This window comes from Tachypleus tridentatus, chromosome 2, assembly GCF_004210375.1.
Source record: "Tachypleus tridentatus isolate NWPU-2018 chromosome 2, ASM421037v1, whole genome shotgun sequence".
In the NCBI taxonomy this organism is placed as follows: Eukaryota; Metazoa; Arthropoda; class Merostomata; order Xiphosura; family Limulidae; genus Tachypleus; species Tachypleus tridentatus.
The window spans coordinates 82,685,350-82,792,901 of NC_134826.1; the positions used below are offsets into that span (position 1 = coordinate 82,685,350).

The 107,552-nt window shown below is 33.6% G+C and overlaps 6 protein-coding genes across 17 annotated transcripts; 1 reads left to right on the forward strand and 5 right to left on the reverse strand.

The window, feature by feature from the left end:
* Positions 1-11,688: 11,688 nt before the first annotated feature.
* On the reverse strand, positions 11,689-17,749 carry LOC143244377 (ganglioside GM2 activator-like). Its single transcript, XM_076488931.1, has 4 exons — positions 17,447-17,749; positions 16,869-17,030; positions 13,050-13,214; positions 11,689-12,027 (listed from the first exon to the last, which is right to left on the reverse strand). Exons 1-4 carry the CDS (start codon positions 17,684-17,686, stop codon positions 11,875-11,877), a joined length of 720 nt encoding a protein of 239 aa, XP_076345046.1. The 5' UTR covers positions 17,687-17,749; the 3' UTR covers positions 11,689-11,874.
* A 1,396-nt stretch (positions 17,750-19,145) lies between these two features.
* LOC143244376 (polyprenal reductase) lies at positions 19,146-31,166 on the reverse strand. Its single transcript, XM_076488930.1, has 5 exons — positions 30,680-31,166; positions 28,863-29,011; positions 24,674-24,865; positions 21,635-21,769; positions 19,146-19,645 (listed from the first exon to the last, which is right to left on the reverse strand). Exons 1-5 carry the CDS (start codon positions 30,856-30,858, stop codon positions 19,386-19,388), a joined length of 915 nt encoding a protein of 304 aa, XP_076345045.1. The 5' UTR covers positions 30,859-31,166; the 3' UTR covers positions 19,146-19,385.
* A 1,700-nt stretch (positions 31,167-32,866) lies between these two features.
* LOC143244375 (uncharacterized) lies at positions 32,867-36,877 on the forward strand. The gene is made up of 2 exons (XM_076488929.1): positions 32,867-33,890; positions 34,097-36,877. The coding sequence occupies exons 1-2, from the start codon at positions 33,872-33,874 to the stop codon at positions 34,642-34,644; spliced, it is 567 nt and encodes a 188-aa protein (XP_076345044.1). The 5' UTR covers positions 32,867-33,871; the 3' UTR covers positions 34,645-36,877.
* Positions 36,878-42,877: 6,000 nt separating this feature from the next.
* On the reverse strand, positions 42,878-54,228 carry LOC143244378 (uncharacterized). Of its 5 annotated transcripts, none has more exons than XM_076488932.1 (8): positions 54,071-54,228; positions 53,830-53,971; positions 52,317-52,376; positions 46,262-46,525; positions 45,667-45,739; positions 45,090-45,251; positions 44,592-44,642; positions 42,878-43,753 (listed from the first exon to the last, which is right to left on the reverse strand). In XM_076488932.1, exons 2-8 carry the CDS (start codon positions 53,917-53,919, stop codon positions 43,395-43,397), a joined length of 1,059 nt encoding a protein of 352 aa, XP_076345047.1. In that variant the 5' UTR covers positions 53,920-53,971; positions 54,071-54,228; the 3' UTR covers positions 42,878-43,394. The 5 variants fall into 5 exon arrangements, with proteins under 5 accessions (XP_076345047.1, XP_076345049.1, XP_076345051.1 ...); XM_076488934.1 differs by having other exon boundaries at positions 53,830-53,934; positions 54,071-54,227; XM_076488936.1 differs by lacking the exon at positions 52,317-52,376 and having other exon boundaries at positions 53,830-53,934.
* Positions 54,229-60,531: 6,303 nt separating this feature from the next.
* LOC143244380 (transcription factor AP-4-like) lies at positions 60,532-81,344 on the reverse strand. Of its 4 annotated transcripts, none has more exons than XM_076488941.1 (5): positions 79,842-80,021; positions 78,976-79,141; positions 65,601-65,772; positions 64,282-64,493; positions 60,532-63,615 (listed from the first exon to the last, which is right to left on the reverse strand). In XM_076488941.1, the coding sequence occupies exons 2-5, from the start codon at positions 79,105-79,107 to the stop codon at positions 63,016-63,018; spliced, it is 1,116 nt and encodes a 371-aa protein (XP_076345056.1). In that variant the 5' UTR covers positions 79,108-79,141; positions 79,842-80,021; the 3' UTR covers positions 60,532-63,015. The 4 variants fall into 4 exon arrangements, with proteins under 4 accessions (XP_076345056.1, XP_076345053.1, XP_076345055.1 ...); XM_076488938.1 differs by lacking the exon at positions 79,842-80,021 and adding an exon at positions 81,087-81,344 and having other exon boundaries at positions 60,533-63,615; positions 64,282-64,490; XM_076488940.1 differs by lacking the exon at positions 79,842-80,021 and adding an exon at positions 81,087-81,344 and having other exon boundaries at positions 60,533-63,612.
* A 14,817-nt stretch (positions 81,345-96,161) lies between these two features.
* On the reverse strand, positions 96,162-105,931 carry LOC143244381 (magnesium transporter NIPA2-like). Of its 5 annotated transcripts, none has more exons than XM_076488944.1 (6): positions 105,796-105,931; positions 103,450-103,712; positions 102,908-102,964; positions 100,940-101,030; positions 99,770-99,930; positions 96,162-98,690 (listed from the first exon to the last, which is right to left on the reverse strand). In XM_076488944.1, the coding sequence occupies exons 2-6, from the start codon at positions 103,709-103,711 to the stop codon at positions 98,062-98,064; spliced, it is 1,200 nt and encodes a 399-aa protein (XP_076345059.1). In that variant the 5' UTR covers position 103,712; positions 105,796-105,931; the 3' UTR covers positions 96,162-98,061. The 5 variants fall into 5 exon arrangements, with proteins under 5 accessions (XP_076345059.1, XP_076345057.1, XP_076345060.1 ...); XM_076488942.1 differs by having other exon boundaries at positions 103,402-103,712; XM_076488945.1 differs by having other exon boundaries at positions 105,690-105,800.
* Positions 105,932-107,552: the final 1,621 nt, after the last annotated feature.

Consider the following 107,552-nt stretch of genomic DNA (forward strand, 5'->3'; position numbering starts at 1 on the left):
TACTGGTCTGGTTAAACAGTGAAATACTGGTCTGGTTAAACAGTTAAATACTGGTCTGGTTAAACAGTCAGATACTGGTCTGGTTAAACAGTCAAATACTGGTCTGGTTAAACAGTCAGATACTGGTCTGGTTAAACAGTCAAATACTGGTCTGGTTAAACAGTCAGATACTGGTCTGGTTAAACAGTCAAATACTGGTCTGGTTAAACAGTCAAATACTGGTCTGGTTAAACAGTCACATACTGGTCTGTTAAACAGTCAAATACTGGTCTGGTTAAACAGTCAGTAACTGGTCTGGTTAAACAGTCAAATACTGGTCTGTTTAAACAGTCAGATACTGGTCTGGTTAAACAGTCAAATACTGGTCTGGTTAAACAGTCAGATACTGGTCTGGTTAAACAGTTAAATACTGGTCTGGTTAAACAGTTAAATACTGGTCTGGTTAAACAGTCAGATTCTGGTCTGGTTAAACAGTCAAATACTGGTCTGGTTAAACAGTTAAATACTGGTCTGGTTAAACAGTTAAATACTGGTCTGGTTAAACAGTTAAATACTGGTCTGGTTAAACAGTCAGATACTGGTCTGGTTAAACAGTCAAATACTGGTCTGGTTAAACAGTCAGATACTGGTCTGGTTAAACAGTCAGATACTGGTCTGGTTAAACAGTCAAATACTGGTCTGGTTAAACAGTTAAATACTGGTCTGGTTAAACAGTCAGATTCTGATCTGGTTAAACAGTCCAATACTGGTCTGGTTAAACAGTTAAATACTGGTCTGGTTAAACAGTCAGATTCTGGTCTGGTTAAACAGTTAAATACTGGTCTGGTTAAACAGTCAGATACTGGTCTGGTTAAACAGTCAAATACTGGTCTGGTTAAACAGTCAGATACTGGTCTGGTTAAACAGTCAGATACTGGTCTGGTTAAACAGTCAAATACTGGTCTGGTTAAACAGTCAGATACTGGTCTGGTTAAACAGTCAGATACTGGTCTGGTTAAACAGTCAAATACTGGTCTGGTTAACAGTCAGATACTGGTCTGGTTAAACAGTCAAATACTGGTCTGGTTAAACAGTCAGATACTGGTCTGGTTAAACAGTCAAATACTGGTCTGGTTAAACAGTCAAATACTGGTCTGGTTAAACAGTCAGATACTGGTCTGGTTAAACAGTCAAATACTGGTCTGGTTAAACAGTTAAATAATGGTCTGGTTAAACAGTCAGATACTGGTCTGGTTAAACAGTTAAATACTGGTCTGGTTAAAACAGTCAGATACTGGTCTCGTTAAACAGTCAGATACTGGTCTGGTTAAACAGTCAAATACTGGTCTGGTTAAACAGTCAAATACTGGTCTGGTTAAACAGTCAGATTCTGGTCTGGTTAAACAGTTAAATACTCGTCTGGTTAAACAGTCAGATACTGGTCTGGTTAAACAGTCAGATACTGGTCTGGTTAAACAGTCAAATACTGGTCTGGTTAAACAGTCAAATACTGGTCTAGTTTGACAGTCAAATACTGGTCTGGTTAAACAGTCAGATACTGGTCTGGTTAAACAGTCAGATACTGGTCTGGTTAAACAGTTAAATACTGGTCTGGTTAAACAGTCAAATACTGGTCTGGTTAAACAGTCAAATACTGGTCTGGTTAAACAGTCAGATACTGGTCTGGTTAAACAGTCAAATACTGGTCTGGTTAAACAGTCAGATACTGGTCTGGTTAAACAGTCAGATACTGGTCTGGTTAAACAGTCAAATACTGGTCTGGTTAAACAGTCAAATACTGGTCTGGTTAAACAGTCAGATACTGGTCTGGTTAAACAGTTAAATACTGGTCTGGTTAAACAGTCAAATACTGGTCTGGTTAAACGGTCAAATACTGGTCTGGTTAAACAGTCAGATACTGGTCTGGTTAAACAGTCAAATACTGGTCTGGTTAAACAGTCAAATACTGGTCTGGTTAAACAGTCAGATACTGGTCTGGTTAAACAGTCAAATACTGGTCTGGTTAAACAGTCAAATACTGGTCTGGTTAAACAGTCAAATACTGGTCTGGTTAAACAGTCAGATACTGGTCTGGTTAAACAGTCAAATACTGGTCTGGTTAAACAGTCAAATACTGGTCTGGTTAAACAGTCAAATACTGGTCTGGTTAAACAGTCAAATACTGGTCTGGTTAAACAGTCAAATACTGGTCTGGTTAAACAGTCAAATACTGGTCTGGTTAAACAGTCAGATACTGGTCTGGTTAAACAGTCAAATACTGGTCTGGTTAAACAGTCAAATACTGGTCTGGTTAAACAGTCAAATACTGGTCTGGTTAAACAGTCAAATACTGGTCTGGTTAAACAGTCAGATACTGGTCTGGTTAAACAGTCAAATACTGGTCTGGTCAGATACTGGTCTGGTTAAACAGTCAAATACTGGTCTGGTTAAACAGTCAGATACTGGTCTGGTTAAACAGTCAAATACTGGTCTGGTTAAACAGTCAGATACTGGTCTGGTTAAACAGTCAAATACTGGTCTGGTTAAACAGTCAAATACTGGTCTGGTTAAACAGTCAGATACTGGTCTGGTTAAACAGTCAAATACTGGTCTGGTTAAACAGTTAAATACTGGTCTGGTTAAACAGTCAGATACTGGTCTGGTTAAACAGTCAAATACTGGTCTGGTTAAACAGTCAGATACTGGTCTGGTTAAACAGTCAAATACTGGTCTGGTTAAACAGTCAAATACTGGTCTGGTTAAACAGTTAAATACTGGTCTGGTTAAACAGTCAAATACTGGTCTGGTTAAACAGTCAGATACTGGTCTGGTTAAACAGTCAAATACTGGTCTGGTTAAACAGTCAGATACTGGTCTGGTTAAACAGTCAAATACTGGTCTGGTTAAACAGTCAGATACTGGTCTGGTTAAACAGTTAAATACTGGTCTGGTTAAACAGTCAGATACTGGTCTGGTTAAACAGTCAAATACTGGTCTGGTTAAACAGTCAAATACTGGTCTGGTTAAACAGTCAGATACTGGTCTGGTTAAACAGTCAGATACTGGTCTGGTTAAACAGTCAAATACTGGTCTGGTTAAACAGTCAAATACTGGTCTGGTTAAACAGTGAAATACTGGTCTGGTTAAACAGTTAAATACTGGTCTGGTTAAACAGTCAGATACTGGTCTGGTTAAACAGTCAAATACTGGTCTGGTTAAACAGTCAGATACTGGTCTGGTTAAACAGTCAAATACTGGTCTGGTTAAACAGTTAAATACTGGTCTGGTTAAACAGTCAGATACTGGTCTGGTTAAACAGTTAAATACTGGTCTGGTTAAACAGTTAAATACTGGTCTGGTTAAACAGTTAAATACTGGTCTGGTTAAACAGTCAGATACTGGTCTGGTTAAACAGTCAAATACTGGTCTGGTTAAACAGTCAAATACTGGTCTGGTTAAACAGTCAGATACTGGTCTGGTTAAACAGTCAAATACTGGTCTGGTTAAACAGTCAGATACTGGTCTGGTTAAACAGTCAAATACTGGTCTGGTTAAACAGTTAAATACTGGTCTGGTTAAACAGTTAAATACTGGTCTGGTTAAACAGTCAAATACTGGTCTGGTTAAACAGTTAAATACTGGTCTGGTTAAACAGTCAAATACTGGTCTGGTTAAACAGTCAAATACTGGTCTGGTTAAACAGTCAGATACTGGTCTGGTTAAACAGTCAAATACTGGTCTGGTTAAACAGTTAAATACTGGTCTGGTTAAACAGTCAGATACTGGTCTGGTTAAACAGTTAAATACTGGTCTGGTTAAACAGTCAGATACTGGTCTGGTTAAACAGTCAAATACTGGTCTGGTTAAACAGTCAGATACTGGTCTGGTTAAACAGTTAAATACTGGTCTGGTTAAACAGTCAGATACTGGTCTGGTTAAACAGTCAAATACTGGTCTGGTTAAACAGTCAAATACTGGTCTGGTTAAACAGTCAAATACTGGTCTGGTTAAACAGTCAGATACTGGTCTGGTTAAACAGTTAAATACTGGTCTGGTTAAACAGTCAGATACTGGTCTGGTTAAACAGTCAAATACTGGTCTGGTTAAACAGTTAAATACTGGTCTGGTTAAACAGTCAGATACTGGTCTGGTTAAACAGTCAAATACTGGTCTGGTTAAACAGTTAAATACTGGTCTGGTTAAACAGTCAGATACTGGTCTGGTTAAACAGTTAAATACTGGTCTGGTTAAACAGTCAGATACTGGTCTGGTTAAACAGTCAAATACTGGTCTGGTTAAACAGTCAAATACTGGTCTGGTTAAACAGTCAAATACTGGTCTGGTTAAACAGTCAGATACTGGTCTGGTTAAACAGTTAAATACTGGTCTGGTTAAACAGTCAGATACTGGTCTGGTTAAACAGTCAGATACTGGTCTGGTTAAACAGTCAAATACTGGTCTGGTTAAACAGTCAGATACTGGTCTGGTTAAACAGTCAGATACTGGTCTGGTTAAACAGTCAGATACTGGTCTGGTTAAACAGTCAAATACTGGTCTGGTTAAACAGTCAAATACTGGTCTGGTTAAACAGTCAAATACTGGTCTGGTTAAACAGTCAGATACTGGTCTGGTTAAACAGTCAAATACTGGTCTGGTTAAACAGTCAAATACTGGTCTGGTTAAACAGTCAGATACTGGTCTGGTTAAACAGTCAGATACTGGTCTGGTTAAACAGTCAAATACTGGTCTGGTTAAACAGTCAGATACTGGTCTGGTTAAACAGTCAAATACTGGTCTGGTTAAACAGTTAAATACTGGTCTGGTTAAACAGTCAGATACTGGTCTGGTTAAACAGTCAAATACTGGTCTGGTTAAACAGTCAGATACTGGTCTGGTTAAACAGTCAGATACTGGTCTGGTTAAACAGTCAAATACTGGTCTGGTTAAACAGTCAGATACTGGTCTGGTTAAACAGTCAAATACTGGTCTGGTTAAACAGTCAAATACTGGTCTGGTTAAACAGTCAGATACTGGTCTGGTTAAACAGTTAAATACTGGTCTGGTTAAACAATCAAATACTGGTCTGGTTTAACAGTCAAATACTGGTCTGGTTAAACAGTCAGATACTGGTCTGGTTAAACAGTGAAATACTGGTCTGGTTAAAGAGTTAAATACTGGTCTGGTTAAACAGTCAGATTCTGATCTGGTTAAACAGTTAAATACTGGTCTGGTTAAACAGTCAGATACTGGTCTGGTTAAACAGTCAAATACTGGTCTGGTTAAACAGTCAAATACTGGTCTGGTTAAACAGTCAGATACTGGTCTGGTTAAACAGTCAAATACTGGTCTGGTTAAACAGTCAGATACTGGTCTGGTTAAACAGTTAAATACTGGTCTGGTTAACAGTCAGATACTGGTCTGGTTAAACAGTTAATTACTGGTCTGGTTAAACAGTCAGATACTGGTCTGGTTAAACAGTCAAATACTGGTCTGGTTAAACAGTTAATTACTGGTCTGGTTAAACAGTCAGATACTGGTCTGGTTAAACAGTCAAATACTGGTTTGGTTAAAGAGTAAAATACTGGTCTTGTTAAACAGTCAGATACTGGTCTGGTTAAACAGTTAAATACTGGTCTGGTTAAACAATCAAATACTGGTCTGGTTAAACAGTCAGATACTGGTCTGGTTAAACAATCTAATACTGGTCTGGTTAAACAGTCAAATACTGGTCTGGTTAAACAGTCAGATACTGGTCTGGTTAAACAGTCAGATACTGGTCTGGTTAAACAGTCAAATACTGGTCTGGTTAAACAGTCAGATTCTGGTCTGGTTAAACAGTCAGATACTGGTCTGGTTAATCAGTCAAATACTGGTCTGGTTAAACAGTCAGATTATGGTATGGTTAAACAGTTAAATACTGGTCTGGTTAAACAGTTAAATACTGGTCTGGTTAAACAGTCAGATACTGGTCTGGTTAAACAGTCAGATACTGGTCTGGTTAAACAGTCAAATACTTGTCTGGTTAAAGAGTTAAATACTGGTCTGGTTAAACAGTCAGATACTGGTCTGGTTAAACAGTCAAATACTGGTCTGGTTAAACAGTCAGATTCTGGTCTGGTTAAACAGTTAAATACTGGTCTGGTTAAACAGTTAAATACTGGTCTGGTTAAACAGTCAGATACTGGTCTGGTTAAACAGTCAGATACTGGTCTGGTTAAAGAGTTAAATACTGGTCTGGTTAAACAGTCAGATACTGGTCTGGTTAAACAGTCAAATACTGGTCTGGTTAAACAGTCAGATACTGGTCTGGTTAAACAGTCAGATACTGGTCTGGTTAAACAGTGAAATACTGGTCTGGTCCTTCGACTTGCTTTTTTAGGGAGAGAGAGAGATCCAAAGATAGAATAAAAGATGTTCAAATACTGAAAGGAAAATGAAAAGAAGAAGAAACGTTTCACGGAGACCTGCTATCTACGATAATGAAACGGTGAAGAGTTGTGTTGTGTGAAACGTTTTCTCTTTTTTTTCAGAAACCAAAGTTTGTTATCCCCTGTAAGTAACGCATAAAACTATTATAATTAGGGAAGCGCACGTTCTTGTGACGTAGTCTCCTGGTGGGTCAGAGATAAGTTTAGACGTACAACACTAAAATCTGGGGTTCGATTCCATGTGGTGGATAGAGCGCTGAAAGTCTTTTTTATAGCTCTGTGTAAAACAAATGAACTATCGCATAGAAATATCGTGTGTGTTTTTTTTTACAATATGATTATCTGAAGTGTAAAATTACAAGAAATAAATCTTTATTTCCGTTACCAAGAATCTTTTTATTTGTGCATTCGTTTGTTTGTTGTTTGCTTTGTTTTGAATTTAACGCAAAACTACACGAGCGCTAATTTAGCAGTATAAGACTAGAGGGAAGGCAGCTAGTCATCACCACTTGCTGCTAACTCTTTGGCTACTTTTTTACCAACGAATAATTGCATTGATCGTTACATTATAACACCTCCACGCCTGAAATGGCGAGCATGTTTGGCGCAGCGAGGATTCGAACCCCCTAGAGCCTTCGGTCTACGAATCGAGCGTCGTAACCACCTGGCCATGCGGAGTCTCGTTTGTTGTTACAATGGGTTATCACCACTGTGCTCGCTAAGAGTATCGAAACCCGGTTTTTAACGTTATAAGCCGATATAATTACAATTGAGCCACTAGAAGACTCTTGGACTATTTAAAATTAAGAGAGAAAAAAGTAAACCAAACTTCGAGAAGTATAAAAATGAGAAACCTTACAAATTCTTATTTCTTTATAAAAGTACGCCAGTAGCTACAATTTCCAGGTTTCTTTCAGAGATATTATAATAACATTTATAATAACTCATCAGTCAACTTGTGTTGAAGAATTAGAAGTTGATTTTCTTGTTTTCGGATATTCATTCAAATCTACTTAAGGTCCTAAGTGTTTTAGTCATCAGTAATTTTAGATCTGATAAAATTGAGGGAAGTAACCTAGTCAACAACAACCCCTACAAACTCGCATCTACGACCCCAAATCACGGAGCAGGTTTTCTAGGCACGTGACCCCAACCAAGTACTTTTGGACACACGGTCCTGCAGGCTAACCCATCATCCAAGGTTTTTGACCCAAGTTATTACTCTTGTAGTTTTATCGACTATTTTACTTACTAATTATCAACTTATTTAAAGAGTCTAGAATTAATTAAAGATGCTTAGGTTTGAATCAGTGTAATTTATTACTTGTTATATTGTTGTACTTTCAAATATGTCAACAACAATTAAAAAAATAAAAAACATTAAATATTCTAGAATGTTATATGCTGCCATCTGTAAGCACAAAATACAACAATGGAGTAAGTTCGTGTTGACTTTGAGTGTGTGTGTATCGTATCATTGAAATCAACGCCGTTACGTAATAATAATCTCTTTTAGGGCAAATAGCCTGATGTATGGCTTTACTCTAAAGCAAACGCAAAAATAGAAAATAGTTTCTCATGCGGAGTAAATTATTTCTCAGTAAAACCCGGTATTTCGTTAATGTACTTAAACCTTGTAAGATTAATTTTCGTTCGTTTTTAATTTCGCATAAAGCTTCTTTAAGTTAGCAGTGTAAGACTAGATGGAAGGAAGCTACTCGTCACCACCCGCCACCAACTTTTGGGCTACTCTCTTACCAATAAATAGTAGGATTAATCTTCACTTATATCGCCCCCACGGCTGAAATGGCGAGCATGTGTGGTGTAACGGGAATTCTAGCCCGTGACCCTCCGGTTACGAGTCGAGCGCCCTAATCACCTGGCAATGTAAGGCCCCGTTCCTTTGGAGGACACAGAACAAATAGCCAATTGTGTAACTTAGCGCTTAACATCAAACGAACAGAACGTATCAGATTTCAAGTTTGTTTGCCTTAGATTTCACGGAAAATGACTCGTTAACCGTCGCCAATTTAGCGTGATATAGACTAGGGTAAAGCCGGCTAGTCAGCACCATCTACGGACTGACAACTGTCGGGCTACTTTTTTTACCAACGAATAATGGGATTGACCTTCGTATTATATAACGCACCCACAACTGATAGGTCGAGCATGTTATACGACGAAAATTAGAATCCATAACCCTTTTAAAGTAAACGTATCGAATACATCAATAACCATACCAGATTCGCTTTCGAAAACAATGTAAAAATAAACGGATTGACCTTCTAAATAAAAGACAAAAAAATTTGAAAACAAATATTCCTAATTAAGCTTCGTATTAGAAAAGTGTTACGAAAGAGTAGCCCAGGGTTACATGACACTTTTAAATTATGTTCTTCACAGATTCTTTGCATCATATATTAGTACGAGATTTTTCACGAAATAACTAGTACACTGCATGTGGCTGAAATACGTTTGCAGTAACGTTAGTTTACTTATTTTCCACCAGAGAGTACTATAAAAACAACTTTTTATTTTTTGATTGACTTGTCGGAACTAATTAGTTATATTATGTAATAAATAAGCACGAAGAACAAGTAATCAGTTAATGAACAGAATTTTAAATAGAAATTATTAATTTAGCTGATGGCTTAATATTAATAAATTTATCATTATGTTGTTTGTTTCAGAGTAAAGCTACATTATGTCCACTGAGGGGAATCGAGTCCTGTATTCTAGCATTATAAATCCGTAAAAAGGTACCTTTGACTCACCGGAGACACAACATCAAAAATCGTTTGTATGCAATTTCACTTATTTACCACCAGGATAGCTTCATCTAAGAAACGTACTTTTTCCCCCCTGTTTTTATCTAATAAAAAAAATTGTTGTTTAAATATGTACAGGTTTCTAATGTGTCTTCGTAACACACACTGAAAAAAACAATTAATTATGCTATTTTATTCATCAACATAAAACTATGCGTTTTATGCTCCAAGTGGCTCAGAGAACTTATACTTGTAAGGTCAGGCATTTCAATCCCTAATTCTTGATGACGAGAATCCCTGATCCTTTCTATTTTTCCTTACATGAATATTTTTAACAGCACATCTTTTACTTGATTCGCTCACACAAGGAACTAGAAACACTAAATGTATGTGTAATCACAGATATATATTATGATTGGTTCAAGGAAAACACTGAAATTTTCTTAAACATATTTCCTTGATAAAGAAAAATCTCTGTTTAGTTTACGGTAAATCGTGAGTAAGATATAGGTGGACATTGGACTATCTGCAGAGTTCACCGAGGGGAATCGAAACGCTGCTTTCAGCGTTGAAAATCCGTAGACTTACCGCTATACCAGCAGAGTGCGCCTAAGATATGATCAAATTAAACCAAATAATCGAAACCTACCAAAATCTTCTAATAATTTAAATAACAAAAATTGTTTTATACATCAGAAAAGCAACCAACGTGTAACTTATACATGTGACGGGCCCTAAAATGACAAATTAAATTTGTTGGTTTCATTATAATGTTTTTACCCTTCACCCAGTGTTTTTTCTTATAACAAATCCACATCGGGATATTGACCGTGTTTACCGAGGAGAATCGGACCGTTGATTTTAGCATTGTAAATCTGCAGACTTTCCGCTGTCCCTCCGGGTGGACTTATGAGTCAGGAAATACTATATTGTGACATGATCAAATATGTTTACACTTGATTTGGAATCGTAATTTAATTAGACCGTTTGCATACTACGTTATAATAAAGTTATAAAAGCATTAATTAATATGGTTATTATATAATGTTAAAGAAAATATCGTGATTATACAGCAACTAAATTCTAAAAACTACATTTTTACTAATCTATAACTTTCGAACTTCACTTGTATATCATTCGTTTGTTGTACGCTGTTTCTGGTAGGAAGTTTCGCTTAATACCAGAACTTTTCAATCCAACTCGGTTATAACATTACTCAGCACAAAAGGTCACAAAGTCAGCTGGGTTATAACACTGATCATTACAAGTAATCAACACATCAACTGGGATTATATGAAAACAAACGAATTGAAAAAGCTGGAATCTGCACAATTTAAAATGTGATAAATTAGTTACATCACCTGGCAACAAAAGTTGCGACCTACCTATTACGTGTTGGCAAAATGTGATTACAAGTACTGTATTTGTCATAATACTTCAATATTAGATCTATTATATTTTTAAACACTACACTCTTTATTTGGAATGTTCACGAATTACAATTAAAATCATTCCACATTATATTTCTCATAACCACTGTTGACGACGCGTTTCATTAAATCCAGAGCTCCTTGTTATTTACTGCAATTTTAACAAAAATAATGACAAATAAAACGTTGAAAGATATAAAAATATATTATGTCAGTAAAAGATCCTTAGCTTAAACATACCTAACATTAATGTGTTATCCAGTTATCAACTCATTTTCACTTTAAAATATAAGCAATAAGCATTTCTACGAAGTTCCTTAAGAAAACTCGTTGAATTACACGTATTGTTTCCAATTTTACATCAGTTGTAAGAATAACAACGCCGTTCCTTTTATGATTTGAAATTAACAACAGCAATGTTTTGTTGTTATTTTTAAAGCTCCGTGATTTTACCGATCCTGTACAGCAATGTTTTGTTGTTATTTTTAAAGCTCCGTGATTTTACCGATCCTGTATCGTTTAGAGTTTGTAAGTCATACAATCATTTCTTGATTAAAATAGAAATAGCTCAAAAGTTTAAAAAAAAGATACTCGCATATAGCTTCACTTAAAACTTATTAGAAGTAAAATAGAAAAAACGTAAAATGTGTTTTTTGCTTTTAATTTCAACGTACATCTTATAGGCAGTAGAAAATTAATAAATAATAAACTCAACTGTTCTGATTTGTTTTTAATATTCGTCCAAACTTATATAAAAGCTATCCGTGCTGGTGAGTTTGACCGTTATTCATATAACGCATCCGCGACCTCAAAATGAAAAACAAAGTTTCTCTTTGTGGCAACGGGACACGGCTCCGAAACCTTTGAATCCACATTGTGGAACACTAACCACTAGGCCAAAGTCAGCTCCAAAATTCAATATATCTAAATTAAAACATTATTATAATACAAAAAGAAATGTGATGGTTTAAAATTCGAATCAAGCGCTGTAAATAAAGTAAATAAAATTTAATAATTTAAAAAAAAAAACAATATCTGTCTCGATTTTAAATCGAACTTGGTTTACAAATGAATATACACATGTTTTAAGAGTTTGGGACATATTTTTATTCAGTATAATTCTTTTAAAAGAATATAACTTATTCCGCATTGCATACATAGTGCATCAAGTTTGTGTTACGAACATATAGTTTAGACCTTAGGGTGTTACAAAGAGATTGGAAAGTAGTTTAATAAGAACGTTTTTGTTTTCTAAGACTTTCGGAGGTTTTACTTTCCACATGAAATACGAAGTTCCAAACAAAACAAACGAGACCCATGCTGTTGGGCGTCAGCTGTAATCTTGTAATCCCCACGGGTCAGCCAGGATGGAATTGAAATGGGGGGTACGTAGAATGATGTAGGAGGAAGAAGGTATACACCCTAGAAGTAGAAACATATACACAAAAATATATAGTAAAAATAATAATAATCAAACAAGGAAAAGTTTGATGTCAAATGATTGAAATTTGATGGCTGAGAAAATTAAAGTTTTCGCAAATTTAAATATAACAACACAACTTGGACAGAAATAAAGAAACATAACAAGTATCTATTTTATTTATTTTTGGAGTAGTTTTATCTCTTTGCTGTTAAAACTGTGCATAGAGACTATTCGTTTACGAGAACAGTCCCAATTTGGCTTGCTGAAAGTTAGGCCACATTAGCTTTATTATGATTAACAAATCAGTAGAGACCCCCAAGGCATTTGCATTCATTGTTTCGGTTGTTTGTTTGGAATTTCGCGCAAAGCTACACGAGTACTGTGTGCTAGCCTTCCATAATTTAGCAGTGTAAGACTAGAAGGAAGGTAGTTATCACCAACCATCTCCAACTCTTGGACTACTTTTGTACCAATGAATAGTGGGATTGACAGTAACATTATAACGCCCCCACAGCTGAAAGTGCAAGTACGTTTGGTGTGACGAATATCGGAACCTTCGACCCTCAGACTGCGAGTCAAGCGCCCTAACCACCTGGTTATACAGAGCCTATACTTATTGCAATAGTATTCCTTTAAAAACAGAACTTATAAAATAAAACAATTATAATTGCAGGTACCGAAACAAGCAAGACTTAAGCCTAGCATTAGTTAAGCCTTTACTAATTATAACCTATATTTGATATAGAGATAAATTAACACTGTAACTTGTGTATGTTTTTGTTTAGTTAGATCTAAACTTTACCATACTTAATACTATAAAGAAAATAATAATAATGTTATTCTATGAGATTAAGTTATACTTTAAGCTTTTAATATGTTGTTGTACAAAATGTATAGAAAAGAATATTTACATTCGTTGAAATGAAGCGCACGCGTTCATTTAGACAGTACTGTTATGTGCATTCCCAGTACAGACAAATGTGAACCTTATTACAACAAATATTTTCCAACGATAACTTACTTTAGGCACAGGACAATGGCACGGAAGTTTTCTCTCTATTATTGGCTTCGGACAAGGTGAAGGCATCAAACTACAAACGTCAGGGTAAAAGCACGAACCAACGTTATGTCTACAAGGAACAGTAATCCAAAGAAAGAATACTTTTTTCTGTATTTTAAGGTTCATCTGAAACACAAATAAATAAAACTGGAGATTACATGGTACTCATTTTGTGCGAAAATAGTTTTATTTTTATTCACATTTCATCCTGAAAACAAGAATAACTAGCATAATAAAAGTAGTTGTCTGTCCATGTAATTACTTCACAGGGTGTGAATGTATCTTCAGCAAACTGGTCTGGAGGTTCATTGGGTTTGGTTTTGGCTGTTGTTTTTTTTTAATTTCTCGCATAGATACACAAGGGCTAACTTCGGTAGCCGTCCTTAACTTAGCAGTGTAAGACTAGATGGAAGGCAGCTAGTCATCATCACCCACCACCAACTGTTGGGCTACCCTTTTACAAACGAATAGTGGAATTGAAAGTCATACTATAACGCCCCCAGGACTGAAAGAGCGAGCATGTTTCGTCGGACGTGGATTCGAACCCGCGACGCTCAGATTACGGGTCGAGCGCCCTAACGGGTCGGTTTATTGGGTTCATGGGTAGATGCATACAAGTTTTCAGTTTTTCATTTTGCGTTTTGTGGTTTTTATGGCAGGTTTTGTGTATTTTTACCACTACCTCACCTGCTGGCGATGGATCCTCACCAAATTTGGTTTAAAGCTTTGTTGGGTCCATGGAGGGACATAAACAGATTTTCAGGTTAGTATCTTGTGGCTTCATGAGCGCTTGTGCGTTTTTTGCAACTACTTCGGTCCCTGTTTATGGATGTTCGTCAAATATAAATGTATTTATACATAGTCAAGCTTAAGTAGCCGTCCTTTGGTAAACAACAGAAAACTCCTAACTTTCACAGAATTTATTTAAAACATATTACAGTATTCATTATTACCTCGCTAAAAGTCTTGTATAAGCTTTAGAAACTCAATATGTATATACTTAAAACATGATATACACTGTGTGATGGTCAGAGTGACTTTGTAGGAAGAGGTATCGGTTAGCAGTGGCGGTAGGTGTACATACTGTTACCTCCTTTCGACAACCAGTTCATAATGTTCTTCCACACTGTTTCATGTAATTAATTAACTGATAGTCCTTGGCCGCAGAAATGCTTTACGGGCCGAACTTCAAAAGTCTTGAGTCAAAGAAGGAATGGGTGTAACTCGAGAAACGGCTCTTCACATCAGCCTTATGGTGGTGGTTGATATAGAAATTACAACTCAGATTATTATTTTTATTCCATTCCTTCACAGAGTTCTAGTGCACTCTCTCAGATTTTAGAGATATTTATGTACTCTCCCCGTCATTGTGGGTATGCTCTTATAGAAAATTTCATTATTAACGCCATCTATGAATATAGTTAACATTAATTGACGTCAAAAAGAATAAATAACAGCAAGTGGAAGAGATTGTTATTTCCCTCCTCCAATAACATGTTGCTTTTTCCAAATTATCATCTCACAAAGTTTGGTTGATATTAACCCACCGAAATAGTAGTAGTTAGATAACAGACAGACACTGATTTTTTTATGCTTTATATATAGACGATTATCGCAGTGCTAAAACTCGAGGCTGGGGAAAGTACAGAGGATCGTCTACTATGTAGCTTTGAACTAAAATAAACAAACAAAATGATGTAAAAGTTTGTTGTGTTTTTAATTACTGTTCTTTGCAAATTGTAGGTAGACATTACTTCTGAAAGAAAAAGTAAATAAGTGACGAAGCCAAACTGGGGCCCCGTGAGTATACCTGCCAAGCTCTTCTGTGCCAAACTGGGGTCCCGTGAGTATACCTGCCAAGCTCTTCTGTGCCAAACTGGGGTCCCGTGAGTATACCTGCCAAGCTCTTCTGTGCCAAACTGAGGTCCCGTGAGTATACCTACCAAGCTCTTCCGTTTTTCATAGAATTTTGAAATGTCTTATACATACGCCCTTGCAATTTAGGAGTTGCAGTTGCACACCCACTTTCTGGCTACTCACACATGCCCTATTGTCTTTTCAAATATAATTTTCTAAATAGTTATGCGCCAAAATGTTTTGGCCCGTGATTTTAGTGGTTACAGGGCCCAGAATACTTAAACAACATTAATATCAAAATTAATCCCACACAATATTCGGCCAGGCATGACCAGATGGGTAAAGCACTCGACTCGTAATCCGACGATAGCGGGTTCGAATCCCCGTCACACCAAACACGCTCGCCCTTTCAACCGTAGGGGTGTTATGATGTTATGGCCAATCCTACCATTCATTAGTTAAAGAGTAGCCCAATAGTTGGTGGTGGGTGGTGATGACTAGCTGCCTTTCCTCTAGTCTTACACTGTAAAAGGAGGGACGACTAGCGTGGATAGACCTCGTGTAGCTTTTCGTGAAATAAAAACAAAACAAAATTGCCCCCAATGGCACATCTGCGGACTTACAACGCTAGAAATAGCCCACAGAGTAGTTTTGTGCTTAACTTAAAACAAATAATATTCATTGAAATTTAAAATTGCTTCCTAATTATTTGTTCAGTTTTATATATTAATGCAATGGACGCAATATTTATAAACTTTCAGTATAGCTACAACTTTTACAAGAATTGAAACCACAATCACACATTTATAAGCTTAATCACTACGTTGGCAGCTTTATACACTTACTTGTAGGCCAGAGTAAGGATTTATATTTCATACATTTATTATTACGGTTTTAATAGTTGCTTCATTATTCCTTGTAGCAGGATTTCTACTTCATTTTTAAATTCACACTTTTATACCTTTTTTTTTTTGTTTAAATTTTATGTTACACCTATATATGGTATTTACTTTACCTTAGAAACTGTCGAATGTCAATCCCTCGATATGTAGCGCCATCTGTTGTGCTGAATTGTGTTAAAAATATATTTACCTTTGATAAAAGAAAATCTATATATTTCTATCAGAACATCAAAAGCGGATACCCGTAGACCAGTCAAGTAAGCCAGAGGAAACTTGTAGCGATAGTTAGAGCCGTCTAGGTGTTAGCTCTGCTGACATGTTCAGGTAAATAGGTAGTATATGAAAAGAATTTGCCGTTTTATAAATTTTTGTATTGTTAGATCGAATATATTAGCGACCTTTCTAGCATACATGTGCATAAAATATCGTAACCAGCACTTTGAATGGTCGGTTTTCGCTCAGGAATTTAACAGAGTGGTTGTTACCAAACTTAATAACATGGATTTTTAATATAATGTGCACCACCTTCTAATAATGTATGACTACCTCTAGTAACGACAAACCAATAAAACCTTAGTCAGTAAATCTTGTCAAGTTCCCCTAAATTAAAAAAGGACAGAAACAGATATGTCTGTTCGAAAATACTAATAACCTTCAACGGTTTTTGTTGTTACCATAATGATATATTCGTACGTTTTGTTTGGTCCGAATATCTGCGCTAGCCGTCCCTAATGCAACAAAGACTAGAGGAAAGGCAGTATTACCAATAAATAGCGTCCCCACAGCTGAAAGGACGAGCATATTTGGTGTGACGGGGATTCGAACCCGCGACCCTCAGACTAGGAGTCGAGTGCCTTAACCATCTGGCTATGCCGGGTCTGTGATAGCATTGTACGATTAATTATCTGATGAAATAAAATCTACTTCCTGTAAACAAACTATCTTGTTTTTGTAAAAACGGGGATCGTGAATCCTGTTTAAAACGTTCCAAACCCCATGATTTTTAAAACATCCAGCTTACCTGGATAGATGTGATATTAACTAACGTCTTAATATCAAATCCTAGAGTCGTGTAGCCAGGAAAGTGAATGGGATCTGAAACTTTTAAGGATTTGAAAATGACGGGATCCTTTGTAGATCCACAGTTGCTCCACGAAAACTTGAGAACGCTGTCGTTGTCCACCTGTGGTTCACGTTAATTTATAACAGAATATTAAAAAACAATAAAAGTTCTGAAACTAAGAGCACTAACATCAAAATAAGTTTTTTGTTAAGAAATTTTATGATAATTTAGAACTACTTTTAACAGATGTCGCTCCGATGATTGTATTATTGACAAAATATTTATGAATACTACCACCCTCGTCTTATTGCTGACTTTTTATACAAAATATTTCTTAATTTAATATTTGTTTTAGATCTAACAAAAGTCATTACGTTTCGTACGAACTAAGGTGAATCATTAATCTTAAAAATATGGCTACTGAAACTTACAAATCTTCCCAAAAACTAGGAGGAGGGAATATATATATATATACAAATAAGTTATGAGAGGCAAAGGAAAGGCCTAGTTTTAAATTTTTTTCGTCCTTCGCTTACCATATCCGATGGTTGTTGAATAAAACCTCTCCAGTAGCGTTCAGGCAGCTGAGGAGATGAGAGCAAGGTTGTCAAGTGATCAAAGCTCTTATTATAGAAGAGACGGACATTTTCAAAGTAATGTTCAAAATCTGGAAGATCATTTATTAGATCCCGCTGTTGTTGACTTGAAGTGCACAAGGTTTTCCCAAATAAAATTAGGAAAAGGGTGATTTCGCCTATAACCTGTAGCCAATTCATTACTTGAGGTTGTAATATTTACAACGGTTACCCGTTAAGTCTTGTCAAAATTATATTTAATGACAAAATACTGCTTATCGATGATTCATTTCCCAGACATCCTATTGGCTGATAAGGAAGCGAAATACCAGGAAGTTTGTGCTGAACGCTACTGATATTGTTTATGGGAAGAAAAAAAAACACCCCTCGAAGCTATATGCGTTATTTTATTGTGATGTGTTGGATTTGTTTTCAAAAGTTGTTTCAGCCAAATAAATGGCTGCCGAAAGGTATAAAGACTTAGTAATATTAAAATGTAATTATTCAAACTATTGTAAACTTTCTTAGTAGCTGTACAATTAGACACGTACACTTCCTTGTCTGTAAGCTTCGTTTACCGCTGTACTATTCCTCAAGATCCGGATGTGATGTTGACGCTAATTTTGGGGCGTTGTAAAGTGACGACTCAGAAGAATAACATGATAAGAAGGGGTTAAGAAATTTTATTAAATACTGAAACCCTGCCGCGCTATAATATGTTTTCTCATAATTAGTACATCTAGCTTTAAAGTGGATTTTGTTTGTTCGTTTGCTTTTAGAATTTCACGCAAAACTACACGAGGATTATCTTTGCTAGCCGTCCCTAATTTAGCAGTGTAAGACCAGAAGGAAGGCAGCTAAACATCGGTACCGACCTCCAATTATTAGGCTACTCTGTTACCAACGAATAATGGGAATGAGGGATACATCATAACACCACAACGGTTGATAGGGCGAGGACGTTTGGATGTGACAGGGATTCAAACTTGTAATTTGTGGATTGAGGGCATCCGAAGATTTACCGCTTTAACAGTAAATTTAAAGGCTAAATGTTAGATCTTGAAGTCAACAATATATGTTAGTAATACGTCACATTTTAAGGAGTTTATTTTCTTTACAATTAACATTTTCAGGTTCTTTCGTGCACTACAGGCTTGAGTATATTTCATGATTCAGTCTTCATCAACATAATGAAGCAACATTTCATCCGTCAGCCTAAAAACAATTTGTAGATAGAACTAGTCCGGTTTGTAGTAAAACAAAAATAAACATTCCATAATTTTATTTAAATTTCCAATATTAAAGGTTTTTCTTTTGTGTGTGTATGTATTACAGTTGAATTAGGTTTACAGCCTAATAAAACTGTAACATGGCCGACGAAGGGAATCTGTTTGTAACGCCAGTGTCCCAGAAAATAAACTGACAAAAAAAGAAAGTTTTCACTCAAATGCATCAATCTATTCATTATCATCTTGTACTAAGTATTTTTTATGTTAATTAAATAACAGATTCCTATATTTCCCAAATGTGGGACAGAAGACCACATTTATAGAATGTTACATATTAGTATTTTAGTACTTGTGGTCAATTAAATAAATCTTTCTTTAAAGTTAATTACTTTTGTTTTTACAAAAAGAAATTAAATATACATTAAACATGGTAAGAAGATTCATGAATTACATTTATTTTATTAACACGCTACATTATTATGAAAAGTACGTTTTAAGGCATTGAGAACAACCTATCCAGTTAAAAATTATTTGTATATAAATGATAATAGAAGCCAAGCTTTAATTAAAACAAACTTTATATAAGGAATTAAAAATCTTACATAAGAACTGCAAAACATTGAATCTTCTTTGGTCTAACAGAATAATATACACAGTTATGGTTCTCCATCTCAAAGAATGAAAGGAACTATGGCTCTTCTGGTCTTTGGATATTCTTTAAACTTGCTCTTGTACCAGTGGTGAGACATTATTGCAGCAAGGACCTGGTTGCAAAAAACCCACAAACAAACTAACCACCAGTTAATGCAGTGGCCTCCTAACATAATGTTCATAGCCAAGTATATGACGATTTCTGCAAAATAATGAGGACAAGACACCCACTCAAACCATCCTCCACTTGGCAACCGGTGCTGATACGTCACAACTGACCCTGAAGGTAAGATTAAAAAAAAAAAAAAACTATCAGTGTAGTTTGCTTTTTTTTGTTAGTTATCAAAAATAGCAGACCAGTGACATTTTTATTAGTAGTATAGAATTTGATTGAACCAAATGTTATTACTAAATACTTTGAACTCACTCAGAAATCTCATGGTCATTGGTTCAAATCCCCATAACACCAAACATGCTCACCCTTTCAGTCATGAGAGCATTATAAAGTGATGGTCAATCCCATTATTTACCAGTAATAGTGTAGTCAAACAGTTGGTGGTGAGAAGTGATGACTAGCTACCTAACCTCTGGTCTGATGCTGTTAAATTAGGGACAGCTAGCAAAGATAACCCTTGTGTACCTTTGTTTGAAATTCAAAAACAAACACCCAAGAATACACCACATTTAAGACAGTGCACATTTCTCAACATGTTTCAACAGGTTAAATATATAATAAAAAATGAACGACAGATACAATTAACAGACACCCAGTCTGTTGTGCTACCACATTAATTTGAGCCACCTGTAGATCCTCTTCCAGGACACAATAGTAGTAAGTTAAAATTATCCAAGGAAGAAAGAGAAGGTAAAGAAAATCAAAATATTGTCTTTCCATGAAATTATAGATAATGTTTTAAAAACTATATCAGGAGAAGGGAAAGTAAAAACATTTTTTTAGTACTGTTTTACCCACTACTTGAATTTGCTGTGCATTGTTAATACTACATCATTGTTCAGACATTGGAATCTACTTGTCCAATCTTTACAGTTCATTCCCTCCATAATTTCATCCTTGTGGTAACAAGAAAAATTAGCCCCATGTTTTGGTTTGTACATCCAACTACAGTACATAATTGTAAGGGATTCTATCACAACCTTTGTACTTTTTGTGTCATACTGCACCTAGTGATTTGAGTCTAGATTAACTTAAGTAATGCCATCGTTTTAAGCACCTCATGGATGTATAAGCAAATCCAGATACAGCCAAAGTGTACAATAAATTTAAATTGCTTCACACACACAAACTCAATACACATTTGTCAGGAGACTCATACATTACTAAGAATATATTTAATTTTCAAAAAACTACTTTTTAATTTTTTGTTTCAATTTACTTTATAAAACACCAGTCTTTCTCAAGCAATAACTAAATTTTTACTACACAAGAAACAATTGTAGAATACAAATTAACTAACTCTTTTCAATCAAGGAAAAATCAATGATATTCTTTAATAATTTCCTTCTCCTGGTAAAAATATTTATCTGAATTTCTTGGAACTTAAGAAAAACTTACTGAACAGCATCAAGTTTTTCACTCATTTCTTTGATTTTGTGAAATTAATGAAAATTTTATCATATGACATTATGTTGACAAAACAATAAATATACTTTGTTCAAATTTAAAATTTTCTTTATTGTTGATAAAAAAGTTCCATCTTATATATAACTTTACACTTTAACATTCTCTTTAACATTTTCATTTCTAAATTTAACTTTGCTAATTAAAATAGTCACCATTATTTCTGGCTATAAGTTGTAGAAAACATTTTAAAAACTGGCATGATGTGAAAACAAGCTTCTATTTTACATAACAAAAAACATCATCGCTACACAACTGTTTTCACATACAGCCAGAACATTAATACGCTAATCCACACAAAAATTAGTAAAATAAAACAAAATCAGTAAAAACTATTACTAGATAAATAAATGACCAATCATGTGTCAAAAAAACTGTATATTTCTAACAAAATTTCTTTATTTACCCATTCAAGTCATATCTAAACTTTAAATAGTTATTAGGTAATAAATATTTATTAGTAATAATACACAAGATGTTTCATATAATTAATACTTTTTATCAGTTTCATCTTCAAGTTACAAGAATTATATTCATTTTCCACTCATCTGCAAATAATTTTTTACTCTTAGTTTCAAAACAAACTAATTTGGTTACAAAGCACAAGACACCTTGTAATTTCTTCCTTACCATTAGAATTTTTACGCAGATTGGCAAGGATTACATGACAACAGTGTTGAAGATAGATACCCCATAGTCCTAGCAATACTCCAAAACCTTGGTACCATTTCACTGATGACCAGCTATGAGTTAATTCTCCAGTCTCTAGAATTTCAATTAAAATTCATATTTTTAAAAATAGTAGATGTTTTATTCATATTAAAAACACCTAAACATTTGCTTCTAACTTGTATTGATCCAAGTTTGGCCACAAATCAAAATTCTTAATGATATTAAAAAAAAAGTTAAATGATTCAGTGATGTGTTTCACTTTCCATATAGCTTTGTATGTTCAGCCTTACAAACAAGATGGGAACACATATAGTAACACACCTTGATATACAAGGTATGAAGTAATTTTGCCAAGATAAATTTTCAAAGCCAGACTATTTTTAACTATATTTGCATTTCAATATTAACATGGAAACTGTTAGCATCACATTAAGTAAAAACAAAATATACCTACAGTGAAAGGATAGTATCTAGCCTGTCCTTCATGAGAAAATAAACTATAGATGTAAGTCTGTAAATACACTGCTCACCCACAAAAATATCTTAGTGTAAGGATATCAGCTTTGATTAATAATTTCCACATTCATATTGTTATATTCCAAGATAAATGTCTGATTCTTTTAAAACAGCATAAAGTAATTCTCAAGCAGGTGTTGTTCCACACAGTGTGAACAGAAACAGTTCATTCAGATAATAGGTAATAAAAGATATATTTACAAATCTGCATAGAAACTTTACTTAGTTGCACAAAATAAAGCTATATAAAGTTTTTGTTCTACTCTTTCAGTTTATCCTTTATTACATTTTATCAAAACTATTAAAACACATTTGTCATAAAATTTCAGTTTTAAGGCAGTTTTTAAAACAAGTTAAAAAACACCTAAAAACTTAATGTAAAGTATCAGAACGTGGTAACAAAATCACTAATGGATCATGGAACTCATAGTGTAATCATTACCACTAGTGACAGGTGTAAATGTCAGTCCCAATGAAATGATAAAAATACTTGATGAATTCAACAACAATACTCATCACTGCTATGTTCTGAGTACTGAATACCATTACATTTATTACAGTGCTGTATGAAAATGGAATGAATCTGGTTCAATACATTCTAGAAATGAGCTCATCTGTTATTTGTCTGCAAGGTGAATATAAACCCATTTGACCAAGGAATGTTGAACCACATTGTTTGTCCTGTGCAAATATATATTCCAGTCTCATAAAAGACATCCTCCAATTGCTACAAGCTGCATAAAAAATAGCTATTTGCTGGTATTGTACATAATAGTATGTCTAGTTTTATGTATAAATGGAAAACTGTTAATAAACTGGGTGCTTTGTATTCCAAGTTACAAAACCACAAAATGTGAGATAAAGAATAAACAAATAATATTCCGTGAAGAGAAAAAGAAACAGGTTATTCCATCACACACAACAACTGACATAAGTTGTGTACTGATGTTTTCACAGTTTCTACATGACACAAACTATTTTAAAACCAACATTTTTTTTACGTGTTGTGAAACAAATAAGGTAGGACACAAGTCAAAACAGGTTCGGTTAACACTGTCTTCAATTTTTCAAAGAAAAAATTAACACAACAACAACAGTAAAAATAAGTTGTATGTCCAAGGTGATACTTCTATACCACTTCCAAAGAAGCCAACTCCTACAAACTTCAGAATCATACAGTCTAACCTAGAGAATTAAACCTAACAAATCAAGCAAGCCTACAAAGATAGTAATGCTCCTTTTATCAAGGAATATGAAAAGCATAGTGCAGCTACTATTCTTGAAGAGAAAGTCATCAACACTGGGATCCTTCCAGATGGGTTCTGGTGGTCAAGATGGACAACCAGCAAAGTGAATTTTAAAGTTCCTGAAAAATTACAAATATGCAGGATCATACCACTTTCTACTAGGTTTTTTAAATGTGTATAAACCTATATCTGTAGTACTTAAGAAAAAAAACATACCAATCACTGAAGTCAAGTCATTTGTAGAAAAAGCAATGTATACACCAGAACATCATCTCAAGTGACCAGGAAGAAGAATTTGGTGCTAATTTAAAGATTGTTTTAAACAATAACCTTGGACAGGGTACAAATGGGAAAAAAAAACAATTTCAACATGATTGAGAAAGGAAAATAACAACACTGAAAGGAAAGGAATGTGGACTGAATATCTGATACTCTAGCTTTTGCTAAATGTAGAAATATTTGTCATCATGGAAACTGCTGAAAGTGTCTCACCAGCCCAACACTTTAATGTCTCTCATATCATACTCAGTTTGAAGAACAGTTGGAAAGAAGCTTACATTTGAAATGTTGTGCAAGGATGTCGCTGCTCTGCCACAAAGATTGTGATAATCTAATTTAATGTGGTCCACTTTCAAATGCTGCTAGTGAGAAAGGGTTCAAGTGCAATAATTAAAAATATCAGAAAGGTCAAGATTATATACAGAAATAAAAGGTTACTCAAGGTAACAACAATTGTATGTCTCTGTCACAATAAAGCCCACTTCTGGTAGGCAAACTCTGGCTTCTAACACTTTCAGAACATTAGTGTGCACAGTGAAGTAAGTACAAGATGGCAAGTTTTCTGTACTTATCTGTAGGGCTGCTTTAAGTTCCAATGCACATCAAAGTAACAACCAAGATGAGAATGCACGAGACCGTTACCCTCATTTTATGTTAAATGACCAATATTTCAGACTTTTAGACCACATTTTCCTAATTTTTATCCCAATAAAATGTGGAGGTTTGCTACTTTTATATCAATTGTTTTTCATATGCTTTAACACTTTCACTGCAGCTAGGACATTTTCCAATACACATATGTAAATATACAATAAAATAATGTTAATAAAATAAATCTAGTGTTATTTGTAGTTTTAATAAAACAAATCTACTGAAAAAAAAAGTAAAAATTAATTTTCATGGGAAAAAAATATATTTTACTTTAGATACTAGTAAACTTATGGTAAAAATTTACCATTCAAAGAAAATCCTGGTGCTTCTTCCAGGATTGTAAGGGTGACTCCAACGTAGAATCCATAGCCGACACAGTAATGTAGAATGTTAATTTTTCCCACAGAAAACACATTGACATTCACACATTCGTACAGACGTTGGTATATGTGAAGGAGGAGAAGAAGTGACACGAGTATCACTGCTTCTTGGGAAACTGTAAAGGAAAACACAACAGTTTATATTTTTACATCAGTATATCACTCATACAACACGTCATATTAGCCCAAGGAAAATTCAGTAATGTTTGAGGTTAAAAAAAAAATTCAAAAAGTAAAAAACCAAAGTTTCTACGGTAAAACAAAATACACTGAAAAATTTACATTAAGTTTTATCATGGATAACATCTACATGTTCGTAACTGTTTTAAATTTCATGTTTTTAATGGCTTTATACAATCATCATCTTAATTAGATAAAACCCAATGCTTCAAACAGAAAAAAAAAAATGTAAATAGCAATCACCTTGTAAATAACCTAACTAAATATAAAAGCTGTATAAAAAATAAATCTCTGGAGTCCAGAATATCCAAGACAAAATTAGTTTTCTCAAAGTGACTTCAAATTGATAAGTGTAGTAATATCAAATCTCACAGAAATTTTTTCGTGCAGTACTTGAAAAAACACATGGATAGCACGAAAGGTTTTCAGTATAGAAGATGATATATCATTCTTTCTTTCAACAGAGAGACACTGTCCAAAAAACTTCTTAAACTTATTTCTACTCTATCCATTGAAATAAAGACCAACAAATTTACTAATCTTTAAATCAATTTCTAAAGAATTAGAGCTAAAGATTTTACTGCAATTTAATATGGACAATATAATTATATATTTTTAAACCTTTGATGTGTTTTAGCAACACAGACACCCAAAACACAGAGAATGACCCAATTTTTGATTTAGTTTTCTTAATCCTTAAATAGCAGGAATGTTGCAAGTAGCAACTCACCATAGACATAAAAAAATTTCTTAAAGACTCTTTAGCATTTTTATTATGAATTTTGAACAAAATATTAAAGAAAATAAAAATAAAAGAATATTAAACTTATTTATCACAAGTTAAAATATTTTAAATGTATGAAAATCATGAAAACATTCTCCAATACACAGTGCTACTCTACACCAGGTAGTCACCATCTTTTCACTTCTTTTCTTTTTTTGTTGTATGCATACCTACATGACATTGTCTTAGTCCACTTTTTCTAGCTCCTAAGGATGAAACATTTTCTAAAAAGAGCTGAGAAAATGCTTCTTTTACAACAAGTCTATCAGGAACAGTAAGGTTATGTCTTCCTGGGAAAGGTCTAGTCACCTTTCCATACCTTTCCAATAATTGGTAAATTACACTGTAAGTGAACTGCCTCAGTGAAGGCTTCTTGCCAGTTTTTACTAGATACATGTTATAAGAATTCAGATATCAATTAGGTGATAGAAAAGCCTCTTGTACCACTGTACACATTTACAAAGGCAGTCAATGTTTCCAATTTGCATGTCACTTTTGTCAACTAGCCTTATGTTGATACTATAATCTAGAACCATATCAGGTTTGGTTATTGGTTGTTTAGTTTTGTAACCAACCTTTCCACTGTATTTCATTTCACCTTTATGTACTGTACTAAACAAAGTAACAGGATGTTTGTTTTTCCATTGAAGTGTGAAAATATTCCCTTGCTTATTGGTCGTCCCAACATCTACCTTCTTCAGAGGTGCAAATTTAGGCATGTTTTTCCAATTAGTTCTAACTGTTCCTCAAAAACCAGTCTTGTTTTCAAAGAGAAAATTGCATAATTCTGGACTTGTATAATAATTATCAATATATAATATATGACCTTTTCCAAGGTAGTCTTTCATCAATTGCTTGACAACTGATCATGAAAATCCTAATCAAAGACTTTTTGCAACACTTACATAACTTGCAGAATAGAATATCACATCTATTACAATTCCTGTCTTACAAACACATAATACAAATATCTTTATTCCAATTATGTGGTGCTTGCTTAGAATGCATTGCTTGAAAACAATGCAATCCTTGAAAAGAATCAAAGACTCATCGATAACTACTTTTTGAAATGGAGAAAAGGATTCCTTAGCTTTATTATTCACTGTTGTAAACACTTCTTGAACTTTCCATACTCGATTGTTTATAATCAGTTCTTCATTATTTGCAAAGAACAAATATCTAAGAAGCTCCCTAAATCAATCTCAAGTAATGTATTTTGGAAAAACTGGAGTTCCTATTGGAGGATCATTCTTTCAGTAATCAGCCACCACATGCTTTTCACATGTGGTATAAGTATCACCAGAGTTAAAGTGTTCATTTCCTCAACAGTTGTATTTCCCAGTTCTTACTTCATAAAGTAGAGGGAGTGTTACTTTCACTTTCTTGAGAATTCAAGGATTTACAAAACTCATATCTGTTTGTTTCTCAAACACTATGACTCATTATACTTTGATCAAATATAGCAGTAAAAAATTTCATATCCTTTACATTCATCTGTGAGCCTAAATTTATATGCAAGTCAAGCGTTTCTACTATCAAAAGAATGAATAAATGGATCAAAATTGTGACACCTTACCCATTGGAAACAAATGAATTCTTATTCACCATCTAAATCATGTTCAGAGCTTGAAACAATTGAATTTGATGATGATGAAAAATCTGAAAAGATTTCTTCTTCACTGGAATAACTATCACATGCTAATACTTCAATTTAATCTTTTGATAAACAATGCTTTCACTTCATTTCCTTAACCGATGTGCCTTTCCTTTTCTGCTCCATGACTTACACTGAGAAAATGACTCTGACACAATGCTTTGAGTGGGTACAGTCACTACAATGTGAAGGGGTTGCCACCTAATGTTTTTAGCCTGTATCATTAAATGATGATAGCTGTACTGAGTGCTAAGCATGAAATCATTAATTAATGATGGCTACTGTTTAAGGGTTAAAAAATCATTCTGCCTTAATTTGAAAATGTGTGATGACACTTAGTTGTACTTGCAGTAATACCTAAAGATATGAAGAATAAGATAAAAATAGATAGTGAGATAATCAGAACAAATAAAAAATATCCATAATAACTAGCCCATAATCTATACAGTATTATTTGAGTGTTTACCTTAGGCCTAGTAAGCCAAAACAACTATTTAAATCTATAAAGTTCAAAACTTATGACTAGTATATTTAATGAAACTTTATGATTAACAACTTAAAAAATTCTATGTGTTCATTTTGGCAACTGACGGTTATTTTTATTGTATACCCATGATTGGAAATACAGTGAAAGTGGGTGTGACATTCTTCGAGTTACAAAAAAATAATTCCATTTTATACTATTAAAAACTTAATAGGAAAGTTTCACAAGAAGTAATAAAACAGTGAAATCTACAACCAAGGTTTCTCATGTTTCTAGTATCACTCAAATGTTTATCAATTTTCAAAGCTGCAAATTTATCCAAATATTACATTTAGAAATATTTCTAGAAGCTATACCACCTATAGAAGATTAATGTCAAATATCAAGCTTTTTTATCCAGTAGGAAATTGTTTTTTTTTCTTCTAAATGCATTAACCCTTTCACTGTTTGACAAATTCATTATCTGGCCTAATTCTTTTTTACCTATTATATGAACTACATATTTTGGACTAAAAATTGTTTGTAAATTTATTAATTAGAATATGCTTATGACTGTGATATGTTCAAAACCTAAGTATCACTGTGATACTCAGGTGTAAGAAGGTATTTTCATTCTTGTTACATTTTGAGTACTATAAATGACAGACTGTCATAATTACTGAACATTCTCCAGTATTGCACCATCATTGCCACTTGCACGATATCTGTCTATGTAATAGTTTGAAGAGAAAGTTACACTATTCTTATACATCAACTAAAAATCAGAGTATCTAAATGGTGCACTTGATTTCATACAATTCATTTTTAATATATTAGATTTGAATAACACACGTGGTACTCAAATGTGCCAGTCAAACTACCCAACTATCAATTTTTATACTCAAAACAGTAAAAGTTGAACTAAACCATACAAATATAGAATCAATACAACTAGTTATTTTAAAATTACAATAGTACAGTTTTTGCAATTAGGGAACTTAATGAAAAATATAAATAACTGATATACATTACCATTTGCTCTTTGATTTGGTCCTGCAAATATATGTAACAGGTCCAACACAAAATGTGGAACTTGTTTTTTCTGAAAATACACACTATATATCATCCAAGCCACTAACGAATACAATATGCTTGCAAATATGTAGAAATGAAGAAACCAACTGAAAAAATAAAATAAAACTGATTACCACTTAAATGAAAGAAATACTGCTAAAACACATTTTCTATGTTACTTATGAATTTCTCAAAAATAAAGACCATAGAAATTTCTAGATTTAGAAAGTTTTAAACAGTAGAAATACTGTAGAACTGTAAACTTTAGAAAGTATAATTCATAGAGAAAATGTGGGTTTTTGTTACTAAAAAACATTTCTTTCAGGCAAAATGTAATCTTTTTTGTATGTGAACTACAGAAATCCTCATTAGTAAGAGATTATGCTAATTAAGGCTACAAGTTTCTTTAAAAACTTGATTTGGTAGTTGAATTAAGTCTCCTCCTTGCCTCAAAAGTTTTTTTTTTTTAACATATCTATTTGCTGTTTACTAACTTGTGTGTGTATAGTCATACTCTATCAGAACAAAGGTTTCAAATCTTCCATTAATTTAGGAGATTGGAGAGATGCTCACTGGACAACTAATTTGATACAGACCCCTAACAATATACCCATCTCTCTAGATATAATGTTGCTTCCAGATATAGCATGCATAGTAACTATATTTTTCTTTATTTAATGTAGATTAACGAGACTTTATAAGAAATAAATTAAACTTGATCAAGATAATGTGTTTGTGATAATATTTGGTAAATTAAAATTAGTTTTACATATTTCAAGACTGACACTCAGCCAGTTTACTGAAATTTAGGGTAGGGGTAACCAACAGGTTTCTGCCAGCTTTGCAATAAAAGGCTTAGGTACTGATGAACTCTTACAAGTGTACCTTACATGTAACTATTCTGTATACACCAACTCTTTTCATGATATTTGAAAAAGTTTACATAAAATGAATAGTAGCAGACAGTCCTCTCACACTAGTTGACAAACAGGAATCTACACAAAGCAGTAATACAGTAGCCATACTAACCATTGGTGATTAAGAATAATTTGACAGAGCTGATTTAGAAAACTTTCAGAATTGTTATTACCTTTAGATTTTGAGTTATTGTAATATCTTAATATTTTATCAGCACTAAGTAAAATATCATGCAACCAACTTGGTACAGTAGATTTATGTTGTGAAATTAAGTTTACTTAAACAGTTTAATTATCATGTTCACTATACCCAAATGGATATAATAAGCCTTATTCATACTATAAGATGCTTAGATGAATTCTCTCCTATACAGAAGTCTACATTACAAGAAACTTTGAATGAATTGCTATAGGCAATAGTAGAAACCAGCCCTCTACAAATTACAGGAGTTTACAAGGGAACAGAATATTTATTGAAAAATAAAAAGTGTTTACATTTTTACTTTCCACAAATGTGAATGTACAACTACAATTTGAACTTGGAAGTTGGTGAACCAAGTTATTCTTTATTCAGTTGTTGTCCACAGATTTTGTAAATACACTGCTAAAACCAAGCCAAGCATTTCATCCCTTAACAGTGAGCATAAGTCTACTAATATCCAAATAATGCACATGTATATTAATATTAACACATCAATTTTTACAAGTTGGATTACAGTTTCTGCTAACTTTTTTAAAATTTTACATTAACTTACGAATTTAAGCCTAATTCTAATAGTAATGCTGAATTGTAGTATGTTAATATCACTGTTTTAAAAAGCATGTCAATTTGTAATGTTTTTAAAAAATTATCCTTACCTCTTTGGGAGCTCCAAAACCCGTAGAAAACGATATTTCTCATATGGTTCTGCTGCTTTTCCATATTTAAAGAAACTTCTTAAAATATGTGGAACGTAAATAGGAAAATACAACACAAGTATACCAGTACATGACAGACATAACGTAGACAGGAGCCAAATAATTGTAATATAATTCATTTTCACTGCAGCCCTAATGACTGATAACACTATTGACTCAATTACTTCACGTTTGGTTCAAAACTTCAAATGCTGAATCAGAAAAGTACACCATGATGCCTTTTAAATTTGATGCTAGCGCCACCACATTAACAGTATAAATTCTCCCATAATTAAAACATACATTGATTTTTCAGTTTATTGGTAAATAATTAAAAAGCAACAACATTTATACTATTGTACAATGAAATAAAATACTTATATAATGAAATAAAAGCTAGATTTTATTTGGCTGCCTCTCATATGAGGTATTTCACACGAATCAAGTGTATTTTGGATCGAACATTCGCAAGGTTTTTGCGCTAATGCCTCTCTGATTTCACTGGACGTCACTTCTTTTTTTTTTCACTAGGGTAAACTTAAGTGATTGGGAATAATTCCATGGTGCTGATTTTAAAAATGTTGTCAGAATTTCAGTGATGTCGAGAAAACCCACTTGTAGAGAAAATATATATGTAAAAACGACTTGTTTGGGTTGAGAAAATGTTTAACGTAGAGGAGCGAACAACGTTTCCTCTTGATTTTGAGTTATTGTAATATCTTAATATTTTATTTGTACTATGTGAAATACCATGCAATCAACTCGGTACAGTATATTTATGCTGCGAAATTAAGTTTACTTTGATAATTTAATGGGTAAAAGCAGCCCTGGATTAACCATTAAGCAAAATAAGCATGTGGTTAGAGCACCAAGGGAAGAGGACACCACAGAGTTTTCCCCCCACCTAACATGCCCTTAACTTTTTCACTACCACACTCAATTTTTTGTAATTGTCCTTATCTGCTGTGTTCGCCTTTACTCTGCATTGTTAAAAAAAAACAAAACGTTTTCCTTGGCTCGGTGAGTGACTAAAGTTTCGAAAAACTACTAAACTATGTATCTGAAGTAAGAAGTCATTGATTTGCGAAAGATTACTGTAAAGAGCAACACAAAATGTTGATAAAACTTCAGGTAAAAGATGATTGTATGTTATGATGTCTGATCTTGAAGATTAAATATTTTTCTCAATCATTCCTTCTGTTGTGGCTATTTATAAGAAATTATAGACAGTAGAACTGTTTTGTTTTACATTTTACCGCTTTATTCAGTCACATCCACAAAAAAAAATTAAGAGTATAATACCACAGATATATAAGTCAAACGAAATGGTGACAAATGTGTACAAAAACGTGGCTAGTTTTATGGGGTTTTTTGTTTCTGTTTTCCTACGTTATATTTAGGTTATTGTCTCGTTTGTTTTCGTTTTATCTGCGTTAGCATTGCATTATTCATGTGTGTTTTCTGATATTTTTATAAGTGTCTTTCTCACTGAAGCTTTTTTGAACCGTAATTTTTTTGCTTCAAGCTACTTGCTGTAAAAACAAAACCTCCTTTGTGTATGGGTACATGTTTTAAAATTTATCATTCCAAGAAAAAATTCAGAAAGGAATTCCACTGTAGCAATGCCACCGTTCATATATTACATGTAATTTATAAGAGTATTTGAGCATGTATGTATTCTCTTGTAATTATGTAATAATATAAACATATCTGAAGCTGAAATTTACTTAGGGGATAAATAGCCAACAAAATTTTGTCAAATATGCCATTTTTAGACCCAATTATATTCTCCTTACTTCTTCCGTAATCCGGCCCGGCATGGTCAAGTGGGCTGAGGCGTTCGACTTGCAATCTGAGGGTCGCGAATTCGAATCCCCGTCGTACCAAACATGCCCGCACTTTCAGCCGTGGAGGCGTTATAACTTGATAGTCAATCCCACTATTCGTTGGTAAAAGAATAGCCCAAGAGTTGGCGGTGGGTGGTGATGACTAGCTGCCTTCCCTCTAGTTTCATGCTACTAAATTAGGGACGACTCGTACAAATAGCCCGTGTGTAGCTTTGCGCGGAATTCAAAAACAAACTTTCTTGATCCTATGATGACGTCATAATGCCCCGCCCCGTCTCTCTGATGATACTTCTTATTAGACAAATGAACATTATGAGACAGAAACAAAGAGTGTTATTCAACTATTTTGCGACCATAAATTCAGATCAATATGTGTTCTATTACTGCGCCGATCAGTCTAAAGGCGATAATTCGACTTTTTAAGTCAAATTGCGTAAGACTTTAACATGCACGACAACATGATTCTTAACGTTGTTATGTGCACTACTAGTAGTAGTACAGTGCTGTGGCACCGTGGTCATACAAAGATACTGTAAAGAAACGACAAATCAACAAAATCAATTTAGGATTGTCTGAAAATAGTGCATGAATTGAACAAGTTCATGTGAGCAGGATTAGTGCTGAGTACTAGGCTTAACGTTAGTGGCCTCAGTTGCAATGTATTAGCCTTAGACCTAACGTTAGTGTTGTTATCTGAGAACCGAGAGACAATAACATTAGGCCTAAAGTATTGTAACTAGTTTAGTGTAAGTAAACTGGAAACGTTACTGTAGCCTGGAATAATGAAGTGGACTATTCAAAATTTAAGGCCGTCATTTTGAATTTGTCTTCGCATCCAGCCATGCAGAAAGAGTTTCAGACATATGCTTATTTTGTTGATGTATGGTTTGTTGGCTCATATAAAGTCCCAGGTTAAATCTGAGCTCAAAGTTGAGGTTACGACTCATTCTGTAGATATTTGATTAGGATTAAGGTACTCTAGCCTAAGCCTAACCCAGTATTTAGTAGTTCAATGTGCAGTACAATTTACAGTTGTTTTTATGTTATGTATGTTCACCAGTACAGAATGATCACTGTGTATATAGGCTACTACAGTGTGTGTTGTTGATCACAAATTGTTTTGTAATACTGTTTGGCTCACAATGGATTTGCATATTATCATTGACATTGCTTCTTGCATACAGCTACCATAGCAACAACCTTAATGAAACTTTTGCAGTGACTGAAAACTAATTATCCTAAAATGGATTGAAGCCAGTCTTGAATCGATTCGAGACTGGTCTCAAATGGTTTTCAACCAATCAGAATGCAGCAAATCAATAAAGGTATTTGTGAATTTATGTTTATGTGCTGGTAGACCTAGGTCCTAGAATAACTTCCTGACAATATTTGTCTAAATGTAGACCTAGTGTTTAGTATGTTTCATTATCTTACCAACATTTTTCTTTATGAATTTCAGTGTTTTTCTAATCATTATAACTATATATGATCCATATTATTTTGTTTTTTATTTTTGTTTCTGTATTTTCAGACTGCAAGATTAAACGTGTTAAACTGAATGGTGCACAAAAAAGAAAACAGGCAAAAAAGAACCAACAAAAGGCTTTGGATTTAGTAGCCGAGACTGGAAAGTTAATTTTTTCACTCAACTTACTCAACATGATCTTCCAAATCAAAACCCATCTCTGCCATCAGAAGTCACTTGCTCTGTATCTGACTCTAACAAGATTGAAGTTGAACCAAGCTCCACTCCTACAAGTACCACTTGTAAATTCTTCTAATATCTCTAGTATTAATGTTGATGCAAGTTGCTCTACAAGACAGTCTGAAGTTGAAATAATTTCTAAAAATGAAATTTTTCTCGACTTTGGTAAAATGCTTCAGTCTACAAAAGATGAAAAAACTAAAGCAAAAGATCCAGGGTTGTGGCTCGATTTATCTGCTGATGATGTGACTTATTGGATTGCTTGTGGACCCACTGACTGTCAACACCACAATGAGCCATTTGGCAAATCTTGCCGGACTTTCAATAGTGGCAAACTAACGAGATACTGTCACAAAAACATTTCTTTAGGGTAAAAGCCAATGGTAAGCAATACAATAGAGAGTGGTTATTGTATTCACCATCAACAGGGTCAGTTTACTGCTTTGTTTGTTAGGTTTTTGGCCCTAAATTTTTCTCATGTTTTGTTGAAATAGAAGGGTTCAGTGACTGGCGAAATGCTATTGTAATTGATCATCATGAAAGAAGCACTATCCACCAAGACTCTATGCTAACATACTTAACTCGCAGACAAAGTTTAGGCTTGCGGCAAGAGTTAGAAAAACAAATTAAAGAACAGTGCAATTACTGGGAACATGTCTTGGAGCGTGTAATAGCTGTTATTTGTACGTTAGCTGAACATGGCCTGGCTTTTAGAGGAACAGATGGAAAATTTGGTTCACTGCAGAATGAAATTTTTTATGGCTCTTGAGCTCATAAATCAGTTTGATCCATTTTTAGCAGGGCAAAGTTAGAAATATGGAAATTCTGGAAACGAAAATTCTTCTTACTTGTCCAAAACCATCTGTGAAGAACCCATTGAACCAATGGCTCAGAAGGTCCACGTGTTCATTATTGATGGAGTAAAATCTTCTGATTATTTTAGCTTGTCAATTGTCTCGACGTCAGATCTACCACATATAGATCAATTAAGTGTTGTACTCGATACTTAAAAGATGGGCAGCCTATTGAACGCTTTTAACCCTTTTGGAACTTAAAAGCCATACTGGGTAGGAAATGGCAAACCAGGTATTGCAGTACTTACGTGAAGTTTGCAGACTTAATTGTTCAAAATTTAGGGACCAGTCTTACAACAATGCTGCTAACATGTCTGGGCGTTATAAGGGGATGCAGCAAAATATTTTAGAAGAAAAAAAGGTTGCCATATATGTGCCCTGTGCAACCAATTCACTAAATCTGGTAGACCGAAATGCTGTTAACTACTGTCAAGTGGCAGTTAATTTTTCTCTACTATGCATTTGCTCTATACATTTTTTTCAGCATCAACTAGTCGGTGGAAAATTCTTAAAGCTTGTCTTGGAAATAAAAGTCTGTTAAAATTTCTCTCTGGTACCAGAGAGGAAGCACATACTATGGCAACATCAGCAATTTTGAAGTCTTTCTTTAAGATTCTGGAAGCTTTAGAATGTCTAGTTGAAGACCAGTCACAAAAGGGAAACGCTAGAAGACAAGCAGACAATAATGCAAATAAGATGCAAGAGCTATAATTTGTTTTTATGTTGATTACGTGGGATGAGATTTTGTAAAAGTTCAATAAAACAAGTCAAAGTGTGCAAAATGAGGATGTGAACTTAAAAACGTGCAGATCTGTACGGGTCATTAGCTGACCAACTACGTACTGTAAGGGATGACTTTATAAGATTTGAAGCAGTTGCAAAAGAAATACTACCAGATGTTGATTACAATGTAGCTCAAACTCGCAAACATGTCAGAAAGCAGGTACTCAGGTACAGTGTAGTACTGCAGGTACTACACTGCACAAGAAGTAGATCTGAACACTTGAGATAAATGTCGTATCACTACCTTCTATACAATTGTTGACAAACTGGAAACCCAGATGACAAGAAATGTGTACAAAGAAACAGCAAACAGATTTTCTTTCCTAAGTGATGTGCCAAATGACGTCACTTCATCTGCTGAAACTGAAAGGTACTCTCAGTGTTTCCAAAAGCTAATTGATGCTCACCCAGAGGACTTGAACACTAATCTTTCTGCCGAGCTTCAGCCATTTCACTCATATGTGCGCCGTAAGTTCAGTGCAACAAAAACTGTAAAACCCAAATTCAGTTATGCTGAGCTTTATAAAATAATTTCAGAAGACAAAATCGAGTGTGCGTTTCCAAACGTAGACATTCCATTGCATATATTTGTAATATTAATGGTAACAAATTGCACAGCTGAACGTTCGTTTTCTCAACTCAAGCATATTAAAAATCCCAACAGAACAACTATGCGATAAGACAGCCTGGAAGAATTGTCTCTGCTAAGTGTAGAAGCAGATTTGTCACGCCAAATTTATTTTTGAAAATTTGATCAAAGGCTTTGCATGTAAAAAAATCTATAAGAAAGCTTTTGAAAATTTAAATTAATATTAAGGTATAAGTAAATCATTTGCTTGCAGGGTTTTAAGTTCAAAGTGAGAAACTATTGACATCAAAGTGAGAAATTTTTGTTAACATCAAAGTGTGAGTTTGTGAACATCAGAGTGAGAATTGTTAACGCAGAGTGAAAATAAATATATAGTAAAAATAATTTTTTAATTGTCATTAATCAAAGAAGTTATTTCCCTCATCATTTCTAAATAAAAGACCTTAGTCATTGCTTGATTTTGACCCATGCCCAATTTGTTAAATAAATATTTTTTTTATTTAATATAGTTGTGAGGTCTGACATGGAAGAAAACAAAAAATGGTTATATATTTTCAAACTTTTATTTCACTTTCAGCACTTATTGAGTCTTAATGTATTGTCAGTTAAGCAGTGGAGGGACCGAGGGAGCATCACTGTTGGGCTGTGCTTAGGGCATCAGTTGCCCTGGGTAAAAGACATAAATTTTGATAACTTAAAACCTTGATTGTATTATATTGGAATAAAGTTCCAAATATATTGTTCATATATGCTGTTTGTTTTCGATATAATAATAGCGAATTTCATCACTTTTGATTCGTACCTACGCTCGCCTCCTCTGCTCGGGAATCACGAAACCTCCATGTGCTCAGTTTGCTAGAATATTTGAGAAGTCCCTTTACTGGGCATAAAAGGGGTGAAGTCAAACACCTCTCTCTCTTAGCTGCCTGTCACTCACTCAGTTTGTCACTTTGCCTCGCTCACCACACATTCAAAAAAAAGTCAGATAATTTCCTTGCATCATACCCTCAATATGTTTCTTTTTAATCTTTTAAACTGTAGTTTTGCAAACAATAAACGTTTTATATATTTTTAGAAAATTATTTGAACTGCTGGTTGCCTTCAGTTCAGAAAAAAATAATTCAAACAGTTTTTGTTACAGTTCTGGAAATATATTACAGTTTCACAGAAGAAAAATATCATACACAAGGTGAAGGTAGCTTACTAACACTATTTTGCGTGTAAAATCGGTGACCAGGAAAAATCTGGGCTCCACTTGTGGCTGAAGAAGAAGAGAGCAAATATGTCATTTTCAATTCTCATGATAGAGTGTCAGCCCAAAGATTGTCTAACGTACTGACTAATATTTATGGATATTTAGATAAATATTAAATATCCAGATATTGCATCGACGATGAAATTGACACTTCATAAATATGGTCTTCCAGTGCCATATATACCAACGAATTGGAAAACATAAGAGTGATCTTGCAAAGAAGACAATGATTCATATTCACCTAGTAATTCTATTCCTGTGGCACCTTAATACAAACTGCCTCATATGGCTATACAAATAAAGCTAATGATCTAGTTTCTAACTTGTTTATAACAGAGCAATATGGGGTATTTCTTGGCTCTCGTTTAGAACAACATAATGTATTAACTCTACGAACAAAATTCAGTTTACCAAAGTCGTCTTTATAACCTTACTTTTCACTAAAGCATGCAAGATACATTGTGTTTGTGTACCAATGTTGATACACTAATGAAGAATTAGGTATTGAAAACCATCCTAAAGAATGGAGACTTTTTTTATCAATTCATCTAGAGTTAGTCTGAAAGGTGTACTATTGCACAACGTAAACATTAAGCCAACAATTCCTGTTACTCATGCTGTAAACATGAAAGTCGAGAAAGTGTTTTTCATGGTATATAAAAATATTTTGATAAATCTATCGTAACTTAAAAAGTATAGGTAATCAGTAGTTTTTCAACTTGATTTTCAGGAGCAGTGTTGTCAAATTACTTAAAAACAGTTGTATATTTTTATAGTAACAGGTTTGGTTTGTTTTGAATTTCGCGCAAAGATACACGAAGACTATCTGCGTTAGCCGTCCCTAACTTTGCAGTGTAAGGTAGTTAGTCATCACCACCCAACTCTTGGGCTACTCTTTCACCAACGAAAAGTGGGATTGACCGTACCATTATAACGTCCCCACGGCTGATAGGACGAGCATGTTTGGTGTGATGGAGATTAGTCTAGTAACAGAGAAAAAGCTTTTGTTTTGGGCTGAGTGTTTCCTATAAAGATCCATACTCTGACATGTATGATGTTACATTTTTTGAAACCAGAGAAAAACTATTCTAGTAAACAGCAAAATATAGGCCAATAGGTTAAAAGATACATTGTAACAATAAGCCAATTATTTAAGACTACTAACATAGGATAAACCAAAAAAATCAAAATAATTTTAATTCTAATATTTATTCGGCAAGTTGGCACTACAAACATATATTTCCTACTAATTTTTTTATGTTACCGAAATACTTTCTTATATGTTTATTAATGACAATTTTTAACAGTAAACATTAAATTAGAAGTGCGTGTGTGTGTTTTTACTTTCTTTTGTTTTTCATTAAAACCAAGCATATTTTCATACTAATATTCAATTATATTTATTCAACTGATCAAGATAAAAAAAAAATCAGTTTCCAACCGACTAATTTTATCGAATATCGAACGTAAAGGTAGTTAATTGGTGTTATAGAAGATAAAGTGTAAGAAAATTACAAATAGTGGAAGATTTGATTCGAATTTCGCGCAAAACTACCACAGGACTATCTGCACTAACCGTCCCTAAATTAGCACTGATAGACTAGAGGGAAAGCAGATACTTAACACAACCTACTGTCAAATCTTGTACTACTATTTTACCAACGAATAGTGTGGTTGACTGTAACATTATAAAATCTTTACGGCTGAAAGGACGATCATATTCGGTGACAGGAATTCAAGCTCACGACTAGCAGATTGTGAGACTTACAGAATTAAAAAAAAAACATTCTGACAAAAGATGGTCATTTGGCTCGTCAACGTTAACCCTAATTTACCAAATTACAAAAATAAATTAAATTTCAATATAATAAATGTTTTAAATCATTCATAATAATAATCCAACTTTATCAGTTACAGTTAGCACGGCCCGGCGTTCGACTCGTAATCTGAGGGTCGCGGGTTCGAATCCCGGTCGCACCAAACATGCTCGCCCTCCCAGCCGTGGGGGGGTTATAATGTAACGTCAATCCCACTATTCGTTGGTAAAAGAGTAGCCCAAGAGTTAGCGGTGAGTGTTGATGATTAGCTGCCTTCCCTCTAGTCCAGTGGTTCTTAATCTTATTCGAGGTACTGAACCCCGGAAGTTTCGTACTTGCATTCACTGAACCCTTCGTAATTGGAAAAATAAAATATGATTTTTTTCAAATTCAAAACATAAGTAGACATTTTATTAGTGCACAAAATGAACCATGCATCAGTTGCACACAATATCACTGTGTTCAAAGAAAACCAACAAAACATGAATTTCACACAAAAATATAACTCAATGAATATTTACTGCAAATCAATGTGACTTTTGCTATCGCCTTTCAGAGACAAGTTCAGAAATGCGCGGCTTCACCTTGGCAAGTACCACTCTCGTATCATTTTCGCAACAAAGTTACTATATCGTAATTAAATGTACCAATTAATTACTTGTGTATTAAAAGTTTGTCCTATAGTTACGATATTTTGAAACCCATAATAATTTGGCAGAAAGCTAATGTTTATCTCATCATTAAGCTTACCAAACAGTTTCTATAAAGTTTTATCCAGTTAGTAAAAATCTCCTCCAACTCACTGTTAAATTCAGCTTCTTAAGGTGTATATGGTTGGCTCAGTCACAACACTGAGATGGTTAGTTAACTATTATCTTATTAGGCAAAAGTGTATAAACAGATAAAGTTACAGTAATGAACACAATCAGTTATGAAAACTGGTCTTGTGAACTTGTGTCAATAGTTTCAGCATCTCACTACAATTACAAGACAGAACTGACGTCTGAGTGCAAAGTGTACCTTACCTGAAATATGGCATGTTTTTTCTTTAACCACCTCAACGTACACAGCCAATCTTTAAGTGGATACATAAAACTGGTTTTGGTGGCACACAGCATCAGTTACTCTTCAAACAATTGTGGAAATTCCACAGCCATAACGTTGCCTTTGATACTTTCCAAACTAGTTGCGATGTTAAGCCTTTTATCTTTACAACGTGGTAGCGTATTCGATTGTTTCACCAATTCGAGCATGAATATGCACCAATATCAACTACATTTTTCATACAATTCCAACGAAAAATGTATCTGCAAGACAATTAATCCCATGTCAAATAGCTTCAAGTATTTTGTGTGACCATTTTATCATTTCTTCCACCAAATGAATCCTTAAAACAAGCCTGGTAAATTTAGATTTCTCTTAAGAATATTAGTTACACCCCTTTTGCAAAAAGAATAACCTCTTGGGTTTCACATCCAGTTCATAGAGATCCATTACATCTCTAAAGCGTTTTTCCACAGTAGTTGTGACATGGAATAGAATCCAGCTGTGCATGTTTTCAACATGATTTCAGCACGTGATGAGTAATAGCTACACCATTACTAAGCTCATTAGCACTGGCACAATGTATTCATCAGCAAATACCATCTTCATTGTTTTGACAAAAATGCTGCTTGCAGAATATGCATTTTGGATTGTACCCCTTGTTTGTTACATGCCATTTTAATCATAGAATAGAAACAATATCCCATGCAACAAGATATTGTTTGACATTAATTCTTCAGTTGCTATTATGTATAAATTTTTTTCTTCAGCAAATCAGATTGAGCAAAATGTATTGCTTTGTTTATAACAAAAACAATCATACAATAAACCTCAACTATTTAGTTGTCCTGTCCAACTGAAGTATTCATCTCCAAGTACTGTGTGATAATAACGAAAGTCTATTCTATTTATGTCTTTTCTGTCAGTAAATTAGTGTTCATTCTGTTTTAACATATTTGAGACATACATGTGTGTACAAATACATCTTGTGATGCACTGTGAAAAACGTGAGCATCTTAATTCACCATAATATGGTCCTCATGTGGCTTCTGGTTAAATTCTCATCTCATTTATAATTACTTCATTCTTTCAAACCACTCAGTAAGCAGTATGGTAAAGCTCATTATTTTCTTAACTACAAAAATATCTTGGTTTTATTAGATAATGTCATTCCTAGTGTGTAACCAAGCATCTTACAAACACTTATCCTTTGAACTGCTCATTTTGATGGCTTTAACCAGAAATAAAGTAGAAAGATCCCTATGTAATTATTGATTGAAATCTCCTTGGCTAAACAAATCAAGTGTTATATTTTATATACACAATACAGTTGAACTTGGCAGGAAAAGATTAACCATACAAAAATTTTCTTCGAGCAATGAGAAAAACCTTACAATTACAGTCTGCTTTTTGACTACTTTGTTAGTTACAGAAATGATCTATAAACATCAAAATCTGATTTCATTCCAAGTTTTAAATTAGGAACAATCAGACGATTTACATCACAAAATACTTTTTATCCAAACAAGGTACGTATATGCTCAACATATATATACACACAAACACAATTTTTTAAAAAAGAAAGATTGGCAGTCATGAAAACAAAAGATATAATAAATCACATTCTTTAAAACAACATTTTAACACTATGGACCAAGACTTTTAGTTGCTCTTTTATTGTCATTATTTCTGTTTGCAGAGGACATAACTTGTATATAAAAAACAACTGAATTCTAAACTTCTGAAGACAGAAGTTATCCGATATAAGATAAAGTAAAAATAAATACAGATGTTTTAATTCACAATGCTATGTAAAAATGATTTCAATAGGTCTAATATTTACAACAGAAACCATGTTAAACTGTAGAAATGTATCCACACTCCTCTTAACTTATCCATTACAGTCTTCATACGAGAGGCATATAAAAATACTATTTGATATCCATCCATTTTCTCCTTCAGTCACCGCCAAGACCGTTTGTTCCATTCTAGAATTAACTAGCAACACTGGACAATGATAAAATTGATCTAACATGGTATTTGTGAAAGGAATGCATGGCTTTTAAAGTACCTTAAAATATTATTTCACTTTTTGAAACTTAAGATAAAAAGTACATGGCTTTACTGCAATAAAGCTTTGAAATCAATTTTTAATTATAGTGAAACATGGAATTAATGGGCTAAATTATTGAAATACTACATGTAGATAGATTATGTCTCTAAATTTGGAACATTATAACATAGACAAATCAACAAAGGCTGAAACTGTTTGCATAAAGTCTTAGCAATTTTATTATCTCTGACAAAAAATACACATCTCCTTTTCCCAAAATACTGTATCTAACACAAAAATATAGATTTACAAGTTTAAAGCTTCTGTCTTCATTGGCAGCATCAATTTTTACTTAAAGAAAAAATTTAATGGCTGGAATGATTTTAGATTTGGAATAAATTTGATATCTTTCTTTTAAATTTCAGCTCAAAGCTGTTTCACTTCAATTATTATCAATGACAGATTTGGGCATATTTGTTGTGGCCAGTGAAAAATAAGCAAAACCTTTTAAAAATGGGATGACAAAACATGTGGAGTCTCTTCTATGGAAAAGTACTCCGAACAGAAGTGCTTAATTCTTTGCATCTGTAATATTTCCTTCATAATCAGAACATAATTTAACATTGCAAATCTTGCCACAAAATACATTTAACACTGATCAACATTCCAAGAATTATACAATGAAAATGGCTAAGTATTGTAACCAATATGGAATCATTGATTTAACCATCACTTTTCTCTGAAAACTTCATAAATTTTACCAATAATAGAGAGCAAAGCATTTCTCAAGGCATCAGTATAGACTCCACAAACCTCCCATGTGTATGCAGCATAATTCTGTAATGTGATATATGTGTTTCTTCCAGCATGTTGTGAAGCCTCCCACAGAGGTGCACAATAATTTGTTAACACTAGCCACCACAAAACAGTTTTCGACTTTGAGAAGTGCCACACATCCTCTACGGCATAGATTAAGTCATCTGTAGATCTAATTTTATGTCCCATATACACACAGAGGACTCCGAAGTATCCTGTCACGGACAACATCAAGAGCAAGATAATCATTACAAAGGACCTCAGACAGGACCCTGCAGAAAGGAAACATCATTTAGGTAGAAAATTGTTTTTTTAAACAGGATACTGCCATTACCTGTTTGAGAAAAAGACTAACAACTAACTCTTCAATTTATAAAAACTTTCCAAGATAGGTTGTTTTTTTTTTTGACAAAATTATTGCAGCTTAGCAACGAGTAACAAAGAACAAATTACATGTGTAGCGGTTACTTAAACACAAGATGTGGGACAAGACAAGAATAAAATATATACATATTCTAAACGTTTATCTCTGACTGCTTTGTTTTATATTTGTTTAAATCTGAGACAAATTACTGTGCCCTAATTATCAATCCCATACTTTCATTTTACCTATAGCTGATTCATACTGCATAATTATAGTTAATGTGTGAATGTTAACATAACACACAAGTGGAACACTGCATAATTATAGTTAATGTGTGAATGTTAACATAACACACAAGTGGAACACTGCATAATTACTGAATATGGAAAAGAAAAAAAAACGTATTAAAAACAAGCTAGTAAGGAGACTTTCTTCTGATGCAGAGGTAACTATTCTTCTGAATAATTACCCCAAAACTATGAAAATTTGAGATTTCAGGTTGGAGAAATAGTGGAAAAAAAAGAGAGTAAAAGCAAAGAAAAAGATATATATAAGTAGAGAGAAAGAAACTGTATGCTGACTACTATCTTTTTCAGTAGAGCTGCAGTGCCACAATGCCTTTAACAACCAATCAGAAAAATTCTAGGATCTTTAACTGCAGATTATTTGCAACTGTTTTGAAATTAATAAAAAGGATCATATATCTGTACCAACAATATTATAATTATACAAAAATAGCAGAATACCTTTTTTTTTTTGCTTCTCTTCTTTTGGAAGAATACCATTTGTTTGTTTATCTGTGTAGGCAAAGAAAAGAAAATTATGAAAATGTTACTGAAATACTCAGGTTTTAAAACACAAAGTAGCAATTTGTGGTACCTATTATAATGGTATGCATCAATTATTTTTTTACATTCTACGTTAATGCCTCAAGGGAATTACCTCTAAATGATTGGTATCACTGGAGAGTGCTTTCCTAAATCTAGACACCAATCTGTTTCACTGGATTTTTTTTAAATAAGTAATAAATGTAATTCCTGATGTATATTATACATCTTGACCAGTCAAAACAAAACCTAAAACATTTCACTACAAAATAAAATATATAAGTAGTACATGACAATTATTTATAGGATAAAGAATAATTATGAAACTATATTACTTAACATACTACAACATGTTAGGGGCTATACAAAAACTGGCATTTTTAAGTACTAAATATTTTTAAGGCAATTTTTTTTTACCATCAATAAATTCTTTTGCCAGATTTTTCTCAAACTGTTCCATTCTGATACGTTCCTTTTGAGATCTTTTCTCAGCTCTCCGTCGTTCCTTTTCCGCCTTTTTCAGTTTTCTTTGACGCTCCTGTTCCTTTTCCTCAGCTGCTTTCCTGGCAGCTTCTCTTTCTACAGAAAAGTTTATATTATTTTATTAACATACATTTCACGACAGTATGTAGCAAGAAAGATAGAGAAGTTAGATCACAGGTGGTACAAGTGGAGGTGCAATTGTACAGGTTGCTGGGTTCTTAGGGACATCAAAAATAATGTCCAAAAATTGGTTCTTATCACCAGCTGCTCTCTGACTGAAAAAGAAATCCCTCATCACGTAGAATCAGCTGTGGACTAACCTGCAATGGACTAGCATCTAATAAAGGGGAGGGGGGAATGTGTCCCCATTCTAATCCACTTGTTCCCTGATAAACTGGAGTTGAGTGGCAGAATTCATTAACTTTTTCTCAACATCAAACAATATAAAAACATTTAACAAAAACAGCACAGTTATATCAAATCTCACTAGACATTAACATTAACAACATACCACGGTCTTCCTTTAATCTTTTTTGCTTCTCACGTTCCAAATCTGATTCTATGCTCTGCATGAAGGATACAACCTGAGAATAATGATGATTGAGTATGAATAAATATTACAAGTTTCTTAAATTAATTATACACGAAATGTCATTAAAACTGCTAAAAAGTAATGAAAAACATTTTTAAATGATAGGTTGCCATTAATTTATTCACAATAAGCCAAACACTATTTTAAGCATTATTAACATTTCTTTAATATAAAACATGATCACAGTTTTTTCCTGCACATTATACACACACACACACTTCAAACATGTTTATATAGAACCTTTTCTTTTAACTAATGGAGCAAAATAAAAATCAGTAGATATGGCTTGTTGTTGGGTTTAATGGTGCAAGACACCAGCAGATTTGGTAATAATTTACTAATGTTTCATAACCAAACTGTTTACCTAATTGAAAGTATCTATTACTTATAATAAATATTCAAGACTAAGAAAACCTTTTTTTCAACATTAAGTACAACCTGGCCATTAAAATGTCTCACAGTCTTTCATCACGTTAAAATATTCCCACCTAGCAGTCTCAAACCTTGAACCTACTTTTTTGGCACACTGTTGACACTGTTTCTCATCCAGACAATCTCCAGCAACAGCCTTAAGTTTTGGTTCTAATGGGTTGTTTTTCAAATCTAACCACTTCAAGTTCTTTAGTCGGCAGAAGGTGAGAGGCAACATCGTCAACTTATTGCCATACAAATCCAAATGCTGAAGACGGGTCATATTTCCGATGTTACGTGGCAGCTCTTTTAATTCATTTTTACTCAAGTCCAGTCTTATAATGTGATTCAAGGTAGCAAAATTGTTCTAAAAAATTCCAAAACACGTCTCAATTCCATGAAAAAAAAATTCAACTTTAGCTAAATGACATTGTTTAAGAGAGCTTAGGACTTGTTTTATTTTCCAAACTTAAATCATTTTTAATCTTATATTGCATTCATATTTAATTTTTTGTTGTGATACAATACAAGCAACATTTTCACATACAAATTTTGACCTGAAAACCAGCTATTTATTCTTTAGAATCCTTTAAAACAGAATAAATTTTGCTGTGTTATTCCTAATTCCAACTACTACAAACTCTATAAGCTATACAGCAGTACTAAGTTACAACAAAGATTTCTAATTTAATAGGTCAACTAAGGAGTTCTCTCCTTATCAGTAAAAGTGTTAATACCCATACCAGCCGTTCTAACATACATATAGTTAGGTTTATAAACTAATTTCCAATTTAATTATTTCAAGTATAATTAATCTATTTTTTAAAATTATAAAGACATTCTACCATATTTTATGCAAAAGACAGGATTACATATAAGAGAATATAAACAATATAGAGCAGTTGTTGGAAAAATACATTCAAAATAAAAAGGCATATAACAAAAAAAAAAAAAAAATTCCATACCAATAAGCTCTTGTAATTAATGATGTCTAGATATCTGTTATTTCTTTCACATGGAAAATTTTAAATTTAAATAACCTAGATATCTAGGCTTGTTCTGAATATATTATACATGATGTAATGAAATTTGCAGAGAAAAACATATGAGATCATCACAGTCATCTCACTTCACAACATCAGTGATCTAGTTTCAAATGGGTTAAGAGGTAGGTAGATAGGTATTTCATGTTTATTGACACAAAGCTACTTGGCTATCTGTGCCAAACAAAATGTAGTATACTATAATGGTATATGGAAATGAAAGTAAAAATACATAAAAATGTAAAATTAAGACCTGCTAGGAAGACTAAAGCATTAAGTTCAAACTTGCTGTCAGCCACCTGAAGTTGGCCTTTCCAGTCCTGGGTTCAGGTCAAAATAAAATTAAAATGTGTAAAAGAAATCATGATAAAACGGTGTATAGTCCAATAAAAACGTTATGTTAAAAAGACCAATGGCTCTTAAAAACGTAAAAACATGAGTAAGGCGGCCAGTATCACCTATGACATTGGCTAATGTCAAGGGCAAACCTACCTTAAAAATGTTTAAGACAGAGGAGGCTTTCTCAGTTGTAACAATGGCAAGATAATAAAATATGTACGATTGTAACCTGAGTGCCATACAGACCACACATTGGTGCATCAGTACTAGATAAAAGGAAGTGGTGAGTTAAAAAACTGTGACCAATGTGTAGCCTAGTTAAAATAACTTCCTTCCTTCAATCTTTACAGAAACAAGATGGTCTAAAAGCTAATGGTAGGCTTGATTTGAAAAAAACTTACTGTTTTGTTGCTCACTCCAGGTCAACTGCCAACTGGTGTATAGTCGGGTTTTGATAACTGGACCATAGTCTATGTATGGAACATGAGTGGTGGTGATAGAGCCAGAGCAGATGGACTTTGCCACTCTGTCAGCTAGCTCATTCCCATAAATACCAACATGACCTGGTATCCAAAACAAACTGGCCCATCTCTCTCTATCACCTATCTCAGTCCAGTTTTTATGCTAATAGACAGTGAGTGAATCAGTATAGATCATAAAATTCATATACTGGATAGTTTCAATATGATTCATGGCAAGAGAAATAACATACAATTCAGCAGTGAACACAGAAACTGTGTGCTACAACCAAATTGTAACAAACCATGGCAGAACCTACAGTCACTTGATTTTGAACCATCCATATATATTGGAACAGATGGATTGTTTGAAAGATGTTCAGCAAGTAAAGAGCAATATTTCCAATAAGGAGTACCGGCCTTTCTCAGATGACTCAAAGATGAGTCACAATTGGGGATAGTAATTAACAACCATGGTGGAAGAGGCCAAACTGTTGAAACTGCTACGCTATTCAAAGATATATCCAATTTTTCTGATTGTGCCCAAATACAAAAGGCTAAAAGGAGCAATGGCAGATTTTCTATTATAGAAAAATATGGCCCACTGAGGATGGAAAACACAACCTCAAGTAGGATGCTGTGATAAAGAGCAAAGTTAGGGAGCATACATAAGAGACAGTTGCAAACTGCAAATATACAGAGGGGGTTCATGGGACTCCATGTACAAATTTTGGACTGGAGAAGTACGAAAGGCCCCAGTGCAAAGCCGAAGCCCCTGATGGTGGATAGGATCCAGGATTTTCAGTGCTGAGGTTCTGGCAAAACCATAAACCCAGAGTCAAGTTTGGATTGTACAAAGGCACAATAGATTTTAAGCATGGAGTATCAATCCTCTCCCCAAGAGGTGGAACAGAGGACATGGAGGATGTTCAGTGCTCTTATACATTTGACAAGAAGTTGCTTGATATGGGAAATAAAGTTTAATTTACAGTCAAATATAAGACCTAAGAGCTTTGCCTCAGGGACAACAGGAAGTACATCATCATCAATACGAAGTTCTGGATCTGGATGAATACCCCATTGGCAGCAGAAATGTACACAGGTTTAGGAAGAGAAAGTTGAAAACCATTTGTTGTGGTTCACTTAAGTATATGATCGACTGTAGTTTGTAGCTGCCTCTCAATAAACCTCATATTTGATGACTGACATGAGATGTGAAAGTCATTAACAAAAAGACCATTTGCAACTGTAAGGGGTAGCTGCTCACTGATGGCATTAATCTTTAATGAAAAGTGTGACACTCAGAACACAGCCCTGAGGGACTCCAAGTTCTTGTGGGAAAAAACAGGAAAGTATTGAGTCCACACGGACCTAGAATCGGTGGTTCATTAAAAAATGTTTAACAAAAAAGTGGCAAATTGCCATGCAATCCGTATGAGTAAGGTCTCGCAAGATGCCATATCTCCATGTTCTATCATAAGCTTTCTCTAAATAAAAAAAAATAGAAACAAGATGTTGTCACTTCAAAAAGGCTTCTCTAATTGATGTTTCAAGGAAAATTAAGTGGTCTATCATGAAGTGTTGTCTTTGGAGCCAACACTAAGTGGGTAAGAGAAGGTTGTTTGATTAAAGGAACCAAGCAAGACAAGCATTAATCATCCTCTCTAAGGTCTTACTGAGACAACTCATTAAAGCAATGGAAGGGTAATTCAAAGGAATCTTTGGATCCTTCCAAGGTTTAAGAATAGGGAGTGCAATAGCTTGGCACCAAGCATCAGGAAAGACATTATCTTGCCATATCCAGTTAAAGACAGCCAGGAAAATAGTAAGAGGCAGGAGAAAGGTGGCATAGCACCTCATTATGTATATCATCAGGTCCAACTGATGTATTGCCAGACTGATGAAGTGCAAGTTTGAGTTCCACCAGAGTAAGAGGGCAATTGTAGTCATAGGGACGACCAGTCAAAAAGAAAAGAGGCAGATGTTCAACTTATATACATGAGAAAACATTCACCAAAAGTATTGGCAATGCTCTGAGCATCAGCAACTTCATGGCTATTTAATATTAAGATAGAGAGGGGGCAGAAGTATACCATCCACTCACCTTCTGGATCTTGTTCCATATGACTTTTGAACTGGTGGTTGAAGAAATGCTGGAGGTATATTTAATCCAAGATTCCTTTTGGCTTTGACGACTAAATCACCAAGCTTATGCACAGGCTTGCTGAAATGCAATGAGGTTTACAAGCATGGGATATCTACGAAATTTATCCCAAGCACGTTTCTGAGCTTTTTGTGTTATAGAACAAGCAGAATTCCCCCAAGGGCAGAGATGCCATGGGAAAGATGTCGAGGTTTTGGGGATGCACCAAGCAGCTGCTTGGACAATACAGTTAGTTTCCAATGCTACACAATCATCTATCAATGATTTACATAAGATAGCAGGATCAAGTTCCGAAAGAGCAGTGAAAGAGGGCCAGTTGGCCCGGTCCAAATTCCACTGAGGCACACAGGTCAGGTGGCACTGAGCACAACCAATCTCTCTTAATATGATAGGAAAATTATCGCTACCACCTGGATTGATGTCAACCTCCCAAGAAAACCAAGTGAAAAGCAAAGGGGAGCAGATAGAAAGATCTATAGCAGTAAATGACTGACTGGGTGCATGAAAATAAGTGTAAGAGCCAGTATTGAAGAGAGACAGGTTGTGATTCAGGAGCATATGCTCTATAGCATGACCCCTCACATCAATACTAGAACTACTCCAGAGGGGATTATGCCTATTAAGATCCCCCAAAATTAAAAAAGGGGTTGGCAGTTGCTCAATGAGGGCATCAAAGTCTGAGGGATGATAATTTTTTCCAGGGCTAAAGTAAAGAGAGCAAACAGTGATGGTACAACCCAAGAAGATATGGATGGCTACAGCCTCCAAGGGCATATTCAATGACAAGGACCAGGTGGGCACACGTTGATCAACCAGCAGTGCTACTCCCCCATGTCCTTGTCCTACACATGACCTGTCATTTCGGTATAAGGAGTATTGTTGAATTGTGACTGTATTAGGAGGTTTTTAAAAATGTCTCCTGTAAAGAAAGACATTTGGGATAATAAAAGTCAACCAAACCCTTGATGTCATTCACATTTGATTGAAAACCTCAACAGTTACATTGGATTAGCATGGCCATCTTTCTTTAATTTGGAGGAGAATTTGGCACGGAGACCTTCTGCTTGCGACCACACTTTTTCTTTACTGGATGTGGGTCAGTCACTCTAGCAAACCTGCTCTGGATCAAGTATGCAGGTCGGAGTTTGTAAATATACATTCCAGTGATTGAGGACGTGAATGAATGGGTTGTTTAATTTTTGAGATGTCAAAAGAGGAAGACCCCATGGAAACACTTGGGCTTGAACAAGGTGAAATTGGGCAATGATTGGAGGATGGGGTAAAGACAGAGATAGAAGTAGCTACTGATTTGTTAACTTTATTAATTTTGGAGGGTACTAGATTAAGATGTGCTGTTAAGGATTCTGTAGGAGGCACAAAAAGGTCTGTCTGGACTCCTACTATAGTTGTTGAATGGATTACAGCACATTGATATGAGCTTGCGACCCTCAGATTGCAATCCGAGCACTCTAACCACTAGGCTCTATCAAGCCCACCTATAATATTTGTTTTAAGTAATTTAGTATTTATTATTGAAAAATGTTTAACTAGGATACAGGGTAGTCAATAATTAGAATATGTGAATAATAAAAAAAAAAAGATATCTTGGCCCACAGCATAGGAAGAATCTAAAAAATATAAAGCCTATATTATTGTGGAGATGACCACTTACACCAGGAATTACCTAAAAGAAACCAGTAACTTTGTTTTTCAGTTATCTGATTTATAAATTTACCAGTAACCTGAGAAGGCAAACATAATATAAATCATGATAAAAGGTTATCTTATGAAAATACTGCAATAAACATATTGTATGTGTAACAACAGCAAACCATTACACATAAAAAAACAGCTTAAACCTTGAAAAAAAAAGATGGTCCCAAATTCTCCTCCTCTGAGATTTTAAACATTAAGAACAAATAACAAGAGTATGCATCTATAAATTAAGGAAGACACTTAGATTGGCAGACTTTTTTAGCTATATGTATTAGCCAAAACTTTGTTTTCAGGGAAAACAACCTAATGTATGGTAGATTAATAAAAAAATTTCTCTGACAATAAACAAGTTTAATCAAAAAACAAAATAAAAACACAAGACTTTAATAAGCTTTATAATTCATAAACTGTACAATTAAACATTTTGAATGCACTCACAGGCAAACTGGAAATCCTGTTACATGATAAGTCAATATGAGTTGCTTTCGGGAGAGCAGCCTGCAAAAACAAAAATTCACCATATAATATAGGTTTCCTTTTCTCATCTACATAACATACTAGTTAAAATAATATATTAAAAACAGTGAACTTTCTTAAAAATTAATTTCTGATAGAATATAGTAAACAAAAGTTGTACATTATTAATATTATCAACTCTAATATTACAGTATTTTTCCAGCTTGCCCATGATGAAGTGGGGACCACCTCAAGAAGATGATCAAATTACAGTTTTATATTTTTCTACAATATTTTAGTTTCCTTCTAGTTTTCATCCTAATCTTATTTCCTCATATTTTACTGAATGGAACTCTGATATTATAATCACTGTATGCTGTGCTTAGTTTTAACAACCCTGTTTAAGAAAGTATGTTGAACTATTTGACAGTACAGAGAAGAGCTGCTGGGATGATTTCAGGTTCAGATGAGTTACTTATTGAGATTGGCTTGAAATTTGTTTGAATGAAGGGAGAATGGGAAACTTGATTGAGATTATTAGAATTATTAGAGGGTTGGAATCCATAAATCCAGATGACATTTTTCTTTAACACTGGAAAGACAGGGAAGGTTCAGAGAATGGTTAAGTTGAAGCAGTATTGTCTTTTTAATGGACAGCCTGGAGTATGATTATTTTTCAAGTGTAGTACAGGCTACAACATTGGAGGAGTTTGGAAAGAGAAACGTTTCTGAGCTCAAAGTCCTCATATGAGAAATGTTGGCAAAAGGAAAAAAGGATGTTCCAATTCAAAGGACTTGTCCTAAATTATGTTTACCATTCAATTCTTATATTTGTTATGAAATCTACAGCAGAAAGCATCAGTGTGTGATGACACTAGTGGCATTGTCTCAGTTACAATCTTGAATATATCATAGAGCATTTTTGTGTTCTTTTATAGAACAAGAAAATCCTAAAGTGGATACATTCATCAACTAAATGAAACTTGTATTAATACACCAAGTTTCTCTAGTATTGCCTGCATCTGAAATTATGGTTTGTACAAGCATAAATATCTTGTTTCCACACTTCTAATTTACAAAAATTAGAAAATTGCATATTAATTCACACTATTCAGAACTAAAAATCCTGTTGTTATATTAATTAAAATCTAGATCAATATTACACCATAGCTGAGAACTAATTACCACAACAATGATTTCTTATTTATTAAAATATATTTATGAAATTGATAGAAATCTCAGTACATTAATTGTGAAAAAAACACCAAATAAATGTTCACGTGTTTATATAAATATATTTACTCTTATTAGTTCTGATGTTAATTTTGTTTGAAACTTATAAAAATAAATCTAACATACTTCCACAAGGTTTTTGTCAACATGATTTCCTTTTTACGTTTTAAATTTTAGGTAAATTTAAATATTTTACTATGTTATTTATATTATTGTTAATTTCACTATCACTAAATATAAAATTAATAAAATGTATCCATACCAATTCCTTGACAGGCACTTCTGACAATTCGTTGAGGCTAAGATCCAACTCATGACCATCTATCTTGTCTTTCAAATTTATTGCAGCCATGATTGGGCGCACTGTCTAATTCAATAACGTATCTTAAATTTTAGTATTGATCCTAAAATATAAATTAAAAGATTTAAAATTATAATGCTTGTTATATTTACATCATGTTTATATGAATATGAAAATCTTCCTCATACATAATCATACTTACAATTTTAGACTTTCGTTACTGTTGTGATTAATTACCCTTAAACAACATTTCATTGTATGAACAACCAACTACATCATGTGCCACGAAACCGATGATGTGGATAGAACACTTTTTTAGTCTCTCACGTTAGGTGGCGTTTATAATTTTTAAAACCACTAAGATTGTTGAGAGATAGCAAATGACTGTCTGTGGCTAAAGAAGGCATTAATGTGTGTGTGTGTGTTTTACTTATAGCAAAGCCACAGGGGGCTATCTGCTGAGTTCACCGAGGGTAATCGAACTCCTGATTTTAGCATTGTAAATCCCGAAGACTTACCGCTGTCCCAATGGAGGAGAGAAGCCATTTACAAAGAGAGTCAGTGGCGGATTTAAGGTTGTGTGGGCCCTAATATTTTTTTGTGGGTCTTACATCCCATGCAATTTTACATAAAATAAAACTATCAATGGGCCTCCTATTAAAACCATGAGCCGTGAGGCTGAGTTCCCTCTAACCCCTACCTAAATACTCCACCGGAAAGAGTGAAGATAAATCAATGTTCGCACAAAAAAAATGCCAAGTCAATTTTTTTATTACAATAAATATTATTTTTTGCTCGTGAATTTATGTGAAATTTATTTCACCTTTGTATTTATTTTATCTTAGTAACTATTATGCTGGGTATCGATTGAACAATGCATTTTAAATTTCTTATAGAAATATATTATTTATTTTGTACATATTCAGGTTCCACATAATAAGTATTCCAAAAAGCCTTTAGGTTGATTTCGTTCTATCTGCCTTTGTTATTCTCAAGTGTACAATACTTGTTCTTCCCTGGAATGAAGGAAAATATTATTGCAGAACTGCTCATTTTACAAGTTTTTTGAATTGCAGTGTCATTCATGTGATAACTAGAGCTCGCAGCCTTAGCTATATTATAATGAGAATAATCTTTCACAAAGGTATTGTTAGTCGCTGTGGGTAAATGCAACATTTCTTGTGAACTTGAATATTGTATTCAGGAATTTCGTCTTCATCTAGCCAGCTGAATTGATACTTAATTTAAATAGATTATTTGGAACTGTGTGTGTTTTTCTTATAGCAAAGCCACATTGGGCTATCTGCCGAGCCCACCGACGGGAAACGAACCCCTGATTTTAGCGTTATAAATCCGTGGACGACAAACCGCTGTACTAGCGGGGGGCTATTTGGAGTTAGTAAAAGCAGTCGTCCAGAGTAAGTGAACAGCAAGTACACACTTCGTGTTTACATTTAGTGTTATAATAAAATTGTTCATTTTCGTATTTCCCTTTATGTCCATTCTCAACACGAATAATTTAATAAGATACTTAACGTTACTTCATGAACAGTATCTTGACTAAATCTGTAATTACTAAGTGGACCCTATCTGATAACTCAAGGATTAACTCAAGTTTACCACACTGAGTAAATGGGAAAAAATTTTGGTACTATACTGTGGAGTGTTTTTCTATATCTGCTGAAATGTGTACTGCCATTAACTGTTTCTCTTGTGTAATGAAATTCAAAAAGACGTGACAGTTAATGAAATAACATTTTCCAAAATAAAGAGAAAGAGTTGGTCACCAAGGAAAGATGGTTATCTGAGAAAGTTGTTGGGTCAAGGAGAAGTCATTTTCTGTGTGTGGAACTCTCGGTAATGATGTGAACTTCTACGAATTCTGTTTCATTACAATCAATGACTCAGAAGGAAGAGCAACTGATATCTGGTTCACCAACATGGCTGTCCACACTATTTTTCTGAAGAATTATCTGAGTGCAAAGAAAAAACGACAAGTGAAAAGTGTCATATTGGTGTAGTATTTGCTATGTCTAAGACTGGGTGAGGTAGTCTGTACGGGATTCCCGCACTTACATCACTTAGAGTACTGCATCAAAGCTTTGATCGAAGCTAATCGAGAATATCAGAAAGAAAGAGTGGTAGAAAATGTCTGCTAACAAGAGCATTTTCACTAGCAGCTGAGACAATGGGTACCAAATGGCAAAGTAAATGGACCATGAGGCTGTTTGTGATCCTTCCTGACCTGAGAGGTATACTATTGATGTAAACATGACCCACGGAGGAGCTTGGTGTCAAGTAGAATTGACAAATAAGCTGCCTAGAGCAGTGTTTTTCAAACAGCAATCCACATACGATTAAACACTTATCTGTCACAACTAGCCTGTCTGTGAGATTTCACAAAACAAAAAATAACTGGCAGAATATTCACGTGTAAATTGTAATGGGATTTCATTGTACTTGCATTTTAACAGTTCAAACAGTTTAAATAGGTATCTAGTTAGTCATTGCAATAAAAAAAGTTGATAAATTCTGGTCTAGGACACATTATTGCTCTGCTACCTTAGATCAGAAAGCTACCATTTACCAGAGCAACAGAGTCACAGAGACTTCACTACACTTGGCCAACAATGTAAAAGCCTTGTCAGTCAGGTGATGGGCAGAAATTCAGGAAGGAAATTTCCTGACCATGATCAAAGATCCTGCAGATATAGGCGAAGCAGATCACGTTATTGATATTCATATAGACACAGTTAAAGAAGGTTTAGACCGTTTTCTAAAACATTTCATTCACTCGACTATGTGCAATGGCTATGCAATACCTGTTCTTGAATGTAGGTGGCTCTACTCTAGACTCTATTTAATATTTATATGAGGATTAACTATGGTAGCGTAAGATAATCATTACTGAGTTCTATTAGAGGTTTAACCCAACAGAAGACAAAGCGATCAAACAGGCTAGATTAAAGGCTTCGAAAATGAAAACTTTATCATTTATGTTGATGAATTGTATTTATTGCATGATAAAACTTAGCCATCAATGGCCTCAACAGATTGGGAATATACCTTTGTAGAACAGTTTTTGTAAAGGCTACTAAGCAAAATGACGTAGCTTCACGTGAGAGTGAAAGACATTCCAACCGTTACTGAGACAGTTTCTGTTCACTATGCACGATAAAGTGGTACCTTCGAGTGCCTTGGAAGACAGAAGGAAGCTTGTGATAATTGTTACAGTTATTTTATCTCAAATACACCATCATACCCGGACACCTATGAAACATCAGATTCAAATCCACTTGATGGTTAAATAACTTTCTCACATATCCTAGTGTTCCAATGCAACCATACTGATATCCACTGAATGAATGTTCTCCTATAACTTATATACTGATAATATATCTACATTGATGTTATCCTAGACAGTGCAACAGGGCTGGTAAGGTCTTGATATGCGCTTTTTGACATATAAGTATGAGAGTGAAGATCCTGAGTGATACAGAAGTAGCCAGAACACTGGTAGGTCTCATGATATATCAGATGTTCTTAGTGAAACCTCCATTCAGCCCTATTGTAATGAGCTTTGCTTTAATGGATGGAGATTAAAAAGATGTAATAGGAAGTTTTGTTTACAAAGTAAAGGAGTTTCTCACTAACCTTTGTTAGATGTTTATATTATATAGTGTCAATCCTATGAGGCAGGCTAAATACATTAATCCGGAAGAAACACTGACACAAAAATTTCTGAAACTTAAAAGTATATTAAGTATGGAAGCAGTGACATTTCCGTTTACATCAGAGATTCTGGCTATTATATAAATTTGAAGTCAACAGTCATTTTGCTATAAACAAATGTGTATTTACCTAAAAATAAAAACTGTTGAAAGCTGCTTAATCAATAGCCTGTCTAATTTCAACAAATCCAAAATAAATTTAAGTTAAACAGCTTTCTGACCTCCTCTATCCTTAAGGGAATTTGAAATACTGGGATTATGTTGGCATTGTTGTCAAGTTTTCCTGCTAGATGATAACTTGAGAACAGTAGAGGATGTGTCGAACCCAGTTTCTCTAATATAAAAAAAAAAAAAAAAATCGAAATGTTTATCCCATTCATTGTGGCTTTTAACTAAGCATGTTACATTTGAATCATATGATTACACATTATCAAAGTATATAATTTGAGGAGAATATTCTCCCCCAAATAATTATATAATCCCAGTAAATATATCCCCTTTGACTCTGCTAACTCGACACTAAAGCTACTACCAATTTTATAATTAAAAAGAAACCCCAAAGAAAGACAACGTAAATTTTAAGCCTAACCTAAAACAGTGCGTATATGAAGAAGCTTTTGGAGTATTGCCCCTATTCCCTTTCTATTGTAACCAAGCTCTTTTTATGTAAGAACCAGAAGGTAATGAAAGGAATGAACCTTAGTTCAAGGGTTAGCATGTTGACCATTATCTTGGAACTGAAAACAAGAGGCGGCGTAGCAATTAAGGTAACGGTGAAGCACAGGCCTGTGGACCAAAGATTTCATTGGAGTTTTGAGTCAAACGTAAGTCCCAAACATTTTACTGATGTAGCAGTTCTCAATTCATATAGATCTGTGGTTGTGCTTTTTTATGTTTAGTTAACTTAGTGAATACTACTAGTTGTGTTTATTTTTATTCTATATTTTTGGCAATATTAACTTATTCTATTTAATTGCGGTTGTATGTTTATGGCTGCTATTGGTGCACTTTTACAGATTGCTACATCGTCTGCAAACTGTGATTAGTATCCATTAGTTGGATTTTTTAGAGGCATATTATTCACGTACATGATTACACTATGATCCTGACATGGTGTGATGTGGATTCGAATTCGCGAACATCAGATTGCGAGTCAAGCGCCCTCTAAACATCTGTGAAATAATGCATATCTTTTACATTATCAGTTCAATAATAAGTTTGGTATATATGGAGTATATTTCATTGTGTTCTTTATGAATGGGTTGACTTTTTTCAATTTTGTGCGCTTTTTAGTTGGAAGGATTTTAATTTGTTTTAAACATTTTACTGTGGTCTTAAAGCATTTATTTGTTATTATGCGTAGTTTCGGTTTGTTTGTTTTTTGGAATTTCGCACAAAGCTACTCGAGGGCTATTTGTGCTAGCCGTCCCTAATTTAGCAGTGTAAGACTAGAGGGAAGGCAGCTAGTCATCACCACCCACCGCCAACTCTTGGGCTACTCTTTTACCAACGAATAGTGGGATTGACCGTCACATTATAACGCCCCCCACGGCTGGGAGGGCGAGCATGTTTGGCGCGACTAGGGCGAAAACCCGCGACCATCAGATTACGAAGTTCACGCCTTAACGCGCTAGGCCATGCCGGGCCCTACGCGTTGTTTCGGTGTTAAGAGGATTTACTTTTTGTATTGTCTGTAGGTCCATTGTTAAAGGCCTAATTTTTGTAGGTATCACGGGATTAACTGGTCTAAAATGTATTTTTGCAAAGTGTAATTTGTATAGAATTTCTTTTGTTCAAGGATTGTTATTTTTCTATTGTCTGTTTCCACGACTAAGAAATGTAAGCTTGAAGTTTATTGATATTAAGTTGGAATTAGCACAGATAGCTCTCGAGTAGCTTTGTGCGAAATTAAAAAACAAACAAAAACATAAGTTAGAATTATTTGCTGGTTTGAATGCAAGCCTAAAACAGGGTAAAGAAGAGTGGATGAATTACAAATATAACATTTATTTCTCTTTTTGTAACACAGTTTTGTTCTTTATATGTTCAGGTTTTATGCAATACATGGCTGAAAAAGCCGTTAAGTCCGTCTCGTTTCTGGATGGCATTCCTTCACCTCAAAGGGACACTTGTCCTTCCCGTGGGTAGAGGTATTTCTGTAATGCTGTACATTGTGCAAAAATGTTGATAACAATGTCCTTCAATGGCAGATTAGGGGATATCTTGCAGTTACGCCCTCTTCCATGTTTGAAAGAGAATGACGTAATAAATATCCTGAACAAATCTCCTGTTACTTTGTGGATATACGCCATCATTGCTCTTGAATTAAATTTAGTTTTATCTAGATATACCAAATCTTTTCAGAGGTAATGGTGTCAACTTGTGCATGGTAAGCTAAACAAAGCTATCTCTCAGTGGACTAACAATACTAAAGACAGGCTGTCGAAACCCCTGCTGGCCACAATCCAAACGCCCATTGTGAAGTTTTGTTTTTAATTAAAGACAACTAAATCTGACTGGTCTTACAAAACAAAAGTTATTTTCATGGTTTTAAATAATTTGGGGGGAATTTATAGCTAAATATTTAGTTGAAGGATTTTTTGCATCTTTTAAAAACAACACATTTAAATCATTATTTTCTTCTTAACACCAGCGAACTCACATCGCTAGAAACCAGGTTTCAAAACCTGTGGTTGGCAGAGTACAGATTGCCCATTGTGTAGCTTTAATCTTAATTTCAAAAATAAACTTTACACCAGTAAACCACTCAGTTAACATTATACGATTCTCACCTCTGCTCTTTTATATACAAGTAGAAATCTACACTATTATAACATTTTAACTCCAGTGTTCCGAAAATCTACAAATACCGAAATACACCAAATGTTAAAACAAAAAAAAAGTCTCCTACTAAATCCGGAAGAAATCAGTTTTATTACGTTTTTATTTATTTGTAAGACAGCACGAATTGAAAATAAACAACAAATATATTTATTTTATTGCTAAATTAATTCTTAAGAGGCACTAAACTGAAAAAGGAATAAACAAAAACTCAGATATAGTATGCATATTTGATTATTTAACAATTCATTTTAAAGGTTTGTTTGTATTTAAGCACAAAGCTTCGCAATGGGCTATCTGTGCTCTGCCCACCATGGTATTGAAACCCAGATTCTACCTTTTAAGCCAGCAGAAATACTGCTGTGTCACTGGGAAAGCCTTCACCCTGAATCAGCAGTTTAATATAGGGGATGGATGAAGTAGCTATACTGAAGAGTCAAACTATTAGCTGTAAGTAATTATTGAACCAAACTGAAACTGTATTTTACTGTATTGAAAGAAATTTAGGTTTAAACATGTAAGAAATGAGATCACATAGCAAGTGAAATCTTTAATATTTTCCGCCATTATATTACATTATATGGAAAAGAAAACTGCACGGTCTATATAAAACACTACTGATCATAAATAAAAACAGGAAAATTATTTGAGCCCATATAATATTCTTATAACTTTTGCTTAAGAACTGTTGTTTTTATAATAAAAACACTTCAATTACTGCTCATAATTCTGTTAAAGTAACTGTAACAATATTTCAAATTTGAATGTTTTTCTTTCTCAATTAATGTTTAATTTGTTTAAAAAGACTGAATGTATGGAATGTTTCAGTTTTAGTTTGTCTGATATCTTCCATTGAAACTCAAACTCTAAAAACACTTAGAACATAAGTTAAACTATAAATTAAAAATAACAGAATGCTAGAATGGAACAAGTCAAAGATATTTCAAAATAATTTTCTGTCAATTTTACAAAACCTAAATATTTTTACCCAGACATACTTGCAAGAAACACCCAAGCTACAAAAACTGTAGATATATATATTGAAATTATAGACTATAGGATTTAACATTTTATTTCTAATTTTGATTATATGCATTCAAAATCCCTCTGGACCTAATACCTTGCAATTTTTTAGGAACAAATATAAAATCATTTTCAATTCAGATACAGGATTAAAAGTACCTGTACTTTTATTATGCATTTCAACAAATTGGCTTCATCCTTCCTTACTCTTGTTGGGCTTTATAACGAACCACACTTACTTAAACTTTAAACTACTAAGCAACCTATTAGTCACAGTCCAATTGTCCCCATACCAAAGTTGATGGAGTCAGTCCTAAGTTTCTGGTCTTTCTACTCAACAAAGTATTGAATAGGTCTTCTTGTTTGTTTGAATATGCCCATAAATGATGTATACATGTACAGTATATACAATAAGTTGGATAATCACATCTTATATACTAACTGAACTTGGTTTAGACATTAGAACAAAACGTATAAGGCAAAGTTGAAATGGTAACGTCAACATGCAACAGATATTAAGATTTTCACTGTTTACATCCACTAACTTACATAGAAATATTATAATAGAATGACAATCGAAAAAAGATATTCACTTATATACATTTTTATGTACCTTAACATATACGAGAAACAAGCAATACACCACATAGACGATACTTCAAACATATTTTGATTGGAATTCATAACTTAGACACTTTATTCTCTAGCATTTTTTCCACAGTCAAGCACACTACACAAAAAGCCAACTCTATCAATGAACTATGCACAACCTAGATGAGGCATCATATAGATTTAAGCTTTACTTTATATACTCTTCAACATTCTTGCAAAGTGTACACAGTATATTTTGGAACTAGGGTCTTAATGGCCAGTTTATCTACTTTAATAAAGAGATGAATACAATAAAGTTTGAACAAAATAGTTCTCATTCAGTCACCATGATGAGTAGTGTTTTTATAATAAATAAATGTCTAGGAAACAACATGGCAATGCTTTTATATCAAACAGATAAATAAACTTGTGTAAGTGTCCAATATTTTGACTTTTAATCTTTCTAAAGGGCTAAATTAAAGAAACTTTTATGCATTTAGTCCCCAAGATAAACGTTGACCAAAATGTTGGGCATTAACAAATCTGTTTATAAAAGTTTGTGATTTTGTTGTTTACTTATATGTATCCTGATTGTACTCTCACATAAGAACTAAGAAAGAGTATTTTGCAGAAAATATGACTTGTGAATAAAAAAAAAAATCCTTCATAAATATATTTTCTGTGTACATTTGCAACAGTGTTGTAAATATAATAAGCATCTTAAAATATGTGAAAAAAAATACGGATACAAAATGGTAATATAATACAAATGTTGTTTTTTTTTCTTTTTCTTTTTTACAAAACCATTACACTTTTACCAAATATATGAGCCAAGAAAAGGCACCAAAAATTAACACAATCTCCTAGGTTTGGGAAATTATACAGATGACAAATATTATTACAAGAGGAAAAATATTACAAACGGGACTCAAGGGTATTAAGCATGGGAACAAAATGGCAATTATGAATGATTGCTAACAATTACACCTGGTCGTGCTTGTGTTACAGAAGAACAGTGAATAACCTGGTGGTGAACGTTGTTGATGCCATCTCTCTGATGCAGATGATAATATGCTGGCTTAATTTCAGAAGAAGAAACATCATCAAATACTGTTCTCTGAGACTGAAGATTTTTCAGAGGTTCAGGATCATCCTGAAACATGTGGTCACCTTCTACATGTCGAATGGCTTCCACAATAGTCTCCAAGTTTTGACGAGAAGTGCTGCTTGCTGGGTAGGGTTGAGATGGTTTAATATCTGTAGCAGACTCTTCAGCCCTGGTTGGACTTGGAGATGAAATACAAAGTTCAGTGGTGTTTGAAGTTGTTTTTGAGGTTCTAGCAGAAGGATCAAAAATATCCAACTGTGATAAAGATGTTGATTCTATTACAGTTGGGGGTTTCCCTGACAAATCTTCAGGAAGGTCCACACGATAGTAAGATCTTTTGGAAAGAAGCATGGGACTCTCCGACGAGTTGCCCCGACTTTGTTTTAGTTCAATAATTGGAGTGGAAAAATTACCTTCGGCACAGATAAACGAGTACTGTGTTGATGATGACTGCTGGAAAAAAGAAAAATCAAAGTATTAATAACAGTTAAGATTTAAGGTAAACATTTTACTGGAATAAACAGCATAAAATTATCACTTTATCATAACAGTTCTAAACTGAGATGAAGGTTTCTCTTTGGATTTAAAACTATATCACAGAAAAAAACAAAAATTAGTAGACTAAGAAAACTTTCAAGGAATGTTTTTCTCCACAATAGCTTATACTGCTCTACAGATAACCAAAAACATAAACAGCAGGTCCCAAAATACAAGTTCAAGTAATATACTATGTTATTGAAGTAACTCAGATGTATAAACAACAGACTCAATACAATACTCTCTCAGTTTAATGGCGTCCTAACATTAACTTGTCCATAAACCAGTTTCACATCACCATGATGGAAGCAGCATGGATAGCCTATGCATAGCTTTATGCTCGGCTATAAACAAACAAACTTCTTCATAAATGAAATAAACCTGTAGTATATTTTTCCTTGATGTTCGGGGATTTAAAAAAAATTATTTTTAATCTGAAAAGCCTAACTTTGTTTTTAAATGAATAAGTGCATATATTTAAACACAAATATAAAGTTTATTCATAATAAACTGATCATAGTTCACAAATAAACCATACAATATACTTGGGAATTAATCATAACAAAATAAAACCATATTAACCTCTACTGTATCATGAGTGTCAATGCCTTGAGCTTGACCAGGATAAACGAGGGTTTCTAAGTTTTGTGTTTGTTCTTCAAGCATCATTCGCAGCTTGCGTTCCCTGTCTAGCTGGACTCGCAAATCAACCATTTCTCTTTTCATCTCTTCTGGTGCATTATCAGTGTCACCTGTCGGACTCATGTTTCCTATTCCTTCATCTGAAGATTCTACTGTAGAAATAACTGGGGTCAGTTACTTTAAATCTTATATATAATTCACTTGCTTAATAATAACAAATATCCACTAGTTATAGTTAGCACTCAAGTGGTATGTTTATTTCTAGAACAAAATAAATGTTATCAAATGAACATTTGTTGAATATTTAGCATTTCCAATTTGTTCACTTTTGAATGTTAATATAAAATAACTCTGAATTTCCTGAGATACCACATTCATAACTTTCTTTGTTTATAAAAAGTAATTCACATGAAAGTTAAATATAACATTTTAGTTTGCAAGTGGAAAAGAAATCACCTTTTTTTTCTATTTTGTTTATTTGGAACACAAAATTACTTTACCTAAAACTAATTTTGCCCAGATGCAGGTTGTTAATCATGGTTGCTGAGAGCCAAAATCAACAGACGACTTTATTCTGATGTTAAAAGTTAAATTAAAATTAAAAATAACCTGAAATTAATTTAGTACTTATCTGACAGGGTAAGGTAACCTGTTTAAAAAACTGAAATAAATAAATATATCACTTTATTGACTTTCAGAATAGAGTTGTTTAATTTAATTATTTCTCCAATTTGAAGATGGAGAAAAGTTAGTGATGTATTTAGTTATAGATTTCTCTTAATCTGTGGTTTAATAAACACAGTCCAATTTGAAAGATGTATGATAAAAAACTGGGTAGAATTTTTACTTTCACTATTAGCTACATGAAAAACAATGGTTTCCAACATTACCCAATAACTTCACGACAGCTTTAAGAATATGCTAGTACTCCTAGTCTAGCTTTTGCGGCCTGGCTTGGCCAAGTGGTTAGGGCTCTTAATTCATACTCTGAAGATCACATGTTCTAATCCCCATCACACCAAACATGCTCATCCTTTCAGCTGTGGGGGCATTATAATGTTATGGTAAATTACAATATTTGTTGGTAAAAAAGTAGCCCAAGAGTTGGCAGTGGGTGGTGATGACTAACAGCTGCCTTCCCTCTAGTCCTACACTGACAAATTAGGGATGGATAATACAGATAACCCTCGAATAGCTTTGTGCAAAATTCAAAAACAAATGAATCTAACTTTTGGATTATTCTTATGTCATAAGGTTACCTGTTTCAGTCTTCTTGCGTTTTGGTAGAGGCGAATCCAAACTATTTCCATCGCTATCCATGTTCATCTGAGAGCTGAGTAGCCTTTTCAGCTGACAGTTCTGGGCTAACAATCTGGCTTTCTCCTGTTCCAACTGATAGATATATTCTGCAGTTTGTTGTAATATGGCAGCCTGAATAACAGATAAGAATATAGGTCGATATTTTAATACGTATAGCAAATACTGGATAATATAGTAGCCTAGATAGTAAAGGCCAAAGGAACACTTGGTTACTGTATAGGTCACTCAAAGATTAGGGTTTCTTTTCTTTCCTTTTTAAACGAAATTCTTACAGAAACTCTCATTTATAAGATATTTGTTTTTATTACAGATTTATGCAATTATAAAAAGTAACGTCCAGAGCTATTGATTTCACTTTGTCAGTATATGATCATTTTACACAGCATTTCTGCAACATATAACGTTTCTGGGTTCCGGCATGGTCACGTGGTTAAAGCACTCACTCGTAATTTGAGGTTCGCGAGTTCAAATCCCTGTCACACCAAACATGCTCGTCCTTTCAGCCGTGGGGGCGTTAGAATGTAATGGTGAATCCCACTATTCTTGGTTTAAAGAGTAGCCCAAGAGTTGGCGGCGAGTGGTGATGACTAGCACAGATGGCTTTCGTGTAGCAAAATTCAAACCAAACCAAAATACATTTTTGTGATCTTACGGTGAATTTGCAAGGAATTTTTACAAATTTCCCTTCAAAAAACAAATGTTAAATTGAAAAGTTCAATGAACTGACAACTGGATTAAAAACAAAAGTACTACTATAGAGCTTATAATACTAGGACGATACCTTCAACATTCTTTCTTTAGCCTAATGAGTTACATGTTTTACTTTAACACTTTACACTGTATGATTGTTGAAACTTACCCTGCCTGATAAGCGAAAACTTTCAGTAGTAGGAACCTTCAACAATATGTGGATTGATTGTTTGTTTCTGAATTTCGAACAAAGCTACGCGACCGCTATCTGCACTAATTGTCCCTAATTTAGCAATGTAAGACTAGAGGAAAGACAGCTAGTCATCACTACCCACCGCCAACTCTTTTACCAACGAATAGTAGGATTGACCGTCACATTATAATGTCCCCACGGCTGAAAGGGTGAGTATGTTTGGTGCGATGGGAATTCGAACCTGCGACCCTCAGATTATCAGTCGAGTGCTTTAGCCACCTGGCCATGCCAGGCCACAACTTGTGGATGAAACCTCAACAGGAGCCTTCAAGAATGTGTGGATGAAACTTTCAACAATTGTGTAGCTTTGTGCTTAATTCTAAACAAACAAACAAACTTTCAACAGTAGGAACCTTCAAGAATGTGTGGATGAAATGATTTTAATATACTTTTTTTTCGTCTCCTCTGTAATGTTATACAGATATGAATACATGTAAATATTGAATTTACTGTATTTTGTATATTTTATATCACACAATACACTGAGAACTATTTACCCAAATTTTGACCGTGTCCAACCAGGTAGTCACGATTGATGCATTGTTGTCTATTGAAGAAAGAGCACGATCAGTCTTATCAAAACTCCTCCCACGCTTGTTTCAGAACCATGTTCAAAGAGCACAAGAAGACAAAGGACTTAAATACAGTATTTGGTAGAATGGAATTGTTGTGATACAGAACGTCCTTTGGCCATTGATTTTAGGATGTTACTGGAAGTTCGTGAACTGCAAATCTTTGTTTACTATTTTACTCACCATATCAGCAGATACGTTACGTTATGTTTACAGCAAATCTTTGTTTACTATTTTACTCACCATATCAGCAGATACGTTACGTTATGTTTACAGCAAATCTTTGTTTACTATTTTACTCACCATATCAGCAGATACGTTACGTTATGTTTACAGCAAATCTTTGTTTACTATTTTACTCACCATATCAGCAGATACGTTACGTTATGTTTACAGCAAATCTTTGTTTACTATTTTACTCACCATATCAGCAGATACGTTACGTTATGTTTACAGCAAATCTTTGTTTACTATTTTACTCACCATATCAGCAGATACGTTACGTTATGTTTACAGCAAATCTTTGTTTACTATTTTACTCACCATATCAGCAGATACGTTACGTTATGTTTACAGCAAATCTTTGTTTACTATTTTACTCACCATATCAGCAGATACGTTACGTTATGTTTACAGCAAATCTTTGTTTACTATTTTACTCACCATATCAGCAGATACGTTACGTTATGTTTACAGCAAATCTTTGTTTACTATTTTACTCACCATATCAGCAGATACGTTACGTTATGTTTACAGCAAATCTTTGTTTACTATTTGACTCACCATATCAGCAGATACGTTACGTTATGTTTACAATTCAAAGCAATCTTAAAGTACTTTATTTTTTAAAATGTAGGTAGATAATGTTTTAAGTAATTTTCCACACATTTCTGTTTCACTTGAATATTTAAGGCATCCAAACATGTTTATTAAAAAAGAAACAAAATTTTCGATTAGATTCAACTGTTAAACTGTCGTAAGTGCTTTATATTATACTTCAAATATCTTTAGTTTCACACTCGTGTTTATATTTCTTTTATTTCAAAATCCAAATGCACTTTCGTAACTCGAGATAATAATTTTAAAGCAACATCCGAACGTTGAAGAGACTATTTCTACAACCGCATACTTTTCATAAACAAAACACAACTGAAACTTTTTCTTCATTTTCACAAACTAACTGCATGGGTTCTCAGACAAAATGGTTGATTGAGTCTGGCGCTAAGCGCTACCATCCAGCCAATGAATAAAGTTAGTTCACCCATATTATATGCCGTATGTTATTTTTTAATCAGCTAGGGGGTAATTATATCGATCAAAACTTCCTGAATAAATACACAGCTAATGTATCTAATGATTTGCCTCATGAGTATAAATGTTAATCTAACAAGTAGATGGCGCTACTATATAGATATACGTCGACGACTTAACACCCATTCCACAAGCCAAAAACAGAATTGTCTATTAATATTATTTACAGAAGTACAAAACAACGTACTAATTTTGACCGATGACGAAACAGGATGACGTAGTATGACCATAGAAACGCCGTAACAGATGGAAAGGGCGAACTAGCTCGTGACCTTTCATCACCAAATTTGGATGCAATTCGATGCCATGCTGACTCCGTGCATATTTCTTTCTAGTAGGAGGAATGGGGGAAGAAAGTAGGAGCAGGTCACGTTCTCTGTGCATTATCACGTCCACTCATCACGTGAATCACAGGAATAAATCGGCACGACAGCTGCTCATTATTACTTTTGGAAAATCAGCCGGAGTGTGTGTCAGTAAGTTAAAATAAATACATAAATTACTGTAAAAGACAAAAATAAATATATTAGTTAGGTTTTCCACCTTCATTTGGTCTACTTTATTAAGTGCAAAATAGATGTAAGAGAAAACTATGAAAACAAATTACGAGCTGATCTATCCTTCGTCTAAACGTACGATTTTCTACGTCCGCACTGATAAATAGTTCTTAGATGAAATTCGATGCCTTTTATGACCCTTTTATGGAAAGTATGTTAAGTTTGCCATACAATTGTATTGATTACAGCATCCTGAATTTTACCCTATTCCCCAAAACTGTAGTAAATCATTGTTTACTGTAATTATTCGGTGAATAATATCATTCGTTCCTTTATCCAAAGTGTTATTGCTGGTTTTGAAAGTCAAACAAACTACACTGTTTAGAAATGTACACTACAACAAGACGAAATACATACACAAAATTATATGATATGAACCGAAGTTAATCAAATAAGCCATAGGTGGGGTATTTAAAGAGAAACATCACTGACTGAGGCACGCACTTCTTTATAGACGCGCGCGCGTTTGTAACCACTACCAAAAAAAAAAAGACATTTTAAGAGTATTATTATTAGTTTAAACTATAGCTCCTGAATTTTTAAAGGTTTTTAATACTTAATACACAAACAATATTTTCAAGTTGTTTGAAAATGTTAAATCTTCCAGCGAGTACGTTCAACCTTTTATATCACTGCACGTACAAGTGATTCTGAACAGAAAAGTAGAAACTTTACACTGGCACTCAACAATCTAAAAGGTGAAATGGACGTTTCGATAACCACACGACAGTTATAATATCAAACAATACTGACATTCACAACGATATTACCTCGCAAGATTTGTAGTGCATATCTGGAAGTATTTACACATTTTGATAAAACCATTAAGAATACAACGACCTTATACTTTGTGTGTGTCTACAAGTACACCGTGTATTGTCATGACCAACAATTAGGGTATGAATGAGTTAAATTATGTCAATTATAATAATATTTTTGTTTAATTTATTTACAAATCAGATTTTTAGGGTGAGAACTAATAACATAGCATTATTTATTTTATTATTACAATGGCAACACAAACTACATGAAAAAAAACAACACTCGCTACCCATGAAACTAAACCTACGATACAAAAGCACTCTAACCTCACCGGTTCGTTATACAACTCGTTAAGTTAGTATTTCAGTTCTAGTCACAATACGGCAATGGGATCACGTGACAATTCCACATGCTGCAAATATTAACATGTTGGTGATTAAACTAGCAGTGAGCCAAACAACAACAACCAATAATATTTCACTTACAGAAACGGAAGACATATCATATTTAGCCTAAATTTTATTTATCTATATATTATATTTAAGTACAACGCTTATTGAGCGCTGTTTAATTAAAACAATTTTCTAACTGCACCGACAACTCTAAACAACAACAGCTGGAATAGTTACCTTGGTGGCACGTGACGTAGGCTTATCGATTTACACAAATTTGTGTCATACAACATTGAACATCTTAAAAACAACAGCGTATTCGTAAAACTACCGTTTTGTTTAAGTGGCATAAAACGTTTACCACAAACTTCCAGTAAAGATTTTTTTTTGTTGTAATATGCAAGTTCGGTTAATTAAACACACACACAAGAAATCTGTTGATTGGCCCCTTGAATATAACAATTCAAAAATACGACAAAAAAAAAAGATATATTGCACAATAAAGACATTTCAAATAGCTTGTAACCTCTATCTACCATTATGGATAAGGTACACGTATTGTGATGTTCGCCTCACATGTGTTCAATTGATTAGGGAAATCAGCAGCTTGCCCCTCCCCCTTTGATTTTAACCAAAGGTAGAAACAAATTTACAACGTGGAACACCTTGTTGATAAGAAAACAGTTATTGTGCTGGTTTTCTTTATCGCATTACACCTGTACATTAAAGAGTCTAGGGGAAGGGCTATCTCTAAACAGTGCATAGGAATGATCCTGTCCAAAGACTGCATGGGAAGAGCTCTGGTGTATGATGCAAACTATTTAAAATTCACCCAAATATTAATGGGAATAACCCTAGATAAGTTTGTCTTCCTCTCAGGTGCTGGCTTAACTCTACCAATGTCATGACCACATATATACGAGTGTTAGAATACCACCATAAAGTTTACCAATTTAAAGTTAAGAAATTAAATAATAGAATTTGCGGGTTTTGGTTTGTACTATGCATCTAAAAATAACTCGGGCACAGGAAGAGTTACATAGAAAAGTAGCAATAAACAAGTGAAACCAATGGTTCCCAACTTTTCCGGTTGAGGGTTTTGAATTTGAATTTCGCGCAAAGCTATACGAGGACTATCTGTGCTAACCGTCCGTAATTTAGCAGTGTAAGACTAGAGAGAAGAGAGTTAGTCAATACCACCTACCGTCAACTCTTGGGCTACTTTTTTTACCAACAAAAAAGTGGGATTGGCCGTAACATTATAACGCCCCCACGGCTGAAAGGGTGAGCATATTTATTGTGACGGGGATTCGAACCCGCGGCCCTCAGATTACAAGTCGAGTGCCTTAACCGCCGGGTCTCCGGTTGAGAGAAGAGAAACTATTTTGGTTATTTGATATTCGATACTAGACGCAAAAATACATGATGTTATAAGGGAAGACACTACTAATCCCAAGACATATGAAACACAATAGAATTAAATGTACTTTACAAGATAGTGTGAAATTGTGAATTGAGTAAAAAATATTTACATACACTGAATTTATGAAGAATTATGTTTCTCATCTTCCAGTTGGGGGCAAGATAGATGAGCAGCGCACAGACAACTATTTATGCAGCTTTGTGCTTAATTACAAGCAACAACTCGATACTTGATTAAACTAACCGGAAGAAATTCAGTTGCTTGTAAACCGTAAACAATTACAAAAAAATTAAAATATATATTGTAGCTTGTAGCCTGGGATCTTTTCAGTTGATGCAGCGTATTTTGTTTAATTTGTTTTTGTTTCGGCTTGTTTTTTAAGTTATAACAAACTAATATATTTATTACTGAACTAAATACAAATGAATAATTTTAAACTACTGAAATTCCACTTAGAAAAACAAAATTAGAATTTACGATCAAAAATTGGCTGCGTGTGTTTGAAGTTACGAACACGAAGCAACACAATGGCCCCACCATGGCTACCGAAACCCACTTTCTAACGTTGTAAATCCACAAACATAGCACTGTGCCACTGGGGGGAGGGGTGTACGAAGGTTAAAGAACAAGCTCTTTATGTACAATTTCTATTGTTTTTATTGGAAATCTATAATTTTAGTGTTTGATTTTACAATATCATTACAGTAAACCACGAAAAAGGTTTGAACTAACGTTTCAAACATTTACACCGACAACGAAGTCTCGTGCAAAAACACAGTTTACGACTTAAAAAAAGAAAGGAAAAGCAGCCCCTTTTAATCAAAAGGAAAGATGTACATAAACAACTAAAGTGTTTGTATTGTTTACTAAAACAAATTTATTTTTTATTTCGTTTGTTTCTCATTTTCGCACCAAATCAATCCGCCCCGAATTAAAAATTATCCGTTGTCTCGGTAATTAAACGTTGCTCCTCAGCCTTAGAATCATAGAACAAACTTGAAATTCCAAATATTACGAAAAACTGTGGAAAATACATTGTGTTCACACTCGACTGCATATGCCCCCCCCCCTCCCGCGCCTTCTTTCATTGTCGTACTTTGGGTCAAGAAGAGACACGCACGTGCGCGTAAACACTTAAACTTTCGGTTTCAACGCGTTCTAAACCAAAGCACGCTCCCTATATTACTTGACCCCCCCCCCACACATACTTGTTTGATCTGTTTCGTGGGATTGACAAGTTTCGTTAACCTGGTGTGAGAGGATCAAGTCTTATAACGACTAACAATAGTATATATTACACACACAACACTCGTATACGTATGCACAATAGTTAACAAACAATAAAACTTACTTATGAATATTATTGTGTTTTCTTCTCACTGTTCGTTAAATACGTACATGCAATTTTTTTAACTTACCAGTTATAGTTTCAAAACAAGGGAAAAAAAAAAACGTTTGAGAATACAGTAATTCCGAGATGTTACTTCTTTCTTACTCTATCTTGCTTTTTGTGTACGTTTATTAACACTTTATTTCATCCTCGTACTCATTTCCGTCTGTATCTCGAATTATAATCTTGAAACCATCTTCCATCGAGGGCCTCACCACTGTTTCGAGGCATGTTCTTTGATACCTGAAAACTGGTTAAGACTAAAATTCAGATGTTTCTTGATTCGTTGTAGATCCTACTTAGACTTGCATTTTTCATAATTGTCCTGAAAGATGGCACAAGACGTCAGTAGTGGAACTCAATTATTTTTATTCGCTTAAACCGTCTACTGATATCGTTTGGTTAAATTGGTCAGGTGGTTAAGGCACTCGACTCGTAACCCGAGGATAGCGGATTCCAATCCCGTCATACCAAACACTCGTCATTTCAGCCGTGGGGCTTTACAATATGACGATCAATCCCATTATTCGTTATTAAACGAATACCCCAAAAGTTGGCGATGGGCGGTGATGACTAGCTTACCTTCCCTCTAGTCTAAATTAGGGGCGGCTAGCAAAGATGCCCCACATATAAATTTGTGCGAAATTTAAAAACAAATAAACAAATCATTCTCCATAAAACATTCAATAAAAAAATTAAAATGTTAAAAACTATTTTGGAAGGCAATAGGTGAAAACGACGCATAAAAAATCTTATAAAAATAAATTGTTATTTAACGAATTTTCTATCTTAAAAACAAAAAAAAACAACAAAGTTCAACGGCTCACCACGTGTCATGACGCGTTCCTTCAACCATGACTCTATTTACTCGTGCATAAATTCAATGCCAAATACAACCCAACATCGGTAAAAATAGATCATTAGTGACTTGTAAATCTTCTAAGGGCGACACCTATCAGGTTGGTGTAGTTGAGAAAGCAGTAAAAAGTAATAATGTTTTGGAAGGGTTTTTCATTACAGGAAATTCAGTTTTTGAAAGTTATAGTTGTATTCTTAAATACTAACTATTTATTAATAAATAAACATTCTAGTGTTCTACGCTTTTAACTGATGTGCTCCGTTTAATAACAAATCGACTCGAGGAGCCTTCAAGTTTCGGAAAGTGGGTGGTTGAAATAGAGCAATTACACAATCTGTACGTGAGCCTTAACGCCCCTTAACATTTTAACGTATTATCATCACTTCAATTTCTCAGACTGTTAAAAAAACTTTAGGAATAGGTCTTGTACTCAAATGTGTCATATGTTTCTACTGTTGCTGTATGCGGTTACATATATTTAGGTCAGGTCATCTAAAAACGTATTACGTCACCAACCACGCGACTTTATTGACTAGGCCATGGACAAAAAGTAGATATATTGTACAGAATTTTCAAATTCGAGTGACCCCTTTCCCTCGGGAGACGGACGGGCAGAGATTAATTTACGGACATACAACGCTCAATTCCAGGGTTCGATTCTCACATTGAACACAGCAGATAGTCCGATGTTAGAAACTGAACTTAAGCGCTTATAAAAAAGAAATCGGTTTTGTACTTTATAGTTTTAATTTGTTTCGAGAGTTTGAAAACGCTATTTTTTTAAACTGCTCAGAAACTTTTTAAAAAGTTGACGTATTCTTTTTGTCTTTGTGCTCTACCAGTCTACTTGTCACACGACAGAAAACGAGTAAAAAATAATACAAGCTAGTTACTGCAGTCAATTGTTGATGTAAACAATGATAGGGTCTCGAGGCTGAAGGCCTACAATGAGCACAAGTGTCTCCCAGCAGGTTAAAAATATGGGTTGTCAGAGAAGAGTCGTAACTCTTGTTGATTAACATTTCTTTTTATCTATAAACTACTGTTTAAAGAGCTGCAAAACAATATGACCGGAGGTTGAAATGTAATACTACTGTGTACGATTATGATGTCGTTTCTTTCGATGGCGGAACATTTTTAATTATTTAGTGAAAATCATTCCATGTCCAGCCACGTACACTATAACGAATGAGTTTATTTTTCTCCTTTAACGTTTCTACAAACTCCAACACTTGTACACTACCGTAGGTTGTTGTAGGTCTACTTTACAAATACGTGTGTGTTTTCTTATAGCAAAGCCACATAACGATATCTGCCGAGACCACCGAGGGAAATTGAACCCCTGATTTTAGAGGGAGACCGTTACAAATGTCGTTTACTACTAAAATAAAATAGATAAACGTACTTCCACAAAGTAACTCATTAAGCATGATAGCAATTACAGATCTAAGTATTTCACAAAAATACAGATTTTACGTCTCTATCTTGAAAACAACAAAAAACGAACAAACCCTGCCTATTCTGTTGACTAACTTTCAACCAACTTTACACTTATAATAACTCTGCTAATATTTCATCACTGAGACCGGCAACTCCCTCTAGCCAATATTTAAAACTACAACACAAAATATTTAATTTACAATAATACATTATTCGGCTAAAACAAAAAATAAACACTCTTTAAGCTTAATAATTCCCAACATAAAAAGTAACTGACGTGTTAACGAGACATTTTAAACCTTATTTGATAGAAATCTCAGTACACGAACGCAGAAAAAAAAAAGGGGTACCATCTGTCTGTCTGCCTTCTGTTACTCGTTTTTTATCATTTAGCACTATTTTAGCACGTAACTATATTCAGCTGCACGAGAGTACAGGTACGTGCACGCGCACAAGGTAGATAGGGTTCGACAGTGCTTTGAATACTTGTCAAAAAAAGGTACATTAGATTTCCTTTTTTAGCAGTAGAAGACACCAGTTGAGAAGACTTCCGGTGAAAAGGAAACATGTGAATCAGAATTTAAGACAACCATCACCTGCGCATGCCTTACGGCTAAAAAAAAGTTTCACGGTAGTAACAAGAACGTTGTAGAATCGCGTTGAACCTTCCCAACAGAGAAGGACTTAAGACTCCAGGATTATTTCATGGAATGTCAAAAGACCAATCATGTACTTGCACGTGTCTTCGGGTATTAGAAGAGACTATTCATTCGAAACCAGTAGATTTATCTTCCATCAGCTATGCAAAATAATTAAATGGTAGTTTAGTTTGTTAAATAACAAACTATGTAACAATAATAAACTGATGATTTAAGTTAAACCATCACCAGTACAAATTAGTTACCGTTAAAAGGTAACTTATGTAGCGTATTCTGTTTCCCCATTACGATAGAAACTTTAAAATAAATAGTTGTAGTTGAAATATAATTTTTTTTACCTATGAATTGTGAGTTCGTTTTACTTCCCTATATAATAAATTAATGTAAGTATGTAAATAATATTATAACATTTCGTTGTATTCTGTGTTCGATATTCTACAGTGGACCAACTGTTTAGTTCTTTTTTCACTTCGGGTGATAAAAATATTACATAAATGTTCATTTGTTTAAAAAAAACCGGCTAAAAATCATATAAATAATAGGCGAGACTAAAACACGCAATACAAAGTCGCTTTCATATATATATATATACTCCCTGAAGTAAGTTTCTGGTCGAGTTAAAAGAAACGTCGCTTTGTTGCATATAATTTAAATTTACTTCATGGCCTTTTGTCTCTGATGAAAGAATCCGTTATCTTTCAGCGATAAGCACAAGTACCCGGATGAGGTTTCGTAGCTGTGCCTATTCGCGTTAATTTCATCCTTAAATGTGACTAAGAAATTCCATGTTTGATAATACAAACATTAAATATGCGTATAAAGCTACGTATAGCCACAAATACCACATGTAAGAGATTATTAAAGTTACGTCTTTTTATTTCCTAATGACCTATAATTACAGGCTATATTTGTAAGATCTCCTTTCGAAAACATAAAAGGCCTAGATTTGCGAGTTTTGAGTTTATCCGTGTGTTTCATAACTGGGTAAACTTAGCTAACTACTAGATAAATAAGATGTTTTGATATATTAATAAATTACATACCGCTTATATACAAACGGTGTGTGTGTGTGTGTGTGTGTGTGTTTTCATATAGCAAAACTACATCGGGCTATCTGCTGAGTCCACCGTATATACAAACGGAAAATAACCTTCCGTTATTTTACCATTAAATGTTAACTAACGGTGTGTTTATTCAATATACGCAGCAAAATAAAAAAATAATTTACCAAAAGAATATAAACCAGTAAGTACGGATATAATGAAATATTCACAAAAGGGGACATTAACCTAGAGTGGAGAGAAAGTTTGAATGAGCCCCCACCCCTCGCGTTACTAATATCTTTCGTACGACACACATTTTGTTGTTAGACAAACAACTTCCGAGTTAATAATAGTGCCAAAGATATAGCGCGTCAAAACAGTTGCCAGCTGTTTCTAAATGGAAGTTCCCCTTAAAACTGCATTCTCAACCACGTGTAGTCAACGGTACACACAACACGTGCAATTACATATATTAAAATATGAAGGGTAGCGTTCGCTGTTTTCTTATCTGTATGTTGTAATAAGTTCTCTCCTATATTATTATTTCTTTAAATAAGAAAACAACAACAGATAATTATACATTTTTTACCGTGTTATAAAAATTAGTTTTGCCCAATATACTGAAATTTCGGCCACAATCATCGGCACTTGTTTCTACAAGTTCATCACCGGATATAACTGCCACGCGCGTGACCCATATTATATTTCGTCTTTGTTGTACTTACTTTTTATTTCGACTTGTAAACACGTGTAATAATGTATGTCACACAGCGTGATTCATATAGCTGAATGTATGTTTTCTGTGCTGGTTTTATTCGTGCCCTCAGATTCCAAAGTCACGATCTTATGACCTTCTGTTTCGTACGCAGTTTTTTAAAATATTATTCCACAAGCGAAAAAAAAAGTTCTTAAGTAAAACAGTAACTGTGTCTGCTACAAAGGCAGTAAACCACGTTGTTTTGAAGACTATAACAACAAAAGCATATTAGTCAATATTTGCTTATCTGTTCTAGAAGACATAAAAAACAAAGCAGAGAAACATAAAAGGGCGTTAAGATGGAACCTATAATCACCTTGTACGAAATATTTACTAAGTATTGCTTGATAAAACAAAACACACCGGAATATTTACCATAGCGTAGAATGCTGTTATGAATGAATTTTACGCCAAACAAGAAGTAATGTATGAACATCTCAAGAAGGAAAAAAAACAAAAAAGAAAAGAGCTTTGAATACGTTGAAATAAACTCAACGTATATATAGTATTAGCGTATGAGACGTCGCATGGCTTTCTTAAGGTAGTGTATAACATGGTTTATTCTGTACATGCTACAATTTGAAATGTATTTAATTGCTTAAGAGGCATTTCAAAGATCTACCTTGATATTTTTCTTTCCACACATAATAACTAACAGATTAATGTTTCAAAATATATCTGATGTGGCACAGTGCCAAGTATGTTGGTGCAGTCACAGTAGAACTACGAATTGGAATGCAATAAAAGAATAATGGCGGGAAATTTGTTTTGTACGTGACCTTGGCGAATGTGAACCTCAACCAACAGACTCAAACTTTAAATCATAACATATGGCAGATGTATTAAAAACATAGCTTTTTCCTTAGCTCATGAGTTCTTAGAATAACATGACCTACGAACAAGAAAGGGGTATTTGATTTTTCACAGCTGTCCTTTTCAAATACATACATACACCCTTGGAAAAAGTGAAAACAGAATATTTCCTACTGTGACCGAAAATACTACAATTTGGGAAACAATAACATCACACCTGCTCGCTTTTATGCACACTTATACTTGAATAGAAAGATACACACATTAGGATATTGATTTAAAATATGCTTGTGAGTGACAGAACAGGTTGTATAGAGACATGGCGTTTTTATTCTAACAGCTCAAGTTTTATGTTTACAGTACAGAGTGGTACGACTAAGGTTATTGTGTTACCTTGCTCAGTTTTTCTCCCTCGTGGTGTGGCAACAAAGAGTGAAGGGTTTGAAACCCGGCATTTATACTCTGCATTCTGCGCCTTTCGTTACTATTGGCTATTTCTCGACGGATTCGCTTCTCTTGTTCCATCTGTGTCTTAGGTGAAACAGGTCTATTTCCTAGTCTAAACAGAAAATTTTCAACGAATCAATTTTTTTCTACTTCTTTAGACCCATGAGTTATTATCACTCACTAATACAGTTTCAAGATAGGAACCTAAAATATCCACAGTTACGGATACAATATTAGCAATAGAACTACTTGTTTTCTACACAAACCACCTGCTTGATAGAAATCGATAAAACATTTCTAAACAAAACATTATGTTTCAGAACTCCTATCAAAACAATATGTTCGTCTAAATGTACATTTTTACCTACTGCACTTAATAAAAATATTATTTATTATATAATAAACCTTTGTAGTTGTTTTTTTTTCTTTCAAACATTTGCGAAAAACTACACAATTTTTATCTGGGTTAATCTTCCCCAGGTCTGAACTGATAAACTAGAGAGAAGGAACCGCCTTCAATTCTTAGGCTACTCTAAACGAACAGAGGGAAATGATCGTCATTTTTGTACGATAGCCACGGCCCCAAAATACAGGTTTTTTTGCGTGTGGGTGTGTGTGGCAACTGGATTTGAATCATGGACTCTGAGATCCATAGTCCGGCACGCTAATTACTGGACTATACTTGCTTCACGTTCATAAAACGAATCATTCTACTACCGCTACGAATAATTTACTTCAACTAAACATAAATTTTCGTCCAAATGAAAAAAACTAAAAATTTGCCATTTTTCGCTACTTTACAACACACGTACATTAGGTTTTATGAGGTGTGTAGCTTTGGGATTTCAGCCAACACAAAATAACATCTCGCTGGTGCATTGTGCTTCCTTAAAAAGTCAAGTAACTAGAAAGCCGAAACCTTAGCCTTTATATAATTCTCTGTCTGACTGCGCAGATGATTTTAGCCACAGTCTTTCCCCGCGAGGCGCGCTCTCTCCAAGATGCTAGACAGAAAATACCAGACAACCGGCCGACCTCTTTCCTTGAATCTCACGCACTTGGCTCGATGCCAAATACTCGGTCGCCATTGTACGTTTTTCTGTCATTATTCCGTTGAGTGGAAAAGGTTGGACTGCAGCATTTGTACGCTAAGGTTTCTGACGACAGTTTGTAGTACATAAGAGTGGTAGCCAATGGAAGAAGGCATTGGAAAAGCCATTTAACGATAAAGCCATACTGTAGTAGAAATATGACTGATAATTCTTAAGTCGCAGCAAAACGTTTTCATTTAACTACACAACATTTAATAAAAGTCATAAATTGAGTGAAAAATTTCTACGCATATAGTTAACGATTATCTGCCCTATCTGCTAGATATGTTAACTAAAACTAATAATAATAAGCTAAGAGGTAACATTAACTTTGGTAGTGATATATTATAATCTACAAATGTACTTGTTGGATTTCTGAACCGACATGAATTAAGCTTGTATATTAATGTTGAAATTAATATACATATACATTATGCCCGAAATTATATATACATATACATAACTGTTAAATTATAAAATTTTCAGACCACAATAACTTCAAAATAATTTCATAAATGTTTTACTATAGTTTAATGTACAATTTGTTAGCCGTGATAAGCATTGATTTAACAGTAGCTTGAAATTTAACCAACCAACACGTTAGGTCTCGACCAACATTAATGTCAGCCCTTCATTGTAAGACAGTTTTAATTAGAATTATTATATTTAAAACAAATCCAGCTTATTCTCACTTTTAGAACCTAAGTAATTCACATAAATTCATCCTTTAGGTCCCCCCCTCTTGTTTACTTTATTTCATTTACCCACTAACACTTGAACTATTTTCTTTAAAAATCGTCTAATAAAGTATTATTTTGAAGATGGCACAGAATTCAATAAAATGAAACAAGATTTCAAAACAAAGTAAGCTTTTCTTGTTTTTATATTCATAATAATATTTTATTTTTAAAAGCAGCAATACTCAATTACTAAGTCTCAAGTTACTAAGTTTGGCTCACAACGTACCGGCATAAACTTCCAATAACTTCTTCTTGTTGTCTTCGCAGTTCATTAAATATTCGCCTCTTCTCACTGTTTCGATGATATAACGCCATTTTCTCAAGGTTTACAATATAAGAATATGTAAACAATGTAGCTTACGCTTTAACTAACTAGCAGTATGCTAACCAAAAATAAGTTTAGCCTTTAAATTAGGATCACGACCGACCAACTTGTTTCCGAGTCTTAGCAACCGCGTTTGGCGGGAATAGCATGGTGCGTGCCGTTGTTTTTCTATTCGCATAGCATTTTACGATAATATAAGTTATTTTTATCTGAGACAAATACTATCACAGTTTATAAAAAACACATAATTAAATATCCAAAGTACTAATTTTTATTTAGTGTGAATGACATAAGTGTTTAAGAATTACATAAGCTAATTACGAACTATTTCTTTGATCGTAGGAAGAAAAGCGTATGACTGATCAGCTGTCTTTACCCGGAACGCGCGGGAAAGCGTAGTGATTACTCACAACATGTGTGCGGGTAGCTGTTAGGAGAATATAGAAGTATTGGGTTATATTATACATATAAATTTAACTTAGAGCATATTTAAAAGTAAAATATATCAAGTAGTCCTATCAATAAGCTTTAAATGTACTTCAATCTAATATTTTTTGGAAAATATTCTAACTGTGTTTTCAATTTTTAAAGAAATATTTATCTTACTTTCATATTCTCTATAGTAAGTTTACTACAGCTTGCCGGTTAAAGTAGGAATGGATTAGCTTTGCCTCTTGTGTTGGCGTCAATCGATACCGGTACCAAGTAACCCACGCCTTTGTTAACCTTTACGTCTTCCGAAATCTGATATATATATATATGTGTGAAATATATACACACACACACAAGATCTTTAAACAATTTAGTTATATTTCCCGTACTTATCAACAACATATTAACGCTAATATTTGAACTGATTTCATATTTTATTGTATACCAAAATAAACGTTTTGTTATTTAGTGCACTGTTTGAAAAACGAATACCAATATATATTGTGTAAATATATATATATATATACACAAGCAAGTATTGTTAGGTCCTTTCTAACATACGGATAAACCTTTATCTCATAAGGTATAAGCCAGTAAAGAAGGCAGTGTTTATTTCTCAGTCAGGTGACGCCATAACGTGGCACACATTCTGGTTACGTGCCAGTTATATATCAAATATCAAATTCTTTCCAAACTGAATCAGAAATACGTTTTTAGTTACGACATTAATTAAGGACACCCAAATACCTCATTCTAACAAAATGTAGCTTTGTTCTGTCATACTATTCTCTCTGGGTCTTTCTCTTATTTCGGTTACATTTATTGTAATGTACTTGGTCACAAACATGTTAAAAATGCGCACATAAACAAATGTGTCTTGTTTGGCTAATAAATTAATATATTAAGATAAAACAGGAGAGATAAACTTTGATACGTAGTTAAACCAAAACTAACTTGAAAAAGTTGTTTATCTCGATAAATCAAAAACAAAACTAAAAGAACGAATAATTTTCTATATTTATCAACAGGATGTTGTCTTTCTGTTGTCTTCTTCAATGGATATATATCATGCAAATACTTATGTCAAACACCGCTGGTGAAACATATATATTTGAATATATTTTTCAAAGCTTTTGCTTTATATGCCTAGATATTCTGGAAGAGCCAAAGCACTTCGATTGACATTTAAGTTAATAATGATTTTTGTTAATTGAAAATATATGTTTGAGTAGTCGTAATAAGACAAAAATATGTATTTATTTTTATTTTTTTTTTGCTATTTAATTTCCAGATTTAAATTAAGCAGTTTCTTGTTCCTGGATATTTTTAACCCTATTCTAATTCACGGTTTTAAAGCAAAATTCTCTTTTAATTTCGTCTCACCATAAAAAATACTAGTGTTTTTATTAATTATCCATTTTTGTAAAACATAAGAAACAACAACAAAGAATGTATAGTATGACAAAACATGTTTGTTTAACACGAGAATCCACGTGACAACTAATTTTGTCATATATAATTCGTTAATAGGTATTAATAACATTTATTAAACATTAATCTTAGAGGTTTATGATTAAGTAATTTGGGGGAATGAAAGTTTGGGTTTGATTTGTTTTGAATTTTGCGCAAAGCTACACGAGGGCTATTTGCGCTAGCCGTCCCTAATCTAGTAATGTAAGACTAGAGAGAAGGCAACTAGTCATCACCATCCACAGCCAACTTTTGGGGTACTCTATTAAAAACGAATAGTGGGATTGACCGTCACATTATAACGCCCCCACGGCTGAAAGGGCGAGCATGTGATGGGGATTTGAACCCGCGACCCTCGAATTACGAGTCAAGTGCCTTAACCACTTGATCATGCGGGGGGGGGGAGGCAGAAACGAGAAGATTATTAGAAATAGGAATATGTTTGTTTGTAGTGAAGCGTACACCTGTACAATGGGCTAGGTCTGCTCTGCCCACCAAGGGTATTGAAAACCGGTTTGTAGCGTTGTAAGTCCAAAAATATACCGCTCTGCTAGTGGGAAGCACAAATAGGAATGAAAAGAAATTATCAGCGAAACGCTTCTCATGAAGATAATTGATCAAATGCTATGATTGGTATTTTTAAATTCGATTACTTTTACAAATATAATGAAAACAATTAATTTGATTAGAGCAAAAACAAAGGAAATTTCACTTTATGACCTTCCAGTTGATGATGGTTTCACTTGTTAATTAAGATGAAACATAGGGACTCCAATGCTGAAATTTAATTATCAAAGTGACAGGTAGAGCAAAGGTCATGAACTTAAATCATTCTCTCAACAATTTTTTTTTTCCTAGCAGCAGACCAAACATTTGTTATACTTTTTTCACGCACGATGATTAGGTTGGTGACTCATTTTGAACCGAGTGGAAAATGACGTGAAATTAATTACTTTTACAATGTTACGTGTACATTCATACATAATAACCAGGGAAATCTTTCGAGTAGACTTTGATTCACTCTCTTCTTTTTGTCATATATGTACAGATTGTATCAGTTTTATAAAAATTATATTTCTGGATGCAATGAACACGATGAATCCTATTTCTGAACTAAAATTAAAAGTAATTGTTTGGTTATTATCAGGATAGAGCAACTAATTTAATCACTTTTATATTTGTTACGTCTTTTAGGCATCGAGAAATAGTTTTAAGTCATTATTTAAGAATGTGCTAAATAACTTGTTCGCTTCGTGATGACGAGAAAACCCACTTGTAGAGAAAAATATATATGTAAAACATGTAAGGGTTGAGAAAATTTGTATGTAGAGGAGCGAATAACATTTCCACCTTCTTCGGTCATCGTCAGGTTTACATAGAAAGAAAGAGGTAACTGACCGATAGCTGACCACATGTTTGAAGGGGGGTTGTGTAATTGAGTGTAGGAATTAGAGGGCGTGCTTAGATGTTTCAATATATTTATTAATATAGGTATAAAGGTGTTCCTTTGTATTGGTTTATTTTGGGCTTGAGTTGTTGTACAAGTAAGGTTTCTTTAATTTTGCGTTTGTTTATGTTTGTTTCTTTATTTAGTATTTGGGTGTTTTCTATGGTTATGTTGTGTTAATTTGATTTACAGTGTTCAAAAACGTGTGAAGGTGACTTTTTGTGTTCTTTGAATCTGGTTTCTATTTTTTCTACTTGTTTCTCCAATATGACCAGTGCTTTCAAATGTAGCTCTATAAGCTAAATAATTTCATTTCTACCAACAAACAGTTATTATGTTTCTTTTCACTTTTTTTCATATTTTTTTTATTTTGCGATTTTCATGTTAACCCCTAATAAACATCAAAGTAAAACGGTTTTTACCCCTTTAAAGGAACTTTAGTTATGCTGATAATGTTTCGGGGACCAAGTATGGTCCTATGATTAGCGTCCTAAAGTGCAGATTTAAGGTTTCGCAGTTTGGATCCCTCTACTATCGAAAAAAAACAAACCTCCATTCGGTGAGTGGTGGTGTTTACCTCATCTCTGCTCTCTTTCTCTCTTCAACATTAGGAATATCTAACACAGCCTTAAGCGAAATTCAACAAACAGGCCACTAAAAATATTTGGAAAGAATTATAGGCGTTTTACAGTATACACCACTAGCTGACCTCGTGCAAAAAAAACAACACTTTACTTAAAAAACGTGTATTTATGAGGTACTAATAAGCAGTTGTGAACTACTTTTGATCCAAATATTTCAGTACAAATTACATATGAAATATAAAACAAATAAGTAATAAAAAATGGCGCTTTAGGTTTACATGTTCTGTTTAGTGACGGAAACAAAAATTGTTTAAAATTTGAATTTTAGTCCATGAATAATATTGAAAGCATCCATTATGAGGGACTCGAAAGCCCTGTGATAGATTTCGACCTATCGTTACGCCACTCATTACAGTATAACTATTATAGTTTTTGTCAGAGCAAAACCACACTGGGCTATCTGATGTGTCCACCACGGTGATTTGGGCCCCCAGATTTTAGCGTTGGAAGTGCGTAAACTAACCACTGTGAGATCAGACGACGGCTTGGCATGACCAGGTGGTTAGGGTTCTAGACTCAACATTTGCGGGTTTTAATTTTCGTCTAATCAAATGTTCTCGCCCTTTCACATGTGGGGGCTGCCAATCCAAATATTTGTTGGTAAAAAAGTAACCTAAGTGATGACTAGCTGCATTTCTGTTAGGTTTTCTCTGCCAAATAAAGGATGGCTAGCGCAGGTAGCCCCCGTGTAGCTTTGTGCGAAATTTAAAACCACCAGAGAACATTTGTTTTAACCACAGTATGTCTGTAATGCAGAATTTAAAAACAACGCGACTACGACTACATTTCGACTTAAAACTTTGATGAGTGTATATTTCGTTCATAAAGATTGGATTATAGAGAATTTTATTTAAAATGTTGACCATTTTACATATATTTAGCAATTCTTGCTGAAATATTTAAACCTATGAATTTACAATAGGAAGAATACAGCGCATTCTTTCGAATTCGAATATTATTTTGCATATTTTAATTAATAGATTTACTTCCATTTGCTAAATTTTGTTTTTATTTTACTTGCAAAATTCCGGATACACATACAGAGTGTTAATAAATTTGGACGCGTTAATTTGTAAATTTGATATAGTAAAAAAAGTACATATTTAAATTAATTTATAAAAATTAAAACCTCAGCATTAGAAATCAACCATATAAGTATCTTTCATAATACCCACCAGTGGCACAGCGACATATCTTCGGACTCATAATGTTAAAAACCAGGTTTCTATACTTGTGGTTGGAAGAGCATAGATAGTCCAATATGTAGTTTTGTGCTTAACTACAAACAATTTTTCTATTGTCAGATATTGTCGAAGAGATAAGTTGTGCTGCCATCTACTAGCTTGAATATTTACTATTTTCTCTAATTATTTCTACCTGATGAGCATATTGCTTCGTTTAATTTCGATCCATGCTACTTGAGGGTTATTTGCATTAGCCATCCGTAATTTTGAAGTGGCAGACTAGAAGGAAAGCAGTTAGTCAATACCACTCGCCGCCAACTTTTGGGTTAATCTTTTAACAACGAATAGTGGGATTCACTGTTACTTTACAACGCCCCACAGCTGAAAGGACGAATACGTGCCGTGATGACATTCAATCCTGCGATACACAGACTGCGAGTTGAACGCTTTAACCATTGGCCATGCCAGGTCGAATGGATTATGTGCAGTATTTTCATTTAAAACGGTTTTTAATAACTCAACGTGTATTTTTAGTAACCATACGAAAATGAAAAAGGGAAATAGAAAACAAAACAACGTCGTAAAAAGCGCTAAATTTATTGATAAAGCTAATTGTTTAAAAGACAGTGTGTGGAAAATAATATACAGATAAACAAATGAGAAATATTTTTGTAAACGTACAATATATTTGGAGACACATTACTTCTATTTTACATTAAGATAATGTGGCTGGTGTGATTGTATAGCGTTCCACTTTCAGAATTTCAGCGCTCAGAACTGTATGCCGAAAATTTATACAATTCTCTGGACAGTGAAGTGAGAACTTCACTGATGATGCTAAAAAAAATAGCCGATTAAATGGAGGATTTTCTTTTACTGAAACTATCTTAACAGTTTTTAGTGACTGGGCCAATGAATAAATGTACAATAAGTCGTAATATCGAAAAATGTAATGTTGATGAAGTGTTGAAAGTTGGAAAATATCTTCTCTCCTGCGCAAGAAAATCACCAGTGTTGTGGGGGGAATGGATAGGTGTGATGAGTGATAAAACTCCAAAGGCTTCATTTGAAAGTTTTGTAGTGATCAAAAAGAGCAATCAGAGAGATTCCATGACATCACCACTCCTCCTTTCCGTTTCTTTCTGAGATTACACGCGTTTTATATTGGATAATGTCAAATTTCACCTTCGAAGACTCAGAAAATCCTTCTCAAATCCGGGATGATCAACGACCTGAATCGTTTTTTTTTGTAGTGTGATGAGGAGTCTTAACCTTAACGTGTCCATAAAATTTGGTACAAAGCTGATGACACTTTACAGAGTTGTTAACCCCATATCGCGAAAATGTCTTATTTCCTCATTATATAAAAAATAAATCTTTCAAAGTTGTCCAGAATCCGGATTTGCACCAAATTTAGCGAGGACTGTTCTCTACCGACTTCCTATACCATATACAATTTTCGTGTACTTCTGTTTATCAGTTTTCGAGATATGCACGTAGAAACAGACAGATACACACGCACTCAATTCCAATACCTTCGCCTTCCCCCACTCCGAGAGCGAAAGTAGAAATGCCAAACAGAATTATTGGATCCATTTATAGAAATATCTGATTTAAGACTATTTTTGTTGTTGTTTTTTTCAATTATTTTAATCTGGCGAGGCTTTATTTAGAAAACTGTATGGTGTTTTCCCCCTTTAATTGCAATAATGTTATTAGGACAGAAATAGTGCAGAAATAGAATACCTGGTTGAAATAAACAAGGGGGCTGTCAGAAACAGTTTTTGACATGTTCTCTCCGGAACGTATAATAATTGGACATGGTTTGATTAACGAGTTTAATATTGATAAAAGTGTGGACAGTTTGGCTACAGAGGAAAATAATTGCGAACTTGAATATTAGTGGCAATAAATTTTAAGCTTTGAAAGCACAGCTATTTTGTATTAGCCTATGGAACTGATTGAATGATAACTTCTTTGTTATTGTTTGCTTAAATATTAGTCTTAATGTCATTTGCGGGTAGTGTACAGGGAGGTATGTAAATAGGTGTGAACGACTACATTTATTTTGATCTTTTACCCTTTTGTTAGTTATTCTTGGTGAATGAAGGCGGCGACCTTGTTGGGCTGAAAGTGGATTGGTTGATTATTTTAAAAGAAAGTCACATTAGGTTATCTGTTGTGTCCATCGCGGGAAATAGAATTAGTATTGTAAGCGCGAACATATGTACTGTTGTCCCACATAGTCACAACTGAAAGTTAACTTGTACCTACTAACATTTTTTTTTTATGTGAATAGCTTGGTTGATATATAAATTTAAGTCTAAATTTCAACCAGCGTAATGAAAGTTACTACTGATTTTTACGTCGTGACCTACGACGGTGCATAAACTACATTAAAGTATTCTAATTAGATGATAACACCAGAATGTAGGTTTATCTGACGAGAACCACTCTAACAGAGGAAGAATTTTTATAATAGGCAAACAACTTGATTCGTAATGAAGACGTTAAATGGGCTTAATTATGAGTAGTAAATACTAGGCCTAATTATGAATACTAAATACCTGTATGTTTAACATAATTTTCAATTAAGAATGATTACTGACAGCTTAAATCGGTTTAATTATACGACATTATTAGGAAAGCAGGAGAACTTGTCAATTTTAAAGGCAGGCTAACGTATAGATATTTTTTCCACAGATCATGTGCAAGCTATTCTACGAAGACTCTAGTAACTACTAACTTCCGCTAAACTTGATGCCAAGCGAAACTAATTAGTTAACCCAACTGTACAACCATTACGAATAAACTTAAACAAGGTCACAACTGGACTTTCCCAAGCATTTAATGTTGGAGGAGGTATAATACTTTGTGTGACGTTGTTAAGTTGTCATGAAGTTTGCGCGAACTTTACACATTTGACGATTATATAATTATTATCCTAATAAACCAGAAATAGGCAAGATACACAACTAAAATATTCGTAAGTGTTGGTGTTTTATATATATTCGATTTTATAACTATTAGTAACTAACGCATCATCAAATGTGTATTATATTTTTGTTGATGTTATTCAGTATATTTCCTTTGGCATCCAGCCGGATCGACAATTTTCCAAAGGGCATTATTAAAAAAAAATATCGTATAAGATAAACTTTTATGTATTACATAAACATACAAAAATGTAAACAAATAAAAAAAATTTTGGACTGATTTCAAGGGACACCGAACGAAAATCACTGTTTGTGAATTTCATAAAATAAGTAAGTACAATCAATAGTCATAGCTTTCTAGTTCTAGATGAAAATATAGTTTTATCGATTTTAGCCAATCATCGTTTCGCAACGTCAGTTGGCGTAGTGTTATAAGTCGATAATGAAAATTATGTTTTTTATATTTCACAAACGTAGTATAATTAATTACAGTTTTACCTTTCTCAAAAAATTATGTAGCTTCATTTTCTATTCACATTTCGCGTTAAGGTACCTATCATTTATCATCTATTGTTTGGATTGCTTGATTGAGTGGAACTACGCCCAATAACAACACACTGGGCTATCCGTGTTCTACATCGATAAAACGCTGCCACTCTTATAAGGTACCCACGATTTTGAATAAGAGTTCGAGTTCTGATGACTCAAACTGTCCGTACCAAATACTTTTATTTTATAAAATGCCATTAATTTCTATTTTTATTTCGCAAAAATTAGCTGGTTTGTAAATTTTCTATTCACATTTCTTATTTGTTACTGTATTCTCTTTTATATAATTACGACCATATTTTTATACCTTGACTACTTTCCCACTATTTCACTCATCGTGGCACGTAGCTTACATAACTAATATTTAATGGTACGTCAGTTATATTTCTAACATTATCTGAAGTAAAACTAATGCCGAAATGTTGCAACTTTGCGAAATTGATTTAAATGGCAATAATACATATAACATTTTTAATCATTGAACTTTGAAGAAATCCGGTAGCTTTTTGTTTATACAAAAATATATCATGTTAATAAAAAATATATATCCGTTTAGACTTACTAAAGTAAATTATTCATAAGTACGTGTTAAATCTATTGGTTTGTTGAATTTCGCGCAACACTCCATGAGGACCATTTGCACTAGTTGTCCCTAATTGAAAAGTGACAGACTAAAGGGAAGGCAACTTGTCGGCATCGCCTACCACTAATCCTTAAGGTACTTTTTACCAAAGAAAAGTAGGATTGACTGTGATGTTATAATGCCCTCCCGTCTGTAAAAGTGAGAATGTTCGAGTGGGATTCGAAACCGTAACCCAAAGATTATGAATCAGTTATTAGGCAGATATTACAGTGAAAAAAAACAACAAACAAAATATACACACACACAATAAGTAAAAGGAATGTATGTTTTCTAATAGTAAAGCCACATCAGGCTATCTGTTGAGTCCACCGAAAAGGAAGTAAAAAGGAATTCACAAGATTAAAACGTCCGCAGGATAGGAAGTGCTAACTAAGCCTATTTATAAATATAATAGAAATATACTCTTATGGTACAGGCCAGCATTTATCACTTACAAGGTCCGAGAATACACGTTATACTTTACTTTTACTACAGTTGATTTTTATATGAATTCATAAAATATTCTTGGAAATATATACATATATTGCAGTGAGTATTATAATGGCCAAAGGAATTGATGCGTTTTCCTTTGCAACAATGAAACAATGCTGCGCAGATATAGTTTTACTTTTGGAACAGTGAAACAATGCTGTGCAGGTGTATTTTTATTTCTGCTACAAGGAAACACTATTCTTCAAGTATATCTTTACTCCTGCAATGTCTAACTCCCTAGACGCAAGGCAGAAATGTGCAAATTATTTTTAGTACACTAATTTCATTTGATGCACCTTCAAAATGAAGTATTTGTGGAAAGAAATGTTCTATGGATTTCATATCGTGTGCTTATTGTGTAGTACCGAACCAACAGGTTCTACACCATCCACAGAACAAGGTCTAGAGCTTTGTGTCGTTCCTTCTGGAAGTAAATCCTAATCTTGTGATATTCCTTGTTCTTCCACAACCGAGAAGTCGACAGTAACAGCCACAACGTTAATCAGTTTTTCTGCCCATGCGTATTTTGTGACGGAGCATCTTTAACTTTATTCATAACTTGGGACTAACTGCAGTGTCTTGTTCGCCAGCCCACAGACATTCATTTGACGTGATATGTGACAAACTTTTCTTACCAGTTTCAGGTTATCAGAAAATTTGTTCATAATAATTTTGGCTCGCAACTTGTACGCATTTGAGGTGTCCCTTTATCGCTAGTGAATAAATCAGTGTTACGGTGTTAATGCGTTTCTGATTCTATTTAAGAACAACAGTCAGCGCTGTTTAGACTAATAACAGAAAGAATGTTAACAGTGGCATCCAACACACGTTGCATGAACTTGTGATTTTCTGGGCAATATTTTATAGACAAAGAAAAGTGTATTTTTCACGATCTCTTTCTGAAGTTTGATCTGTTGGGTAAACGTTCATTCTTACTTTATCATTTTCACTAATATCCACTTTCGTTACTAAAGTATTCGAAGTGTCATCCGGTATGTTATAAAAATGGCACTAAATATACCCAACCGTTGTATGGAGTAGCGTCAATAGGGGGTTGTCGTGAAACCTAGTTGTGGTTTAGCACAAATTCTTAAATTTGCGGCACAAAATCAGCATTAAATATGTGCAAAGTTTTGTTGACTTTAGTTAGTGGTATGTTTGTTAAAGTTAGCCACTTAGCAAAAATTGCTCCATATATAGTTGAGTATAACATTAAATGTGTACGGGCATGTGAAACTTCGTGTGGTGTTTTTCGAATGAAAACAAATATATTTTCAATTTTGTAAAATAAAAAAAAAATTAAGAAGGAACAAAGGGCAGTTACTGAAATTTGCAACAAAGGTGAACATTTTAAATTGTTCTTAAAAATGAATGTCACACACAAAAATTTCTACTTTCCAAAACTTTGAAGTAGTCAATACCATATCTATATAAATATAACATTACTGTTTGTTGTATGTCCACGTAACCACTTCGCGGATTGTTGACAGAACCAAAACTAGTGTGGAGGTTCATTAGGTTCCGCGAGAGGATGTATATAAATATTCAGTTCTGCATATTGCAGTTTGTCACCACTACTTCGCCCCCTGTTGATGTACCTTCACCAACTTTGGCATGAAGGTTTACTGGGTTCATGCGGAGATAGACACACGTTTACAGTTTCACATTTTGTTTTTTTTTTTTTTTCAGTTTTTTTTAGGCATTTGTTACAAGCACATATGAGGGAAGCAACTTTCTCATGACGTAATATACCTTCTATCGATCATGAATTTGCATATCTTCTGCCAGGAGACGGGTACTCCAAACTACATAATTTGTAAAAATTCTGTTTCTAGTATCGAAACCAAATTTTAGTTTTTTAAGCTTTCTGACTTATCGTTCAGGCATCGAGAATTGTCAGAAAGAAATCTCACATAATAAACACATCTTAAAAGCTCTTTGTTCCTCTGAAACAAAAAGTTTACCAGAGACACTTTGCAAACAGTATTTTATTTCGCAAAATTTCAAAATGACACAGAGTGTTTCAAACCCTGGTTGTTCTTTTCGCAAGCAATCATAGGTTTCAGTCGTCGTCTTTATATCTCTCTCTTTAAACTATAAATGTTGCTCATTCGAAAAAAAATCATAGCGGTGTATATGATTTGATTTGGATCAGTTAACCTTATGCAGAACATTGATTGAGATTGACGGAAAGCATATATAGAACATGTTGAGACAGTTTTTAGAATATCCTGCCCAATTACATAAGCTGAATAACAAACTTGAACTCGTTATTATTAAAGTAGATTTACATTTCGTTAGATAATTAGCTGATGCCTCTATAACGACTAATAAACGATTTTCTTGTAGTGATATCAACGATATTTAAAACTTATTTTAAAGCGTAAAGCTAGACAATAGGCTATCTCTAATTTACTCACCGCGGGTATTGATCCTCGATTTTTAGTGTTACGAGCCCTCACGTTTACCACCAGGTGTTAATAGCATTATTGCCAAATGGCAGTCAGTGTATTGCTGTTTCTAATTTTAGAGTTAACCTTTATCTTGGAAGAAAAATCTTTGTTTACTTCGTTTCCATGTGAACATTCGATCAATGTTAGAATGTCTATAATATTTTTTATTATAAGTACGCTTCTGGTATCGGACATGTAAAAATACTGAAACTCTTGGTTAAGTATAGTGTAAGTAGGCGAATGCGGTATTTCCCTTTAATTTGATTGGCTGAAGGGGCTCGTATTAATAACTAATAACGAAGCCCGCAATACCAATCCACAAAAAGTTGACCCAGTTCAGTAGATTTTGAAAATAGCTTCCAGCAAGACTGCTTGAATTTCTTCCCAGCAGAAATCTTTAAACACTAAAGTCGATAATACTTGTTGGAATGTTTACATATCAAATTAAGATACTATCAACTTCCAATCAATGCAAACTATCTACTAGAATGAGTCAAAAATGTTTAGTAATAATCAACCTGGTAACCAGTATAGCTAATCAAATATATATTTATTATTATTCATTATAAAGTTTAGAATAATTTTTTTATCACCTGGGAACCCTCGCTATTAACGATATTTAAAGCTTTTCTTTTAAATTTTAGAACTAAGAAGGTCGCCCGCGTCGCGCTAAACATGCTCGCCCTCCCAGCCGTGGGGGTGTATAATGTAACGGTCAATCCCACTATTCGTTGGTAAAGAGTAGCCCAAGAGTTGGCGGTGGGTGGTGATGACTAGCTGCCTTCCCTCTAGTCTTACACTGCTAAATTAGGGACGGCTAGCACAGATAGCCCTAGAGTAGCTTTGTGCGAAATTCCCAAAACAAACAAACAAACAAAACTAAGAAGGTAGATTTAGCCATCTAAGTCTTACAAAGTTAGGGTCTAGACATGGGTTTAGGGTTTATATTAATTTAGTGTTAACTAAATGCATTACACAATATATCTGCATATAAACAACGCAACAAATAAACTCAAGTTTTATTTTAGTGTAAATAAATTTTATTTTTGAAAGCAAGTTTTATTGTTCGTCTGGTATTCAACAGGGACATCAGAGATTGCTAAATAGTTAAATGTTTATCGAAAGATAATGAAACTTTAAGGTTCAGTTTAATACATTGAAGTAAGTTGTGCTTAATTTGTAACAAAACGTTTTGTAGAATAACACAATTACTGATACGATATAATACGATGCAAATATCCAAACAAGAAAGAAAAGTTGAGACAACGGGAAACGCCTTTGTCCAAGTATGTAGTGAACCCTGACATGGTTCAAATGTGACAGCCGTTTACAGCTACAGTTTTAAACAATGTTACTGGTTGAAAACAGAATAAAAATGAAACAGTAGAGAAGTACAGAAATACTGAATTGCATTTTAGTAAATTTAAAATTACAAATATACTTTTTTTTTATTAACCAATTAACTTAGCAGTTTACAATCAGTATTTGTACTTTAACTTTTGACCAAAAAAGTCTGCTTACAAGAGCTTTCAGAAATGGAACTGCTAAATTCGAACAGCGAGTAAAATGTTTGTCCAAACGTCATATAAGAGTTTAATGACAATACTTTATCATAATTAGAAGAAGTGGGTTGGTATACTCAAGAGAAAAAATAAATTGTACTCTTTCAGGTTCAGTCCTTACAACCTGATGTAGGATATTAAAACTCTTAACTGCGTGCAATATTAATTTTCTTGCAAATGTATTTATTGCACTATAAAATAATATATTGAATTTAACACAATTCTTATAAAAGCATAAATAATGGTAAAAACTGAGAAATAATAACATTAAAGTTCAAAGGTTTCACTTCCTAACACTGTACATGCACGGTTTTCAACTATTTAAATGATGCAGTATTACGAAGGTTAAATGCTATTAAACATTAATTAATTTTTCCAGGCAGAAAATGCAATAAAGAAAAAATAAGTTTTAAACAAATCCAAAAGTATTCTTACAAAAACAAAACAGTAGCAGTTTGTAATGGCTAATAATGTACACTGATTAAAATGTTAAGCCTTTTTCTCCATCAAATCTTCAAATATGTCTTATGGATTAAATATCCAAAAATATTATGACCACATATCGTAAAAAAAAGTCAGTAATTGGCTACATGAGTGGCTTTTAAATCCAATTCCACAGTAATTAAGGCATTTCACTTACCATTAACATAAAGTTACTTTTGAAATGTAACTTTGATTATTGTTACCAGGGAAACCTCAAATGGCCTAGCAGCTTTAAAACCATGACTTCTTAAGATACAGCTTATTACAAACATTAGATTTTGAATAGGTTCCTCACGTGTTGAACATGCTTTAGTCTAGAGTGTGGGTGACATTTTGTGTCACATAAAATGTGTGTGTAAAGATGACCATCAATAACATTTATGATATTCTTATGTTTAACACTTCATATCCCTTGACAAAGTAAATTATGTGATATCTATGTACATATTCAGAGGTATTCACAACTTTAAATGATTTAAAAAGCTTTCAAAATCAAATGTGCAATATATCAACCATGATATATTTGTGGCACATCCAAGTTTCGAGTTTAACATTCGCAAATCAGAACATTCAATAAATAACCTCATTACACACAGTTATGTCCCATAGTTACAACCCCTTTCACAAAAATCCTAGCTTTTGCTGCTGTTAACAAAATAAAAAAAAATCATATCAACTGAAAAAAGGAAAAACACCAGTAAGTTTATATTTTGATACATTTTATTTCTATTAAAAATGTCTGAACTCAGTAATTAAAACCAAGAAACAAATATTTCAACAATCATACACATATTATGGCTCACTGAAATACACATATTACTGTTGTGGGTGGTGTATTAATATTGTACACACCTTTCTAATTCTAAAAACTCCTAAAAGGTCTAGATTAAAAAAATGCAGTTCTAAAAATATAATAGGCCTAATACTCCAATGACAAGTATAGTCAAATACAATCTAGCTTTGCAAACTTGAGACTTTCACACAATATTTCAAAAGTATTAGTGTTTCCTAGGGCCATTACCTTATACTAATTATAATACATTGACAACCAAGCTGCTTCACAACTACTGTGAGTTGTGTTAAATTTATAGTTAACTTTTCATACAAACAGTTTGTCATGACTTTTCAGTTTGAAGTATTAAAAAGTAGCTCTTGTTTTCTAACAGTGTAAGATATGGAATACTAAGTTACATGCATAACAGCACAAATATAGCATGGTAAGAACTTCAGTTTCATTTGTGGCCCATATTATAGATGTACACATGCTACTGAAACTATTTACTGATATGACAAAGCTATGGGAGGGCTATCTGTACTAGCTGTCCCTAAATTAGCATTGACAGACTAAAGGGAGGGCAGCTAGCTAGTCAATACCACTCACTGCCAGTTCCTGGGCTACTCTATTATCAATAGATTGTAACATTATAACAGTCCTCACAGTTCACAGGGCAAGCATGTTTGATGATGGGGATTTGAACTGGGTCTTACGTGAGTGCGAGCTAAGACCAATTTAAGTGTGTACACGTTTCATATTTATTTACATGCACAATCATATTTAGAGGCTTTGGCAATTTATTAATTCTAATGGATAGTTTCTATCACCAATTTAACAGTGTAATATGTTATCCTAAAGATAAAAGAAATATCCCCTTCAAAGCCAAAAAAAAAGTATTTATACATTTGGAAAGTAAATATCACAGTCATTTTTTCTCAACATTATCCTGTATAATTAGAAATTGAAAAGAATAAAATTTTGTTAAATGAAGAAAAAAAGAGAGTTAAATAATAAACTATTTTTTGAACTAACTTAAAACTTATTTACTAACATATAAATAGTGGACAACAAATAAATAATGAATCTTTTAAACATGGCATTAAATCAAACCATTACTATCCACAAGAAATACGATAACAGTCTTTTCATGCAGGACTTGGGGCAACGTTACAAAGTTATACAAAGCGTTTAATGAGCATTTGTAGTCAATGTAACAGGTTAGAACAACACTTAATAAAATCTACACAGAGACAGGTCACAGTAATAAGTTGGTAACTGCTTAAGCATTAGCTTCGAAAAAATACTCAATAATAATAATCAACTAAAGAATAAACATGTACCTTTAACAAATGTTCAATGTCTCCATTTCATTAAAATGTCAAACTGCACATATTTAAGTGTCCTTTATAGTCAACTCAGTTACTGTAATTACCTACTGCATCAAAATAAAATTTAACAAAAATCCATCACATACAATACAGCCCACGAAAACACTTTTCAAAACTCGTGAAACTACATACGTAAATACTAATTTTGCTAATACGCAAGTGCTAAATTATGTTAAACCAAAATTTTTATCTTTCCAAAAGTTCTTTACACCTCGGTAAACCCTTTTTTGTTGTAATACTAAGATATGGTTGTAAAAAGAAAAAAAAAGATTTGCATGTGAAATATATAAATAAATAAAACAATTTTCTCAAAATATACAGAAGCAGCAAATGTGGCTTTCAGACTATGATGGAGATGTACGTACAACACATGTCATTGAGTTTAACTGTTCTCTTCATACTTCCAACAGCTAAAGAGGTTGTAGAATGGTACTGATCACTAGGAGGGAGTAAAGTTGGAGAACTGAGCAGTTCGTCGAGGGTCACCATAGATACTGTTAGAGTGGCTATCAAATAGTAAGGAGGTGGTGTTGGTTGTCTCTCCATGGATCATAACTGGTGGACCTTCTCTACGATGAAGGAAAGAGTTCACACTTGCCAGATTAATATCCCAATCTTTGAACCCATTCAAAAGAAAAATGGCACAAATGATGATAAGAAACCCAGAGATAGTGCCCAGTATGTCTTGAGCACTCATATTTCCCCATTCCCTAAAGAGTATAGCAGATGCAACAATCACGAAGGAAGTGAAAAAGACGTAATAGATGGGAGTAACAACAGATGTGTTAAAGAGATCCAGAGCTTTGTTGAGGTAATTCATCTGGACTGTCACACAAATTACAACAGAGAAGATGCAAAACCATGTTATCCATTGTGTGAATTTATTTGTACCTGCAACTGTCTCACGGAGAGCAAGTCCCACACCCTTGCAGCCCATAACTGATAAAGAGCCAATCACTGAACAGATGACAATGTGGACGATTACGTTGGAATTACCATACCTTGGAACACAATAGGAGATCATCAGAAAGCTCACCACAACCACAAATATAACATAGTTGACAAATCCTATAAGGCAAAAAACAAAATTCTATGCTTTAACTTCACTTCTATATTTAATAAGACTCATTTCAAACATCGTATAAATATAATAGTTACAACATGATAAGTATAATCATTGTAAGAAGGAAAAAATTAATTGGTCTAAATTTAGCTGGACAACTTTTGTCAGAAATAGGTCATTTGTCTAAAAATTTGACCACTCTATTATTTTGTCTTTTATGATGGTTTTGTTACGTTTTCAGGAGAAATACATTAACTGGGGATAATAATGTAACTAGAGGTTCTATTTTGTTAGTTGTTTCATTTATTTCATTAAATATTTGGACTGTTACATTTGAAACAAAAGTTAACTGTTTTATTTTAATATGGAAGTGGCACTAATCTTGAAAGACTGATCAATAGGAATAGTTTCTTAAAATATATTCAAATGTATATACACAGAAATACCAGCTATTCTTTTGTGAGATTAATATAAAAAATTGAACGTTTTTGTTGAAAATACATTATTAAACAGTAACAAGGACAAAAAAAATTAAAGAAATAAGGGGAAAGAAAAATGCAATAATTATATTGAAATAAATACACTTTATGAAAGCCAAGATCATTTTATTATTGTACTCAATACACTGATGACTGTGGAATAGTAATCTACAGTAAGAAAGATCAAAGCATAAAAACAGTTTACAGCAGTGCCAAAAAGTTTAGAGTACATAAAAGACAGGCACTATACCTGTATCTATATATAGACTGGAGACATCAAGAGATTAAAATATTCAATAAATGGTTTTCCTGACCAGAGTAATAATTGACTAGCTGTTTGAATATGATGGCCTTAATGACATCATACTTTTCAGTCATCATAGATTAAGATGAGAATGACCCAACACGAATATCACACTTCTCAATGATCTGAACTGTTTATTGTTAGTAACCATGGAAGTAGGTGCTGCAAAGAACTAATAATGAAACTAATTACCAAAACTAATATTTTTTGTACGTGTATTCTCTCAGTGCTACTAAACAGACTGGACACTTTTTTTAAATATTGTGAAGAACAATAAGAGGATTTTAAAACACATAATTACCAGATTGTAAAGACTCTTCTCCCAGTTCCTCTATGGTGGCAACACTCCCTTCTTTCGGAGCATGTAATACCATAACAGTGGATCCAAGAACACACAGCAAACATCCAATTTTACCAAGCAGGTTTAGTCTCTCTCCTAGAAACTTTGATGCAAGAAGTGCACTGTGTGAAAAGTGGAAAGAGATGAAAAACACTTTTGTTATGGGACGAAAAAAAGTTGGCAAATAATTTTTGAAAGCAGTTTAATTGCACTTACACAATACGTTGTGCAAGTTACAATACACAACACTTAAAACTTAATTAAGGTAATTAAACTGCCCATCAACAATGAAAAATCAAGGTTACAAGTTATCCTTGAAATGCATAAAAATTAAATACTCTGAAAGACAACACTTGGTTAGTAATTAGTGTCAGGTAACTCCACATGGTCAACAATATATTTCAAAGGTTAACTCTGGACAGGTTCCGAGAAATTTCTGAGTAATACAGTGTATACAGAGACTCTACAATGCTAGCTATACAAACAACTAAGTTTAGTTTGCAATGCACACTAGAAAAAGTCTCAGATTTAACTACATAGTTAAAAAAAAAAAAAAAAACATTCAGTAAGTGTATATACTTGCATTTGGTACTTGTATATACTGAATTACTTGAAGTAACTATTAAACAAAACTGATTTTAGAAATGTCAGTGAACCAATTTTAAACTCTCATGTATTTATTTTTTCTCTTAGCCAATCAAATTTAATATATTAACAATATGTTTTAACAAATTAAAAGGTACTTCAAGTTTTTCTTTATAAAAGTCATCAAAACCAATGGTTTTCTTACAGATAAGTAATAATTATAAGAAAAATATAATCATGGATGAAGTCACTCATTTATCAATTATAGAATGTAACATGAGCATTTGACCTCTTGTTGAAGCCACTGTACACCATCAAGATAAAAAATCAGAAAGGGCATTTGTTTATTTTTTCCAATGTACAATATCATATACCATCCAAGGGTTTGTAACCATAAAGTTACATAAAACAACTCTTTAAATGTGTAAACCATTTCTTCTACTTAACAGTGTGTTTGAAGCTTAAAGGAGATGGTTTGCAATAATAAATTCATGAAAGAAAAATTCAGAAACTTCCTCTCACACTTAATATTAACGTTCAAGTTACCTGACTAAAACACTCAATGCTCCTAGAGGTGTAACAAGAGTAGCAGGAGCAAATGCATATGCAGCAAAATTGGCACCTTCTCCAACAGCCACTAAAAGGATGAAACTTATTCTCAGAACAGAAATTTGTACAGTATCATGTTAATACGTAAACCACACATACACACATATATGGTTAAGCTTATATATAACATGGTATTATATGGAACAACTTAATTTTCAATATCTTCACCTAATTCAGTATCATACGCAATCCAGGAAGCTAATTATATACTCTTGAAGTATGTTTAAAGTACTGTGATACTGTAACTCAATACACAGCTGGACTAGAGTACTTCATTCCCAAACCACTTTCCTCAATTCCCACCTATTGCTATAAAAACAGTAAGTAAACAGGGATCTGCTGGACCTCAAGCAGTTAGTTAACATTATTTCCTGACTCTGAACTACAACAGTTCAAAACAAAGACATTTTTCTCTTCAACTGACCTTGACATTCTGAAAGCTCTAATTTCATATAAATCAACTGAAAGAATATTTATTTATGGAAAAAAAAAGCAAAGAAATTAATTTTCTAATGACATAATACTCTCAATGAGTAATCATTCCAAATAACTTGGGGCATGACAGCTTTACAAAGGCACATTTTGGAATGGAAACTACACTGTAGGTCTATTGTTAGGATGCACAGTTATCAGACAGAAGAGCACCAGACAAATGAGACATGGACTGCTACAAAACTGCAAGACATTAAAATGTATTTATTATAAAGATACTCAACCTCTGCATCAACAAAAAATAACAGCACTATATTTTCATGACATTGAATAACTTGAGGGTAAGGGGCTTTCTTGACCAAAAACTTTATATCATTTTAAATTTGTAGTACATATTAGAGGGATTTCCATATTCTGATAATAAAGTTAAATAAAAGTAAATTATGAGAAAACATTTATTTTAAACCTGACATTTCATCTCAGTGACTTCTTCAGTGCTAGTACACAAAACTGTTAACTTACAGGTCATCTTTACATTAGAGACAGGTTATTGGGTGTTAATATGCACATAGCTACACAAAGAACTATCTATGCTCTGTCCACTACAGGTATCGAAACCTGCTTTCTAGCAGTATACTTCTGCAGACATACTGCTATACCTGCTGGATGATACTTATATAATATACTTCTTTCCTATTTAGTGGTCTGTTGGCATACAATCACTGAATGACATTGCATCATATCATAACATAGAAATAACTTATATCAATTATAATTTATATTTTGTGGAGTCACCTTGTCTAAGCCTAAACTATGATGTAACTCTCATGTGACATTGGGTATACAAGGTATTCGTTATCAACTGATTTGTAACGTAAAGTTATGCAAGTTACTTTAAACATGTAACACCTATGTATATCGAGATGCAGTGTGAAAATACATAACAACTGAGTTAGACAGTGACTTTTAAAACAATATTTTTCAATTAAACAGTTATTTGTGTGCAGGTATTACTATGCAACTTTTGATCCACCAGTCCTTAAGTTTATTGTTTAAAACAAATTAGTATATATACATACAATATGTTCAGTAATATGATTGTCTTCACCACCCAACACATGCACATAACTTGTCGAGAACTGAAGATTTCTCAACTTGTCTTTACGTGCTAATACAAATATCATGGAAATTAACCAAGTGTCTTTACTGAGATACCTGAGGCTACTGTAGTAGAACTAGTAGCAGAAAAGGGAAGACCATTGGCACACTAGGTGACGACTGTCATTACAACACACAAGTAAAGAGGGAAAGAAAAAACCAATAAAAAATTAAAAAAACAAATTTCTTTGGCCTCGTATGCTTTATTTTACATGTGACAAAACATTTCAGTATATTTTCAAATACTGGTATAAGAGAAAATTCCTTTTGGAAATCTGTATACGCTTAAGTTGTTTAAATCATTAAATCACATACTTGATAGAAATCCAGCCCACCATAACCATTCTTTCAAATATCCATATCCTCCTAAACCTGAGAAAATAAAAACAGACTGTTGAAGAACAGATATCTAATTGCATAATACATTCTTTCTTAAATCACACAAACCCAGAAAACAAACGTATTTTACACCACCAGTATCAAACAACTTAGTTATATTACTAAAACACTCAAATGATCAAAACTGTGTAATGCACATATAAAATTTTCTTTAAAAATACTGATCAACGATTGTAAAATTCACTACCTGTTCTGACGTCATTCACCTCATCCTCGAGAGTGTAAAGAACAAATGCTGTGTAACATATAATCCAAAAAGTCATGGTCATGTGACTACTACCATGCATACTTAAAAAATGTAACCTATTAGATTGAATTAGTTTTATGATGGTTATCCCAATGCAACAAGTTATCAATTTTGAAAGATCTTTTCTTGTTCTTTACATTTCAAATTCTAAAGTAAAACTCACCTGCTCTAATCTGTCCTTCTCGACTTATCTTTCTAAAGTAAAACTCACCTGCTCTAATCTGTCCTTCTCGACTTATCTTTAAAAGCCCTTTCTTTTTTATGATAAAACTGGCTCCAATAAAGACACTAGAGCTAACAGCCAATGAGAGTCCAATGTAGAAATTTTGACTAACTTTGACATCATTGTGGTATAGAGAGATTTCATTATAAAAGTCCGGTGCTCTCGTAACTCTGAGCTTCGAATATAAGCTGCTTTTAGAATTTACTAAAGCATTTGTTGATAATTGGTTTATGAGGTTCCTTTCCATCATTCTGAAATAAGAAAATTTATTTTGTAAATTACAAATAAAGTCAGTTTTCTACAAGACATTTACGAGCAAGCTCTGGTGAAGTATATAGTACTGGTACTAATTTATTTTGACCAAGTCAACTTCATGTACACTTAAAAGAAGTGGCATCTTAACTAGCCCACAAAGGTCACACTTTAATTTTCAAACTAGGAGAAAAGAAAATAATAAAAAATTAAAAATAACGACTTTTGTCTATAAACTAAGCCACTTAAGTTTTAAAACAAACACTTCCTTATAACACACACTTAATGTTTCTTTAAGAAAAAAATTCTATAAATTAGCTACTTCAAAAATGAAACCATATCAACACAGGACAAGCCACTTTCAACATTGGCAACCCTATCCTTCCATACATATGATGTTAGAAAAACACATAGGTTCAAGAAGCTTTGATTGAAAAGAAACAGAAATCCTATAATCCAAGCACTTTCAAAAGATGTTCCTTTTTTTCTTTAGAGCCAAACAGTTTCACACTAAAGAAGTAAGGTTCACCTTTCAAGCATGTTATAGGGTTTTTATTTCATTTCTTTCATAAACATTTATATTTTAAGGTAAAAAAGAATCCTGTTCATTTATGTTGCCCATCCAATTAGCTTCATTATATTCTATGGTAAAAGTCAAACTCACAGAGCCAGTTCTCATCATTTTAATATTTACCAAGTCTTCTTTTAAACTACCATAAATTAATTGCATCCACAACATCTGAAGGCAACCCATTTCAAAGGCTGACCACCCTATTAAAAAAAAATAAAGTTGTCCTGGTAGATAACTTCTACCCTACCAAACTGTATATTTGTGTCCCCTAATCTTACCATTTTCACCATTAAATATGATCACATATTATGTATTAACACTGCCAATTCCCTTTACAATCTTAAACACTTCATTCATATCATCCATAACTCCTTTTTTTTGTCAGAAATGATACAAACTAAATTCACACTATATACACTCTCCATTTGTGTACTAGCCCTGAAAGTGGTTAAAAAAATGTAAGCTGTACAAAAAAAAATAAAAAATAAACTGAGTATTAAGTTTTTACTTCTACTAGAAGAAAGTTTTTTTCTCATATTTTGAAACCCTCTTTCATACTAAGACTTACACCAAATTAAAAATATAAAGACAGCAGTTCGAGATATCAAGATTAGGGCTACAACTTTTTGATCTAGTAACCACTGGTTAATGAACAAATTAGTTTTATACTTCACAAAAGCTAGTGTTCTTTCTATACTTTTATTTTACACAAAAGGTTCCAAAAACCAATTAAGCTTACTTCCTCAGTAAATATTATTTTATTACAAATAACAGGTTTTACAGTAAGAAAATAATGTTGTTTTTTTTCCCGTACAGTAAAAGCTGTAACTTGTAATAAAATAATTTTACGAAAATTCTTTGAATTGCCTTAAGATATTATGTTGCTTTTCTGGAATAATAAATTATGCGCAGCAGTAAAATCATAAACGTGTAGAAACTTTACTCAAACAAGCTGTAGGTCTGACCATAAATAATAATAATAATAATAATATATATATATTTTTTAGAACTGTTACATTAAGAGTAAGACTAGTTTTTAATACATCAAAAGCAACACAGTTGAAAAGTTTCATTACATACAATAATAAAACCACCGTGTTGCCAAGTTTGAACACTGCTGTTATTTTGCAACGTTTTTATTATTTTTAATATTGGAGAATAAAATTTCCTCTTCCATGTCTTAATAAAATCAACGTAAAATAATGATCAGATTATTGTAACAACTAATAGTAATAATATTAAAACAGAAGTGTTCGACCTTGAATTTTGTAAAAAACTAATAGTGAAAGTTAAAACAGGACAAGCAAGCCTAGGTTTATTATTTTAAAATATTCTACACAAGGCTCTAACAATTATAATTATGTAGTTAGCATAACTTATACATATTCAGTGTCTGTATTATTACATATTCAAAAAGTTTTCATGATGCAACAAATTATGCAATACATTAAAATTACAAGAAAAGTATATTAATAATAAATTTAGACAAGGCTAAATTTGCCGGTACCTACATCGTAGGTCGTAGACTGTGCTGCCACTAGTTCTGTCAGTAATTAGTACAAGTTTTAATTTCACTGTCATGATAATTTAAGGCTTCATTCATTTTGCTCGTAAAAGAAATATTTTCGGATCACATAGCAAAAAAAAACCAAAAAAAAAAAAGTCATATAGACTTAACTCTCTTCGTTAACCTGAAAATGACCTAAGAAGATCGAAACATTGTTTTGTACTTTGTTTTAATTCAAGTTTTAAAACCCATACCAGCCATCTTAAAATTAACTTAGCTGCTTGTTTTAGGAAATGCATTAAACTATTAAGAAAATTGTTCATAGGAGAGATATAACGATACAACCTGGGATAAAAATGTCGTCATTCGTGGACATTTGTAAAATTTCATAATTTTTTTTTATGCGAGTTAGAAAGTTAAGTTTTTGATATTGTTAAGGGAGTTTGGTAGTATTTATGCATAATTTTGTTTCATACAGAACGGTGAGAATAGTAGGATAAAGATATACAAATACAAATTATGGCAGCTAAATTTATATGTAGCTACGTAGATAGAATAGATAGCCTTTGGAATAGGTTGACTTGAGAAGTAGTGGAAGCAGTAATAACAAGGGATTTGAAAGGAATGGGTCTATAGGTATTGAAATTAACAAGAGTAGATAACTTTAGGTGACCAGTTTTTTCTGATTCACACTTCTGATTTTGAATCTGCAGTGGACAAATTAAGAGGAATGTGAAATAAAATCGCAGCTAGCGTGGATATTGTTATACATTTCTAGCCTAATGGTTTAATAAATATTTATTTACTGGTCCTATACGGGGTTCCATTACGAAGAAAATAACAGCATCTTGCTTATCAGTCCTTCAGTGATGTAACGTGGTGTAATGTATTATCTGTGTTCTAATAAGAAAAAATGAGATGTATTGCTTACCTTTAAAAGTTAAATGATTCAAACTGTTTTACTTGTTTTTACTATTGTTAAACAAAAAAAAATTCTACATGCTTTTCCTTTTAATTCCCAAATTTCGTTATTATCAAATTAAAAGTTTAAGACTACTCATGGAATTATTTCAGTTAGTACATAATTTGAAGTTTGCGCAAAGCTACTCTGTGGCTACTTGCACTAACCATCCCTAATTTAGAAGTGACAGATTAGAGAGAAAGCATCTAATCAACACCACAGATCGCTATCGCTTGGACTAATCTTTACTAAATAGTGGTTGGATTGACTGTGACATTCCATATATAACATCCACACGGTCGGAAAGACGGGTATATTTGGTGATGGGACTCAAACCCACGACCTGCAAATTGTGATTCAAGCTGTCTAGCAATCAGACCAGTTCTGTTAAAATTAACATAATGCATTACTGGTGTAACAGCAGTTTACACTGTTTTCTAGGATAAAGTCTTTAGTATGGGGGATTGAATGGTTCACAATATTTTATCTTTTGTTTTTCATGTGTGTGTGTCTGTGTGTTTCTTAGAGCAAAACCACATCAGGCTATCTGCTGAGCCCATCGAGGGGAATCGAACCCCTGATTTTAGCGTTGTAAATCCATAGACTTAACGCTGAACTAGCGGGGGCTTTTTTCGATATATAACACAGTAAATTACTTTTTTACTTGTTTATTGTGAAACAAAAAAGCAATAAAAAGAATTACCTCTGCTGTGCTCACCCAGTCTTTTTACATCGATAACTGTTTAAACCGATATTCTAGATATATCTAAAAGCAAAATTGCATGTTTATCTGTCCGCTA

Coding starts and splice junctions, on each gene's coding strand:
- LOC143244377 (XM_076488931.1), bottom strand. CDS start 17,686: ATGAATTGGCTACAGGTTATAGGCGAAATCACCCTTTTCCTAATTTTA. Junction 17,031..17,446: donor TTCAACAACCATCGGATATG/GTAAGCGAAGGA, acceptor CGTGAACCACAG/GTGGACAACGACAGCGTTCT. Junction 13,215..16,868: donor TTAATATCACATCTATCCAG/GTAAGCTGGATG, acceptor TTTGTGTTTCAG/ATGAACCTTAAAATACAGAA.
- LOC143244376 (XM_076488930.1), bottom strand. CDS start 30,858: ATGAATTATATTACAATTATTTGGCTCCTGTCTACGTTATGTCTGTCA. Junction 29,012..30,679: donor GTTTTGGAGCTCCCAAAGAG/GTAAGGATAATT, acceptor TTATTTTTTCAG/TTGGTTTCTTCATTTCTACA. Junction 21,770..24,673: donor ACCAGGATTTTCTTTGAATG/GTAAATTTTTAC, acceptor TTGAAATTCTAG/AGACTGGAGAATTAACTCAT.
- LOC143244378 (XM_076488932.1), bottom strand. CDS start 53,919: ATGGCTGCAATAAATTTGAAAGACAAGATAGATGGTCATGAGTTGGAT. Junction 46,526..52,316: donor ACAGGATTTCCAGTTTGCCT/GTGAGTGCATTC, acceptor GGAATTTTTTAG/AACAATTTTGCTACCTTGAA. Junction 44,643..45,089: donor GGCAAAAGAATTTATTGATG/GTAAAAAAAAAT, acceptor TTGCCTACACAG/ATAAACAAACAAATGGTATT.
- LOC143244380 (XM_076488937.1), bottom strand. CDS start 81,175: ATGGCGTTATATCATCGAAACAGTGAGAAGAGGCGAATATTTAATGAA. Junction 79,142..81,086: donor GTTATTGGAAGTTTATGCCG/GTACGTTGTGAG, acceptor TTTTCTGTTTAG/ACTAGGAAATAGACCTGTTT. Junction 64,494..65,600: donor ACGCAAGAAGACTGAAACAG/GTAACCTTATGA, acceptor TTATTTCTACAG/TAGAATCTTCAGATGAAGGA.
- LOC143244381 (XM_076488942.1), bottom strand. CDS start 103,711: ATGATGGAAAGGAACCTCATAAACCAATTATCAACAAATGCTTTAGTA. Junction 101,031..102,907: donor GTGGGCTGGATTTCTATCAA/GTATGTGATTTA, acceptor TCATCCTTTTAG/TGGCTGTTGGAGAAGGTGCC. Junction 98,691..99,769: donor AGAAGAGTCTTTACAATCTG/GTAATTATGTGT, acceptor TTTGCCTTATAG/GATTTGTCAACTATGTTATA.